This window comes from Ursus maritimus, unplaced genomic scaffold, assembly GCF_017311325.1.
Source record: "Ursus maritimus isolate PB19 unplaced genomic scaffold, ASM1731132v1 scaffold_16, whole genome shotgun sequence".
NCBI lineage: Eukaryota > Metazoa > Chordata > Mammalia > Carnivora > Ursidae > Ursus > Ursus maritimus.
Window position 1 is genome coordinate 45,940,157 of NW_024424008.1, and position 142,363 is coordinate 46,082,519.

General features: G+C 42.4%; 1 pseudogene; it reads left to right on the forward strand.

Annotated features, from left to right (window-relative positions):
* Nucleotides 1-53,429: 53,429 nt before the first annotated feature.
* LOC121102832 lies at nt 53,430-121,531 on the forward strand (annotated as a pseudogene).
* The last annotated feature ends 20,832 nt before the right edge of the window (nt 121,532-142,363 follow it).

A 142,363-nucleotide genomic window follows, 5' to 3' on the forward strand; every position in this document is an offset into this window, starting at 1 on the left:
ATAATGGTTTCTTAAATTGGAGAAGCACTTGAGACCTTTCAGGGCACTTTCTCGTCTTTCCCTTTATCTTGAACACCAACCATTAAAATCGACTGGACCAGTGCTACCATTTTCATCTGACGGATCACGAAACTGAAAGACTGGAGGAGTTGCTGCGTCAAGTCAGGTAGAGGCCGGATGGGAGTTCAGGTTGCTCCACTCAGGGTTTGAAATTCTAGACCATCCTGAATCTATGTGGGGAGCTCGGGGTTACTGAGGTAAGGAGGGTACATAGAGAGGAGTCCTGTGATTCATGAAGGTGCAACGTATGGCAGGGGCTTTAAATACGGTGAGTCCCATAATGAAGGGGAAAACTCAGAGAAGTTCTGTACTTCACCCACAGTCACGCTTAGGGAGTTGGGAAGCTGGCTGTGACCCTATGTGGAGGACCCCCAAAGTATGCGCCATATGGCATGGCGATGAAGCGCCCGGGCTTCCCTGGGTTTCTCTGCCATCTTTTCCCCCTTGTAGGTAGAAAGAGGATACCTAGCACAGGGGTTTGGGGAGGATTCTACGAGATGATGTACGGAAAATGCTTAGTATGGTGCTTCACGTGTAGTAAACCCTACAACGTTCTGAATGGTGCCTGTTCCTTGCGGTTGCTTGTGCTCTTTCTCACCCAGGGTGAACGCCGGTTACGCTCACTGTGAATCCCAGTCAGCTCTTAGCTCAACTCCCAGATTCTCAGGGTAGTTGTGTTGGTGGGTTACCATCATCCTATGAATAGCACTTAAGTGTATTTATTGAAAATACAAAAACTGTGCTGACCGCCAGCAGGGAGCTAACAAGGGCAAAAGTGGTGTTCTTCATCTCCCCCCAGGGAGAGGCTGGGGGGAGGTTATCCAGGCACATGTGTCTGGGATAAGCAGTATGGCTGAGTCAAATCTAGTCATCTTTGGTGGCCTTCACTGGCTGCTGAGCAGACTTCTTGCAAGTGAGAAGTCTCTCTGAAGGGAAGAATGGCTAGTCAGAGGTTATTCTAGGCTCATAGCTCCAGTGAGTATTGAAAAACAAGTGAAGTCACTTGTGCTCACAGGCTGTAGAATTGTCAAGATTTTGTATTTCTTAGCCCTTCTGACCAGCACTGAGTGGGCTATTGAGGTTGATGGAGTCTCTGAGCTTACACATGGCATTATGTTAGAAAGATGCCCTTAGAGAGAGAAAGCTCCAAGGCCCACTACTGACCAAATCAGTGCTTTATAATTGAGTTGAGAACTGTAAGCACACCATAACAGGGCTGCAAAGCCAAACGGAAGGCAGAGCCACTCCCCTCAGAGCATGTGCAGTCTGACTGAATAAATGGTACATTTAAAGGCACTGAGCACTTACGTGCAGAACCACAAAATAGGTGTGGCAGCACCGAAGTGTGAAGTCAACTTCAGGGAAAGTTGGGTGAGAAGTAAAGATTTTAACTCTCTGTTTAAAATTCTTAAATTCTTTAGAGTTCAAAGCTTTACCATGACCTTCAGTCACTTGTCCACTGTAGGGGGATGGGGAATGTAGATGCGTGTTGGTTTCTTGAGCCTCTGTTATGCATCTTCCACTAGATTTTATGCTTTACCAATATTAGCTTCTTTAAAGTTCACAATATCCCTAGGAAGTTTAAAGAGGAGGAAATGTGCTGGGAGACAAGTGTATGTGGCCACTGAAGCCAAGAGGGTTCACATGATTGACCAACTGAGCATACCGTACCTTGTGTAATAGGACAACCTCCAGGAAGCATTTTAGGTGGACAGCTGTGGTCCAGTAGCCTCTCAGCTAGTGAGTGCTATTTCTGCAAGTTCCTTAGATGGGAGATGCCAGTCTTGCCTAATTCTGGATGCACCAACATGTATTATCCAGAGTTGGGCAAGTCTGTTCCCATGAAGGGTTAGCGCTTATTTGGCTCTGTACACACCACTTGTCTTTGGGAAGCCACTCCACTTGAACAACAAATCGAAATGCACCTTTTTGTTCCCTCACAAACACGTCCTTAAAAGTTTTGCAGCTCCTGAAGTGAAAACTCCAATAATTATTAAGTAGTATTATGTAGCTTAAAAACAGAATTTGGAGTGAAATGCCTGAGATTTGGGTTCTGACCTTGGCATTCCCTAGCTGTGTGACTTTGAGTAAATTATTCCAGTTCACCGTGCCTCGCTTTTCACACCTGGAAATTGGAAGGGCAGAGAGAATTTCCTCAGGTGGGATGACCAAAGGTTAAAGTCATTTTTTAAAAATGTAGTCTGTTTTACCTATAGTTGTTCTTTCCCCCTTGGCTGCTATCTGAGGGTTCTCGTGCTTTTTGCTTTTCTGTTCTGAAAAGGCTTCTCCTTCACTTACTTACATGGCAGTTGGCATGGTTGGCTGAGCTGAGCAAACTGCTTTCTATTGGAATAGTGGAAAACCTTTTATTGCCCAAATTAACTTTATATTTGCCAGATTAGTGAAAGACAGAAGTCTCTGAAAAGACAGAGAACTAGGCAGAAAACGTAGCCAGAGCAGAATTGGGTTGACCATAAGTAGTTCCCTTATGCAGTGAGAGATGAACAACAAATCAGGGTACCAAACAAATTGTTGACACACATATATTTCCACATACTCCCTGAGAAGATGGGAGAACCACCACCCCCATTAGCATGGCTACTTAAAAGAAAATAACAAACGTTGGTGAGGATGTGGAAAAATTGGAATCCTGGACACTGTCAGTGAGAATGCAAAATGGTGCTGTTGCTGTGGAAAACAATATGGCGGTTCCTCAAAAAGATAGAGATACACATAGGATTCCATCCCATCTAGCAATTCCACTTGTGAGTGTGTACTCCAAATAATTGAAAGCAGGGTCTCAAAGAGGTATTTGAACACCCATGTTCATGGCAGCATTATTCACAGTAGCCAAATGATGGAAGCAACCCAAGTGTCTGTCAATGGATGAATGGATAAACAAAATGTGGTAAATACATATAATGGAATATTACTCAGCCTTAAAAAAGGACATTCTGACACATGCTATGACATGGATGAACCTTGAGGACATTATGCTGAGTGAAACAAAGCAGACATATCACACACACACACACACAAATACTGTATGATTCCACTTATATGAGGTATCTAGAGTAGTCAAATTCTCAAAGACAGAAAGTAGAATGGTGGTTACCAGAGGCTGAGGGCTGGGAAAATGGGTACAGAGTTTCAGTTTGGGCGGATGAAAAGATTCTGGGGATGGATGGTGGTGATGGTTGCACGATAACGTGAATGTCCTTAATGCCACTGACCTATGTATGTTAAAATGGGTGAGGACGGTAGATTATATATTCTGTATATTCGACCACAATTGAAAACGAAAAAAAAATTGAGAATGTAAAAAAGTCAATATATGAGATAGCTTGTTAGGCTTACCACTGGAAGTATTTGTTTCATTACTGAAATTCAGCTGTGGGAGGGAAACTTAGGCTCACACGAAGGAGGAAAACAGAACAGAATCTTTTAATAAATGCACTTTGTGGAAGTGAAAAAAAAGAGAACGCAGGAGGAAAAAAAGACTCTTGGTACAGAGAAATGTGACTTCCAGAATTTCTGATTGTGAGATTCTTAGGGGTAGGATTTTGTTTCGACACTGTGTTCACACAGCAAGCGTGCCACTCTCATTTGGGGTGGTATTTAGTAACTGGTACAGATGTGGGGGCACCGAAAGCTCTCCTGAGCCCTGCATGTGTTGAGTGCCTATTTTACACCAGGTATTTATGTATATCACACATTTAATCCTCTCAGTTGCCTCTCAGCCGGTTTTGTAAGGGCGGCCTTCCCAAGGTCCTTTTGCCAACAGTGGCGAAGCCAAGACTAGAACCCAGGTCTGTGCAAGCTGAAGCTTATTGGGTTTCATCACACTTCAGGCTTTAGGAATTACATTGCTTCAGTTAACTGTGTAGACCAACCCTCCCTGCCTTTGCTGTCAGCTGCCACAGAGGGAGATTTTTCTGGAACAGATATATGTCTCCCACACACAGCTTAGGACCCTCCAGTAGGCTTTGTGGGGTAGGGGGTCAGCATTAGCATCCACAATCTGAACATCATTTTTAATTTTCACAAATATTCGCATGGCAACATGTAACCTTCTTGAGGAAAAAAAAAGCTCCAGAAATACAGGTGTCTGGGGAGCGTGTTTCCTGTGGTGCTATCTCGGGTTCAGGTGTTGGAATAAATGAACCCGGAGTGCACCGGCCCCTCCCTGAAAGGCTGTTCTCAGGCTCCTTTGTTTGGTTTATGTATAGCCATCAATGCATCATTCCTTCTGCTTCAGCTGTTTGAGAATCCCATCTTCTCTATTGATTTCCCACAGAACGTTTACTGCTCTCCAAGGTGTGACCTGTACCTCTAGCTAATTTATTTCTGTCATGGCTGTAGGATTTAGGAATGAAGGGGGAGGGGAGGCGGGGAAGAGTGGGGACTGGAGGGAGGGAGAGTGGGGAGAGAATGATGTGTCCAAGATGTGGGAAGTAAATTCCGCATCGGAGCCCCCGACAGGCATGCCCGCAGCTCTGGAGGGCAGTTCTATGCACACAGCAAGGGGACTTTGTTTGAAAATCTGCTCAGCACGATGGAAGCTCAGCCACGGGGTTTCAGAAGGCCAGGAATTATAGCAGGGCCCCATGGGGATGGAAAAGCAACGAAAGAATGTGTTTGAAAATAACGTCTTGACTGTTCAGGAGCCAGTCACCATATTGAGCAGTATGTGGTAGGTTTTTTTCTTTTTTTAATGAAATGATGGAAAACTCCTACTAGGGTCAGGGAGGTGACTAGGCAAGTCATATTCTCTTCTTCATTATGGGATTTTCAACAACAGGGCATTCATGTGTCAGTCCCTGCAACTGCGATTATAGTGACTGACATGTCAGATATCAAATCGAACCACTTTAACATAAACCTCCCTTGTCCTCCATGCCTAGAACATACCAAGTGACCCTTTCCATGGCCTGATTTTACCAGAGAACAATTTGAATGGTCCACTTCATTCCCCCCCCCCAACCCACTCTCTGGTGGAACAACTTCTATCTTCTTAGAAAATCTGGATGTCGATTATTTATTATTTTTGCCTGGTTAGTGACTCACGTTTGTTAAGTGAGTAGATAAGTCATATTTGAAGAGGACTTTAGAGTTTTCAAGATCTTTAAAGATATGTTATTTTATTTCATTTCCATAACAATGCTAAGGTATTATTATTTTCTGTGCATAATTGAAGAAATGCCGGCTCATCAGTCAACTCGTTGTCTAGCTAAGGTCACGTGGCTAAACAATAGCAAATACAGGATTCATAGGGCTTCTGATTCCAGATTCAATTTGTATTACATGATACCTCAGAAGGCCGGGGGCCACAATACTTTACCAGGATCACCCACTGAATAGTAGACGCTGGGCAGTAAGAGGCATGAGGGCCGGAATTTGCCCAGCCACTTAGGAAGACACTAATGGGATGAATCAGAACCGAACCAAACATACAGAACCGAACCAAACAAACAAACCAAAAGCATGCATCCACTCATAGGATTTATGCCTACAGTCAGTCTATTTGAGGTAAGAGAAAGCCTTGAGTCGGAGAGTAGAACATTCACTAGTGACCATTTTCTTTTTCCTTCTCATAATCCAGCCTCCAACCCCTCCCCAATGTACATGCAGATGCATGTCACTCTTTATAGGGAATAAAATAAAATAAGTCATCTCCACATGTGTGACCGTCGATTATAATGTATCCTGGGCTGGGTGTTAGAATAGCAATTCATTCATTGTGAGGCTTGCTGATGAAGTTCATGTCTATAAGTGCCAGGCATTCTGAGAACCTCTTATTTTTCCAAAGTGTGGTGTATAAGGGGCTTCTGTGATGTTAGTCGGAGAACAAGATGGCAGACCTAGGGGGCTGGTGGATCTTTCATCTTTGGAGCCTAGGCTACCTGTAACGGTCTCACCCTGGGGGAGAGCAGCCCACTTCACCGTGCCTGCTGGCCAGACAACCCATCTCAGCACCCACCGTGAGCCTCAGAGCCTCGATCAGGAGGCCCTGGACTTCAGTCACTCCATTTTTAAAAACATAGCATGACAGTATCATGGAAAGGCTTCTGTCCTGAGTAAATGCTTGTAACTAAAAAAGAAGGGATGATCTTGTAGATAAATTTAAAAAGTCCAGTGTGTAGGAATAAAAAGTAACTGTAAATATCACTGGAATAAACTGATGTTATTTTGGTTTGAGAAGGTCCGGTCTTTGAAAAGAAACTTACACTCTTCCTCTATATGTGGCCAACTACATTCCTGCCACCTCTGAGGTAACCTTTATCTCAGGACTTAGGATTTTGAGAAGAGATGCGTGAGCTTAGAAAATAAATGCTCCAGAGAAAGTCATATTCGCTTTCACATCAGCAGTGTTTGAGGCTGTGTTTTGCTGTTTCTCTCGCCTGGAGCAGTTTTTATTTTTGTGCTCCTTTCCTTTCTGCAAGCTGATTTAGGATACCGGTGCCTTCTTTGAAGTTGGCCTGAGGTGGCCTGTTGTTGCAGAGAGAACTCAGGACTCACAGATTTTTTTAAAAGCCTACATTTGAGGACTGGTTTCACAACTTATTAGTTGTGTGGCTATGGCATTTAATTGCCATAATCAATTTCTGCATCTGTAAAATGGGTGTATTAATATCTTTCCCAATTCATAGGGCTGTTGCGTGAACCTCAAGAGACAACGGGTGCTAAGATGTTTTGTAAACTTGAAAGCAGTGTACAGGAAAGAATTTGTCCTGTGGGATTTTGAATTCTTAAAACACATGGACAATTGGTGTTATCTCATTTATCTCTGCTATCATAATGACATAATGTTCCAGCATGTTTCTATTTAACATTAAAACTTATTTGGGGCTATGATTTGGAATCAACCTACAGCTCACCGTTAAATGCCCAACACAAACCTTGTCCCTGCTCTGTCCTATTTCTCCCCACACTAACTAAATATCCTGTCTCTTTGCTCTGAGAATATGTTCAATTCCTGTACCTGGCCCTGTTCTTCTTTGGAGGTTTGCCTGGGAACCTCTTTAATGTAAGCCCTCTCATCAGGAGGACACCATCTCACTACTCCTGGAATTTCCACAAATATTGGAACAAAGTGCTGTAGGGAGGGGCTGGGCAGTGTGCAGGGGTCACCACGGTGGGGAAGGGGGGCTGAGTTTCAGACATCTCCATTCTCTACTTGGAACGTGGTGTGTTTCAAAAGTAATAGAACACTATATAAAGTTTAGGTCTGATAATGTAATAATGATGTAGTTTTGTTACCTGATGGGGTAGGTTTTTGGTGGGCTAATATGAGAATCTGCAAACCATTTCTACACCTGGGAAATGCTTTGTTTGGGAAAATGCCTTATGAATTACAAGGACTGACTTCAAACATACATTTAGAGCTCGGCTTGGTTATGACCGGAGGCTATTATTGTTCTGAATGTGTGGACCTGGCTTCCAAATTTAATTTGTAGAAGTATTTTATAATCCCTGAGGTGAGTTGTGACTGGGTTAGTGTGGGTCGCTGAGTGACCTCTGATGCTGGGTGACTGGAGACGGAGGGGGACCAGTCCTGCTTCTGCCATTTTCCAGCTGTGACACTGGACAGCCACTTAAACTCTTTGTGTCCTGGCTTCCTCATCTATAAAATAAAGATGATAATAATAGTACTCCATCCACAGGGTTGTTGTTAGAAATGGTTCGTATAATATAGCTGGTTACACAAAGAGAGCTGTGACACTGACTTATGCGGTATTTTTTTTTTTTTAAGATTTATTTGTTTGGGGGGGGCAGAGGGAGAGAATCTCAAGCAGATTCCCTGCTGATCACAGAGCCCTATGCAGGGCTCGATCCCACAACCCATTACATCATGACCTGAGCCAAAATCACAAGTTGGACGCTTAACCAATTGAACCATCCAAGTGCCCTGACATAGTGCAGTATTAACCCTGCTTTCCATTTCGTTGAACAAGAAATGACTGGCTTCTGAGCAAGGACTCTTCAGAATGTGTTAACTGAGGGTAGGATGTTTAGACAGTACTGAAGATCAAAAATCACCACAAATACTTTATGTCCGGATAAGGAGTTGACAAAATTGTGCTGTAGACATACAATGGAATAGTATTCGGCCATAAAAAGGGATGAAGCACTGGAACAGGCTACAATGTGGACGAACCTTGAAAACATTATACTAAGTGAAAGAAGCCAGTCACGAAAGGTCACATATGGTGTGATTCTATTTATATAAAATATCCAGAATAGGTAAATCCATAGAAACAGCAAGCAGATTGGTGGTTGCCAGGGGCTGAGGGGAGGGGACAATGGGAAGTAGCAGCATAATGGGTATAGGGTTTTCTTTTGGGATGATAAAAATGTATTAGAATTAGATGGACACGGCATTGAGAATGTACTAAATATCACAGAATTGTTCACTTGAAAATGGTTAATTTTTATGTGTATTTTGCCTCAGTTAAAAAAATGCTACAAAAAACCCCCACAAAACCCCACACCTGAATAAGTTTACCATAAAGGAAGCCTTCCTGACTCTTTATATAGTCTTGGTCATTTGGTGAGCTTTGTGAAGAAAGTCTCCCCAACTTCCCTACGTTTTTTTTGCTGACTTTGGTAGCCCCGTCTTAAAACCTTGGTTTTCAGTACCTCCAAGAGTACCAAGTTCTGTTTGAGGCACTTGTTTCATTCATTCACTTGGTGTCAAGGAGAATGATAATTACTATATGATCCAGGGTAGAGGACAGCAAGCTGCACTGCTGTGTAACTTTGGCAAGCATCTCAACCTCTCTGGTCTTAGGGAGACATCAACTAGATTACTTCTTGGGACTTCCAGTTTTCAAGTGCTAGATTTAAGAAATGAGCAGTCCATTATTAGGTTTCCTTTAAATATTCTGCCAGCTAATTTCCCTTATTCTTTTACTTTGAATTCATTTATCAAACCTAGCTAGACAGACAGAAAAAAAATAAATTACGCTTTGAATTAGCCTCCTTTTTTTTTTTCATTAAACCTCATTAATGGAGAAAAATTCATCTCCATATCTGTGGTAAAACTACTTTGACCGCGGGAAACTTTGCTTCGTGTTTTTTTTAAGATAAAAATGCCCAAAGCATGAAATTGATATACTTTTAAGGTTTGAAAAGCATCAAAAAGGATTTTTTATCTTTAATTATAATATGTATCAGAAGATAGACACAGCAATAACTTAATAGTCCATCAGAACACCATCTTCAAGGGTCATTTAGCATTTCCATGATAAATTGCTATTTTTAGAAGCTTATGTAACCAAACAAAGAATGTGTTCTTGGCTATGGCCATGAAGACAAGTTATTATCGTGGGAGGGACAAAGGAATCTGAGAGGCCCATGAGAGACAGAGCCAATTGCAGAGGACATTTTATAGAGCGCTCTTTCTCTTTAGTCGCCCATTTTCTGCCATCAGAATAATGCAGTGCGTTTCAGGGCCATTTTCATTTTTGAAGTACTCTTTCATCATTAGTTAATAAATACTCACCAGTGAATTTTCCTCCCCGTCTTGGAAGTTGGAGTAAAAAGAAAGATAATCGCTTTCTATTTCGTAAGTATTATTCCCTTTGGGGCTTCCCCTCTTGTGCTTTTAATGGAAACGTAAGAAATAAATGATGTCTACTCGTTTGAAAGGACCAAAGCCTTCCATTCCTTCCATATAGAGCACCTGGAAATTTACCGCAGATATTAAGGACCTTCAGCAACTACCCAACTATGGTAACAGAAGGAATGTCTGTCTCCCTTTACCAAGCTCTGTACTGCTTAGTGTCTCTTGAGGACAGGGACCTGGAAAGATGCCTTGGTGGGGAGTCTTCATCAGGGAGCTGGGTATGGTAGAGTTGAGCTGGGAGGAGGTGGTCTCTGTCCGAGCGTGGTTTTCCAGTGGCCTTCATATCTCTGATGTCCAGGGTCAAAGGGTATGGTATTAGAATTTTTCTATACTCTTGTGTTATCCACAATTCTTCTCCCCTCTATCATCTTAGTTCCATTTAGACTTAGCTATGATTTTCCCAGTTTCTGCTGCGGTGAATTGCACTACACATACTTAAACTGCTCCTAGACTGTTGTAGCTGCACGTGGGTGGGGGAGGGGGTTAAGGGAAGATGATTTATAGCATAAGCTATGTCTAACTGGGTTTTTGCTGTCTTGTAGTGTATAGTAGTATTATCCAATAGGCCCGTAACACAAATGTGAGCCACATGTGTAATTTTAAATTTTATGGTAACTACATTAAAAAAATAAAAATAAACAGGTGAAATTAATTTTAATAATACATTTCATTTAACCCAATATATCCAAAATATTATCACTTCCATATGTAATCAATAAAAAAGTGAATGAGATATTATACATTTCATTAACCAAATCAATGAATTTTGATGTGTGTTTTATACTGACAACACATCCATTTGGACTAGCCACATTTCAGATATCAACAGCTGCATTTCATATGGTTGGTGGCCACTCTGTTGGACAGTACAGGGCTATAGTTATGGATTAGATAATATTTTAACACATATTTTTAAATGAAAAAGCACTCTGAATTATTTATCACAATGTCAAATTCTGATGTAAATCACCTTAAGTTTTCAAGGCTTTCTCCTTGTCAAGTAAAGTATCTCTTGGTTTTTTCAGGGATGGGGAGAAGTTAGAGGGTTCCAGCAGGGGAAGGGTTAATATATATTTTCTCAAAACTATGGTTCACTCTGGTGGTTACGCTCAGTATTGAAATTAACTGTAGCATGAATGAATTATGATTTCTTCCTCCCATTTTGCTTTATATTTTGCTGTACCTTGAGCTCTAATATATGTAAACCAAGCAATGACAAGACTGTTGATTTCAGATAGTAGTTAGGATTTGACTGGGTTTGATTTGAGGCCAGTCCTATGGTAGCTGCACTGTAAGCGGTTCCCACATACTCTTAGTTTTTGGTGTTGTCATCCCCCAAAATAATCTTTTGTGCTGATTTTTATGTGATTGTGTTCTCATGAAGAAAAAGGCTTCTGCTTCTACTTGTAGCCTCTTATCTCGGCTCAGTGGGAGGAATTCTAAAGGGAGCCATGACCGAAGGAGACAGAGGCATCAAGGTGCTTACAAATCACCTCCCAGAGGCTTGGAGTCCCATTCCTGGGCTAAAGACCTCTTTTTTTTTCCTTTTTTTTTTCTTTTTTTTGAGAACAGTGTCACAAATATTTGGTCTATCTATCATTCCATCAACTGGAACTTTAGTCATTGGCACTTCTGTATATCTACAGGGGGATGATAATTAATCTTGGTAATTATTTATCTTTGAACATCAACCATGAGCAAAGCACTGTGGTAGGTGCTGTGAGGGAGAGAAGAAAGTAGTGGCATCCTCCCTTATCCCCCAGGCACTTAGCCTGATGGTGAAGATAAGCTTGGTACACAGAGTCCTAGTCAAGCTTCTGAAGTGTTAGGGCAGAACTATCAGCAGGGTATTCCAATGACCCTGACGTACTACAAGATACGGTGAACAAATAAATATTTGCCAAGGCCCCACTCCAAGCGAGGAGATTTACCAGATTCCAGTAACAATGAAGATGAAGACATGGTTTCTCTTTCTGAGAATCCCCTAAACTACTGTGAGATGGGGGTAAGCGATGGCCACCTGCCATGCTCTTGGAGATATGATATAATGGGGAACTAGGACTGAGACATGCAGAGGAAGGTGAGATTAAGACCTCCAGTCCAAGCTGGGGTCAGATCTTCACAGGCAATGATGACAGGCTGGTTTTCAAAATAGTTCACTGGCAGGAGAAGGAGAGAAAAGCTGCCTGGAGAGATGGGGGCAAGAGCGAAGGCCGAGACAGTTCTAGGGCTGGTGAGCAAGCTGTGTTCTCTTAAAGCCATTGGATTCTCTTTTAGGATATTTGATTCAAACTTTGCCCGTGTCATGTTCTCTACAGTTCCTGGATGTTTAAAAAATTATTATAAGTTACTAAAGATGGATAATTTGAATTTTCACTTTTATTTAAAAAGTAGCACATCAAGGACTATTAATTTAATCATTGTAATAGAGAGGTGCCATGTCATGGCACTTCAGAGCTGACTGTGGAAGCCAGGCTCCCTGGATTCAAATTCCAACTCCGACACCAAAAGCTCTGCTACGGAGCCTCTCCGTACTTCAGCTTCCTCGTCTGTAAACTGGGAAATAATAATAGCATTTACTTCAAGGGTGCGATGAGATTTGGAAAGGGCATAGATGAGTGTCTGGTTCCTGGTAAGGGTCCTAAATGTATGTTCAATCTGATGAATGTGGTACGTGAAGTGCCAGTGGCCAGCACAGGCAAACATCTCTGTGTGACTGGCGTGCGATGAGCGAACTGTGGGTCTGGGTTTCTTAGAACATTTTTTTGAAGGAGTGAATGTATTTGCAGTCTAGCTGGTCTGAAATCGGTCAGTGGTATACGCTGCGGGATGCAGGTTGCGGTAATACTCGCAGTAGAAGTGTACAAGCTTTATATTTTATGTTAGTACATACCAAACCCAGATTTAATTGCTCTAAATATCTAAATTTTCCACTTCACAGAACTTGCATATGAAATATCTAGAAACACAAGATGCTTCTAAGAGAGTATGTGTCCATTAATATTGGATCATATGTGAAAATACCAGTTTGTCAGTAAAAGCAGAATATTGTCATATTGTGACGACTGATTGCTTTGCGTTCATATAAAAATTGCTGACTAAGAAAAATTCCAAACAGGCATAGAAGTAAAGAATAGTTCACTGTATATTCATCATATATCCATCATTTAGATTAACTGTTTTATTTGGTTAAAGTATTTTAAAGGAAATCCCAGAAGCCATGGCATTTCAACCCCTAAATATTTGATTGAACATTTAGAAAGCATATTTTCTTATATAACCACAATGCCATCCCACCCACAATAATCTTTTTTTTTTTTATATATATCCCATCCATATTCAGATTTTCCCATTTGTCCCCAAGTGGGTTTTTTAGTTACTTTGTTTCAATCAAGATACAGGTACGATCTAAGCAGTGCATTTGGTCATCAAGACTCTGTTTCTTTTAAGCAAGGATGGTCTGTGTCCCTGTGTTAGTTTGAGAGAGTTTTATTATGTGATGGTCTCCAGGTCTGAGACCTAGGGAAGCCTTGTACAGGCCAGGTGTTAGGTGTCGCCTAATTCACCTTAGGTAGAAAACCTTTTGCCAACAAAGTAGAATTATAATTCTCTTCCCACAAGTTTTAATTCCAATTACAAGTATTCTAGGCACCGAGCGAGGCACTAATGGCCGAGCAATAAATGAGATGCAATCCTTGGCCTCAGCAATCAGTCAGAGTTTCTGCTCTTTGACCATGAGTGTTTCTGCCGTACGACCCGTAAGTCAGAGTCAGAGTCAGAGGGAGACCCTACCTTGAGGTCAAAGGGGGAGTGTGGTTGCCTCCAGTGAAGCAGTCGGTGTGCAGTGCTGCAGACTTGCTCAGGGCTTTTCTTTACAGTGTTGGAATACACCAGACAATGGAGAATGCTGCAGATTTTACAGCCCTGTTGCAAAGGTGCCTCGTGATTAGAGACAGGAGATCCTGGGGTCTGCCTTCCATCCTAATACCCTGTTCTCTAAGGACAGTCATTCCTCAGTGAGTATAAACTGCATTGAAGCTCCACAAATACGCCAAGCACTGGATGGCGTGTGAGAAATGGTTAGTATCTCCTAGGAAGTAGAATTCTTAAGACAGCACGTATAGAAAAAAAAAAAAATCCCCTTAGGTCTTTGCTTTAGATATGTCTTCTGAATTTGAAAGGAATTTCTGAAGGTGGTCAGTTTACAGGGAAGAGAGGAAAAAGTTTTTTTTTTTTTCCCCTTAGGAACTTGTGTGTTAGGAAGAAAGCGTGCTGTCAGGGGAAGGGCTCTGGACTGACACGTGCAAAGACCTGGGATTACTTCTTAGCTAAGTCACTTACCGGCTACTTGAATGTGAGCTTGAACTTGCTTGAAATCAGTTTTCTTATCTGTAAAATGGGTATAATAATGACTTTTCCTTATGAAAGGGGGGAAATTAAAGATGACAGTTTTGAAACCTTCTAGATTTTGCAGCCCTCTTTACAGATAGGAAAGGAATATTGTTATTGCTGCCTTTGGAGGAGGAAACCTGTCTGAAATCTTTGGAGGGACAGTTATGAGAGTGCTGGTGGATCAGAGGATGGTCAGCCGGGGTCCTTGGAATTCTGAATGAAGAATAGTTTAAAACCATTTATTTAGTTCCAGAATAAAGAATGAAGGGAATACTGGGGCATTTTAAAAATGATGGAACATTATCTCAGTCTCTATTAGTGTAATAGCAAGGATAAAATTAAATTACCCTGATAGACACCGAGTTAGGCTACATTCACCCAGTGGCAGTGTTAATTAGGAGAACTTCTGCTTCAGTATAAAATAGGGTTATAATAGTGAGAAGTTGGTTTATTGAATATAGGTATGAATTGGATAGATTACTGGCTCTTCTATAAAGTACCGAGGGCAGGGAACTTTTGATTGTATAGTCAAGTGATTATTTGTACAAGAGTCATGACTTAAATGCTAGTGAGAGAGAGAAGGGGAGATTGTGCTATATGACCCTCACATACTGGTTTGAGGGGTGCAGTGCGGCAGTTAGAAAACTTCAGGAGGGTGTGGGAGGAAGACAGATCCTAGAACCAGAGGAAAGTTCGAAAAATATTAATATAACAAGCAGATATCCTGCAGTGCCTTAAAACTAAGCTGGGGAACCAATTTTGTTTTTGTTAGCATTTTGGGTGCTCAGCCCATGATGCATTATATGGACATGTGAGCTTACATTGCTGCCATTCCCCTCGTGTGTTCTAGGCATCCTTGGGTGGTCAGTAACCAAAGCAAACACTTGCTGATATGTTCCAAAGAGCGCTCGTGGAAATTCCAACAGAAAGCCATTGGATTAGAGGATGAAGGTAGAGGGTAAAGAAGCATCAAGTAAATGGAGTAGTGAAATTCAGAGTAACAAAGGATTGCTTCTCTTACAGCATGTAGCAGGCATTTATTTTAAAGATATTATTTATTTATTTGTCAAAAAGAGAGAGAGACCAGGGGGAGCAGCAGGCAGAGGGAGAAGCAGGCTCCCTGATGAGCAGGGAGCCCGATGTGAGACTCGATCCCAGGACCCTGAGATCATGACCTGAGCGGAAACCCAACTGAGCCACCCAGGCATCCCTCAAGCATTTGTTTGAGTGTTAATTGTACCATCCAAAATAAGGGACCATAAAAAATCGAGCACATCATGACTATATCACATCTCCATCATTAAAAATTGCCATTTCTATTTCTTCCTGGCATCTCTTTTTGTATCATACATCGTATTTACTGAGCGTCTACTCTGTGGAAGCTCATGGCAGTGCCGGGGGGAGGCAAAGGAACGTTTCATTAGCCGATGACAGAGGGAGATCAAGCAAGATAAAAACTGAACAGGAACCAGGGCTTAGTAATTCCTGAGACAGTAGTGATAAGAGCCATTTCAGATGAATGGGAAGAAGACTGACCCAAATAGTTTTTGTTGCTTTTTTTCTGGAAGTTGGGTTGTCCCAGATATGCTCAGGCCTCGATCCAGTTCCACATTGTGCGTGTTGAGGTTAGCTAGAGACTGAGCGATGTGAGTGGGCCAGCCACTCCATCCCGTCTCTAGGACTTACACACTTTCTTTAAATCTCATTGACAGTTACGTAACCAACTGCCTTGAGGACATGGTCTTGAGACTTTCTTAATAGAATAGAATCCCCATGAGGGCAGGACTAGGTCTAGCTGCATTTCCAGTCCCTCACACTGTGTCCAAAACAGAATGGACATTCAGTCAATAAAAAACTCATATTTGTTGGAGAATGGTCTTCCCTAAAGCAAAAACTTTCTTTGAAGCTTAAATATATATTGTAAAACTCTGAGGCCATCCCTTAAGTCTGAAAAAGATTTGGAAATGAACCTTTTAGAATCATTGCATTCGTTCCAGCAGACGGGATCCCACCATCACGAGAGCATCCACGCGTGTTATGTCTACACACGTGTGCCCACATAGACTCACTTCTGTCTACTTTTGGGTCCTTTGATCATTGTGATCTAGTTTAGAAAAAGACGTTAGGAAAGTGACATGAATTGGAAGTTGTACATTGCAGGTTTTAGACCTTAAAAGACCGTATATTATTAGAGAAATAAACCCGTTCTTCGGAGATTGCCTGTAATTTTGTTTTGGCAAGTTCTCCCTGTCTTTTTGCAGCTCTGTCTCTTCCTTGGAGGATTCTTTAAGTTCTATCCATCATCTCATTTACTGAAATGTACCTCATTTGGGAATGAGAAAGTTTTGGCATAACTGCGAGCTTTTAATGGAAATAGGAGAGAAGATGACTCTGACACATATAATACCTTCAATATGTTTCCATATATTGCACGATCTCTGATGCATTACCCGAGATACATAACGACAGATGGGCCGGGGAGAAGGAGGCACACTCTCCAAGCGGGGATTTCTTTAGAAACCAGCACTCCTTCCAAGGTGCTTTGAGCTATTCTTAGCAATTGGGGTTCAACACTTTCACCCCCAACAGAAGCAGGTTTCTGCCAACAGGCTGCCTGTGGGAGCTCTGTTGCCTAGCATTTTGCTCCAAACAAGAGTCAAGCCAGGCAGTAGAGTCTCAGAGAAACCTAGAGCCAGAGGATTGAGCCCCTGTTTTCAGCTGCGAGACTATGGTCAAGTTACTTGACTTCTTCAAACCTGTGATCCTTCCGTCATGCCCTGGGGCTGAGAAGTCATTCCTGTTCCCTTCCAAACTCTGACACAAAGCTATGAGAAAATGCTTAGGGAACAGTGGGGGTTATGAGAATTTCCCTGTTCTCTGCAACGATCTTTTTTACACATCGAGAGTGGAAATAATTAGGAGGGATGTTTCTTTTCCCTTCTTATTTTATCCAAGTCTAATCTAATCATTTGATGGCTCAGAATTTCCTCAAATGCAAAGTACACACTCCAGAATAATGCAGAATTTCATTTTGGAGTGAGTAGAATAAGCGGTGATGTGTTTTGACCAGATATTACAGGGTTGAGAAAATGGAAAAACCACCTTACATGAGAATACAGACTCTGTAACATTAGCAATGCTTTACCCTATAGTCACTCTCAGAGCATCTTTTCCTGTCTCTTATTTTATTTACTTCTACCCGGTGTGATCCATGTGATAACAGATCTGAATCTTTGGAATATTTTATATGCTCTCTTTCTTAACCACATTCCATTAACTTGAGCTATTTATCAGAACGTGCTTTTTTTATAACCTTTTTTTTTTTTTTTTTTTTTGGACTTGCACACAATCTAGTTGCCTGTTTTCACCACACCCATACATTGTGCTGACAGAGCCTTGGTTTTTTTTGTTTTTTTTCAGCATAGTTTTCCCATCTGGGGCGTGTGCTTGTTATTGTAGTAAGATAGATAAAATACCTATGTAAGGACATACTCGGGCCAAACACAGAGTATATTCCCAGATGTATGGCTGGCTGGTGGGGAGGGATCTGAGAGGTCTTTGCAGATGAGGCCAGAGGGACTTAGAGAAGTAAAGTGCTTGGGTGTTTGAGATCTCATGGCTCATGAGTTAATTTAGGATTCCTTACTGAAAATAACTGGGGCCGCTGGAAGTACAGAGAATTAAACTTATTATCTTGTTTCTCTGAATCAGTAAGAGCATCCTTCGAACTGGGAAAACAGTATCCTATAGCAGATTGCAAATCAGAAGATCACTCTCCATGACAGGGAGCGCTACAGGATAGTCCATCTTTTCTTGAAAGTGTACGGTAGAATGATTTTAAGTAAAAACATTTTCCTTTCTGGCATCCTTAACGTGCCTACCATGCTGAACACTCCCTATCCCCCGCTGTCTCCCTTCCCTGCCTGTGCCTCTTAATCCAGCCTCAACACCCATTGCAAACATATTATTAGCTGTTTTCAGTTGGCTTTTGTTATGGTCTGATCTCAGCCTCTCTCCAAATGCTTGGCTTGGCAGCCTTAAAACTCCATTCTTCCTGGGGTTCTTAGACCTGGTGTTTGGCCTTGGTCTCTATGGAGTTTGAATATTGATCTGTTCAACAGAGGAGCCGCAAGTCTGAACTTGCAAGTGGAGGGCAGGGGTCCTTCCATTCAGGACTTGATGTAGGGACCATCAGCAAATCATAGTGACAACATGTGACCACACAGGGAGCCTTCCCTACGTCAGGGAGCAAGGAGCGCGTTCTGACGAGACTGTCTGCTTTAGGGACCTTGTCCTCTACCCATACCAGTGAGATGCGTAGAACTTTCCTCCAAGGAACACCTCACCACATGTCCACAACTTGCCATTCTAGGATCAACAATTCAACATTCCCTAACTCTTGCCTAATCCTCTCTACTGACCTTATTGCCCATGTCTGTACTCTTGCTTTTCTGAGTGAGCACACTAGTCACCTTCTGTAATAGGGTTTCCCCTCTGGCTCTACCTTTGTTTCTCCTGTTCAGTTGGGTCACCAAGCTTTCCGGCAATAAACTCTTCTTTTGCTTCCAGAAACTTTCCCATGACATTTCCCATTCAAGTGATATTTTGCTCCACTCCTTTTGGGTAGATTCAGGAAAGTGTGTAAGTTATTCCTTAATCAAGTAAACCGTGGATACTCTTTTGAGTTGTGTGTGTGTATGTGTGCGCGCATGTGCGTGTGTGTGCATGTGTATTTAAACACAGCTGCAGAATAGTGATTTAGCTTCCGATTCGTAGGAAATAGACTGGCACGCTTAGTGTGGAGTAGTGGACAGAAACCTTGGCAAGGATCAGAAGACCTGAATTCTGTACCTAGCTTTGCAAATAGCCATTGCTGTGTGACAGGACAAGTCCCACAACCTCTCTGAAATCTTAGGGGCAAACTGCTGAGTTGAATCATTGGACGCTGGAGTCTTTTACAGATTTGGTCTATATGAGATAGACCAAGTTAGCATGGATTTAGGATAACATAGGTGTGGGAATTTATTGTAGGAATAGATTAGATTAGATTTCTTATCTATCAACTGCAGTGGTTTGGGGATACCTGAAAGATTGGTTCAGTTGAAGGAATTGTACCTGTTCATCACTCGTAAGTAAAGGGAGAGAGAGAGAGAGAGACAGAATACCCAAAGGAAATACATCATTAGCCATTATTTAAGCTCTTCTACTTCCATCTGTCTGATACTGTCGACATGACTTCCTGAGAAAATACTCTTTCTATAACATTTGATTGGCATGGGCTATATTTTTGTTTAAGATATTTTACTCTTCTCACATAAACCAATTAACTGTCATATTTTATCTTTCCAGGAGTATCCAAATATAAGGTTGGCTGACAGCCAGTTTGCTAAGTCCTAGCGGATAATAGCTCATTGTCTATAAAGAGCCTTGTTTTAAAGTCTCTCGTCAATTCTGGCAGTCCTCGTGATGCAGAAGATATTTATAAGGCTGGGAAGAAAGGTCATACGTTGGGTGTGAGCAGCCCTGAGTAGCCCAAGTGATTTTATTTTTCCATTCAACAGCTCTTTGTTGCTGTAGGTGACCAAAACTTGACTCCTTTGTCACTCTTCGCTGAAAATTTCACTATTGTCTGAAAGCTTTGATAGGTGACTTGCTGAGTAGTTTGCAATGGTCCACTGCAATCTTAGGTATATCCTAAAAACATAGATAAATAATAGGAAAATGAATTTAGTCAAAGCCTTTGAATTCAGAGGCAAAAATCTTGGTATTAGGAGGCAACAGTATCTTGATGTATTAATATTTCTGTTCAGTAAAAAACTGACCTCCATAGTTAAGAGGAAAGGCTGCTTTCAACAACTTCAATGAGAGGGCAATTTTTTTCATCTTAAAAAGCTCATTCAAACCAGCATATTAATGCTTTATGAACAAATGAAGGGAGACTATAAGGGATTGCATTTCTTTTGAATTGTTCAAAGATGTAAAAAGCTCGAAGAAAAAGGACTCGATTCAAGGTAAATGTTTGTTGAACCGATTTATCGATCCCTTCTAAATGCTCTTGGATGAAAAAATTCAAATCTGAACCATTTTTTTTATGTTGCTAAGCGTTCTAGAAGATGGCTTTGAATCTTGAATGAGCAGAGGTTTAACTATAATTTCTAGCACTTGATAATTCCCGTTGAGGCCGTGGATGCTACAACGTTAGTGCAAGAAGGAATGGCAGGCAGTGAAGCCTCACAGCACCCTAAGAAAAACAAGAACCAGCCTTCTAGGTTTTGAATCCACTTTCATTGTCTCACAGCTCAGGATTTGCCAAGTGCCTTCTAAGGGCTGGCACAAGGGTCCATGTTGCGGGTACAATAATAGAGAACAGATGCATTCCCTGCTTTCAAGGCGTTTACAGTCCCATGGAATTGTCTGCACAAAACTGAACATTATAAGACAGCGTTCTTACCAGAGACAAGTGGGGCAGTTTTGGAATTCATGGAGCCCAATCAGAAAGGGCAGGGCAGACTCCTGGGGAAAGGGAGTCTAGACTGAGCCCTGAGTGGTGAGTAGGTGGTTTCAGGTGAAGGGTGGCCGTGAAAGATTATTCACAGCTGAGGGAGCAGAATGGATGAGTCTTCAGATGACAGAGAACAAATATGACTAGAGCGGAGTGTGCGGAGGGGGAGAGGTCTTACCTCAGCTCTTCATCACCATGGAAAGAAAGCATTCTCTCAGGACCAGCTGTGTGTGGCTCTGTGGTAGCTGCCACAGAGTCATTGCCCACCAATGGTTCCCTCTTTGTAAAAAGTACCTTCATTTAAAAAATTTTCACACACGTGTTATGTCATTTAACTTTCACAATAAACTCGCGAAGTAGATCCCATTATCCTGATTTTATAGATGAGGCTCAGGGAGATGGTGACTTTGCTAAGATGACTTAATGACTCGTGAGCTAGAACTGAGTCTCGAAGGAGTCCCCCCGACCCTTCTTTCATCTCTAGCTTCACCTCCCTGATCGCGGCCACCATGTTGTTGAGCGTCTCCCGTGGGTCAGATACCACCAGGCACTCTACAAACATGGTATCGTTTAGCCCTTGCAATAATCAGAATCATCTGGAAGGGAAGGAGCCCGTGTTCTTTGTACTCCATCCGGTCTCCTTTTTCATGAAGAGCAGGCTTGCCCCTCTTCTGTCTTCTGTCTCAGTTGAACATTGCTCGGTGGGGAGAAGAGACATTTTTAATAATAATTCCTTTTATATGGAGACTGCGGAGATATTCTATCTTTGGGATACTGTGAGTTGTATAACTAATCAGGTTTTCCTCTTTGATTGATGGCCAGCCAGCTTACAGCTAAATTTGAACCCCATGTCCCCTGCAAATATATAGGTCTTTAAGGGATGTCTTTTTGTATTAACCCCATTCCTGTCTCCATTTTGTGGTATTAGCTTTATTTTTCTCCTTGTTCTCTCCACATCTAGTTTGTCTTATCATATCTGGACCAAAGCAGGATATAAATAATTAAAATGTAATTAAGTTAACCGAGCATAGCATAGAATTGAAGTGCTATGCTTTGCTGTTCTCTGCTGCTGAGGAGAGAATTTGCACCAGTGCACATACTTTTACTCAGTCTTCCCTAGGATCCCAGCTCTCGTTTGCAGGTTGCCAGTCCAGAATTGAGGGTGTGCAGGGAGCAGAGGATAGAGTCTTGGCTTACAGTCCTCCCCACATCTTTGGCAATAACCTTCATCTAATCAGCCTTGTGTTTCTTTTGTCTTTTTTTTTTTTTTTTAAGATTTTATTTATTTATTTGACAGAGAGAGAGACAGCCAGTGCGAGAGGGAACACAAGCAGGGGGAGTGGGAGAGAAAGAAGCAGACTCCCAGCGGAGCAGGGAGCCCAATGCGGGGCTCGATCCCAGCACTGCGGGATCACACCCTGAGCTGAAGGCAGGCGCTTAAGGACTGAGCCACCCAGGCGCCCCTGTGTTTCTTTTGTCTTGAGCTCATTGTTCACTTACTCTTTGGGTTTGTCTTGTCTTGTCTTCATAAATTGCAACAGATTTTTGTGGTGGTGTTTTTTTTTTTAAACAGAGAAGCTTAAGGAAGAATTCAAAGCTGTGACACACTGTGCGCTTTCACCCCAGAAAGATATAATTTACTGTAATTTAGAATGAAGTGATGGGACTCTCTCCATAAGTGAAACGTCAAAAATATACTCTATCTTGTGGAAAATAGGGAATTTCTCATATATATTGGAGATGGTTATTTAAATCTGTCAAGTAATAGCAGGTTGAAGCAAAGGACAGTTTGGTATCAAGAGCCTGGGGCCTGGAGTCCCATCCAACCATGCCACTAATTCTGTGACTTCGGGCTGATGGCTTCATGGGTGCTGTTTTCTTATCCTTGTTGGTTAAAGAAGAACATGAGCTCTTTTTAGTCTTGTGAAGATTAATATGGTAACATGTAATTGCTTGGTAGAATGCCCGATGCTCAATAAATGTTAGGTGTTATCATTAGTCTGACCTCTGTTTATCATTATATCTAAACATGGTTGTTACAACTTCTGGAAAGATTTTAATAGGAATTATAATTATTATTACAATCATCACCATGGGGTTATTTTATACACACACACACACACGCTCTGTGTATATGTATACACACAGAATAGTCTATATATCTTCATATGTATATACATGTATATGGTGTATGGACTGGACCTCTGTACATTATGTAATACATGTATATGTGTGTGTGTGTGTGTCCATACACCATACACATGTATATATGTGTGTATTATGTATGTATAGAGGTCCAGTGTTTTTGTTATTTCTGACTGTAATTTTGCCATTTATAAGAGTTCACTTCCCATCTGCTTTTCTGTTCCCTCTTCCCTTCTTTATTTTCCTCTAAGTACTTCTTACCATTAGATTTATTGCATATTTAACTTATTTATTTACTGTTAAGTTCCTGCCCTGCTGGAATGTACATTACAAGAGGGCATGATGTGTGTGTGTGTGTGAGTGTGTGTGTGTGTGTGTGTGTGTGCACGCATGTGCCTATGTGTGTTTTGTTCATACTACAATAATCCCCAGCATCTAGAACATTACCTGGTATGCAGTAGTTACTCAAATTTACATTGAATCAATGCATGATCTTCAAACATCATCAGAATTTCATTAATATGAGTTTTAATGATACTTAAAAAAAAAAGGGTACTTGGTTGGCCCAGGGTGGAAACTCTTCCCCGTGGAAGTGGGTGCTTGAAAGGCCAAAGGAAGATATCGGTTTCATGACTCTTGAAAGTGGTTGGTAGGTCAGAATTCTGTAATAAATTAGTTCCAGTCTTTTGCCACCAGTGAGTGGAGTGCCCACTATGAGCTGGGGAGAGGCCAAGTAGGAAACCTCCACATGCCTTCGGAACACTAGCCTTTTTTCTATTTAGACAAAGGTATTTTGACAGGACCAAGCTATATGAATAGTTTATTTGGAATTCACAGATGTCAAGTATTTTCCTTGTGCCAGTGTCTGATCTACTGACCCACCTGGGGTCATGGAAGTTGTCCATTTTGTATCTAAATACCAAATGAGTTAGAAACAATCTAAGTCTTGATGGGCAGAAGATTTCGGAGATAAATTCAGCTCAACAAATATTCACATTGCACATATCATATGTAAGGATTCTGCAAGGACAAAGATAACACCCTGTGACTGTCCTTTAAGAGCCAACAATCAAGTAGATGGGATGAAATAAATACCAACACCCAGGGCTAAAAACAGTCAGGAAACTTGTTTTCTTCTCCCTATGCTTTGTGTGTATTTCTAATTCTTCTGATTACATCAAAGAAAAACTTTTTGAAAATGCCTGGCTTCATAAAAATGCTTACTCAAGGGTCATTTCCTGCCCATCACAGGTAAAGATGAATATTTGTACGTTCTTTGGGCTTCTGGATTTCTGTAGCAAAGTAAAGTACTATTTACAAATACTTCCTTTGGGACAGATAGTGTGCTAGGTGCTGTCTTATCTAGTATCTCATTGAGCCCCTAATTTCATTGTGAGTCAGGTATAATTATGCCCACTTCCTAGGTAAAGAAGAGGAAGCACAGAGAGTTTAAGTCATTAGCCCAAAGCCATAGAGTTAACAAATTCAATTAGTAGTTGGCCACTAGATTTCAAAAACATTTCTGTAGTTCAAATCTCATCCCCGCCCCCCCCCCTTATTTATGCTATAATTCATTGAACATAGAGGGTCTCCTCTGTGAGAAGTAAGTACTATTGTGGTATCAATTTTCCTAGTTCAAGTGAGAATATCACCATATACTATGACATACACAGGAAACCTGCTTTAGTCTATAGTAAATCTTACTCTGGTATATGAGATTTTTGAGCATAAAGTTTCACTTGAATTATTCATATAGGCGCTGAGTTATGAAGCAGTTTCTCAAATGTAAACTGTAAGCTGGTTATGACATAGCAAAGAGACAACTAACCAGCAAGGAACGTCATTCCGTGACTGTAGGGACCTGGTAGATTCCGAATGGCAGAGATTGCCACAGAAATGAACAAGAGGGGGCACCTGGGTGGCACAGCGGTTAAGCGTCTGCCTTCGGCTCAGGGCGTGATCCCGGCGTTATGGGATCGAGCCCCATGTCAGGCTCCTCCACTGGAAGCCTGCTTCTTCCTCTCCCACTCCCCCTGCTTGTGTTCCCTCTCTCGCTGGCTGTCTCTTTCATTGTCAAATAAATACATAAATAAATCTTTAAAAAAAATTGAGGTGTAATTTAATTGACAAATAAAAATTATAATATATTTAAAGTATATAACCTGATGATTTGATAAACGTATACATTGTGAAAAGCTTCCCACCCTTGAGTTAATGAACACATCTATTACCTCATATCCTCACCTTATTTGTGTGTGTGTTGAGAACACTTAAGTTGTAATCCCTTAACAAATCTCAGTTATATAATACAGTATTATCAACTATAGTTATCACATTATACATTAGATCCTCAGACCTTATTCTTCTTACAGCTGAAGTTTGTACCCTTTTACCAACCTTTCCCTATTTTCCTCACCCCTCCCGGTTCTTGACAACTGCCATTCTACTCTATGAGTTTTTGTTTTTTGTTTTGTTTTTGTTTGCTTGTAGATTCCTCATAAAAGCGATACCACATAGTATTTGTCTTTTTCTGTCTGGTTTATTTCACTTTGCCTAATGCTCTCCAGGTTCATTATTGGTATTGAAAATGGCAGGATTTCCTTCTTTTTAAAAGCTGAATTAATATTCCATTATATGTATACATCACATTTTCTTTACCCATTCACCCATCTTTGGACAGTTGAGTTGTTTCCATATCTTGGCTATTGTGAATAATGTTGCAATGAACACAGAAGTACAGATATCTCTTTAAGATAGTGATTTCATTTCCTTTGGATATATATCCAGAAGTGAGATTGGTGAATCATATGGTAATTTTTTAATTTCCTAAGGAAACTCCATATTGTTTTTCCATAATGGCTGTACCAATTTACATTCTCACCAACAGAGCACAAGGGTTCCTTTTTCTCCACACGCTCATAGCATTTGTTCTCTCTTGTCTTTTTGAAGATAGTCAGTCCAACAGGTGTAAGATGATATTTCCACTGTGCTTTTGGTTTGCATTTCCCTCCAGTGTTGAGAACCTTTTCATGTACCTGTTGGCTGTTTGTTTGGTTGTCATCTTTGGAAGAACAACTATTCAGTTCCTTTGCCCATTTTTTAAATTGGGTTATTTGCTTTTTTAATGTTGAGTTACATGCTTTCCTTGTGTATTTTGGATATTAACCCCTTTTAGGGTATGTGGTTTGCAAATATTTTTTCCTATTCCTCAGGTTGCATTTGTTCTTTTCTTGATGGTTTCCTTTGCTGTGCAGAAGCTTCTAATTGACTTTTAAAGAAAATTGGCAATATGAAAGTAAGTTTAGCTGTCTGGTTTGAATTATCCTCAGTTTGAATTAGTGTGACCCAAATTAATGGGATTTTACTTTGATTCTTTTTAAAAGAGATTAGTATCACCATGAAGGAGATGTTCTGTTTGATATTACCCTCAAGTCAAGGAAGATTTCAAATAATGCTTTGACAATCAATTCTGCATGTCTCTTACAAAATTGTTCCCTTCCCTTCTATTACTTGTATATAGCATGACCTTCTAAAGAACATTCACTTAGCATTTTCTTACAGAAGAGAGGATTCATTCACAGCAAACATCATTTTCTTTATTTATTTTTAAAGCTTTTCTGTTGGGTCTTATTCTGTTTGAACTATTCTGTATGAAGTCAAGAAAAAAGAATTAATAGCTATAAATGTAACTTGGTATCAAGTCCTATTCAATAGGTGGGTTGAACAATCTCAATTGTGTGAACCTTACAAAGTCATGTTTATCCAAGGAAAGATGCACAGTGAGCCTAAGATGACAGCAAAGAAAGTGACTTTCTAAGTCTTAACTTCACTCTGTAAAGGACTATTAAAATTAGACCAACATCCAGCTCTTGGGCTTTGCTTAGACACCACATTAGCAAAATGCTATGCGCTGACCTGGGTCATTTCATTTCTTTTGTTTTTGTTTGTCCCTAGTCTTATGGAGAAATAATTGACATACATCACTGTGTAAGTTTAAGGGTACAGCATGATGATTTGATTTACATATATTTCAAAATGATTACCATAGTAGGTTCAGCTAACTTCCATCTTCTCACAGAGATAAAATAGAAACAAAAGTAAGAAAAAAAGGAGTAAAGGTAAAAACTTCTCTTTGCGATGAGAATTCTCAGGATTCATTCACTCTCTTATCGACTTTCCTCTGTATCATGTAGCTGTGTTACCTAGAGTTGTCATGCTGTACATGACATCCCCAGTACTTGTTTATCTGGTAACTGGATGTTTGTACTGTTTGACCTCCTTTCCTCCAGTTTCCCCTCCCCCCACCCCCACTTCTGGTAAACACAAGTCTGATTTATTTTTCTATGAATTTGGCTTTTTGGGGTTTTTTTTTATTCCACATATGCGTGAGATCATATAGTATTTGTCTTTGCCTGACTTATTTCACTTAGCATGATGCTTGTGGAACTTGAAGGCAAGGTATCCATCCATGTTGTTGCAAATGGTGAGACTTCCTTGTTTTTTTATGGCTGAGTAATATTCCGTTGTATATATACACCACAACTTCTTCATCCATCCATCCGTCGATGGACATTCAGGTGGTTTCCATGTCGTGCGTAAGTAATGCTGCTATGAACATGGGGGTGCAGATATCTTTTCAAGTGAGTGTTTTGTTTCCTTTGGATATATTCCCAAAAGTGGAAGAGCTAGATTATATGGTATTTCTACTTTTAATTTTTTGAGGGACCTCCATACTGTTTCCCACAGTGGCGGCACGAGTTTGCATTCCCACCAATAGCACATGAGGGTTTTTTCTTCTCCAGGTACACACCAGCATTCATTACCTCTTGTCTTTTTGATGATAGCCATTCTAACTGCGTAAGGCGATATCTCATGGTTTTAGTTTGCATTTCCCCGAAGACTAGTGATCTTGAATATCTTTTCATGTACTTGTTGGCCTTTTGTAAGTCTTCTTTGGAGAAATGTTTATTTAGTCCTTTGTCCATGTTTTAGCTAGTTATTTGTCTGCTGTTGAGGTGTATGAGTTCTTTGTATGTTTTGGATATGAACCCCTTATCAGTTATATGGTTTGCCAATCTTATTTTCCACTTTGTAGGTTGTCTTTTAGCTTTGTGGATGGTTTTTTGTTTTGTTTTGTTTTTGTTTTTGTTTTTGTTTTTTTTTTGCTGTGCAGAAGCTTTTTAGTTTGATGTAGTCCCACTTGTTTTTTTATTTTGTTGCTTGTGCTTTAGGTGTCCTTAGATCGTTTCCTAAAGCCCTTTCTAACTCTGGAATTGTTTCTATGATCCGTTACTCCTCAGTTTCAAGGATTCTAGCATTTTAGCTGGCAAAGTTGTTTGCACTTTGCACAATCTGTTGTAGGGATGTCATCTTGGGGGCTGGGGCTGATGGGAACTCTGTGCCAACAAATGTATACAAGAAGGCAATCTTTTTGAATATAGGGAGTGCCTAAAACTTCCATGTATAGCTCTATCTGGGTTTGAAGCTTAATTGTGGCTCAACAAGACCTGTTCAGCTCTCCCAGGACTCCGCTAGGGAAGATGGCAATACACAGTCGGGGTCCCTGGGGTTTTGCGAATGCATGTTTCCCCCTGACATAAAGTGCAGATGATGGAAAGCAGCTCCTTGGAGGTGATCATTTTCTCAGTCTGTTTTCCTTGGCTTGGGTATAGAACATGGAGGTCTTTCTTCGAGCCCTTGGAAGATGTGGCCTGGGAACGTACTGTGCAGCTCCCAGGCCTGCGTTTATGGAAGAAAGTTCCTAAAGAAACAGATTGAAATTGAGCAAGAGCAAGTATTCACTTGTGGGTTTCCGCAAAAGTTGCTTTTTTTATTTTCCCCTTCACTAGCTTGTGGAAATGTCTCAGGGCTGCCTCATCTGGAGAGATTTGTGCATTAAGCCAAAAAAAATTATAATTCATATCCCTTCCTGTTCTCCCGGGGCTTCAACACACAGGCAATCTTATTTGCATTCTCTAGCATTTATCTCCCTGCTTCCGGCTCGTCTCAGGACTGTCTTAGGGAGTTATAACATCCCTCCTCTCCAGCCCTGCAGCCTGTGTCTGTCGTAAGTCACATATTCGATTGTGTTCAGAGTTGAAGGGAACTGCGCTGGCTGACATGTAAGGTGTCTTTCTGTACATCCACCAGCCTCCTTCCCCACATTTCAAATTGTTGAATTGAGAGCCAGAAGAAATGGAAGGAGGCTGAAGTGTTCATTGGCAGAGCCTTAGTCCCGAGTCCCAAGAACCATTCTCTCTTCTCTCTGTTCCAGAAGTTATTTCTAGCTTGATGATTTTTCATAAACATTGGCCTAAGAGTGGGGACAGATTCCCCCAGTGTAAAAGATGTTCTTCTAAAGGAAGCTAATTTCCTTTAAAAGCAATGCTACTTCTTTCAGACCCAAGAAGGTACTAGAACATTCTCAAACTCCCTAACTTTTTCCTCTTCTTTTTTTTTTTTAAGAGGGAGAAAGAGAACGCACACAAGTGTGGGGGGGGCGGGCAGAGGGAGAGGGAGAGAGAGACTCTTAGGCGGGCTCTAAGCCCAGCATGGAGCCCAATGGAGGGCTCGAATTCACCACCCCGAGATCATGACCTGAGCTGAAATTGAGAGTCAGACGTTTAACCAACTGAGCCACCCAGGCGCCGCATCAAACTCCCTAACTTCTAAGTGGAAATCTGTGACTCTGAACATTTTTGAAGCATTCAGTGATATGCAGAAGAATAATGTATGTCCTGGGGAAGTCTAGATAATTAAATACTCTGACAAGAACTATTTCCCTTTGCCTCTTTGTCTCCACATCAGCAAAAAGCCAAACATCAGACTGCTCGCCAGTATTGCCCCATCGAGTCCCTTACTGAGTCTGATGATGAAAATCAGTCCATTTGTCATTCAGTCGAGACTTCAGGGCCAGAAGGAAAGAGGATACTGCAGATGGTACACTAACCTTCTTTCTGCTTCCAGGTTCCTGCTTTATCCTGGAGGAAGTATGGTATAGTACAGTAGTGCATTAATTAATCAATTAATTAACCCATTTACTCATTCAATACACTGTCTAGGTGCTCATACTATGTGAGGCGCCGAGCCAAGTCTTAATATTCAAGAGCTAAGAGTTTAGCTTTTCAGGATAAACATGTACAAAGAAAATGGACTGAAAACATATGTAGGAACAATGGGGAGAAATAGATGATCTCTCGATTGATGAAAGTACACTTAACATTTTTTATGGCTGGTTGCACCAAGGGATTAAGATAGAACTGGAAAGTCTGGTGTTCTCTCAGAAGCACTTTGAACTTTTCCAGACATTCTCTTAGTGTTTCTTAGTAACTGTTAAGAAAAGCCTTCATCCCATCTTGCTGGCTTCCCAGTGCTGGGGGTATAAGAGCACCTGTTGCTGGTGAGCTCTGCTGGTGTAGAAATCTGACCTGGACAGAGTCTGACTTCCTATAAGAATCCATGATGAATTTTACATTGCAGATCTCAATAAGTGAATAAGTGAATGAATCAATGCATCAATGACATGGGTCCTTTTCCTTAGCTTTGTTACCAACTCGTTGGATGACCTCCTTGGATTTCCTTTATAATAGTTGTAAAAATGGCTGCTCTGCCTTGTTTCATGGGGTCCGAGGGGAAAGATCAAGTGAGAAAACCAAGGAAACATTTTGAAATATCTAAAGTACTTGAAAAACTTTACACATGTAAGGTGATACTATTAATCATTGTCTCTTGTGAAAAACATGACATAGTGAAGGTAGGCAGGAAGGAAGGGAGGAAAGGAGGGAAGGAAAAAGCAAAGGATAGAATCAGAGACTGAGAGGGGAAGGGAACAGAAGAGAAGAATAAAATGAAACCCATATTTAGATGCTTGAATCCAGGCTGCGGTCTCACGTAATGCCAAGGTATGGAGGAGGCACTGGGAGAAATAGGGAGCTGCTCAAGAAGGGTCTCATTAGCCTCTGGGCGCCTGGGTGGCTCAGTCGGTTAAGTGGCCGACTCTTGATTTTGGCTCAGCGTGTGATCTTGGGGTCCTGGGATTGAGCCCCATGTTGGACTCTGTGCTGAGCAGGGAGTCTGGTTGAGGATTCTCTCTCCCTCTGCCCTTCCTCTCTCTCTCTCTCTCAAATACATAAATAAATCTAAAAAAAAAAGAAGGATCTCATTATCCTCAAAGACTGTGACCTACAAGGTTTGTTTTGACTCACTATTCAGTGACTGAAACTGATCTTTGCTGCTTCTATTCAATTTGTAGCAGTCAAGGGAAACTTTTTTGAATAAATAAATGACATGAAACCAGCCCTCACTAGCTCCTTCACAGCCTCAGACATGAAATAGTATATGGCTCATGGAAAACTACTGGCTGGAACATAGAGAATAACAAACATTGCACTAAAAGCTAAGTCAATTGTTGTCATCACAGATAAAACAGACATTTTTATTACAAATATTCACACCTGTATAGCAGGACTTGAGAGGAAAAATTTTAGAACATTAGACAGGTGATTGCACTGCTAGAGCCCATTCTGTGGCCCCGAGTGTGGACGTAGGTCTTTAGGGGGTGGTGAGAGAGTTTGGGATATGGACAGGGACCTGAGAACTTCAAAGGTATGGAGGAATAGTTCTTGTTTTCAGTGCACTATATTGTTTAGAAGGGATTACAGTATGTAGAGGAGGGGGGAAAAAGGCAAATAGCCAATGCCATGGGATATAGTAGTGAGAAGATCTGGGGGTCTGCAGGGCTGGTTTCTAGTTCTGACTCCCTGGATGAATGGGCAGCCTTGCTGAGTCATGTCAACTTTCTTTCTGACAGGCCCTCTGCAAGATGAAGAGATTGGAGTAAATGGTCTCTGAGGTTCCAGACTCTTTATAAAATAAATAAAGTTCATTTAGTTCCAAGAGAGTATTGAGTTATAATAACAATACAATTGTTGTTATAGCTAATATAATTTATTATGTGTTAAAATCTTCATGCACTGTTTCAGTTGATCCTTGTGCAATCTTATAAAATAGGTATTTTCCCACCGATTTTTTAAAAAGGATTTATTTATTTATTTATTTATTTGAGAAAGAGAGAGAGCACAAGTAGGGGGAGGGACAGAGAATCCTCAAGCAGACTCCCCGCTGAGCACAGAGCCCAACATGGGGCTCAATCCCAGAACCCTGAGATCAGGACCTGAGCTGAAATCAAGAGTTGGACACTTAAATGACTGAGCTGCCCAGGCACCCCTCCCACGCATTTTTTTAAATAAAGAAACAGATTCAGAAAGCTCTAGCACTCTGCTCTTACCCACTGCAGTATAACAATGATAATAATACTAGTTAACATTTATATAGAGCTTGTCACGTGCCTGGCACTATTCCAAGCATTTTGCATATATTAACTCATTCAATTTTCACAACAAGCCAATGAGGCAGTCACTATACTATTATGATTTCCATTATACATTTGAGGAACGTGCATCATAGCGATTGTAAATCACTGGCCACATAAATGGCAGATCTGGGATTATAATCCAGGCAATCTGGCTCCTGATATCAAGCTCTTAACCATTAAGCTATCTTCCCTTTTATTGTATGCATAACTGCAGGAGAGGTGTGGCTTTAATAATGTAATGACATTACATTCTACACTTGAAAGTGGTGTGTGATGTGTGTGTGTGTGATGTGTGTGTGTGCACTCATGTTTTTGAGCAAGATATCTTAACAGAAAGTCTTCCCGCCATCTTGAATATGGCTTGGAAATTGGGGAAGGGTATGATTTTATAGGGAGGAAGGAAGAGGGACAATTCTAGACAGTTATTACCCAGCATCACGTACGTACATCGAATCATCACATTGTACACCTTAAACTTACACAATGTTTTATGTCATTTTATCTCAATAAAGCTGAAAAAAAAAATCCCCCAAAGTCACCCTTATTCTAGCCCTACCAAATTACGTGGAATTCTTAAAACTCCCTTGCTGTTTCTGCTTTAATATGGTTCCATACACCCTGTCTCTCCCCTTCTTTACGAAATACACACACTTCTTTTTTTCTGCCTAACAAACCTCTTACACATACTTCAAATCTCAGTTCAAGCATCAATTCTATAAAGCCTTTCCTGACTTCCCCAGGACAGATGGCTGCTTTTTCTTGAGCTTTCTCCTGGCCTTTCAGAGGCAAGAACTTGTTTTTTTCACCCCAGTATCCTGATGCTTAATATAACATCTGGCATGTAGTACATTATGAAATTTGATTAATAAAAATATACATCAAATGACATGCCCGTATTAGTTTTCCCCAGTCCATTTGGAAATGAATACAGTAAAAGAGAATTGAAACCAGGTTTTCCGACAACCACTCCCTTTGATTTTTCTCCTTTTCCATCACCAGCTGAGTATCTTATTACTTAGACCCCTGAAATGGCCCCCTTCGGGGTTTCCTTGGTCCAGAGTTTCTCTCCACCAAACCACCCTGCATCCAATCCATAAGCAGATTAATCTTCTTAAAATTAATATTGATGCCACTTTTCTGTATAAAACTTTAACGTCTCTTTCTTCTACCTAATAAACCTCAAACTCCTTAGCCATATATGTAAGGCTTCCCAAACTACCCATGACCTTAATTTTCCCACTGTAGCTGACACTTCTTCCCAAGCAAGCATTTCCTGCTATGCCATCTGCGTGGCTTGCTGTGGCCGGTGTGCCCCTTGCTTGCTCACCTGTAAGCCTTTGCCCACACCAACCTCTTACGCTTGGAATGTCTGTCTTTCCTCTCCCTCCTCAGCACACTGTAACTCTTACCCCACCTCCTTTTGCCTGTTTTCATTCTTTCTCACACCACTTTGTGATTCTTCTTTTTTGTACCGCACCACTCGGAAGTAATCCTACCATTTCTAATCTCCTCCTACAACACTCAGGTGATTTATACTATCTCCTTGGACCTTGTCATATACTGTATTATCTCGGACAAGCCAGAACAATTGGGTTCTAATTCTAGCTTCGCCCTTTATAAGTGAAAACGACTTACTCATCTTTGAAATGGGAGTGGCGATAGATATCTACCTATCTTTTGTTACTGTATGACAAAGATCAAGTATGAAAATGGTATTTGTGGGAAATTATCATAAGCAGTAAGGAAGCTCTTGTTATATTTTATCCTTTACATCAGTTTGCTAGGCTTATGAAAGTCCAGCCTGCCTCTAGTACACTAACACTTTCCCTTTGTATCCTGAACAGTTTAAAGCCTGGTGCCTTGCTTATCACAGGTGCTCAGGAAATATCTATTGAATGAATGATGAATCATCTCTACAGGAAAGAGAGTGGGCCAGCTAATTGTCCTTGTAGGGTTTGTTTGTTGACAAATGAGACTAGGTATCATCTAGAAATGTGAGATCATGGAGGTTTGCTGACGCTCTCCTTTTAAGCTTCTCTTCCCTCAACCTCCCTGATATACTCACACCCACACCTACTTGTTCCCAGTTCTTCCTGGCTGTCACTGTGGTTTAGAGAGTAGAAAGCAGGACGGCGAACATCTGTTATTCATTTTACTTCAGTGCTTGTGCGTGGGTAAGCTGCTGGGCCCTTTGCCCAAGCCGAAGACCTGGGGTGTGTTATGGGACTGAGCCTATTTTCTTGGTTCTGGTAAAAGTGATGAAGGGCAGTGAACTATTCCATGATGTTATGGAGGGAGAATAAGAGAGCTGGGGTTAGAAATTGGAGACAGATAGATTTGTGGCTCTTACTTTTTAGTATTGTACTAAAATCACCATCTAAAACATGCCCTCTCATGAACACCACTGCCAAAATTAAAGAGTAGTTCTGGACATTATTATGAAAGTGAACAGATCCTCAAAACGAAGGACCAGTGATGTCGCTGGGATGCCCGAATAAGAGCTCGTTAAGTTTTACCTTTGTGGAAGAGCGGAGGCAGGTGTCCAAGGATTTTTCAGCACTGTGCCAAGACATACCAGGACCTAAGTCAAAAAGACAAATCACTAATACTGATCCTGTCTTTTTTAAAAGGAGTTTTTGCATTAATTTTACTTCTTACAGTGCTGTATTAATATATTATTTATCTTGATTATTGAGATTTTTTTTACCTACCTTAAATCTGTGCCTGAGACAAGTGCCTCACACATCGTGACCCTAGTCCTGGCCCTAATTCATTTGATTTTAATGTGTGCATCTGTGTATGCACTGGTAACAAGTGAATTTTCTTAAAGAACTTGTCTCAATAATAGAAAAAGTGCATGCTTCCTTGATTGAGAAGATAATGAACATATACAACATAGCCTGCAAAGTCATAGAATAATTATTATCCTCATACTATCAGCATTTAGTGACTAATTGTTTTTAGATTTCTGCCAGTACTTCCTAGAATGCTGTGATCAACATCTCCCACCAGAGTGGCATATTTGTTAAAATCGGTGAACCCCCATTGACACATCATCATCCCCCAGAGTCCATAGTTTATACAGGTTTCACTCTTGGTGTTGTACATTCTAAGGGTGTGGACAAATATGTAATGACATGTGTCCACTGCTAGAGTATCATAAAGATCACCACCATACTTAAAATCTTCTGTGCTCTGCCTATTCTTCCCTCTGTCCTTAACCTATGCAACCACTGATCTTTTTCCTCTCTCCATAGTATTGCCTTTTCTAGCATATCATATAGTTCGCTCAATACAGTGCGTAGCCTTTTCAGATTGGCTTCTTCCTCTTAGTTCTATGTGTTTAAATTTCCTCCATGTCTTTTCATGGCTTGATAGCATCTTTCTTTTTAGCACTGAGTAATGTTCCATTGTCTGGATGTTATTATGTCCATTTTCATATGAGGAAAACAAGGCTCAGTGAGATAAAGCACCTTTACAAAGTCAAAGTGAGCAGAGAGCCAAGGTTTGAGCTCCAAATCTCTTGATGCCAATTGGAATGCTATTTCCATGGATCTAGTTACTTCAGATAAGAAAGTAATGGGCAGTTCAAATAGGGCTGGATACCAAAGGAAAGCGCACTGATGGGGCCCGAGTTAAGGGAGCGGTCTTTAGAACTTCATTTTTAGATAAGACACAAGTGGGACCAGCTGCCATTTTCCTTTGGTGATTCCTAGACGGTTTCATGGAGTGAGGAGTCATTAAGAGGCATTTTAAGGGCTTCTTAATGGACGAAAGGTAGACTGGGGTTGGGAAGTTCCCAGGCAAATGATGTAATTTGAGAAACGTGGAAGGACATGGGAACAAATTAATTTCTTGAAAAACTCCCCATACAAAGTACATATAGTTATGGTACCAGCTGCCAAATAATGCAATTAAAGGATGACAAAAATATGTCTTTCAAAAGAATCAAGTCTATGTTTCTCTTATTTTGATATTTTTCTGCTCCACTTAACGATGCATTTGATGTGGGTATTGACCGCCATTTGTATTTATTAAGTACTTAGCTATGGGTGAAGCCTGGTACCAACTACTTTATATGCAATGATTTATTTAATTCTTATCGTGTGTCTGTAAAATAGGTTCCATTATTCTGCACATTCTACAGACAAACAAGTTTCATGTCTGAAGTGAAGTAACTTCCCCAAGACCAGGCACCTAGTATATGCTGGAGAGAAATTTGAACTCATGACGATCTGATTGTAGAACCCAGACTCTATTCACCGTAGTCAGTAGAATCTGGCCTCATAGTGTATCCAACTGATGTTCATTTTCTTCACCACATTTGATCATCCTCTTTAGACTTCTGGCAAGAGTCATGCAGGAGAACTCAGTACCACTCAACATACACTAAATCCATTATTCAATAAGGCTGTTCTAAGTACCCTCAAGTTGCCTGGATGGAGACTTGATATTTATGATAAGAAAAGGCGAAACATGTTTTATGTCTTTGAAGTTTCTGTATTTACATGTAGTGACACCAGACAAACACGGTCACTTCTTAAAAGTAGAGAGGTAAGTAGAGTTGGCAAATTGGCCAAGGCTCATATATCACAGTGAACAACTCTAATGAACAGAAGAGAAGCCAACGTGCATGGAACACTGTGGCAAAGAATTTATTCCTTCGATAATGAGGCATCATTTGTTCATTTGGGAGGTGAGAAAACCAAAGCTCAGAAAAGTGGTTTGCTCAAATACCGAGGAGCCAGTTAAGTGGTAGAGTTAGGATTTCCCCTCACATCTGTTTGGTGCAAAAGCCTTTACTCTTTCTAGTACACCCTCATGCTTCTTATTAAGCTCAGTTTCTTGGATAAATGTTATTTCTGCCTTTTATATGTTGGCCCTGTTGGTATGGTACTTGTTGGTTGCCTAGTGAAGACAGACATGGTAATTAAAAATGCGTGTGCGGAGAGATGTCAGGAGCGTGTTGTGAATTTAATGTTGGCTCTGAAATACTCAGGTGCTGTCTAAAGGGAACACTCAGATCCATCAGTCCCATTCTCTAAACTTTATATTCTTAGTCATAAACTTCCCTCCACACCAGGTGGGCTAAAAATAGTGCAGTATTGACTCAGGAGCCCTAGCCTATGTACAAATTAGCTGTGTGGCTTTCTGCAGCTTTGGACATTGGTTTTCTACCATTACCAAATGCAAAGAGGTTGGGCACATTGTGTTCCTTAGCTTACGATTTTATACCTCTGATTTGGGAATGTGCTTCAGCTGAGTCTTCTTAATTCAGCTGTGTAAGCTGTGTCTTTACCTGGTAAAAGCTTTATTTCTGACTTTTCACTATAACTGCAAAACACCCATGACACTTAGACAACCTTCATTGCTTTCCATGATTATGGTGACTTATGCTTGTATAGCTCTCAACAATTTGTAAAGCTCCTTTATATACCAAGTCTCATTTTGTCTCTCAATAACCTAGATGAAGGGGGGCAATATCAAACATGGACTTGAGTGCCTTAAATTCTTCATCTGTAAAATGTGCATATATTAATATCTATGTCCTCAGTTGGCTGCGAGTTAAAAATAAAATCACGCACATAACATGCTTAGCAGGGAGTCTCCCATATCATCAGTGTTGAATGAATGTTGGCTGTTTTTTGGTGACTTGCTCCAGATCTCACACCTTCCTGATAATGGAGCTGGACTAGAACCTGGGTGTTCTAACTCAAAGAGGAGTGCTTTTGTTAATATACTGTACTATTCTTTGAGGTCTGTGAGAAAACAAAAAGAACATTTCTTCTGGGGAAAGAGTGGACCATTGACTTTAATCCTGGGTCTATACATGTCAGTATATTCAGTCAATATGCTCTAAGAACTGCCTACTCTGGGTTAGGCACTATGCGAGGCATTGAAAATACTAACATATAAAAGTAGTACAACCTTTGAACTTAGAGAGCTCACATCTAGTGGGTGAGACAGTTATATAAAAAAACAATGTGTCAGGCATTTCGTAAACATTCTTCAGATGAGTAATGAAAGAAAGTACAAGGTGCTTTGGCCTGCATAAGGAAGGCAGCACCTAAGGGCCAGGGGAGTTCGGCAGTTATGTGTGAGCTGAGTCCTGACTGATAAGCTGGTATTAGCTAGACAAAAGGCCAAAGGAAGAGAGGACATTATGAATAGAGGGAACGATGATGACACCGGAAAGAATTGTGAGAGAACATGGCGTATTCAGAGGATGCAAGTACTTCCGTATGGTTGGACCTCAGTGAGAGTCTGAGGGGTTGACAGAAATGGAGTCTGAGGAAGTGGGTTGGAGTCAGATTGCAGAGGGATTGTATGCCATGCTAAGGGGATGGACATTTATCCTAAAAGTAACCAAGGAATAGTGCATGATTTTAAACAACAACAAAATGGCAGACTTTTTTTTTTTTTTTAAAGATTTTATTTATTTATTCGACAGAGAGAGAGACAGCCAGCGAGAGAGGGAACATAAGCAGGGGGAGTGGGAGAGGAAGAAGCAGGCTCATAGCGGAAGAGCCTGACGTGGGGCTCGATCCCAGAATGCCGGGATCACGCCCTGAGCCGAAGGCAGACGCTCAACCGCTGTGCCACCCAGGCGCCCCCCAGACTTGTTTTTTAAAAGAAAACACTCGTGTTTATGTGGAGAAGGATCGGAGAATATGATTATCAGAAGCAGAGTTTAGATCCTAGTATCGTCTAAGCAAGAGAAACTGCAGATATGGTTTAAGACTACAGCAGGGCACTGGAAAAGTGTCCTAGACAGGGATGTATTTGGAGATATTTGGGAGGATTGGTTGTTGGGAATGAGAGGAATTTAGAGGAGGAAGCTGGGGTGACTCCCAGGCTTCTGGATTGGGTCACAGGGTGGATGGTTGGCCACAGTTAGCAGCAGGAGAAGTCTAATAAAACTTTCACAGTATCTGTTTGCTGTTCCAGAGAGAGACCTGGATGGCAAGGGGAATGTGAATGAGCAACATCAGTGAAGTAGACAGGAGTTGAAGCTTCAGCTCTGGAAAAGATGGCCCAGGGAGAATGGGTGGGGAGGAGGAGATGCTTTGTTTTGCCTGTCTTTACAGAGACCAGGAGGATTACCACGTGAATGATTATTGTTGAATAAAGCTCATCTCAGAACCACAGTTCCAGGCATTTCACAGGGTCCCCACACTTCTCCGACTGGCAACTCCTGAGTAATTAGGAAGTGATGAGGTAGCCAGGAGGTGATTTAGGCTTTCTCCTCCCCACTGCTCACCTTCTGCCATGTCACTATTCGTCTGAGGCTGAATCAAGTAAAGGTGAGGAGGGAGAACACAAGAGTCCATCCACTTGACTATGTGTGAAAGACCCATAGTTTATTAGGTTTGGAGATGAACCCATGAAACAATCATGATGGCTGTCATGATGTTGTAGTGTTATTTTTGAATTTGTGTTGCCATGCCCATGCTGTTACGGATGGCGGGAAATTGATGGTTTTAATTACGGTCCATATTCAACTTTGTGCAAGGCAAGCTTTTTAAAATTTAGTTGGAAAAAAAAATTTTTTTAAGGACTCCTCCCCAAGGTTCTTTCTCTAGAAAGCTGCTCCAGAGTGAGTAGTGCTCTGATATTTTTCTCAGAACTTCTCTTTTCAGTTCAGAATTTTATCAGCAATTCTTATGCTAAGAGGGGTCAGGAGATGAGGCACTTCTCACGTTACCCTTGAAGCTACTCATGAATAATAGCCTATATCACCTCTATTGTCTGCCTCAAAACATAAGCAACCAGACATAAAGGCAGAGGAGAAATTAAAGATCACTGAATGAGCCGGAAGAGCAGGCCGAGGCCGAGATAGTGTGAAGAGGTAAAAAATGCAAGATAGAACAGATGGTTACGTAGGGGGAAATGTTCGAGTAGATTAACTACTCAGCAGCTCGAGAATGAGCCAGATTCCCTGGTTTAAAGGCAAGAAGAACAACCGAAAAGTATTCTGAAATCTTCAGAGTGAGATTAAGGGCATCCCCACCAAAGAGTAATGTAGCTAAAATAAATTAGGGGTCGTTATTCCAGGCTGAATGCATAATGGACTAAGAAGCTCCCTGGGCTTTTCACTGTCCCTTCATATCATTTCCTGTGATTTATGCTGCCAGGTTTTGCTGTGTGGGGGAAATCTGTCTCTCTAAATACTTTCTTCCTTCATCTGTGAATTGATTTCATTGAACTCTGACTGGAGTTTAGGTTTGTCGGGTGGGGGCTGGGGGGTGAGTGAGCACAGGAGTAGGTACTCAGCAGGACTAGAACAGTCTAAGGAAGCCAAATAATGCCACCCTGGTAGCCTCCTAGGAGCTGTCCTGGGAAAATGCATGCCCATGTCTTTGTGGGGAGGCTGTGTGTATTTTCCCCGGCTACAGGTAGACACCATACACGGAAACAATGGCTTCCTCCGACTTGAAAGCATAGCACCTGCCTAACCAGAAAACTCATCGAAGACTCTCAAGAGCGGGGCAATTTTTAAAATGAAAACTTGGCTGGGCTTCAATTCTGTCCTGGCTGAGTTATTTTGAAGTAAGAGGAGGAAACAAAGAACACACCGACTGAGGAGGTCACAGAGTGTGACAAGGGGTCTGTGAGAGGGCATACTGTGCTGCCTAACGAGAGAAAACCGAGCCCTTTGTGCTGGGGCACGAGTCCAGGGAGTGATGGATGCTTTCTGAACGGAGGCTCAGACCTTTCTGTCCCGCAGCCTGGCTGCTGCGGGACTCTGTGACATGACTGGCTTGGAGGAGCCTGGCCTTTTGTTTCAGTGGCTTCTGAGGCAGGGACATCAGAGTTGATGGCTTTTGGCGCCTTCAGAGAGGCAAGTTTTATGTTCTGATGTTTTTTATTAAAGCTTGTTAGAGCTAAGTAGAAAGGAGGACTTTAATCCTACCTGGGAATAAAAGAGCTGAAACTTTTAATTGAGAATAATAACACAACTACAATAAAATCACTTTTACCACCCCCTACGTCCCAAGACTTTCTCAAAGGTTTCCTGATGCAAGACGCCTATTAGGACATCAAGAGAGTAAAACAGCATTGCGCTGCAGCCCGAATCGTCCTTGTTTTGTTTGTAAACAAGTTGTGTAAGGCAACAATTCTCTTTCTCCCCACTCCCCCATAGAAGCCCAGCAGTAGTGAAATTAAACCAATGGCTGCACTCTGGTGGGTTCTGAGTATGCACTTCTATTTAGCGGGGTGCTGGTGCCGCTGCTGGTGGAGGTGGAGGTGGTGATGGCGGGGTTCTATTCTAGAGCCTAGAAGGATCTGATGTGTCCAGAGTATCCTTCGAGTGAGATGGATCAGGGCCTGTTCTAAGGACCGGCTAACATTCACACCATGGACTGTTTGGATTGAGATGGTAACATATCAGAATCCACAGATCAGAATTAGAAATGGAAACTTTGAGGGGTGCCTGGGTGGCACAGCGGTTAAGCGTCTGCCTTCAGCTCAGGGCGTGATCCCGGCGTTATGGGATCGAGCCCCACATCAGGCTCCTCCACTATGAGCCTGCTTCTTCCTCTCCCACTCCCCCTGCTTGTGTTCCCTCTCTCACTGGCTGTCTCTATCTCTGTTGAATAAATAAATAAAATCTTTAAAAAAAAAAAAAAGAAATGGAAACTTTGAAAGGTCTTGCTTGTCCATCACATGTTGCTAGGTGAAGAAGCCCTTTAATTACCCTAGAAAGATAAAAATCTCCACATATAGGACCTTATGCCCTCCATTTAAATAACCAATATGCAGTATTACACTCTCCTAAAATGACTACCCAGCCCTAGTGAGGGATAGCTCGGTTTTGTTATACTCAGAGCACCTTCTTTCTTTCTTTCTTTTTTTTTTTAACCTACTGAAATCTTCCAGATATATGGATTAATTAAACCATTCATTTCTCCAACAGGCATTGATATGTTAAGTGCCTAGAGTGGGCACAATACTAAACCGAGCACTGTGGGGAATACAAAAGAAGGACAGGGATAGTCCTTGTCCTTGAGGAGTATATCATATGGAGTGGGCACGAAAATAATTCATGAAGTGACTGGAGAACAATGCAGCCCAGTGCCATGGAAGTATGATACCGTAGGGGAGACGACACATGCTCTGGGGGGTGGGGAAGTCTCATGGAATGAGGCCAGTCTTGAATTGGCTTTTGGGAGAATGAAAGGAGTTCGGAAGGAACATCTTAACGTCTGTGGAGACTATATAGGAATTTTGAGATTCCATTCCTTTCTTGCTCCGAGGCTGCTCCTAGCCACGCTGGGGAGACTATCCCATCTACCTTATGACCCATAGTCTCCAACCTTCTCCAACCACCACAGCTTCTGTTATACACATTGACAGAGCTTCGTGATGCTGGTTCTCCAAACCAGACCCTGTGTCTGTGGGATGCAGACCAGGGGCTCTAGGGCGAACTGGCTCCATGGAAAACCCTCTATGACTGGCCACCTCGCTTCTCCTTCCTGTGGTAGACGGTACTAGACTGCTGTCTGCATTTCCCTTTATCTCCCTTCAGCTGAGGGCTGGTAAGCTGAGGTAGTCAGGGTTTTTGCGTTGTTGAGCCTGTGCTCACTAGTAACAGCGTAACTTCTGGAGGGCAGTATCAGTAACTTCTTCAACCTTGTGGATTGCTTCCCTCAAGCCAATGTTCATGAAAATTTTATCCTCAAAGCCGGTGTTGCTTCTTCTATATCATGCTTCACATCAGCTTAGATGCCACTTGCTCAGGGAGATCATCCCTGCAGTGCCACATGACCTCTCTTTCTCACTTGAACCTCACTCTTGATTTGCAATTATATATTCCCCTGGGTGGCTACCAGATTCATGTTTGGCATTCCCACTAGAACGCAAGCTCCATGAGTCAGGAACCCAGCTTTGTTTTGTTCACTCCTAGACGCTCAGCCCCTAGCCTAAGCATAGAAATAAATGTTTGCTAGTTGGGTGAATGAATTTAAAAATAAAAGCGTGGGTAGAGATGCATGGTCTTGGGAATTAGGACACGTAGGGTCTCTCCTTGGGATTATCATCAGAGGCAAGGGGGTTTCCTGGCTGCTGGCTGGGAGACCACCCATAGGATCTCCCAGAAAGCAGTTGAGAGAGAGTGCCTGCTGTCACAGTCCAGCGAAAAGACATCTCTGTGCCCTCTGAATGAACTCAGTAGAGTCTTGGAACTATCATCCCAGCTGCTTTAGGGGTGCTGCCTTGTCTGTGATTACATGCCGGATGCCTCTAGCATTGCCATAGGAATCCATTTTATTGTAATGTGGATTTTCCATTAGGGATGGGAGTATCAGCTTGGAACATCGGATTGGGTTATAGCATATTTCCAGTGGGAAAGAAATTTCCCCTGATTTCATGTTTTCAGTTTCTTACTGACTTTTGACCTGGGGACTCCAGCTGTCCATTCTGGATCCTAAAACAATAGCAATAACAACAGCTAATTGTTATAGAGACAGGCACTGTTCCAAGTGCTGATTTGTATGTATCATTTCATTTAACCTTTGCAGCAGCCTGTGTAGTAGATATCACTGTATGCCTATACCCATTTGGTAGATGAAGCCTAGAGGGATGGATCAGAACAAACAAGTAAGAGAGCTGGTGAACTCGGGTGTAGTCCTCTCGTTTGCATCCCCTATATTGCCTCCCACCACAGCTTAATGTTTATGTGACTGCTGCTCAGTTATCAGACTCCTGTATCGTCTGTATAGCTCATAGGTGTTTTCTTTGTAGTGTTACAACAACCCTGTGAGGTAAGTACAATTTCTCTGCCCCCATGACAGGGCACCACACTGATGCTCAGAGAGGTTAGGGAACTTACTCAGGATCACACAGCCAGGGCGCCTGGGTGGCTTAGTCAGTTAAGCGTGCAACTCTTGGTTTCAGCTCGGCTCACGATCTCATGGGTTGGATTGTGCTCAGTGGGGAGTCTGCTTGAGGATTTTCTCCCTCTGCCCCTCCCCCTTCTCACTCTCCCTCTCTCCCTCTCAAATAAATAAATAAATAAATAAATAAATAAATCTTAAAAAACAAAGATCACACAACTTATTGGTGTGGTAAGACTCAAGCTTTGATCAGCTCACTCTAGAGGCCATGTTTCCAGCCACAGCACATTACCTCCCACACACTCCCAGGGATGCCCTGTGTGGACCATTCAGTGTGGTGGCAATGGGGGGACTAGTTAATTGTGTGTCATGCAGATGGCCCATCAAAACTGCAGTAGAAAGCTGACAAGTTTTTCCACCATTATGCCACAGCCTTTTCCTTCCTGTACCTTGGAAAGGGCAAGTATTCTTTCTTTTGACAACCTGGCATCATCAAATTGACCTGTTTCCCCCCACTGGAAACTCTCCTGTTTGCGATACTAGCGGTGAACGAGCTGGGTGAACGAGTTGCTTCCCTGTTCTTGATTTCCCACTGGATTGATTCTAGCACTGTGCAGGGAGAAGGTGAACTGAGGCAGGCATCCCCTCTGTTTATTTCAGTCAAAACTCAATCTTCGTACCAAAGAAAAATAAGGGATTTTAAATGACCCGAGTCAGTTCTCTCTAATACATTGATCGCGTATCTGTTCGGGGAAATACAGAGTGAAGGCCCCCAAATGAATTTGTGCCTCTTGGCCTTGACCCACTCCGTCCGTCCATGCATCGTCCCTGTGCCAGCTCAGGAGGTGAGCCCCCTGCCCCATCCCTCCACACGTTCGTATTCTATCTTCCTCTCTTGGAGATGCTTTGGCTCCTGTCTTCATCTGGTTCTGTGAGGATGAGCTCAAGCCTGGTCTGGTCTCTTCAAACTTTAATTTATAAGTGCTCTTGTCAGTGCCTGGGTCTTGACTTTCTCCTGCAGATTTTTATTTGATTAACCCCTTTGACTCTTGCCTTTCCCTGTTGCCTTAAGGTGGAATCTTCTGCCCTAATCTCAACTCCTATGAATTCAATTTCAGCCCTTTGGCCATCAAGGCCGATCCTGAGACCCAGCTAGTTTTAGCAGCTGTCTTATCATACCTAAAATCAGCACTACAACTCAGCCCAGTCCTTAATAATAGGATATTTTGTGTCTCACCCTGACAGCAGAAGTCTTTCAGTCCTAGAGATGATGAAATAGAAAAATGCTTTGACAGCTCATTTACTGGAAAGAATTTAAATACATAAACATCTCAATGGACTAGGTGGCCCTGGAACAGGTTTGAAAATATACATTTTATTGTACTTAAAATATCATGGAGATGGGAATGGGTACTAGGAAAATTATCAGTTGAAGGGAAATAAAACCCTCAAGTTATATCCTTATCTTACAAAATGCACCAAAATATATTTTAGGCAGATGACATATAAAATAAGTTGAAGACCTCATAGGTGAGTATTTGAGTGGAAAGTACTTCAAAGTATAAAAGCATCTGATGATATCACAAAGGAAAATATCAATACATTTGTATATGTATAGGATACGAATGTCAGGTGCACTGAAAAGTCATAAGCAACTTGGAAAATGTATTTGCAATAGTTGACAATATGTGTGTGTATAAGATATACATACGCATGTGTATAGAAAACACACAAATGGGTAATTAATAAAATTTTAAAAAATTGTCAATGAGTTCTTGAAGTATCAATCCAAACTGACTAGATTCAAAGAAATAAAAAATTAAACAGCACTGCCAAATGAGTAGTAGATAATAAAGTAAATAAAACAAAACTTAAGGCTTGTGATACCGCAGGGAAATGAGGATTTCCTCCAGTATTTAAGTATGTTAATTGGTAAAAACTTTTTGGAAAGCAAGTTTGTAAGACATAAAAGAAAACACTTTGATCCAATAGTCCCACCCCTAATCTGTACTAAGGAACCTGGCCAAATAGTTATGTAAAAAGATGTCTGTTACAACCTTATGTATAATACAAATCTGAAATACATCCTAAATGTCCAATATTGGGGAAATAGTTAAATCACCTTTCTTTAGAATAGACTATTACATAATGTTTTAAAATGTTTTGAAAGATACTACACACCAAAAATGTTCCTAATATGATTTAAATTAAGAGGGTCAGAAGCACAGTTATTTATATTATGATCCAAATGCTGTAAAAGATGCATAAATATATGAAAACATTAACATCCACTGATGTGACAGATTGGAGGGAAATCTGTTGAAATAGCAAATGTGGTTCTCTTTAATTGTTAATACTATGGATCATTTTAATTGTAATCTTTAGGTTTTTGTTATTGTAAAAATTTCGTAGCAAACCTGATTAAAATGTGCATACCTGCATTACTTAAAAAACATTTTTTCTGAGTGTCTGTGAAACATCAAGGGAGAGAGGCAGAGAGCAAGGTGTCTTCCTCCCTCACTGTAGAATCTGGGCTGGGGTGGATCAAGAAGCAGAGCACCCGCATCTCCAGGGTAGTCAGCAGGGAGCCCAGGTGAGTAGCACACGTCACACCGGGACAGAGAAAATAAAGACAAATTATAAGAAGGGACTGGAGTGAGCCTTACACCAGAAGAAAGTTCTGCTGAGATGCGTTCCTCTCTGAGAAATTTCTCGATGCACACATTTCCGATCTCATGAAAGCTGTCCCGGATGGAAAACAAATATTCTGATTTCCCAATTCTAGTTTTTCTAACAAGGCACCTGTATTGTCATTGTCTTGATGGCAGTCTCTTACACCAGCCTGTAAGATTTGATGGGGAGGGAACCTGTGTGGCTGGTAGGTATTTGTGTTCAGTGGCATTTGCTGGATAAATGCATCAATGCTCGTGCTTGGAAACGAAGCTAGAGGAAAGAAGGCAGGCTTTCTAGTAGCTTCACACTGTTACATTTTGCTTTTGGCTCTATGTTTTCCTTGACTATGTGTATTATTTCTCTTTTTCTCTTAGAGCTCACCCAAAGTAGACTTGGCTTGCTGGCCATTCAGTCCCACTTTGTACTGAAAATTAGAATTGATGAGAATCTAAGGAGGGAAGAAAAGAAAGATGAGAGATGACTGAATGTACTGGTCAAGAGCGTGGGCTCAGGCATTACATTGCCTGGGTGTGAAATTTGGCACTGCCACGTACTAGCTTTGTGATCCTGGGCAGGTCACTTGACTTCTCTGTGCTTTCGTTTCCTCATCTGTAAAACAATGGTGATAACAATAGGATGTACCTCATAGGGGTGTTGCGGGGGATTAAGTGGGTTATCAGGCCTGAAACACTAAGCACATTGCCAGGGCATTGCTTAAGTGCTATGTAAGTAGTAGCTGCTATTATTATTATTATTATTATTATTATTATTATTTTCCTAAAAAGCAGTGGACATTCTCTTTGGTTAACCATAGCTATTGAAATCAATTTTCAGTCTCTAGAAGCCTCCCAATGTTTTCCATCCAAACCATGCATAGATAATAAACCTGATGTCTTCATAAAGGTTCATATTTTGTAGAAACTATTTTAAGCTCCCTCATCTACTGTCTCATTTCATTAGTTAAAAACTGTCATGACAAAGTCATAAAAAGGGTCCTTTACAAATACTTCTGGTACAGCAGATGCCAAAGGCCAGTTACCACAAACCTTTATGCCAAGACCTGTAGTATTTTTCTCACTTAACACTTTGTGATTATTTGCATTTTATGATTTAAATTTTTTTTTCTGGACTTGAAGCTCTTTGAGGGCCAAATCTTTCTTTCCATTACTCCTACCTAGACTGCTCTTCATGAATATTTGATTGACATGCAAATATTTATCAAATGAATAATTAGATCCTTTCTCCTTTTATTATAAACACAAGAAACACTGAGTAGTAATATTCTTTTTTTAAAGATTTATTCATTTATTTATTTAAGAGGGAGAGAGAGAGAGAACGTGTGCAAGTGGGGGGGAGGCAGAGGGAGAGGGAGAGCAAGAATCTCAAGCAGGCTCCACGCTCAGATTGGATGCAGGACTCGATCCCAGAACCCTGAGATCATGACCTGAGCCAAAATCAAGAGCTGGAGGCTTAACTGAGTAAGCCACATAGGAGCCCCCTGAGTAGTGATTGGCTTACCTCTTAGCACGGGTGTTTCTGACACATTGCTAGATTCCATCTCGTAATTTCATCCAGGAACCTTCAGTCCTTATTTCCTATGCTGAAGCAACGTCATCTGCAGCTCAGGGAGAATCCGTTGGAAGGCGGGTCGGTGTGACCAAGCCACTTGGCACGCCTGCATCAGGAGATACTCCCCCTGTGGGTTTGAAATTCATAATTGCACACACAGTCAGGGACCGGACTACATTATTCATCTTTTGTGTCTTACACTGAATGACGTGTTCAGTTTTAAAAAGCATTAGTGTTACTCGACGATAATAATACTAATACCCTTTTGTTTTATATTGCTGAGTAGTTCGTGAGCAACCCGGACCTTGTCTCATTTAGTCTGTACGATAAGCTTGTATTTTTATTGCTATTTTATGTGCAGAAAGCTGAAGATTGGGAAGAGAAAGCTTTAGCTAGTGCGTGCATGTGCTTTACACACCCGATCTCATTCCACCTCCGAGCAGCCCTTGAGTTAAGCAGTAATAGCTGTATTTTACTAACACGAACTGAAGGGTCACGGATGCTAATGGGTATACGAGACAGTTGAGATTCAGACTCTGGTTTGTTTGGTAACAAAACCTATGGTCTTTCTATTATACCAGTGGTTGATTGAACCATATTGGAAACTTCATTTAGTAGAGTCTACTCTATAGGACTGAAATTACTGTTTTTGCCTCCAACTTTATGAGGTATAATTGGCAAATAAAAATTATATATATTTAAGGTGTAAAACGTGATGATTTGATATACGCGTACATTACGAAAGTTTACTACAATCAAGGTAATTAATACATCTGCCACCTCACATACCGTGTGTGTGTGTGTGTGTGTGTGTGTGTGTGTGCGCTAAGAACACTTTGGTCTACTCTCCTAGTGAATTTCAATTATACAATACAGTCTCCTTAACCATAGTCACCATGCTGTATATTTGATCCTCAAAACTTATTCCTCTTGTAACTGGAAGTTTGTATCTGACTGACATCTCCCCATTTCCCCCATCCCCTGCTCCTGGTAACCGCCCCTCTTCTCTCTGCTTCTGAGTTCATGGAGTCACTGTTGTTTCACCTCTAGTGCCATTAAGGTCTGGACATGCACATGATTCTAGAGGACATTGGAGGACAGCTTTTTTTTTTTTTTTTTTTGCCTCATCCTTCCTACAGAGAACTCATACTTCGCTTGCCCGGTCCTCTGTCGCTGGTGATAACCACGGAGAGTGCAGACTCTGTCGTGTTGTTCTCTGTCACTGTTCACATGGTCTCAGACCAAGGCAGTGATTTTGGATGGGGCCGAACTCAATTAGCTTTCTGATAATTCTTCCCCTGTCCCACTCTTTCTAAACCCAATTCCTCTATGCAGAATGCCCTAGAAAAACTAAGATCACGAATTTGGCAGTGCAGAGCAATGGCTGCCCCAGGCTATTCTCTGACTCGCATTTCAGGGTTATTTGTTCCCAAATTCCCAAAACTGACCAACGTGACAAGACCTGGGGCGGTGGGAGTATATACTACAGAGAATCCGGTGGGGAAAAAAAGAGTTAAGTTTGCTTCTGATGAACAATATGATCTTTGGGTCCTAATAACGTTGGCTGGAAGGTAGAAACTCCAGTGTTCACTTTTGGGTCGGGGCGTCATTGCTCAGTATGCTAAGAGAATTCATTTTCCTTGAGTGTTTTTCCTTTCAAGTCACGTTTTACTGCTGGAGTTACTCAACGAATTAATAGGTATAGAAATGCAAAGCTCTTTTCTTATTACATTCTATCGATCTGATTGCAGTGTCATTAATTGAAAGGCTAGGGAAATGTGATGGATAGTTCAGCTCTAGATTCTACATGCGTTTTGGCCCAGAGCTGCTGGAAAAAAGGCTGCGTGAAGCCGACTGAAAGCAGCCTTTTGGTCCGACATGAATTATTCTTTCTCTGTCAATCCCTGTAAGAGCATTCAGTCCTAGTGAGATTTACAATGTGAAATTATAAACTGTTTCTACTCTTAACAGGCGAATCAAAACTCCGAATGCTGATTTGTGGAGTTGGGAATCATCCATGCTGTAATTCGCATTTACAGATTACATGTATATGACATTGGGGGAAAAAAAAAGCAACCCCCAGTTCTGACAGAAACAAATTCTGACTCAAAAATATGGCAGTGGGCATTTTGCTCTTCATTTTCAGGAATTTCATTTGGAATATCACGGTTGTGAAGCGTTGTTTTCGTTCAGCACTGTCGCGTCTGTCCGTCTCGTTCGAGTGCTGTGTGAAACTTTAGAGAGATGGTGTGTGGTTAGAGATTGTTTTCTATGGCTATTTTCTTTTTGGATTGTTTGCTCTAGTATCCCTTGGATTTATCCCATAAATTTAAATTAACTTGAGAATTTTGTAGATGTGTAGATATGTGCACATACATATTTAATAAGTGTACTTTAATATGAAAGATTTAAAGGAACGTTTTTAAATATTTTAATCCTCCACGTGGGGGAAAATTCCTAGGCTTGGACAAGTGCACACTACATTATATTTGATTTGTTCATGAAGGCTGAGGATGTCTCCTTTACTTTCTGCTTATCCCATTTTTCTGTTGTGTTGATTATTTGAAATATTTGAAGCTTCAGGTGAATGGGAGGAATGCTCAAACATAAAACCCATCTAAAAGATATAAAATGCCATCCATTTCTTGCTTTTAATAAACATGTTGTTTGGAGAAGTTTGGAAGTTTAGTGCATGTTACTGATAATACATGTCCTACTAAATGTTTAAATCCTTAGTCTATGGTATTTGAATCGTCTTTGTCCAGGTGCGACTTCCTCTCCTGGTTGTGATTTTGGATGGTCGAATTAAGTCATTTGTGGAAAGATGGGAAGTGAGCAAATTGCCCCAAGGCGTGACCTCATTTGGGGAACACATCTTGAAAATGTATTTAATGCTCTCTGTGCTCGGAGACAATGGGTCAGGGTTTGGGGTGCTCCTAACTGACCTTTGGCTCGGGAGAAATGGGGGCTGCCTCCTCTGATCGTCAGCTAGGCTCAGAGTGAAAAAGAGAAGCGGATGCTATCGATGAGTGCACAGGCTGCCTTACCCCTGATATTATGTCTAAAAATACATCCACAGAGAGGCAGGCATATGCTCGCGCCTTGGTGTGAAGGAGCTCTCGCCTGTGTGTCTTGCTCTACCCATCTAAATTCTGGAGTGAGGAGTTAAATTATTCCGGAAGCCCTGCCAGGTTTTGATTTGCCATTGTCTCTGCTTCTTCGTTGCCTTTGAATGGGACCCTTGATACGGGGCTTTCAGAGACCAGCCGGTGCTGATGGGGTCCGTGACTTGACGATGGCGCCTGCTCGTTCCCGTTGTGTTCTGTCTGAGGCATGCTTTTCTTTCCTTTTTGGGAGGCAGAGAGCCCTGGGCAGAATTGCACTTGGCACATTGCAACGCCGTTGTCACTGCTGTGGCTGTTACTCCCCTCGGCAAGCGCCAAGGAGCAAACAGGACGGTGGGTCACCTCGCCAGCTATTTAGCACTATTTCCCTTCTCCCTCTCAACCTCGTTAGGATCTCTTTCTTTCTTAAGTGACAGGGTTTGTTGGAGGGGTGGGGGTAGGGGTGGGGGTGGGGGGTGTTGCTGAGCCTCCCTCTCTCCCCCCTGCTTTATCTTGCTAGGGACCTGGGCTAGCCTCCTCTCTAACACCTCTCCGCATTGTGCAAGCTTGCTAGACTCACTGCCCGTCCCTGCAACTCCGTGTTCAGGCTCCGTGGTGGTGGTGGTGGGGGATGGGGGGGTGTTCTCTGGGAGGGTGATTTCCAAATTGCTTCGCTTCTGTAGCTACCTGACAGATTAAAAGGGGTAAAGTTATTGCTTGAGCCATTTTGTCTAGGAAGAAAGAAAACAGAAATTGCTCCGTGGAGTGGCAGCCCCCAGAAGAGGGATAAATAGCAGAGGGAAATAAGGTGATACTAGGTTGCAGCTTCTGCCACAGCCCGGCTGTAAATGCATGTCTTCCGGTGAGACTTTCTGTCTTGTTTCCAGAGTTTAGAGGAGGTCGTTAACTCACAGGATGTGTGCCATACCTTGTCTGAAAATAGTTTCGATTCTCGCAAGAAGTGCTGAGGAGAGAAATGCAGCTTTTCATGCCCCAGAAAAGAGGGAAAAATCACAGATCACATCAGATACAGAGTCCACCCTTCCCCTTTGAAATTGTCCATATTCACAAGTGAGGAAGATCAGCTGTTACTTACACCTCTCTCTCTCTGCGTGTGTATTCAAGTTAGCAATATTTTGATGTCCTTGAAAACTGTAAGGCAAAGCATTGTTTTTCAAAAGGCTTTTTTTTTTGAGATTTCTGCAAAATGAGATAAAAGAATTCTTTCTATTGCTTCAGATTGTTAGCACAGAATATATCCAAAGAAAGTTACCACAGACAGATCCAAGGTACGCTGGTACTCACAACACATAAAATTAAAAAAAAAAAAAAAACACCTACACACACACACTCCAGCACAAACCAGCCAATGTTAACATCCAGACGTGAATTTAAATCAAAATAATTTTATCTGTCATGGAGGAGAATTAATCTTCATACATGCTTTTCTGTAGCTGAATACTTTCCCCCTCCTCTTTTTATCACTATTTTATTAGCTTCTTTCATAAAAGCCACTGGAATGGACAAAGAACTCTACTGCATCCTTAATTTAAGTTCTACCTGCAGTTGGTAAAATGGAGCATGGATCGCATATGTCGTAAACTCTGATTTGTCACCAGGTATTTCTTTTTAGTTCAGCTTAACGCATTTCAATGATGCCAAAGAAACATATATACCTAGAGGCACTCCCATCCCTAATTATGCAGGTGGATACGTTAGTAGCCTGTAATAGCACATAGATTTGGAAGTTAAAAAGAACAAAAGGAAAGAAAGGAAAACCAGGGAAAGGTGCCGATATTTGTAGCCAGCAAGTTGCGTGATCCAGGTGCTGGAATATTTGCATGTCTTTCCACCTTTGGTCCTTCAGAGGCGTTGAGGGTCTCAGCTATCGCTGACTAATTGATAGTTGTAGTAACCGCTATAGGCTCCTTGGATTAGAAATGCGTGCAGACGTGGGTCTTGATTCAAACACTAAGGAATGCACACTCTCACTTACTTACAGGCAGAAAGTCTTCATACTAATAGAGGTGTGATGGAGATAGCAGGACATAAAACAGAAGAGAGAGAGTCAGAGAGAGAGAGAGAGAGAGAGAGATGGCTGGCAGCACGTATGCCCCTGCAAATAGTTCTAAAATGCGTTTGCAAAATGCAGAAGCCTTCAGCACCATCCAACAATTCAGACACCCTTTTTATTTCTTCTCTGCGGGACGCCTCCATCCAGACTATTCGCAAAAACACGGAAAAGGTGAGCGCCCTGCCATCTTAGCTCAGAATTCATCTGATTTCCTTTTTTCCCCCCTGCCTTGTATTCCTCAGTCCATTGTCCATGCATCCGATGGCAGCCGCCCTTGCTCTTGAATGCAAGTGTCACAGCAGGAGCAGAAAGAGGGTTGAGGGGAAGGCATTGTCAAAGCCATGGTCCGGCTATTGTTTCTTTGCATTCACTGCTCTGCTTTTTTTTTTTTTTTTCCTGAGGCTTTCCCTTACTAGTGGCCTCTGTGCAGGAGGAGGGAGAAAATTGCAAGAGTTCATGGAGTAGTAGAGTGAAGCCGTTTTTATTGCACGCTGTTTGATAAACAGCTCAGCGATCCAGTCCACGAAATTAGGAGATAAAGCAAGAGTGGAGGGCTTTGGTGGGAGCGCGAGGGGGGTGGTCTGAGAAAATTGTTTGCTCCAGACTAGATGCCAAAGGCAGTTTCTTTGCAAGGACTTCTGTGGTGGTATTTGTTTTCTGCTGCATTTTTGGTTTTAAAAAATCATGAGAAAAGTCTTATTCATCTGTCAAGCTTTCCATTTGTTTATTTTTGTTCAGTTCAACAACTAGATGGAAATTTTAAGCAAGGCCAGATCTGCTGTTTGTGATTTGCTCAAATGTTGGAATCAGTTCAGCCTGAAATCGGTGATTGTCTTTTTCAGATCATTTAAGCTTGCATGTGAAATGTGTGTGGTAACTTTCCAATGTACGTTACAAAAAAAAAAAAAAAAAAAAAGATGCTTTTGACCATCATTGATGTGGCTATCAATCTTAGGAGTATGTTGTTTTGCACGTTAACCAGAGAGCTGTTCTTTTGGGCGACATTAATACAAAAGTGATTATTTGCTTTGAGCAGGGCAACTCCTCTGACAACTCCCAAACTTTTCAAAGGTCACAGAGACACACTCTCAAATAGATTTTTAGGAAAGTATTTCAAATGGCCATTTGACATAAGCATGAAAATGCTAGGAATTTTTTTCCAGCAACTTGAACTTCATGTAATCTATATTTCTTCAGATGAGTTGAAGTGATTAAAGCCAATTCCACGTAGAATCAGAAAGCAGATTAAATCTCAATTCCATATTCAAGCAATTTTGCCAGAAAACAAACTTGCAAATTTTATAAACTTAGTGGTAGCATAGAAAAATCATGTCTATGATTGATTCTCCATAGTTTTCTTCCTTCTGAATATTGTACTGCCTATACTTATGTAGAAAAATTATTTCAAATTTGATCACTTTTTTTTCTCCCTCAAGCCATCTAACTTCTCACATGAGCCCAGGACTCTTCACTCTTATCAGAAGTTGCTAACATTCAGCATTTCCATCTTAAAATGTATTTTAAGCAGAGGAAGAAATTTTTTCTCAAGGCACCATTCCATTTTATAACACATGCTGGTGGATTGATGTTCAATATGAGCTCATAATTTCTTTCTTTTCCAAATAATGATTATCGTCTGTCTGTGAACGTGGGGGAGCATAACTTTGGGGCTCCCTAAGAAAACACCTTAAATGAGAAGTCTGAGGATCCATGTATATTAACAGCTACTTTGGCACCCTGCAAATAAATTCCCCTCCTTTCTGTTCTCACTGCCTTGATTTAGGGGACTTGGGCCCAGCCACCCTGCCTCCTTCTTTTGTGAAGGAACATTTTGAAATGTCTATAGAAAGCAAACTTCTCGAAGAAATGCAGAACAGGGCATGGCTTGAATGCAAGTCTGAATTTAATTGAGGCCCACCCTGGTAGCACACTGTTTAATTTCCAGCACACATCTGCATGATCCGTACAGCAACTGCGGGCCAGGAATTGTGAGCAAGGAAAATTTGTCTGTGATAAAGTTACATATCTTTTGCCAAGGAACAGTCACTTGGGGTTGATTCAAAAGTCAAATTTAAATAAATGTTCCCAAAGCCTTTGTGTATGGGGAAGTTGGTATTGCTAACTTCTTCAGAGCGTTTTGAGCCAAGAGAAATGGAGAACCCCATCTTCTGACCAATCTCCTTGGGCAAAATGTGAAGTGAGGGGCAAATGGCTGAAATGTTACAAGGCCAGCTAGGATTTCCACTTTAAAATGCTGAAGACAAAGAGGTTAATGGAAAGCTCGGGGTCCAAGAAGATGGAAGTGCTGTAAACAAGTTCTTTCTGCACTCCAAACAGTGCGGTTCTCCACGGAGCCCGAAGGAACGCTTAGTCCCACGGGAGAACAGACTTGGAGGGAACCCCATCTTTTAGCCTGTGCCCCCTGCAGATACTTAATTTCTGCTGGATCAACTTAAAAGGAACAACTGCTCTTGTGGCCAAGGTCAATCCCCAGATATTTTAAAGGCACAAGTTCAAGTTCAACCATTAATCCAAATACTTTACACAACTATCTGCAGTTGTTCCAGTAGATATAAAACTTGCAAAATCATACAGAAGACCTAACCTGGACATTTTTGAAAAATGAAAACCCCATCTTTAATAGTTTACATATTGGATGCAATGTGGTTAAAATACTATTTGTGCCTTTTATCTTCCGGACCTTAAAAATAGAAATCTTTAAAAAACAAAGGGAAGAGTAGTATCTTTGGGCATTTTGGAGGAACACCTTATCAAGAATCAAGCAAAAGATCACATATACGTGTGTATATGATAAAAGAGGATGCAGCTCTTCTACTTCTGTTTGCCCAGAGGCCCTCATGCTGATTTAATATGACCATTAAAATGGCAGGGGATGGCCCCAAATGCTAAACCACGTTCAATCCCCTCGTTAACTCCAAACATCTTCATTCAACTGAAAACTTCTTCTTTTTTTTCCCCCCCAAAACATATGGTTCTTTGAGACTCTCCAGTGAAGTTACAGACACACCTCTCAAGGTCATCACCTTTTAAACCCTTTTGGATTTCTTTTCTCTCTTCCTAAATTTGGAGGACAGTTGTGCTATCCTTTTCTGAATGAATAGCACACCTCCTTCTACCTAACTGTATGAGGACTTCGGAGATAAAATTGCTCATTTAACTTCCTTTGTGACATAGGGGTCTAAGTACTCATAAGGAGTGTAAAACATATTAGCAAGATGAGGACTCTTGACCATGCTAATCAGCCAGCCCAACGAACTATTCTTTTGCATTTTGGGAAGCAAATAGAAAGCTCCTAATGGTTATGGATATGATGTTTTATGTTTAGGAGTTGGGTTTAAAAATAAGCAAATGTGGAGAATGAGGATGCCATCTACAAAGGATACTCTGAGCTCTATTTTCTCCGCAGATTTATTTTTTCTGGGGTTGGGGGAGGAGGTAGGTACTATTTCATTTATATAGACTTGGGATTTCCTTGAAAAATAATTATATTATTTTAACAGTTGACATTTTAAGCACAGCATAAGAATCCTAAGAATATTCTAGGAGAAGTTATGTGGTAATCCAGGGTCCCCCCCCCCCATTCATTTAATGTGAAGTTCTATGTAAAAGAAACACAGATGACGTGGGGAAAATCCCTCCTCTACCCACTTCTCTGAGAGTAGATCTGGAAGGATGAGAAAAGGAGATGTAATATTATATATACAAATCCATGCATATGTAATCCATAAAATGCCTGCTTCAGGACTGCTGGCTCGAAAGTTTGTGGGAGGGTATTAAAAGGGATGTCTCAGGTTAGCCATCCTTCAAACAGTTAGCGATGTTGTAAGGCCTCTCTAACATTCTTCAATCCTTTTTACAAGTCCCCATCACGTTGGGCCCTCTGTCCTTTCCTCCTCTCTCCAGCAACTGGCAAGGTAGGACTAAAATAAAGCCTGACAGGAAACTCCAGGGCCATTTGCCTCATGAAACCAGGTCATCCAAGCATCCAAGAACTCATAGAATAAATGTAATTTATTCACATTATTTAACCTCTTAAAGAAAACAGGTTATTGTCCTTGTTGCAAAACTTCTTTTCCCCCAAAATGCTGAAGTCATTTGATCGTCACAATCTAATGTACCTTTATACTCTTGAAAGGAGTGACTTTATTTTTCCCCTGACGTACATAAGGGGATACTGAGGACCAGAGAGAGTTTTGGCTTACCCAACGTTGAGAAACCGATGGTGCTGGATCATGGACCAAAGTGAAGAAACTAAGCTTTCTAGTTCAGCTCCTTGGACCAGCATTCATCACTTTGCACAGTTACTCTTGAGATCTCAGAGCAATTCTGGGCTGGTTAGTAGGATGCAAGACTTAGCCTTCCCTTAAAAACTGGCAATCAAAGAGGAAAGTTGTTCCAATAGGATGCACTTTGCTGGTTTCAGGGACCTATTTCCTGGTAAAAAGAATCAATCTTTCTGCACATTTGAGACATTTAAGATCGTTTTGAACTTCCCTTTCTTTTCATGTAAAGCATTAACAAAGTAGAGCACGCGGACATTTGGATGGGTAATATTAGAAGCGTTGGAACTTCTCAAAATGGTTTCCACTTCCCCTCCCCCCACTACTTGCTAATCTGGGAAATGACCTAAAATGGCAGCTCAGCGTGGTGATCCTCACTGGGGCCCATCCTGATGAAGACTAGTTGTTTTGGATATCTCACATCACTTCATTTTATACCAGTGAAATGTGGTGGTATGGATAATCAGAATCATTTAAGCCCAGACTCATCTTTTTTTCTGGTATCAGATTTCTTAAGACAAATCTGAACCAGGGCCTCAATTCTTGATACTTCATTTCATTCCTCTTGATGGAGCCTTAAATTACGGCTCATCACACAAATGACCTCACCGTAGAAAGACAATCATCTATCCTCGATTGTAGAAATTGGAGTAATCATGACTCTGGGGACTTTTAAATAAAACCATAAAATGTGAATTCAGGTTCACCAATATCCCTATGTCTTTTAATTAACAAGTGCAGGGTCATTATTTTTATTTTTATTTTTTTTAAAGATTTTATTTATTTATTTGACAGAGATAGACACAGTCAGTGAGAGAGGGAACACAAGCAGGGGGAGTGGGAGAGGAAGCAGCAGGCTCATAGCGGAGGAGCCTGATGTGGGGCTCGATCCCATAACGCCGGGATCACGCCCTGAGCCGAAGGCAGACGCTTAACTGCTGTGCCACCCAGGCGCCCCAGGGTCATTATTTTTTTTGCCTCTGAGTAATTTCACACACAAACCTACCTGGAAAGAAACTCTAAAATTTTTTGACCTGTCTGCTATTTTGACGGCAGCCATGCTTTCTGTCCCTCCTCCCAGTCTGTGTGCTATGACCAATGTTGTTGGACTTGTTCTTTTTATTTAACTCAAGTTAATGGGATTTCCCAACTTCTAGAAAAATGGTTTCTTGGGGGTTGCTCGCTAGCTAACAATATTTTGAATGATGGTTTCAGCTAAGTTGTGCCTAAGCTTTCAAAATGGTTACACAGTTTATAAACTTGTAAAAGGGTATTTGTGTGATTTTACTTAAATGTGGAGAAAAAGAGAGACTTTATCATGTTTAGGCCTTTAAAAAACATGGTAATTATTATTACTGTGTGAAGGAAAACATACCACACATTGTTTTTTAATAATAAGGTGTGATTGAATTTATGCCCATAAATATCCTGATATTTTGGTGTATTTTTTAAAAACAAAATTTCAAAAATTTCAAAATTTCAAAACTCTTCAGTTGTGGATAAAGTAACGTTAAAAGTTGTCGTTATCCAGCAGGCCTGTGTACTAACACACCGAGCAGTGATCCAGCTCTCAGCTTTGAATAGAACTTGTCACATAAGTAGGCATTACTTTTAATTTTCCTGAGAATTTTTTTTCTGTGTCCCCTCTATGTTTATTTATTTATTTATTTTGCTTCTGGACGAGGTTAACATGATATATGCCAATCTGGTGAACATATTGGGACAACTGGAGAGGAGCAAAATTGCTGGTATTTGGCTGGGTAAATAAGCCAGAAATTAGAACAGTGACAGATCCTTGTTTTTGGTGACTTGACTTGAAATGCCAGGATAGATACAGAACATCGGCTAGGGTTGGGGTGTAGCCCTGAAAGGCTCAATCCGTCCTTTTCTGGAAACACAACTGAGAAGGGCACTGCAGCCTCTCAACTTATTCTGGAACATTCCATAAGACTATGTCAATTGACAAATATTTGCTGAATGCTTGCTCTCAGTCCAGGGCTGGAGGAGGTGTCAAAAATGTAAGAGTGGTAAAAGATACAGTGAGGATCCCTGCAAAGAAACAACAGTACATTCAGTTTAGTTGTTCTGGAACATTGGCAAGTAGAGCTATTTGTCAGACGCTGTGCCGTATGCTACAGGTAAGAAAGAGAGAAAAATATGGTTCGTACCCCCAGTGAAGTTACAGTCTTAGTTAAGGACGTGGACTCATCAACAGATAGTTTCAGTAAAAAATGGTATATGCAATGTGCTATGGTAAAGCAAGGCATCGCCACTTCTTAGAGCTGGGAAAGGCTGACGAGGGGATGATGTCTAATTTGAATTTTGACCGAAGATTTATTTATTTAGTGGAAACTAAAATTCTGCAATATTGCTTGGTACTAGGGATTCAGAGAAAGATAAGACGGTATCTATCTTTGAGGAGATCACGGTTTAATTTAGTAGACAAACAGGTCAGGAAACTCAGCACACACTCACATGTACACACACACATACAAACACGTAGAGTGCAATAGGGTGTAACTGTAACAGAGTGAAACAATTATGTAGGAGACCAAAAGAAAGACTTGTAGCTTTTTGGAGGAAGTCGAGGGAGGCAGCCTACCCAAACTGGTGGTCAGTAGGTTAGCACTGTGAATAGAATGATGTGAAGGTGCAGAAGAGGGAACGGCTAATTCTGCCTGGAAGAAGAGAGGGATTGGTGAAGACTTCATGGAGGACGTGGCATTGGTTTGAGCACTGAAAGTTAAGTGGGATTTCTTCAGGTAGGGTTAATGAGATGAGAACAAAAGGGAATTCCAAGATGAAACGGTGTGAATCGGAGAAGAGAGGTGTGAGAAGGTATGGTGTGTCTAGGGCAACACGGTCTAGTTGGTTTCTCTGGAATCTACTGGGCTGGAAGAAATTAGAGGAAATCAGGTCAGGAAAGTGGCCTGGAGCCATGGGAAAGCCAGGTTAAAGAATCTGCTGTTTGTTCCTAAAGGGCAGTGAGGAGCTGTGTATTACTGGAAATTTTGAAAAGGAATTTGGTCAATAGAGGGAGAAAGGATTGGAGAGGAGAAAGCTTAAAACGATGGTGCTCAACGGTTATGGGCAATATGTCAGAATAATCTGGGAAGCTTTTGCAAAATACACAGGCTGTTTTTTCCCTCCCTAGTCTTCTGCCTTTTCCCTCACCTCAGTCAAGTTTCTGATCTGATACAGGGTGATGGGAAGGCAAATAAGGATATTTTGAAAAGCTTGCTAGGTGATACTGATACATCCTGCCCTCCGCCATTGTTTTAACCCAGTCAAGAGATGCTCATGGAAGGCTGTGACAAAGGAGAGGAGAGAGATGAGAGAATGATACACATAAATTGGGAATAATAGGATGGATTGGAGGTGAATATGTTGGAGAGGAAACATGATAAATACTTGAGTATCTAGTGTAAGCACCTGAGAAACCATGAACTGGAATGAGCCCCAGGAGAAGAGCAGCGTCTTTGGACAAGATCATAGATTCAACTTGATACTCGTAGAATTTGAGGTCCCTGTGGGCAGTTAGTAACAGAAGAAGCTGGAGTTCAAGAAAGCTAACAGCCATACATACCTGAGTTAACTATGAAGCAATAGAAAATACCATGTAATATTTTAAAAAGGCAATAAAAACCCAGAGACAAGGAAGATTTGTATTGGCTGGAACAGATGGATAAGTCTTCATGGAAAAGTAAAACTTGAGTCGCATCTCAAAGCATTAATAGAAAATTCAACTTCAAGAAATGAGATTAAAAATGGAGATTATTTGCAAAAAAGTATGGGAGGGAGAAAGAAAAATGCTGTTTCGAGAGGGCAGAACAGTGATATAAATGGCTTAATAATAAAACTTAATATACTCTCATTTATTTCTCACTCCTAGCTGGAGTCATTATTATTTGCAATTTATAGATGAACAAATGAGTTCAGAGAAGTTAAACAAATGACCCAAATGGTTCCAAGGGAAACAGTGTGACTTGACTCTGGAGCCTTTAAATCTAGAGTCTTGTTCTGATCCATTAGGTTGTGTGTCCTTGAAGGCAGGGTTCATTTTTACATATTCTTAAATACCTCCTGGCTAGCATGTAGCCTGAAACTCTCAATAACTATTTGCTGAATTAAACTTCTCAATTTTTTTTGTGTACCAGTTTAATTATTTACCATCTATACTTAAGGCTAATCATGGAACGTAACATTGTAGGACCAGAAAGTACCATGATGATTTTCTATTCCAATCAGGTCATGTTATAAGGGAGCAAGTTAAGTCTCAGGAGAGGAAGTAACTTACCTAGAATTTCACATCCGTGTCACATCTCGTATCATAAAATCTCACATCTCCTATCAGCAGCGTGAATCAGGACCTCCATCTCCACTCTTTCTTCAACTAGGGTTTATCTTGCATACCATTGAATCCAAAAGAGTCTTATATGCAAAGCGTGAGGCTGTCCTCCCTCCTCTGAGCTCTACAGAGTTAGATGGAAATGAGACATGTGGATAGGACATAGAAGGTTCTTTGATAGGTAAGATCTTTGGCTATCTTTTTAATCATCCAGTCTGATCATTGTATTTAATGGCTCGAATAAGAGAAGGATGACGCGGGATTCAGACATGGGATTTAGTGAGCAACACATCTGAGAAAACAACAGTAAGTAAGAGGTTAAGGGAAGTAGTAAATGTTTCAATGTGTTGTGATCGGATGCTATGGAGTCACCTTTGTTTTGCTATTTTTTTTTAATGGAAAAACAAAGTCTCACCTGCCCAGAACAGACAAGGAGCAACGCCATCCCCAGGCTGGAGAACTGACAAGGGAGTGGTGCGAGCCATGGCGGGAAGGGTCCACGGCTGGGATTCAGGACCTCTGAGGGCCCTAGCAGGCTGTGCGGTGTGGGGGCTCTCCCAGGTTCCTCATCTGTAAATGAGAGGATTAGATTAGATTTGGCTAGCTTTTGTTTGTCACTCGCCCCTTCTCAACTAACCCCCTGCCCAAAGCTAATAAGCGTCTCCTTCCCAGGGAGGGAGGTGAAGGAATAACTTGAGCCTGCCCTGCACTACCGTGAATGCTAGTTCCTAAGGGCGAGCAGAGTCTCTGGGGCTGCATGAACATTGAGTGGCAGACTCCTTGCTCAACCAGCACCACAAGGGTCCAGATGGCCTCTCTGGGCCTGTCAGCCTGATCTTCTGGGCCCATCCCCATACACCTGTCCTCCTGACTGGACTTTACTCTGGCCTTCTTTGCTTTACTTCAACTTGACATTCTTGCTGATGACCATTTGTTGACCTCACTCTTCATCTGCTTACCCTATCCTGCTCCTCGCATTATATCCCTTTGATTTTTAATGCACCTTTTTAAAAAAATATTAAATTTTTAATTAACATGTCATGAAATTGACTTGTGTGAGTATACAGTTCTATGAATTTTAACACGGCTATAGATTCACGTAATCATGACCAAAAGCAAGATCCAGAACAGTTTCATCAACTCCAAAATATTCTTTCATGCTCTTCCTTTGCAGTCATACCCTGCCCTCACCCTTGGTCCCTGACAATGCTGAGATATTGAAACTCTTCTATAAAGGGAATCATGCAAATGGAACTTTTTGAGAATGGCTCCTTTCTCTCAACATAATGCCTTTGGGGTTCATGGACATTGTTGTATGTAGCCATAATTCACACTTTTTTTTTTTTTTTTTTTTAATGCTGAGTGGTTTTCCATCATATGGATATACCACATTTGGTTTATACATTCACTGGTGGTAGGACATTTGGATCGTTCCCAGTTTGGGGTGATGACAAATGGAGCTACCATAAATATCTATGTCCGAGTGTTTGCATGGGCATAAGTTTTCTCTTCTGTAGGGTAGATCCCCAGGCCGGGGAGTGCTGGGTTGACCCCCTTCATGTGGATTTGCCTCCCACTTAGGAACTCAGTTGGCCCTACCGTGGGACTCCTGACGCTGACTCATACTCGCTGCCTTCCCACTTCCTCAGAGGAGAAGGCCCGTCTGCCAGTGCTTTGCTGGCTCCATGTCCTCGTCCCACCCCACTTTCTGGCTAGGGGCTCCCAGCAGGTGATCAGACTAGAGCCCATTTCCATTAGTCTAAATCTCTCCCGGCTCCGGATTTGCCGGGAATCGGGAATCGGATTATTGCCCTGACGCTGTAGTACCCTCTGCTGGCTGATTGGCCAAGCTGGCTTTCAGCCTGCGCCGAGGGCACAGCGGTAGGTGCAGTGGGAAAAAGACAAGTGAGTCGGGGAGGGAGGTAGTGGTGGCACACTACCATTGTAGTGACAGCCTGACAGGGACACTTCATGTATTTGATGCTACACATATAGATAAATGCTGTAATATTTTTGTGGAACCCTACAATATTGTGCTTGTCTTCTCAATTGTAGGCAAAGATGGGCTGTCTGGAAAGCTGGACTCAGCCTGGAGCCTGCTACCCAGATTGCTAGTTTGTGAAGACTTCCGCATACAAATGACTCAGATGGAAACATTCAGAAATGATCTTGGAGGGCCATCTGGTCCTTGCTGGTTCTAAAAGCTTCATTCAGCCTGGTGGATGGATCCAGTAGAAAAGATAGTGAGGGCCCTTCATTGAGGTTTAAATACGTTCCACGAACCGGGGCAAGAGGCTGACTTTGGAACGAGCCCAGGCAGATGCCCAGGGGCCGACTGATGGCTCCTCCCCCTTCTAGGTCAGTGGAAGTCTGATGAGTGTTTAATTGATGATCATGCATGGAGACTGCGAAACACACACACACACACACACACACACACACACACACACACAGAGTTTGGTGTCATCGGGGAGCATGTGTTACTTTGTTTGGGTGTCTGAAATGGGTGGGAATAAGGCTGACCCAGCAGGTCAGGCAGTGAGGTCTATCAGAGCCCTGGGATCACGCTGATGTGTCCTATTTAATTCGCGAAGACAGTGCTGCCAACCTGGCATTGGGGACAGCGGTGCTGATGCGCTGGCCGTGGGCGCTGGCTGGCCGCTTGCCTTTTGACCTGAGGTATGGCCGCATGTTCTGTGGCCAAGGGACGGGGAGTGTCTCCTCACTGGGAGGCTACCAGGCTTCGATAGGGATGGAGTCCTGTGCTCTCAGCCTTGGCTGCAGGCCCCGACCAAGTCCAGACAGAGACTGGGCATGTAGTGAGAGGGACACCGAGCACCAGGGAGCATGGGTTGGAGACTCATCCGGCCAAGCCTGCGAAGAGGCAGTCCCTGTTGAACCTTTAGTTCCTCTGGGCTCTAGCTTTCTCTTCTGACAGCGGTGTGAGGGGAGGTGGGTGCGCTTCCTTTAGCTTACGCAGACAGAACCACAAGACATCCTACCTTATGACAATGTCATTTATGCTTTGTTGCTTTCTCCCTCCCTAGGATGAGATGTTAGTGCGTGCAGGGGTCGCCCTCATCTCCGTGTACCCCGAGCCTTAGCACAGCACTGAGCCCACAGACACATGAAAAGAGAGCTCATTAAATGCTAAGGAGAGAGGCGTGGTGTTTGAAGGGCCCCCATTTATTTATCCATTCGTCTGTCAACGGACACTTGGATCACACTCACTTGGATCACCCCCATATAGGTGTTGGGACCATGGAGAAATGATTTTCCCTTTGCCTCTAGTAATCTGTCTTTCTTGTATTCCCTCTCAGTAAATTCCAAGACTGTGGTGCTCGAGGAGATCTGCCCTGTGGAAGGCGAACCGGGATCTAGATTATTGGTCAAACAAAGTCAACCGGTAAGTCCTCTGTGAGTTTAATGTTCTGTTTCAAAAATGTACCAAACCACTACAAAGGCCACCTCAGTCCCCATTGCCCCTGCCCGAAGACATGAAGCAAAACCTCTTAACAGTCAAAAGCAAAGGTTAACGATTCCTAGAACTTTTTAGACTGTTCTGATATGTCTGTTCTATCAAGATGGCACTTCAGGTGATGTCTAACTGTGGATGGAGAAATTTAACGTTATTGGTTTTATGAACATCTGGTGAGTCTTACGGTCTGTGAGAAAGACTTGATAGGGCTCTAGAGTTCACCACCTTTCTTCAGTAAGGCTCTCCCTCTTCTCCCCTCAGGATACGTGCTTTCGCGCAGAATCTTAGCGTTTCTTTGTTAGTCGTTTTATAGGGGCTTCACCTAGCATGGTCCCTTGTAGTGTTTGTGAAACTAGAGATTTCCATCTGCTCCTGCTAAGTTTACTGATGGTGGTGATTTCAGTGCCTGTATCTCTTGTCTCATTTTTAAAAAAATGTTTTTGGTAAATATACATGACATAAAAATTACTATCTTAATCATTTTTTAACAAAGTTATTACAAATATTATTCACTACATTTCCTATGTGGTACTTTTCATCCCTGTGACTTACAATTGGAAGTTTGTACGCCTACCTCTCCTTCCCTGATATCAACCCCCGCCTCCCAATTTCCCTCCTATTTGAAAACTACCAGTTTGTTCTCGGTGCTTATGAATCTGTTTCTTTTTTTTTGTCCGTTCATTTGTTTTGTTTTTTAGATTCCAGATACAAGTGATATCGTGTACTATTTGTCTTCACAGTCAGTTGTGTTGTGAGTGGCTTCTGTCACTTAGCATAATGTCCTCTAGTCCATCCGTATACGAGCATGTATGAGGATTTCTTTCTTTTGTAAGGCTGAGTAATATTCCATTGTATGTAGAGACCACATTTTATTTATCCATTCATCTGTCAACGGACACGTGGATCACTTCTACCTTTTGGCTACTCTGAATAATTCTGCTGTGAACACGGATGTGCAAGAATCTCTTCAAGACCCTGCTTTCAGTTCTTTTAGATATGATCCGACACGTGCAATTGTGGAATCATAGGGTAGTTCTATTTCTAACTATTGGAGGCATCACCATACTATTTTCCACAGTGGCAACACCATTTTTTTTTTACATTCCACCAAAAGGGCACACGGCTTCCTACTTTTCCAGACCTTCTCCAATGCTTATTTTCTGTTTTTTTGGGGGGTAACAACCATCTTAAGGAGTGTACAGTAGTATTTCATTGTAGTTTAAGTTTTGCATTTCCCTGAGGAGCGGTGATATTTTCATGTACTTACTGGCCATTTATATGCTGTCTTTGCCAAAATTCAAGTCCTTTGCCCATTTTTGAATCTAGCTGTTTTTGTTGAGTTGTAGGAGTTTTTCATCTATCCAGGATCCCTCATCAGATAGGTGATTTGCAATATTTCCTTCCATTCAGCGGGTTGCCTTTGTGCTGATCATGTCATTTAATGCACAGAAGTTTCAAATTTTGATGTAGTCTGATTTATCTATTTTTTTTTCTTTTTCTGCTTGGCTTTTGATGTTCCATCCAAGAAATCATTGCCAAATCCAAAGTAATGAAACTTTTCCCTGTATTTTCTCGTAAGTGTTTTATAGCTTTAGACCTTACATTTAGGTCTTTAATTTATCTTTCGTAGAGCCTGTTTTTACCCTTCCTTAGTGGAGTTTCTTTTTTTTTTTTTTAAAGATTTTATTTATTTATTTGACAGAGATAGAGACAGCCAGCGAGAGAGGGAACACAAGCAGGGGGAGTGGGAGAGGAAGAAGCAGGCTCCCAGCGGAGCAGGGAGCCCCATACAGGGCTTGGTCCCAGGACCCTGGGATCATGCCCTGAGCTGAAGGCAGACGCTTAATGACTGAGCTACCCAGGCACCCCAATATTTTATTTATTTATTTGACAGAGAGAGAGGCAGTGAGAGAGGGAACACAAGCAGGGGGAGTGGGAGAGGGAGAAGCAGGCTCATAGCGTAGGAGCCTGATGTGGGGCTCGATCCCATAACGCCAGGATCACGCCCTGAGCCGAAGCCAGACGCTTAACCGCTGTGCCACCCAGGCGCCCCCCTTAGTGGAGTTTCTTGAACACAGAGGCTGTGGCTGTCCATCTGCATATTCTTGGCATTTAGGATATACATGGAACAGAGTAGGTGATCAGTAAATTATAGCTGAAGGAAACAACTTTATCAGACATGATGAGACTAAGCCAAAGAATGTATTTATAGTGCTTTGCCTTCTTCATAATAATTATAACCCACTGCCTTGGGGACCCGTAAAGAAATCTATAAATTAAAAAAGTAATACTTCCTACAAGGGCTTTTTGGCATTTTATTTATTTACTTTTTCCTTGAGGATATTTAATGGAATATTTGAATATTTGTCATCCTGGTTGTGTTCTTATCACACTTGACCTTGAGTGCCTTTCTCATGAGGTCTGTGCACAGTTAGCTCTAGACTGATGAAACTATGCAAAGAGATTGTTTCTCTCGTCCATGTGGGTCCCCCAAACCCTGGGTCAGTCAGTGGAGGAGGTGGGCACTGAGTCGACAGCTGACCAAGTTAGCTTCATGACCTGGGGCAAGTTTTCCACATCTCTGAGCCTCCTTCAGTTCCTTCATTTCTAAAACGAGAGAGCACGTATGAGAGTCCTAGTTCTAAAATTATCCGTTTAGGTACTGGTGGTAGGACATTTCAAATAGAAATAGAAATTTAACTACCTTTAGGAAGAAACCAAGACAAGATGGACCTCAGTTTGGCTTACAGAGAACTTTCCTACCCCAGAGATGATCTGAGAGTCAGGGGGAGAGAAGGCTGTACCCACTGTCTGCAGTGACGTTCCTGCTTGCATAGCATGTGCTGGCAGGGAGGGTGGTGAATTGAGAAAAAAGTCCTATTATTGTTGTCATTGCGTCAAGGACATCAACCCATTTCAGACATTCCAGAGCCAGTTGTCTTGTACTTGGGTATGTGTGCGGCACAACCAGTTTAAAAGATAAGAGGGCTCTTGGTTACACTGTTAGTTAAAGCTGTGAAGACCAATCCCCACCCACCCCCCAAGTCCCATACATCCCATGTGTTTCCTGGTGAGTTTCAGCCACATTTGAGAGACAGTTACTGCTCCGGCCTGCCTGGTGGACTCCTCCACAGGGTAGCCCATGTGTACTAGCGTCTGATGCTGAGGTCTCCCCTCTGCCACAGCCATTCTTGAACCTTTCTGAGACTGGGCACTGGGCCATCTTTATGGTGCCCATCAAACAGCAAGGCCTAGCAAGGGCGTCAGGGAAGTCTGGATTCTGATCTCTCTTTCCATCGAGGTGAGGTTTGGGCAAGTGAATGACTGTCCTTGGGAAAGGGTTTCAACAAGTGTGAAATAGTAGGGATTTTATCTACTGTTTTATATAGAGAATTGGGTTGTCGAAAGAGGGAAGAGTGGAAGGAACTAACTTTGTTGAGCACCTTTTATATGCAAGGTACTCTGCCAGCTGCTCATACAGTTCTGTTTAATGCTCATGTTAGGGTGGGAAGATCAATGCTCAGAGAGGTTAAGTGACTTGTTTAGAGTCACACAGCTTGTACACAGCAGAATCAGGATTCTAATGCCTATCTGCTGGATCTAAAGCCAGTGTTTTTACTCCCACATCATTGGGCCTTGGCGTGGAATTAAATGGATGTATTCTACACTGATGAGAACGCCCTTTTCCCTCCTTCCGCTGCTCATGTTGCTAATTTGCTTTCCTTAGGGCTCCTGAGAAGGAGGCTCTCAACCTCTGAGCCTTCTGGCTTGTACCTTTGCTGAAGAGCAGACAACACCTATTTTTCCCAGAAGCCATATTTTCTAGAGAAAGAAGAAACTTTCGGTCAAATTGTCAAATGCGGGGACGGGGGTGGGGTGGGGTGGATGCGGTATAAAAATTGCCCCAAAGACAAAGAGCCAAGTACAAGTGGGGCTTCATTTTTCTGTGATTCCAACTTGCGGTCGTTTCTTTTGCTCTCTTTTCTTTTTTCTAAACATATTGTTCAAAAACCCCATTCTCACCGGGGGCCCTGGTGAGTGTTATGGTGCCCAGACTCCTGCTCTGGGGCCCTGGATTCACAAAGACCAAGTTGACGTCCATTCTGCGTCTGGCTTATTTGACGCCAGAGGAGCACCGAGGTCTCCCGAGAGAGCCAGGAGAGATTTGCCTCCTGCAGAGGTTTGGATAAGCCCCAGCTAATCTCCATGGCTTCTTAAGGGCACACCTGCTTGTCTGCCAGCCAGCAGCCTCCTCGCTCATTTCCCGTGGGACGGCCGGGGTCAGAGGGCCTCCAGAAAGCCTTTTATCCCCCAACACCCCGCCAGGCCCCCCTCAGCAGCACCTGGGTCCACACATAAGATTTTCTTTGAGGGGAGGTCTAGACGTTGTCCTTCCCAGAATGGGGGCCGGTGCCCTTTCCCTTCTTTTCGAGGCAGCTTGCTTGTTCCTTCCTTCTAAATAAGCATTTAATTCAAGCTTTATCATGCATGGCTCAAACTTTATCCCACTGGGGCTAAACTGATCTGAATTAGTTTGTGGGCTGCTGGGCCTTGAACACATAGTAGGTGCTCAGTAAATAAAGATCATGCCTGCTGATGAGCTGCTTGGGACGCCATGCAAGATCCACTGTCACTTTCCATCGGTCTCATCGCTGGGATGTGAGAGTAACACAGATAATATAACGTGTCAGAGAATTCAAGTCATTTCTGGTCAGCCATGGGAGTTAGGGAATCTCTCCTCCCTCCTTGCCCAAATCACATTGTCCTTCTTAATTATCCTCTAGGAGTAGCTAGTAGTGAAGTTGATTTGTAGTCTATGAGCATTCTGCTTAAGATGGGCGGTCAGGGACTGTCGTTTGACATAGGAACCTCCCAGGTGTTGCCTTCTTTCTTTTTCTCTTTCCTTCCTTCCTTCCTCCGCCCACCCTCCTTCCCTCCCTCTTCCTCCCCCCTCTCTGTCTCTCTCTCTCTTTATTTTTTGTACATCAAATGGAAGCATGATCTTTTTTTTTTTTTAAGATTTTATTTATTTATTCGACAGAGATAGAGACAACCAGCGAGAGAGGGAACACAAGCAGGGGGAGTGGGAGAGGAAGAAGCAGGCTCATAGCGGAGGAGCCTGATGTGGGGCTCGATCCCATAACGCCGGGATCACGCCGAGCCGAAGGCAGATGCTTAACTGCTGTGCCACCCAGGCGCCCCGAAGCATGATCATTTTTGAAGAGAGTACTGTGAATGGCAAGCTGTATGGGTATGGCTGAAAAGAATCTAATTTAAAAAAGCTGTGATCCTCTCTTCCTTTGAACTCACCAATTGTTCTGCAGGTCTGTAATTCCGCTTGTCCCTAATTCCACTAATATTTGTTAAGCCCTTATTCTAAGTCCCTGGGCTGTTTAGAGGGGATGAATCCAGCCGCATGGAAACCAGTTTACCTGGGAAGATAGGCCGTTGGAATTACGTGAGAGAGCCATGTGTGTTGATGGCGGATTTGAGCATTGAAGGAGGCGGGATAAATAAACCTCATTTCCTCTGAGTGTGGACATGATATCACAAACTTCTCCATTCTTCAGTTATTTTCCCCAAACCACGACAGGTGTACAATGTCATCCCCGTATACTAGACGAGGAAGGGAAACTCAAAGGATTGAGTCGTTTGCCACGTTGGTGACAGTGTGAAGACGATAACCCAGGTAATACAACTAGGATTTGGAAATCCTGGTATAATTTGAACCCAGCCCTGGATCTGACTAACCCTTGCATTCTAACCTGTTCCATAGACACAGAAAAGCAGCTATCATGGAGGTGGAGAATGTGTTGGGAGCCACTTTCCATGGTTAATACTGTAAAGTGATTAAAACAATTTTATTTGAGTTTTTTTTTTTTTTTTAAAGGGGAACGCATGTAAAGAGAATTTACCAGTAACTGCTCGTCTTCCCTTGCAGTTCGGATTGTATACACAGCAGGGTCTGTGGTGACTTGAAACTACGGGGTTCAGTTATTTTAGCTGGAGCACGCTCCCTCTTCCTCCGCCTGCGGCATCCCCGTTAGGAGGCTTCCTGCTCGCTGAAAATGCTTTGGCATCGTCTCTCGTCTGATATGTACACAAATGGATATTCCACACCTCCCTTTCCCCCAGTGGAGCGCACAAACAGCAAGCAGACAGACACTATCGGAGAGCCTGCAACTCAGGGCCCATAATATTGTGGCAGCAAGTAGAAAATAAAGCAGCCAGTGCTGGGTGCAGGATAATAGCATAATAGGATAAGTGCGAGAGAGTCAGGAGGCGGTAATGGCCCTGGAGATGTAGAAATTCTGGGAAAGTAGGGCGGCAGGAAAGCAGAGACACCATCTGTGGGATCCAGGCAGTTGTGAGAGACTCTGAATGACACAATATGGAGATTCTGTTACACAACACACCAAATAGTAGTAAAGTAATCATCTGGCCTTACGATTGTCAGACACTCTTTGTTTGAAATGCCGTCTTCCTGGCCACCAACACCAGGAAAGCCATAAATAAATGGCAAGGGTACAAATTGCCTCTTCCTCCAGCCAGATTGAAATTGTAGAAAGTGAGAATCCCCAAAATCAATGCTTCCTTTCTTCCCTAGATGGACTCTGCTCTCGACCAGCAGGGGGCACTACCCATGCCCTCACCCTATCTCCTTCAAGGACAATAAACAGGTAGATCAGAAGGGATAGAGAGAGAAACTCCACTTTCCTGGTTGAGTGTGCATTGTGCCGGGTGCAGTGGTTGGCTTTTTGTGTAGATCATCTCATTTGTTCCTCATCGCGCCCCTTTGAGGTTGGTGGCATCGTTCCAGTTTTAAAGATGAAGACACCGAGCCTCAGAGAAGGAAAATGACTTGCTCAACTTTCCCTGGTGGGGAGCCAGGATTCTTATTTGGGTCTGGATGACTCCCAGGTCCCTGCTCTTTCTGCTGCACGCTGTGTTTCCCAGAGGTGGACCCATCCGTGAGCACATTACATCTGCTCATCTGAGATCCTTTCTCAAATAGACATTATCCGTGAAAGTTTCTTTTGACACGAAATGCTTCTCTTTAAGTCTCTGGAAATCTGGAATCAACTAACTGACCAACTAATCAACTTTCAAGTCATTGGAATGATTTTTCTCTAAGTTGGTTTTAGGCAAGAGAGACAGAGGAGAGGCAAACCACTTAGTTAAGGAATTTTGACAAAGCATTAACTTCTTGAGTTTACACCGATCTCGGTACAATTTCTCAGCTCAATATTCTGTACCTTTTACTCTATTGAACTATGACTGCTAAAGTTTACAATGATGACCCAGAGGTGTGGCAAGGATCTAAATCATTAAAGAGGACCAAAGAAGAGCATAGAAGAAAGAGTACTGATTTTGAATGTCATAAGAGTATAGGCATGCAACCCCATGAAGCCACATAGGTCCTGGCCCTGGGCAAACTGATCACTGGAACCTCAGTCCCATCAGCTCGAAGGTAGATGTGCGGTACCTCAAAAGGTGGTTGTGAGAAATCGATAAGCTAGCGTGTGGATAAATCCCCAGCACAGGGAGTTACGCATTGGCCCTGCTGAGTAAATCCTAGTCTCCTCCCTAAGGCAGAAGAGTAATTTTTAACCACAGGTAGAACAAAACAGATATTGGTCATTTTGAATTTCTTCCCTTTTTACCATTAGTGCTGCATCTGTGAAATGGATCAAGAGCTTTGGGGAGCCACAGAGCATTTGCGTCTGCAGAAGGGCCCTGATAGCGTGCTCCCAATGTGGAGTTTAAGTCCTGGCAATGGACTCTGCCACTTACATTAGTTTTGTTTCTGTTGGTGTACATTCTCAAAAACTATGTCATATATTGAACAACAACAATAATAACAAAAATGTAGAGGTGTGAGCAACCCACCGTAGAATTTGCCAGTTTATCCCTTTAATTCAACAACTCAACTTTCTCTGAGCAGACTCAGCCAAGAAGAGCAATTGGCATAATAGTACACTGCGATCTCCATGCCCTCTGCATTTCCCCACAATCCACTGTTCTAAGTCTCCAGCCTCCACCCAGACAGCTCGACGGCCTTTAGAAATACATGTCCTTGATTCTATGCATCAAGGTGGGTCAAGTGCACACCAGCGACCCCGACATGATGAAGACCATGAGGAAGAGAAAGGCCTAGAGAAACATACTTAGATTCAGTTACAAGTGAGCCCTATACAGAGCTGTGTGGCATGGAGTTAAGGCCACTGCCTGACTTTGTAGTGAGTCAGCCTTGGTGTGAGTCCTGGTGTTACCACACAATCCCGGGATGTTGGGAATGTGGCTTAACAACTCCAAGTCTTAGTTTCCTTAGTAGTAAAGTGGATCTGGCTTGTGTAATAAGTTCTCAGTAGGTTTAAGTCATTAAATACAATGTGCTTTCTGTTTATCCTGCTGTTCATAACTTCATTTAGCTACCTCCCAAGCTCTTCTGAGACTGAGGTATACTTTCTTCTTATCATTCTCAAAATAGTTCATGCTTTCAGTGTTTCCTCCTTGAATTGGCTAGATGGGCGCTAAACGATTTGGGGCTTCTCAGTCACAGACAACACCAGAGCTGGAGGACCACCCCTGGTTCCTGCTATTTCTCTCTCCCCCATTCTCTCCTCCCACGGAGAGAGGGAGGTGTGATGGGGGCAATGCCAGTATGGCAGACGTAGAGCTTCCGTCGGGAGACCTGAGCATGGAGAGCATTTTATTTGAACTTGCAATGATTTGTTTCTCACTGCAGACATTACTCTTTAGCATTATTGATCTCCCCTGTCTACTGAGCCCCGTCAGACATCTTTGACCCTGGTTTGCACCAGGAGCAGTCAAGGGGCTGCCTGAGACTGTCTGGCATTGTGATTGAATTCAATTCCCCTTAATGTTTGCATATGCTGTGTTGTTCTGCCTTGAAATGGTTTGTGCTACTGCAGGTGGGGTCCAGAGTCCGAATCCTTTCCGTCATGCTTCTCACTACAGTAATGGCTTCTCTCCATCAGAATCTCTTGCCTGCATGGCTCCGGCTGTCCCAGGGAGGGGCAGGCTCTCGAAGCTTGCGTCTCTTCTCCAAGAAGTTGGCCAGTGTAGTTTCAGAATGAAACTAGGAGGGCCTGGAGAAGACATTAGTGAATCCGCACGTAGAAACAGAAATGATAGGGTGAGAGAAGGGGAGGAAAAGGGGGGAGTCTAGACTAAAAGTTGGGATACCATCCTTTTTCTTTGGTTCTTCTTAGAGTTGGAAGTTTTCCTGAATTACTTTCTAGAGTGTTAATGAGAAAAGATATCAGGGGAGTTTTTTCTTTACCTTTATCATTCAAAGAACAGCTAGCGATATTAGTAGTCCCCCCAAAGTGTTCTTGCCCATCAAACATCTCTACTCTGGCTTGCCACATTTCATGAGCCCAGACCCATTTCTTTTCCCTTTTAATTTGGAACCAAGCCACCTGCCCTTTGTGCTGTCTCACGATTATTGCTTCCAGACAATTTGAAGCCCTAAGGTCACTCAGAGAGAAGAGTAATATCCCTGGGAAACATTTCATTTTCATAAGAGAGTGATGATAACGTGAATAAGGAGCAAGTATATTTCAGAGCATTAGGCTCCTGGTCCACAGAGAAGGGATCAATAAAGGCTCTGTGTGCAGGGTGAAGTAAATCAAAGAGTTGGGGTAATTACTTAAGAAATTTGTTCCAAAACCTCTGCTCAGGAGGGGCTTAATTTGATTGCTTACTTTAAATTTATTGTCCATTCAATTCATCAACTCAATCAGATTCTATTTGTTTGTGTAGGCCCAATCTCCAATCTCTCTCTCTCTCTCTCTCTGTCTCTTTCTCTCTCTCCCCTTCTGTGTGTGTGTATGTGTATTTTTCCAGAAGGGTGGAGATAGAGTGACGATCTTCTACCAATAATCTCATCTTTATTCTAAAATCCATTTCATTGCAGAACTGGCAATATTATCAACATTGTGAACAAATCAGTGTGTTACATTATGGTTCCTAGAAGGTGAAAGACAAATAGTTGGCTACCACACCATAACCCTTAGTAGAGTTTTCCCTGTATGATATAATCATTTTATGTTTTTGCTGGCATGGCTAGCACCCAGCATCCCAGTATATCACGTGCACTCTGTTGCTTTAACTTGTTGCCATGACAACCTCAACATTCTCCCACAGTAACAAAATTTAAATATGTATCTATGAATTTGAAGAAACATAAAACCCTCCTAGCATCAGTCTGTTTCATATAGCACTCTGAGATGATTTCCATAATAACAATTACTGGATATAATTTCATGAGATGCAATCCATAGTTAATCTTTTCCTTGAAAAGCACAAAATAATCAGGCTCTTTCATAGGCAAATGGGTGAATGCCCTATTTAGTTATTCATCATTTCTTGAATGGATATATATGCCCCTGGGTTAGGCTTATGTATTAGTTAGGGCATGCTCCGGTAACAAATAGACCCTAAAACATAGAAAAGTTTTTGTTTTTTTTTAAATAGAAATATATTTCTCCCTCTTGTACCAGTCCAATACATGGTTTCTAGTCCACAGTAGCTTTCTGCCATGGGCTGATTCCTGAGCCCTTATCAAGCTGGCAGCATCTTGCTGGTAGAGGGCAAAAGGGAGTGCGGATGTGTGGTATGTTACAAAAACCTCAAGGTGCGGTATGTCACTTCCGCTCACATTCCACTAATTACACTTAGTCCTATGGCCACACCTAGATATAAATGGAGCTGGAAAAAGTAGTTCCTGGCTTGGCAGGAACTTCTCAGCAGCAACTCTGTGTTAGGGAGGGAGAATCATGAGTGTTGGTAGATCGCTACCTAGCTCTGCCTACCTGTGTAGTTAAATAGAAGAGGAGGACATGCTTCAAACACATGAGGGTTTCACAGTTTTGAAGGGAGAAAGTCATGTAACTTTGTAGTAAGTGTTGTAGTAAAGGGGTGAACCAAGTGACATGGGAGTGACTACTTCTGCTTGGCCGGATTGGGAAGGTTGGTGACATTGCCTTTATGGTAGCTGCGCCTTGGACCGAGAAGGAGAACCATCTTACAGTAATTTTTAAATAACAGACTTGCTTAAAAGCATGTGTGTGGGAGTGGGAGGCCGGAGGAGATGGGAATGAAGAGGAATAATTAGATAACGTCGTTGTCCTGGCTGGTTCTTAAGCGATAAGGCTGTATTTGTCCCTTACCCTCCACTTGCCTTATCACGAGTGGGTGACCTTGATGAGACATTTTCAGCACAGTATCTGTGGTTCCTTTTAATCTCCTGTCAGTTGCTATCACTGTCAGCATGACCTAGCTCTGGTGAAAAATTCAGCTTTCATTTCAGCCTTCTCAGGAATGCTAAATTATGACGAAATGTCAGGATGGGAGGAAACCATAAACACTATGGACACGTTACTTAAGGGGGTGATTGAAGGACACTGAGATCTCTTCCTTCAACATTGCAAGGACTGAGAAGACCTGTATTTTGACCTTCTGGATCTTTCTACAGTCTGAGGTTGTTATAACTTGTCACTTGAGCACTGTTATTTTTCTAGTGCTGATCGCTGTTGTACTCTAGCCAGGTGAATTGCAATGGACATTTACTTGCCTGGAGGAAGAATGACCTCCAGTTGCCAGTTTACCAAAAGACACCAGTCTCCAGACATAGTTTCCACTGGTGAGCGGAGACGATTGTTGGGTTTGTGGTTGTAATGATCACGAAACAGATATCAAAATGAAATGGTCTCCATGAAAATGTTTTGAAACGTTACAGCGACTTCAATACAAATGAAAGAAGGTACCAAGTAACTGTTCCCCATATTTCAAATGGAGACTTTCCCTAGTGACATTTAAGTGAAGCACTTCCACCGATCTCTCTTACTAAGGAAAAGCAGAAGTTGGGTTTGTGTGAAACACTTTTAGTGATTCTATGAGATGTTAGTCAACCACAATGAGCATGGAAAGAGATTGAGATGGATAAAAAAAAGACATCATCCTCAACTATTTGGAGTTTAGTTTAGGAGACAACCAACAAACACAAAATAACTGATAAAATATGAATGCAAATATATAAATAGGCAATAGCAACTGAGGCAGGTATCCAGATAAATGAAACCCCTTACCTATGAATTTCTGTACATTTTTATATATTTTGTCACATAACAGATTAGCTTTCTGTTTTTGAAAGATTTTTAAGAAAGAGAATTGCATAGTTTTAGTTGGTTTTCAGCTCTTGGCTCTTAGTTTCTTTGCTGCTTCTTTACTCCAAAATAGTCAGTCAATTGATAGCCTGAGCCTTTGTTTGTATAAATCCATAAGTGGATAGCTGCAATGATGTCCCACATCCCATAGTTTTCTATAGGTCTTGGATTCCAAGGGCACACACCGAGGATTTGTTCTTTTTATTATGATTGCTTATGATATACCTCACATTTGATTAATTGCATGGTGGAAGCTTTTATCACGATATGACCTTCTGCCCCTCACCCCCTTTCCTCTAAGCTCCTGATTTCCCTCCACCCTACTCTTTCTTCCCTAGACTTTAATCTTTCCACATTCAGTACTTGGAGATACCAACGAGAGAGATTTGAGATTCTAGACCTCAAAAAAGACCAAATCTCTTTCCCTACTCTCTTAATTTATGTCTGTTATGCTAAGGACATACTGGTTGAACAATATAATCTTTTCACTGAGGCTTTATTTTCTGTTTTGATTGTTGTGATGGGATAGGTGACCCCAAATTTCTAAGGTATGGTGGGCTCCAAAATGACTTACCTCGACTCTGCCCAGAAAACAATGCAAGCTAAGATTCCATTCATGATAGATATTTCATTTGATGAACTGGGGCCAGAGGAGTTTATCAGCCAGGTGCATAGAGTAGGCTCTCGGGCAGCACAGACCACCAGTGCAAGGTGTAGAGGTCACTGAGAGGACGACTGACATTGTTTCAGAAGCTGCTCTGTGTACAAAACAGGAGGCCACTCCAGGAGGGATGGAAAGTTCCAGTGATCACCTCATAGAATAATCTCGTGATTTTCCTGTGAGGTCATTGAATTTTACAGCTTCACGGTGGTAGGTGACATTACAAGTCATTTAGCCTGACTTTCCAACAACTGAAAGGCTTCCCCATATGGTATCCTTGAATAAGGGCCATTCAGCCTCTGTGTGGACCCTGAAGGCATGTCAATAAGAACCTGCTGACATTTTCTCTCTCTCCCAACTAATTATAAGTTTCAAGAAGAGCTCTGAGTGGCTCATGTTAAGATCAACTGGCTAATGTGGATACCAACCAGAGTTTTAATTATAGCCATGGCAAATTTTCTACATTTAGTGCTAATGAGGAGCTACTGACTGTAAACTGCTTTGATAATAAGAAAGCAGCCTGCAGTGTTGGAAAAGAAAACCTTCTTCACTATCACATATGTAGCCAATTCAAGGCCTTTCTCAAACCTCAAGTGCTCCTATTCTGGACATGTTTGAATGTGGATTGATAACCAGTCTGGGAAAGAATTGGGACCATTGACTGACGCAGATATCTAGTCATCAGTTCTTAGTCTTATCCTTCCTTTTTGTGTCCTATTCTTTTCTTCTCTTCTAATGCCCGTTCTTCATTTTCTCCTACAATTCTTTCCAACTCCGATCTGTTCTCCTCTATAGTCACTTTTTGATTAACTGTGACAATGAAAAGTTCTAAACTATCTTTACCCATTATTATCACAACATTGTTAATATGGAATGTATGTATGTGGGGGGCAAGCCAATTATGAATTTATCTTCTGCAAAATCAATTTTAGAGGGGGTGTGTGTGTGCGCATGCGTGCACCTGCACGTGTGCCTTTGTGCGTGTGGAGAGGAATTACAATATTAATCAAACATGCACATTTTGGAATCATCATCTCACTAAACTTTTCCAGAGCAATGTGCCTCTACATTTAGCACCAGCCATCTAGCATACATTATGCTGTATATTTCTATGGCCTTAGAAATAGGTATAAAATAGGCCAATCATGAATTTGCTGTTTTTAAAATTTCCAGAACGTCAACACGTCTTATTATTCAGTGTCACCTTGTTTTTGCAGCTCACCTGGACTGGGCTGTATCCCATCTTGTGTGGATCAGCTGGTGGCTGCTTTCAGGGCTTACTCAGGTATCTATTTACCTAGCTAGCCCTTGGAACATGGCAGTGATAAATCATCATATACTTCCTGGGGGCGCAAGTGTATTTCCAGGGGTCAAGCACTTCGAGCGGCCTGTTGATGCTCTCTAAAGGCAGAAATCAGGAGCCAGCAAGGCAGGACAATAGAAAAAGCTGAAAGTTAAGTAGGAGGCAGATTGGGCCTGAGCCGGGAGGTGCTGAGACGCAGGACCTCGTTCTCTTGTACTTTCTAACAAATAGTCTTTCACAGCAGTTCATGACCTTGGTGAACACATAACCTTGGAACCTAGTGGTGCAGGCCCTTTGAGAGGGTTCTGGCTGCTCTGTAGCTGCTTGTGTCAGAATGAAATGTGGTGGAAATCGTAGAAGAAAGCTCCTTCATTGTCCCTGAGACAGATTTTTGTCATCTTTCCCCCTCAGAGGCATTTTCTGTAATTATCTGCTTTGCCACTTAAAAAGCCCTTTCCTGGCATTCACTAATGAAGCTCACAGTTCCATGGACTGTGCTCCCCATTTTTCAGAGCTTGGGTTATTAGATGCAGGGAGGTTAGGGTAATTGCCCAAGAGCAGACTGTTTCGATCTGAAATGAACCTAGACATGTAGGATGCTGGTTCTAAAATGTTATTCCCTTTCTGGGCCCAAATTGAAATTCTTTTATGTATGGCTTATGGAGTAATGTATTTATTCATTCGACACACATTTACTGCATATCATTTTGTACTAGTGTGATGGTAGAGAAATTAATATATAATGTATAATGTGGTCTCCACCATCGAGGACTTCAGACTGAAAGAGGAGAGTGACGTGAATAAAAATAATTATAACATGGCATGACTGAGGTAAGAGAGGAATAAATGAACAGGTGCAGGTGACAGAGCCCCAACTCTGCCTTGGCACTTAGGAGGCTAGAGGAAGCAGGCGGGTCAGTAGGAGTTTGCCAGGCTGTGCAAAAGAGGAATGGAATCTCCATCATGAGCTGTCCAGGCAGTGTCCAGTGACATCCTTGCTTCTTTTCCTAGAACTCTCCTTGCCAAGAAGGTCAGAACCTGCTGATGTGTTGTCTCATTGCCCCTCCGTATTGAAATGTCTCTGTATCTCCAGATGTCTCCTCTTCCTTCTTGAATCAGAGGCAGAAGGGCACCCCTCTTTGCTGAGGCTAGAGCTCTCACTGGAGCGGCCTCACCCAAGCTGTCCATATTCTCTGCTCATTCATAAATTGTTCACAACTGTCTCTTGCATCTTTGCTCTTTCTCCACGTGTAAGTTCCATCCTGATAACAAACAAGGGACCCTTGTCTGGGAGGGGAAGGATCCTTTGAACTAACATTGCTCTCTTGCCTCCCTTTTGGTACTCACCTTTTCAAAAGTTAAGTCTACAGTGATTAGAGTCACTTTCCTTCCAACCCTTGTCATTTGATTTTACCGTCCACTTTCCATGGGGTCTCTCTCCCTTAACTGTGCTCCTCATTGTCCTGCATCCTGGCTGTTCTCAAGACTCCTCTGCTTTTCCATCACTGTAATATTAGACACGACTAGCTACTACCACCGGCTTTCTTGAAAATTCTTTCCTCTGGCTTCCATGACACAGCATGCTACTTCTTCTTTTCATTCTTCTCTTTCCTTGATTTTCCAATTTGGATTTGCTAACTCTCATTGGGTCTTCTTTTGGTACTTTTATGATTTTTAGGTCTCCTGAGTCTTATCATATGTCAGCTTGCCTTATAAACATTCTTTTCAAGAACTATAGCTGATCCATTATGACAAGAAGCAGCGTTGCAGAGCGATTGGGAGTGCAGCCTGAGCCAAACAGCCTGTGTTTGATCCTGGCTTGGCTGGGTGGCCTTTCACTTCTTTGTGCTCAAGTTTTCTTACCTGTGAACTGGGGATAGTGACACTCTTCTTACAGTGTTGTTGTGAGAATCCGGTGAGTCAAAACATATGAAGTATTTAGAATACTGACTGGCTCGTGGAAAAGAGTCTAAAAGTGTTAATTAGCTGTATTTGCATCTGCCATGGCACCGAGCTCAAGAACAATATTACTACTGCTTATGCACATTTATTTAAAAGGTACGCCATTATAAATAATACACATCGTGTAACTTCATCATCATTATTATTATTGAGAGCTTACTATTGGCAGACGTTGGCCTAAGCACTTTTCTTGTTTTATCTCAAGTACCCTCACAACCACCTGGAAATGATCTCCATTGTGATCTCCATTTTGCAGATGATGTGACAGAGTCTCTGAGAAGTTAGATGGCTTGCCCAAGTCCAAACAGTGTGTGGTGGCGCTGGCCTGACTCCAGGGTGATTGTTCTTCTTTCTTCCTCCTCCTCTTCTTCTTCTTCTTCTTCTTCTTCTTCTTCTTCTTCTTCTTCTTCTTCTTCTTCTTCTTCTTCTTCTTCTTCTTCTTCTTCTTCTTCTTCTTCTTCTTCTTCTTCTTCTTCTTCTTCTTCTTCTTCTTCTTCTTCTTCTTCTTCTTCTTCTTCTTCTTCTTCTTCTTCTTCTTCTTCTTCTTCTTCTTCTTCTTCTTCTTCTTCTTCTTCTTCTTCTTCTTCTTCCCCTTCTTTTTTTTTTTTTTAAATAGGCTTCACATCCAGCATGAAGCCCAACATGGGGCTTGAACTCATGACCCTGAGGTCAAGACCTGAACTGAAATCAACAGTCAGAGGCTCAACCGACTGAGCCACTCAGGCACCCCCAGGGTGATGGTTCTTAACTACTGTGCTCTTCATAGGTGTTCTCTAGTGCCAACGGACTAACATAGTCAGGAACGTTCCCCAGCTTCCGGCTAACAGTCCACAGCCATGACAGACTTAGTTCTCTTACCAGGCGGCGTGTGAAAAGTTAAAAAGTTTTACAGAGTGATAAAGCCAACATTGGGAATGTATTGCTACACACTCACCTAGCTTACCTAATTATTTTTCTTGTGGTTCTTTGGATTCATGATCACATTTTAAGTATCCAGAGGGTGCGAGAGCCTACCTTTTACTTATTTTATGTGTCCTCCACAGTGTCTGGGGAGCTCTGTGTCCACACAGTCCTTACTGATTACTGACACACAACAAGCAAGAAAGTGGGACAGAGCCGGATTCAGTGGGCAGGACACATACTCCCTCACCCTCATCCTTACCAGGCACCTCCTCTGAGAAGACTCCTGGGATCCCACTCCCTTCTAGCAGCCCACCTCCTTCTACCTTCACATCAGAACTAGGCGCCCTAGCCTTCACCATCTGTCCCAGGGCTCTCTGGACACCTCTCCTTCAAATGACACAGTACAGTCCTCGTCAGTTTAGACTACTTACTCCTACTCCGACTGCAGGTCAGGGACCCAGTTGATCCCTTTTATATTCTTTGTGCCTAACAATGTTTGGCGCATAGAAGGTTCTCAATAAATACTAATCCAAAAAGTGAACGAAGGTTCTCAATAAATACTAATCCAAAAAGTGAACGAAGGAGGCTTTTTAATAAGCTTTCTGGATCTCCCTACGAATTTGCAAAAGGTGGTACCACCTGATTCCTTGAGGTCTTTGCACAGGAGAGGGGAAGGACTTAGCCCCTCTGTGCATGTATTTCCTGCATATGGATGGCAGGGAGTGTGTGGTCAGGCTTTCTCTAGTTGCCTAACTGGGTTGTGTCTGTCAACTCTCCTTGCCCTCTCTCTCTTGCTAAGTGCAGAAACATCCATCCACATCTCCACATCCACCCAGCTGAGGCAGCAGTGATGCCAATGTCTCTAGACCCTTTGACCATACCCCCTTGGCTGAGCTGCCTTTAGAAATGAACTCCCATTCCCAAGCCCCCTTTATCCCCCAGTGAGCTCTGCAAGTGTTATTTACCTCCATGGAACTTTCGAATCAAGACATGTCAATTTTCCCATGTGCCACTTCCAATTATCATGATTCTTTTTGATGTGTTTGTGGTCATCAAGTCTTTCCCTTACCGAAGCACTGTCACACACTTTTGTTCATTTGGGTGAAGCAACAGAGGGAGTTTAATAATAGTGTTGGCAATGTGAAATGGTCAGTGCTATTGCTGAGTGGCTGGTATCAGAATCAATACTTTACATATTATTTCATTTAAATCCTAAGTGGTGGCTAAGAGTTCTCTAGAGTTTGGAGCTGATTGGATTTGAATCCTGGCTTCACATACCAGCTGTATGACTTTGGATGACTTACTTCAGGTCTCTGTGCCTGTTTCCTTGTAAGAAAGAGGGGCGTTCAATAGGAGATATTCCATAAACTTGTTGTAGGTAGGAGATAAGATTTTGCGTGTCAAGTAGTAAGCACAGTGTTTGGCACATAGTGAGGATGCAGTCAACCTGTTCCTAGTCAACCTCCTGGTCAACCTGTTCCCAACTGCATTTTGACAGATGAGTAGATAGAGGCTTGAAGTCTGGATTCAGGCTCCACATGGCTAACTACCATGCGTCCCACCTCTTGGGTATTGGCAGTTATACATTCTTACTAGATTGGACTTGACGACTTGGGTCAATTGGTCTTAAAAAGTAATCAAAGCTTCCGGCATGTTATTGGATAATTTCAAATTCTCTTTTTCCCAGGTGGTATGTGCCAAACCCTCTGATCTTTCTCCCTCGTCCCTAACCCCCCCCACCAGACTATAGGAACAGACTTCTAAGTTTGCAAGGGCTGCACAGTCCCCCGCCACGGTTGAGCGGTCACATCCCAGCCGCCGACCTTCCCACCAGCTGTCACACCCTCTACCTGCTGCCAAGTGGCCCTGGAAGAATCATCCAAGTGATTTCTTGCCCCGGGAAACATCAAAGCCGTCCCTCTCCCTCTCCCCATTCTTTCCACTGAACGCGCCACTGGTTGGTATAAATGGAGGCCAGTCCTCAGCAGCCTCAACAACTTGGGGGGAATTCAGGTTCATGGCGGGGGGACTCAATGGCCAGGGCAGGGAGGTGAAGTCCCACACAATGTCCAGGGATGTGGCCAGACCCTCAGGCCCCCAAAAACACCCGTGACAAGACCAGTAGATTAGGTGCGTCATCATGTACCCAACACCCTGCGTGGGTTTCAACGGGCAGCCTGCCGCCTTGAGTTATTATTTCTATATTGTATAATAATCAGGCCACTGTTTTGAGATCATGTCAGAGATAACAAAGCATCAGAAGCCTCTTCTGTTGCTGAAGAACCAATCAACCTAAACTAATACCTTAATGACCACTTTTCCCAACGAGAAAACAAATTCAGGCAAAAAAAAGAAAAAAAAAGCAGGGCCCTGAGAAGGACCTTGTCTGGTCAATGAAAAGAAGAAAGAGACGTCTGCAGCCATGGCAATGGAGTAGGGATTACTTTGATCTGGAAAATAGGTTGCTTTTTTTTTTTTTTTTTCCTCCAGTGCTTTTTCTCAGGCAGCCAAGAGATGCTATCGAGCTTGATGAGGGAGCCCTTTCAGAATGAAGGGGCACCTCAGAGCAGAATTGAATGACTGCTTTCATGGACAGCTACTTTAATAGTCTCATGTTTGAAAAATATGCAATTAAAGGAAGTACTATTACAAATAGCCCCTATTTGTGGCTTTAAAAATACTATCGATTAACTGAAAAAAATGAGAGAGAGAGGTGTGCAAGATTATTATGTGAAGTGTAAACTGCGGATCGCAGGAGGGAAACATATGCATACATAGACACACGACCTATAGACAACACCCGAGGAGATGGGGGGGGGGGTGGAAGGCATGTCATGAATCCCAAGCTCTTTATTCCTTTCCATATAAAAAATGACTTGCAGAGAAAAGTCCTGCCCGCCAGAGTTTTTAATCACTTTCTTCACATCAGTACTGTTCATAAGGACGAGAGCGTTATTGGTTAAGATTCAATTTCTTCTAAAGTTAATCTGCCACAGTTGGGGGTCTTCATGTGTGAGAATGATGCTTTTTAGTGAATGCTCTTTGGGCATTTTAAGTGAAACAATGGAGATCCTGGCAGTTTGATCTTGCATTTTCCACGGATGTGACCCCTACCTTGTAGCCCCCTGCCAACTCCCTTTCCATTCCGCCACCTGCCTGCTCGCGACGTCCTGGCTCCTCTCAGATCTTGCCCTGTGTTAATTGGGACATATTCAGCAAACAAGTGCGTCTGTGTCTTTAATGGAGGATAAAGGAAGACTTTGTCCCTCCCCAAATAGACGGAAACATCTCTGGCTATTCTTTTCAGAGATTTCCAAAATCTCTGTCCAGGTAACCTGCCTCGTTGTCATGGCAACAGCAGGATGGTTCCTGTCTCTTTCTCTTTTTTTCTTTGCCTTCACGGATTTATTTAACACTTTTATAACTGACATATAACTGATAGATAACTTCTATTTAAAAATATTTCTGGTAGAAAATAAGGAGGCAAAGGGGCCTAAAAGCTTTGTGAGTCCTCAGATTGTGTACAGATTTGCAGATGCAGATGAAACAAGCCTTTTCACTTTTTAGGCTACAGTTTCATCAGCATTTATGATGAGCTAGGCACTCTGCTACGTCTTTCGTCTATATTTAATCCTCAAGATCAAGTTTGCATGCAAGCACTATTACTGTGCCCATTTTACAGATGAGAACCTGAATCACTGAGAAGCTGAGTCATTTGCCCACTGTCACGTAGCTCATTAGTGGCCGGGCCAGGAGGCAAATCCAGATCCCAGGGTCCGAGTGTGGCTATGTCACAGGTGTTTGAGACCTTCTTTTCAGAGGTCACCTCCTGTTCTACCACACAAGAAAACAGAGCTGAGAATCTAGGCATTTTTAGCAGGAAGGGTTTATAACATACTTAAGTAAGTGTGTCTTCATAGAAAGGATGATCTGGCACTGAAATGGGAGGCTAAGGGAGTTGTGGTATCTTTTTAAGAGTCTGACAGTACAGTAAAATCCTTTCTGGAAAAAGAGAATGAACTAGAACAGCTCTTGGGATCTTTCAGGATCCTCTCATTCTGTGGGGCTAAGGCGGGGTCAGAGATCTGCTTGCTGAGGCGCAACAGGGAGGACCCCGGGGCCACTGGGGCAGGCAGGTGGGAGGGCGGACATGGTGAGGCACAGTTCCTGGGGACCGCAGCTCACCAGAGGCCTCTGGGCAGAGCAAACTCCCCTCGGGGATAGGCTGGCCACCCCAGGGCTGAGTTGCTATGCCATGCCTTCATTGGAAAATGGCTAATGTCCATCTCAGAGTAACCAGAGCCTCACCTGGAACTGTCAGAGCCCTACAGAAAGCTCCTTCAGCTTCTCTACAGAGGCTGCTTGAGCTCTTCATGTGTCCTTTATGTGTGCGGGGCCTTCGACCTGGACCATCCTTCCTCTCCCTCGCCGGTGACTAACCTACCACAGAGGAAGGCTGGAATCCTGGTTAAAGGTGAGGTCTCTGGGATCCAGCCTGTCTGCGTTTCAGTCTTCTTTCTCCCACTGACTAGGAACCCTGAGCTTCATCATTCTCCTTCAGCCCCACTTTTCTTACCAGTAAAATGGAATAATGGTAGCATCTTCCTCAAAGAGTTATTGAGAGGATTACGTGAGGGGACACATTTAAAGTGCTGGGAGGAGAGGGCACATTCAGTAAGAATTTATTGTTGTCATTATCACACAATCATTAAAAGTTCAGCCTAGATCTCAAACTTGCCAAATAACCTTCTTGTAACCCCACAGGTTGTGGTGGCTGCTGCCACTCTGCTTCTCTGGGACTAACCCCCCCCTTTTTTTTGCCTGACACAGTTGCTTGTTTGGCTGGGTTCCTAGTCAGAGGGAGAGGTTGGTCTTGTTCAACTGGGCCCAGCATATTGTTTGTGCGTATTTTCCTGGAGTAGTATCCAGAATGGGAAGGCCAGCCTGGACTTGAGGAGGGCAAATGGAAGTTTTGTTAATGTCTACAAGTAATTGTTGAAGAGGTATTCTGTTAGCCTAGTGCAGTCTTGGGCATGATGCAGAGAGAAAGAGAGAGAGAGGGAGAAGAGACACATACCACGCAATCAGGACACATCTAAGATGTGATTGACAAATTAACGCAACAAAAGAGAGTGACCAGTATGAAATGGGATTCTGTGAGAGAGACATAGGCCAAAGCCAAGGTTTTTGGTGAGCTTGACAGGATACAGAGGACTCAGTAAATCAGAGGAGACTAATTTAGGAAGGGAAAAGAACAGGCGTAAAAGCCTGGAGTTGAAGACACCCAGTGAGCGGATGTGGAATGGGGAGGAGGGTGTGGAGGCTGCACTGGAAGGTTCTGGGTGAAGAATTCACAGCTTTCTAGGACACCATCTAAAGAGTAGTCGCAAGCATGGATTTTTTTCTCCCCCATTTTATTGGAAATAATTGACATATATCACTGTATAAGTTTAAGGCATACAGCAGGATGGTTTGATTTCCATTTATTCTGGAACAATTACCACAGTAGGTTCAGCTAACATTCACCTCCTCATATAGATAGAATTAAAAGAAAAGAAGAGAAAAGGAAAAAGCATTCTCTGTGATGCAGACTCTTCACTCTCCTATCAACTTTCCTATCCATCATACGGCAGCTCTAGGTGTAGTCATCAAGTGATATATCACATCCCTAGGACTTACTCATCCGAGGAGTAGACATGTGTATCTTCTGACCACCTTCCTCCATGCCTGTCTCTTCCCACCAGCCCTCCACCTCGGGTAACTATACATCCCATTGCTTTTTCTCTGAGTTTGGTTTTGTTTTTTAGATTCCACATGTGAGATCAGACAGTATTTGTCTTTGACTTGTTTCACTTAGCATGATGCCTTCAAGATCCATCCATGTTGTTGCAAATGGTAGGATTTCCTTCCTTTTGTAAATAGCTGAATAATATTCCATTGTATATGTATACCACAGCTTCTGTATCTCTTCATCCGTTGATGGACACTTCAGTTGTTCCCATGTGTTGGCTATTGTAAATAATGTTGCTATGAACATGGCAGGGCAAATATCTTTTCATGTTAGTGTTTTTATTTCCTTTGGATATATTCCCAGAAGTGGAATTGCTGGATCATATTAGTCTTTCAAGCAATCTCCATACTGTTTTCCATAGTGACTGTACCAATTTACATTCCCACCAATCCCTTTTTTCCACATCCGGCCAGCATTTTGATTTCTTGTTTTTTTGGTGATGGCCATTCTAACATGTGTGAGGTGAGTTCTCATTGTGTTTTTTGCATTTCCCTAAGGACTAGTGATGTTGAGCAGGTTTTCATGTACCTGTTGGCCTATCATATCTCTTCTTTCGAGAAATGTCCATTTACGTCCTTTACCCAATTTATAATTGAGTTACTACTACTATTATTTTTTGCTACTGAGTTGTATGAGTTCTTTATATGTTTTAGATATTAACCCGTTATCAGATATATGGTTTGCAAATATTTCTCATTCTATAGGTTGTCTTTTCACTTTGTTGATGGTTTCTTTTGCTGTGCAGAAGCTTTTTAGTTTGATGTAGTCCCACTGGTTTATTTTTGATTTTGTTGCTTGTGCTTTGGGTGTCATATTAAAAAATCATTACCAAGATCAATGACGAGGAGCTTTATTCTTATGTTTTCTTTTACGAGTTTCATGGTTTCGGTCTTGCATTTAAGTCTTTAATCCATTCCAAGTTAATTTTTGTGAGTAGTGTGAGATATGGGTTCAGTTTCCTTCTTTTCCATGTAAATATCCAATTAACCCAACACCATTTATTGAAGAGACTATCTTTACTCCCCTGAGTATTCTTGGCTCCTTTGTCAAATATCAGTTGACAGATATGCTTGGGTTTATTTCTGGGCTCTCAGTTCTGTTCTGTTGGTCTATGTGTTTTTATGCCAGACCATACTGTTTTGATGATAAAACTTTATAGTATAGCTTGAAATCAGGAGGTATGATACCTCCTGCTTTGTTCTTCTTTTTCAGGGTTTAGTTAGCTATTTGGGATCTTTTGTGTTTTCATATACATTTTAGATGTGTTTTTTTTTTTAACTTATGTAAAAAAATGCCATTGGAATCTTGGTAGGGTTTGCATTGAATCTATAGATGACTTTTGGTAGTATTGACATTTTAACAATGTTAATTCTTCCAATCCACGAACATAGGTTATTTTTCCATTTATATGTGTCTTCTTCAATTTCTTTCATTAATGTCTTTTAGTTTTTAGCATAGAGATTTTTTACCTCCTTAGTCAAACTTATTACTAAATATTTTATTGTTTTTGGTGCTATTGTAAATGGAATCCATTTCTTTTTCAGAAATTTCATTGTTATTGTGTAGAAGCACTACTGATTTTTGTAAGTTAATTTTGTATGCTGGAACTTTACTGAATTCATTGATTCACTCTAACAGTTTTGGGAGTAGGTCTTTAGGAGTCTCTGTATAAAATTATGTCATCTGCAAATAGAGATAATTTTACTTCCTCCTTTCTAATTCTGACCCTTTCATGTCTTCTCCTTGCCTTATTCCTCTAGCTAGGACTTCCAGTAATATATTGAATAAGAATGGTGAGAGTGGGCACCTTTGTCTTGTTTCTGATCTTAGAGGAAAAGCTTTCAACCTTTCACCATTGAGGACGATGTTAGCTGTGGGCTTGTCATATATGGCCTTTATTATGTTGAGATTGTTCCTTCTTTTTTTTTTATTGTGTTCAATTCACCAACGTATAGTACATCATTAGTTTTTGATGTAGTATTCAATGATTCATTAGTTGCACATATAACCCAGCTCATCACATCATGTGCCCTCCTTAATACCCATCACCTGGTTACCCCAACCCTTCTGTAACCCTCTGCCTAATTTGTTAAGAGTCTTTTTTTTTTTTTAAATCATGAATGGATGCTGAATTTTGCTGAACGCTTTTCTGTCTCTATTGAGAGGACCAAATGGTTTTTTTCATATATTCTATTAACGTGATGTATCACATTGATTGATCTGTGTATGTTGAACCATGCTTGCATCCATCGTGGTGAATGATCCTTTTAATGTGCTGCTGAATTCAGTTTGTTGGTATTTTATTCAAAAATTTTGCATCTATATCCATCAGGGATATAGGCCTGTATTTTTCTTTTCTAGTATTGTCCTTTTCTGGTTTTGGTATCAGGATGATGCTGAGCTTCTAAAATGAGTTTGAAATGTCCTCTCTTCTTCATTTTTTTGGGGGAAGAGTTTGAAAAAGATTGCTGCTAATTCTTCTCTAAATGTTTAGAAGAATTCGCAGTAAATCCGTCTGGTCCTGGGCTTTTCTTCAGTGGGAGACTTTAGATTACTGGTTCAACCTTATCACTATAATTGGTCTATTCAGATTTTCTACTTATTTTTTATTCAGTCTTGGTAAAGTATGTTTCTAAGAATTTTTCCATTTCTTCTGGGTTGCCCAGTTTGTTGGAGTATAATTGTTTGTACTTCTTATGATCCTTTGAGTTACTGTGGCATTTATGGTAATGTTTCCTTTTTAATTTATAATTTCGTTGATTTGGTTTTTTTCTCTTTTTTCCTTAGCTAAGGGTTTGTCAATTTTGTTTATCTTTTGTTTTGTTTAACTCTTAGTTTAGTTAATTTTTTTCTATTGTTTTTCTGTTCTCTGTTTCATTTATTTTAATCATAGGTTTTATAGTCAGAATAGCCAGGGGTTGAATGCTTGCTCAGCTGTCTGCTGGGGAGGTGACAGCGGGCAAAAGTACTTAACTTGCTAAGCTTCAGTCATCTTTCCTGTAAATTGGGAGTAAGAGTATCTTGCTTATAGGTTGTACGTTTGAAACTAATATCACTTTATACACCAACTGTACTTCAGTTAAACGAAAAAAGACTAGAACCAGGACTAGAGTGTGCCTATCAGATTTGTTTAAAAAAGACAAACCTAGGGGCGCCTGGGTCGCACAGCGGTTAAGCGTCTGCCTTCAGCTCAGGGCGTGATCCCGGCGTTATGGGATCGAGCCCCACATCAGGCTCTTCTGCTATGAGCCTGCTTCTTCCTCTCCCACTCCCCCTGCTTGTGTTCCCTCTCTCGCTGGCTGTCTCTATCTCTGTCAAATAAATAAATAAAATCTTTAAAAAAAAAAAAAAGACAAACCTAAAGCCCAAAAATAACAAAGAAAAGATGTCACATTAATGAATCTGAAACTTTACATCAAAAACTAGGGATGTACTGTATGGTGACTAACATAATATAATAAAAAATATTATTAAAAAAACAAAAACAAAAACAAAAACTGAGCAAGGACTTGATTTGTCCCCTCTCAGTCTAGTAAAAAAAACAGAATTGCTTAACAATGTGGAAAAGGCTCAGGAAAAATAAGTCTTCCTCTGCTTCATATAAAACATGCAACTTTTGTTAAAAAAGAGAGAGTATCTCCCTTGTATGTTTCCTGAGAGAATTCAATGAGAGGAGGCATGAATGAATTGAAGGCTCACATAGGGAGTACTCAGCTATTACTTGCTTTGTTACCAAACAGATCTCTCAGAATTAAAAAAACCAACAAAACAAAACAAAAACTTTTTTTCTTGACTCTGAAGATTGATGAGACATGTTCTATTTCCAGATCCACTAAAGGACAGTTCTATCTATACTGCTTATTTAAGTTACCTGGTTTTATCATTGATTGATCACGCATGCAGCTACATGAATTGACATTAAAATTTGCCAAAGGATTATTATATTCCAGTAATCTTGTAGGCTGAGGAAGTATAGTTATTCCCATTTTCTTGCTGAGGTAACTGAGGCATGGAAATGTTGGAGGGATTTTCCAGGGTTATGCAGTTAGTGGGGAGGGACATTATTAATATACTTAGGACTCGTGACACCAGAACTTCCTCCCTCCCATACCAGCTGGGTGTGTGTTCATGGTGACTGGCTTTGATGAAACCAAAGTCCTCTTCCCTGATGTCTGCCATATCTTTGTAAAATTTATGTCACATCAGAATTTTCAAACTTGGCAAAAGCAAGAATGGATAAAGTCATTTCAAGAGCAGTGATTTTGCAACATTATCTCTAAAGGACTATTGCAAGAAGAATATAAAGAAAGAAATCAATCTACCAGATATCAACCTCAAAAGATCCAAAAATCTATTGTACCAGGTAGACAGAATCAAAAGGGACCATGGGCTTACTGCCATAGGCATTACGTATGCCACATATATAAGGCGTCACTGTAGAGATTTTTGTTTATTTTGGGATCATGGAGTTGATGCTATCACATATTGGAGTTTTGCTTTGGAGAATTTGGCTCTACTGAGTGATGCTGGCAGAAGACCTCATCACCCTTGCCTACTTTAGCAGGAAATATTCCACCGACCAGAAGAGGACCTTTTTAGAAGAGAGTTGGCAGCTGCTGGTAGTGTAAATCCCTTCTCAGGTGCTACAAGAGCAACTGAATGCTTCTTCCAGCCTGGAAACTGAGTAGATCCTGTGTTTGAAATTGCTTCTTTGAGCCTGCTGGACATTTTTTTAGGCCTCATTTCTGGAATTCATGTGGTGATAAACTACTTTCATTTTGTCTTGAAGCAAATAAAAGAAAAGGTCTGAAACCACAAGTGTGCTTAGCTTCTGATGGTCTCTGGGATACAAGCATATGTAGCAATTGTACCTGTCATTGTTCTTCTAAGACATTCGATAATTTGATTCATGGGTGGGATTGTTGGGGCATTGTTTTTCTTTGTGGTTGTTTTTTTTGTTTGGTTTGTTTGTTTTTTAAATCCAAGAACCATCAGTCTTTGTTCAGAGGCAAATTTCACAAATGAAATCAACAGTCTAGTTAGGACATTGCTGCTTATACTGCATAACTGAGCCATCTGTCTCAAACTGTAAATTTGGGAATTTCTTTAAGATTTCATTGTGGGGAAAGGGTGGCATTTCGCGGCTAAATCTTCAAAACACGTGGTATAAGGTGATAGAACGAAAAAATGTTGGAATGGGACAGGATCACAACCTAGCAGAGAGCACTGAGGTCCTGATTGTTTCCTACTGAAGAAGACTTTATATAAATACAGAATCCATAATCTAAGTTGAGAAGGAACTCTTGCTATTACTGTAGGACTTAAGAAATTCCACATATGCGGTGACAGTAGTGGTTATGCTTGTGTATTTCTTTGGGGGTTTCATTCAATGATGGGTTTTCATCGTACTTATGAAATCAACTTTGTATTTGAAGACTTTGATTAATACACGTGTCCACACACTTCCCTACACATCTGGGAGAACTGTAATATCAGTGCCCTGAGTCCTCATGCCGCTACGGGTTTTATGGTGTTGTCTGTATACACATACTATGTACTTCAAGCATGTTGCAAAGCTTGCTACCATTAGACATTCCCGACTTGCCTCTTCAAGTTGATAAAATTGTCTAACGTATTTTAAAGGATATCAGATTGATTTATTCTTAAACCGAAAAAAAAGGGGGTAGGCAAATGAACAATTGTGTGAGGAACTGGAGAAGCTCATAAGCAATAAGAATGATTTTTCTGCACATAAAGGATGGTGGAGAAACTGCAGTATTATATCAGAAGCAATTCATCCCCACATTGGCTGAGCCATTTGCATGCAATTGAGTGAATTCAAATGAGAGCGTTAATAGATGCCTTATGTGTTGATGTATAATTGATGATGACATTGGAAATATTGTCAATGAGTGTAACATATTCCAGGCTATTCAGCTTATTCTACCAAAGGTTGTTTCTCCGTGGGAATAGACGAAGGAATCTTTGTCAATGACCCACATTATTTTGTGGAAGTTTTTGCATATGCTCATAGATGGCACTCAAGATATATTTTTTGAAACAAACTCAAGCAGACGCTGACAAAATGGTTCAAGATGCTCTTAATTCCATTGCAAAATCCTGCTGAAAAGTCACAGCATTGAGTTTGTATTTTAGTCTTCTATTGTTGCACTTACTCAAGCTGTGGAACTTTTATTTAGGGAAGGAATACTTTTTAGAGCAAAGCATTGTTATGTCCCGGGAAGAAATGATTGTAAAGTTAACATCTTTTAGGTTACATTAGGCAATTAGATCCTTTAGGCAATTGTTTTATTCCAAAGGAGTTGCCCTGGAAAATTCCAACATCTACATATGGATAAATATATTGGTGCTGATTAGTCCTAAATGAACATGAGGTTTACTTATGTCTTACTGAGATCCTCTTTCTGTGCTATAGTTTAAACCCATGAGCCCCTGACATGGACAAGGGTAACAGCCATCAATTTCTTTCTTTCTTTTTTTTTCTGTATAAGAATGTTAATCAACTCTACCTTCAAAACACATCTCTAAACAAAGGGTTGTTTCTCTCTCACTCACTGCTATTTCTCACCTGGGCTACCATGTGAGTACTGGTTGAGTACTGGAGAACCAGCTGCCCTCTAACTTGTGGCCTAGCATCTTCTCTTACCACTTCAAGATCCATTCTTCACATTGTAGCCAGAATTACATTTTTAAAAGGCGTGGCAAATCGTGCCCATCTTCTGCTTAGAATTCTCCAGTCATGCTTAGAATAAAATCCAAATTCCTCCCTTTGGGCTACCAGGCTCCACCACATTCATGTGTTCGATTAGGGGCTAATATCTCAGGTCTGCAGTGCCCTGCTTCAGAATGGGAGACTTGCTAGAGTCTTTAGTTATCAGCTGGCTGGGAGAGGGTAGACCAGGTCTAGGAGGATAAACACAGGCTGTAGGAATGTATCACTTCACAATACCAAGGGGCATGGCAGATTTGGGTCCAACACAGGCTGGATTCAATATTCTTAGAGGGTCAGTCTGGGAGCAGGGTATTATAATAGGGCTCTTGAATTTAGTGACAATCCTCTCCAGGCGGATGATTCCAGGCATGTTAAGGTCAGAGCACTACTTCGCAGGGGCCATCCCCCCCCCCGACAGCTAACAAATCACCTGTGTTCAGAATAGGACTCTAGTCCAGGAGGGTACTGGTTTACATTCTGGAATCTAGTGGTTGGGAACAGGGAAAAGGAAGGAAGGCTATTCTTGGTAGACCAAAGTATACTCAGGGCAGAATGAGCCCCTGCGGGCCGTGCCTGCTACAGAACGTCACAAGACTCACACCAATTCAGGGTCAAGCAGGGAAAAGCCCTGGGCTTGATGGTTCTCAACACCCGTAGCTGGATAGGGGCCTTTGGAACCCAGGGCTTGTTCTGAGCCTCAGGTCATCCTCTTTCCCTCTGAGTGGGGGCCCACTTGCCTCTTTCACTGTGGACTGTGTTACCATAGCGGTCAGTCAATACTCGATATTCAGTGGGAAATGTCCTAGCCAGAAAAGAGTTTTTAAATTAAAAGCTAGGCTGACCTCACAACTGTCCCTTCATCTATTCACTGTGCTCACCCTCACAGAGGAAAACTTATTTTATTTTAGTTTTATTTTATTTTATTTTATATTTTATTTTTTGGCTAAGGCTGAGGTACTTCCCCAGTGCTCAATGTCTGGTGATGTGTGATAAGCCTCTGATGGTGACAGTGGAGTCTGCATTTTCCTTTGAGCTTAATATGGTCTTTTCCATAGTTTCCTTGAGCATCTTCAGATTGGCCTACACAATCACCTCTCCACAATTCTGTTGCTTCCTCTGTATTTTTTCATAAGCAACATTCATCCTTTTAAAATCCTCAAGTTGTCCTTAGGATTTGCCTCCAGCAGGCTTATTAGATCCTACCCACCCTAGTTTCTCTGTCTGTTCATGTTTTTCTTGCCGGGATATGGTGACGCTTCCTCTGCCTTTTGATTCTGTTTTCCGATTAAAAAGAAATCGAGCTCCTCAAAACTCTGAGGCACCAAAGACCGTTCCTTTTCAACACTTAATTTCCTGGTGGAGAGAAAGACACGCATATTCCCTGGGAACGTGTGTCGGATGTTCTTCCAGAAGCAGATCTTGTTGTGCTGGAGGTGGACATCAGAGATGTGTGGCAGGAGGTGAAAGTTCGATGTAGCTCATCTTCGAGAATGGAGGGTTTTCTTGTCTTGAGCCTCTTTCATCTGAAAAATAGAGGTAAAGGCAAAGAAGGGAAAGAGCATTGGATTGTTTCAATAGGAACATTTTCAGTTATCAGCCGTAAAGACAGTATTTAAACCATCAGCGAGTCATTAGAGTAGGTGACCCATTGTGTTTGCGGAGTTCTTGGAAATCGTTGAGAAAAAGAAGAGACGGTCACCTGCCAAGCTGGTTTTGGCAGTGTGCTGCCTTGCAAGCTGGTGCATGGGGACGCACTGGAGTTAGAACAAAGAATAGCTAACAGAGTAAGGGAAATCATAGGGCATCTTCCACAGGTAGATGTGGCCCCAGGCTGAGCGTCTCCTGGACCAGGACAAGCAGACACTCTCATCCCCCTCATCTCCTTCACCCCCATATGCAGCATATACAGATCTAGGATTGTAGTTTTAATTAGTTTCAATTATTTTCAATAGCCCCATGTGTCTAGGGCTGCCATATTGGGGAGTACAGGATACTAGGGAAGCACATGACCCGAAACAGAGAGATAATCAACGAATGCCCATTGGCTGACAGAATAAATGAAAAGACAAATGAAAACACTGGAAATAATGAATGAACAATGGAAAAAATAAATATCCATCTACTTGCCTCACAGGGTTGCCATGAGAGTCAAGAGGTTGAATATACATCCGAGAACTTTAACAGACTTTTCAAGCTGCCGTTGTAGAAGAAGGTGGTATTTGGAAATGAGGTACTACTTGAAAATTTGCACAGAAGTGAATTTTATTTATCATTTTTGGATGGAAATATATTAAAATATAGAATATACTTTGTTACCTTCTGAATACTTCACTTGGATTTCAGGTGTACCATCAGTTGAGCAAGGGGGTACATAAGCAGGTTGAACTTTGAGTATTTTGAAGAGCATTAACTACTGGGAATAGCTGTGGGCCTGATGTCAGTTCTTCTTCTTACCACATTATCAACTTGCAGCTTCTCCTGTCATCATGCTTAACTTAAAAGCCCCTGTCCCTCCCTTCCCCTCTAGTTTATTTATAATCTGATATGTTCTGAACAACCAAGTAAAGAAGCTAATTAGAATTATAGGGCAGTCAGTGAGTGTTGGAAAGACTCCAACGAACCTACTGCATATGACCAGTACATACAGAAAGACGTGTGTCTCCATATCCGGAGGGGATAGAGGTCAGCAAGGCATTCTCGTGGCATTTAATTCAGAATTCACACATTGTTTGCCCTTATTTATAAGGCTTTATCCAGAAGGCAAAGTATTGCCTTTTATGTGGTTGTGATCTTATTGTTTTGCTCGATTTCTACACGTAGGCTATGTTAGGTTCTTTCTAGCTATAGGAATCTTGAGCCTTAGACAGTCTTCCTCTTGCAAAGGGATCAGTCAAAGCCTAGACTGAGTATTAGGCAATGTTGGCTCTATTCCTGGCTTAGACAAAGCTTCTATTTGACTTTGAATGCAAAGGATACATGCTTCATTCATTCTGCCACTTTATTGTGCAGTTAAAAAGTTAAATAATTTTGACAATCTTGTTTTATTAGCAAGAACTGTGTCCTGCAGGTTTTTCAGGAAAGGTTCTGACCGATGCATGAGAAAGTACAAGCATTGTCAGAATTGGCTATGAGCCTTTGGGCTTTGTGGTGCCCAGGACAGTGTGTGCCCAGCACTTAGGACAGAGATGGGCACAGATCAGAGCTCTATAAATAATTGCTAAGTGACTAGCGAATTATGATGAGTGAATGAACCAGTGTGTGTATGAAAGAATCTACAGTGCACATAACTTACAACTCGGTTTTCGTGGGATTAGGCACAACCCAGTTCTGAGCTAGTCTGGGGAATTTGTGCTGACCTGACTTGATTGCCTGGGAAGGTTTTCCCTGGCACACTCAGACACAGCTGTCTGTTCAAATATTATCCAACAGCAGCCTGGTTTGTCAAACACCAGAAGCTGGTAGACTTGGTCTTTTTCACATCTTTAAGCAACATGAAATGAATATTACAAAGAGTTGCTCTGAACCACCTGCTGGCAGTCCCTATTTCCCCAGGGCCAGCTGAGTCAGGGACATCCACTAGATCCAATTTCGTCTCTCTGATTTAATTGGCAGTTTTGCTGGGTAGCTGAAAGGGGCTTGCTTTCATCTCTGGCAGATCTGGCTAAGGCGTATGTAGTAAAAGGGTCTGGAAGGGAGCTGCTGGGGGCCACTTGGGCCTCACTGGGAGGGCTGCTAGATGCCTACTTCCTCAGGGTCTCATAGAAGAGAAGCAGGGAGAGGACAGACTAGAGCTGTCAGGCCAGTGGCTGGCCCTGCAACTGGGACATCTAGGAGGGGGCAGTCACTGCCCTCTCCTTGCCCAGGGGCCCCAGTAGTTGGGGAGCAGAGAGCCCTGGTCTTGGGTATGGTCAAATTCACATTGCTGTCTGAACTCAAGTTAGAGAGAACCAGTGGCCAATTGGCCAGTTTGTACAAATTTTAATTTTTGTTCTTGGAGAGATGTACTTTCATGAAAGTAACTGAAAAATCAGTCACATGAAATAATTTTCACATCAGAGGCACAACGAGAGACCTGGCTTTCTAAGACATTTTGTTTAGAGTTACTGAAGTCATTCTCATGCTGGGGGAGGAGGAAGAACCCTTCTTCTACTTTTTTCATTCCTTTCCACCCCAATCTTGCACTGTACAGATTTTGAAATGGGCCAGACCATACAAGGACCAAAGTAACTGTAGAATCAGGGACCTCATGGGAGAGAGCAGACCGACAACAGTGGTGATCAACAATGAAATCCACAGATCCCAGGGTAGCCTGAATGTAGGCCATCCAGCAGGGGAGAGACTCATCAGCACCATCAGAGGGGACTGGCAGCCTTTCAGGGAGAGTAGTGAGCTATCCAGAGGCCCTGAGGTGGTCCTAGAAGAGCTGAGGCTCCAGCAGATTTGCCAGGGGGACTCAGTGTGTACTCTTCTCCCCATGTTTTATTTTAACTCTCTGGTCTTTGAGGTCTGAGAAACTGAGTTATATTTAATTATTAAGTCACATGAGTGTGTTGCCACCTACATAGACTTGAGTATCTTCTCTTGGATTTTTCCTGATGGTTTTGGGAGAGACAGGGTGGAATGAAAGAAGAAAAAAATCCCATCATTCACTACCTTCAAGGAATTTTAATCATGTCACAGGAACTGGAAGTACAATGTTGACAGAGTGCCAAACGTGTCAATTCTATGAGAGAAGACTGCATGAAAAACTTCTCTGAGGGCTTAGATGAGATCCTGACTCCTATCAACTGTTATTGGGGGGAGGGGGGGTCCTTGATAAAGCTATGCCACGGCACCCCTGAGGAGCATAACTTTGAGGAATGTAAACCTAAATATTTACTAGAGTGCACTTTCACATGTTTTACTCATGACTGAGTAGAAAAATTTACAAGTGCCCCACAAAGAACCCTTTCCATAAGATGTAGACAAAACAGGTAGAGGTCTTATACAAATGTTCAGGGAAGAAGATAGGAGCGTTACATGCCAAGAGTTGATTGAAGGAGTAAGCATGACCCACGCTATTAAGAAGTCACACTTGACTAGTTGCAAGCTGATAAATTAATTGAATAAAGTCAAAACAAAAGAAAATCAAAGCATTTAAATGACACACATAAGAACACACACACACACATACACACGCACCACTTGACTCAAAGATCCATTAGCTTCTCTTTATCGTAAAATCTTAACTAATCAATCCATGTCAATCTGATGGCAAACAGATAAAAGAGAACCCAATTTCATGCATCTGACATCAGAGATGGATTGAACCACCAAATAGTCACCTAGGCATTGGCATTACTGACAGGTTTTTGGAATATCAAAAATATGGGTCTTCAAATCTAGAAGGAACACGAAGCCTTTGGAACAAGAGTTCTTCACATATTAGAGCCATCATTGTTTCAGGTTGACTGAAGAGTTCCAGCCAAGCCAGAAATGTTGCTTTTGAGACAAAAAAGCCAAGCAGAAGTTCTCTATAACCCACATGTGCCTGAGAACCATTTTAAACCATTATTAAAATTTCACACCAGTGAGCCCCACCAGTAGAGGCTGGGATTCAGCAAGCCCCAAGCAGGGCTTTTTGATACGTTTTCGGTAAGTTCTCAGATGATTCAGGACTACATTCTGAGAAACACTGACCTATGGCCACCATTGAACTAATGGAAAATATTACATTAACCATTTTCTTACTCATTTATTTAATCAAAACTGATTAGTCAGAACCTCACATGTACCACTGGCCCACCACTTGCTAGAGGAAATTAGTACCTAGATCCTACAAAACAGGGCTTTTGACTAACCTAGATGGAACCTGATAATCCAGGTAGTCTGGGAGGGTGCTATTCTATTGTGTGGGTAGGCTGCAAGACTCATCTTGGTGTCACAGAAAGTGTTATTCTCCATTCTGGGGCTAAGGAATCCATGGCACAGCTAGGTTTAAGTGATCTTTAAAGGTTACACTGAAAACTAGTTGCAAAGCAAGGAAGTGAATTTTTGCTCCTATGTGCTGTTCATTAAGAATTTGTGATAGAGTGTCCTTTATGTTTTCTCTTGACCGTGTTTCCTGGGGGAGGTGGGAATGACTAAGATAGATGTCTATGAAAGAATGAATATTGATGATACATTATGTAAGGCTCAATGAAAGTTGTGAATTCACCAGATGCTTGGAAAGTCAGCAGCTTCTCTATTATGCATTTCCTTGGCCTAAGCTTGGACGTTTTCCAAGAAGCAGTTACAGAAGCAAGTAGAAGGACCTGGTGTGAATGAGTGTGTGTGTGTGCGTGCGTGCGTGTGTATTTGTGTGTATATAAACTCTATCTTGTTAAAATGAGGAATGTGTGAGCAACTTTCAAATCTTCCTTTAACTGAATGATGAGCTTAGATTTCATAGGAAATCAAATTAGAGGCTGAAAAAAAAAAAAAAAAAACCAACAACCCACACCAGGATCCTTACTTCTAAGCAAGCTGGCCTCTAGGCAATCATTTTTACGGGAACCAGGTCCTTACTGCTAAGTTTGCTTAGCAACACGTTTTCTTGATGACGGTTCTCAAAGCAGAGGGAAGTGAATGGAGGTTTGATTAACCACAGGCCATAATGGCTATATCAGTTTCTTTTGTAAGTGAAAGATTGTCTTTGCATATTCATAAGGGGGGTGTCTAAGCAGCGCTGCTGGAGCTGTCAAGGCCTCTAAGCTGTGTTGGATTAGTAAGTGTATGGGAGGCCTCCCAATGGGTGGCCCTGGGGACATTTTTTCACAATCAAGGAATTCAGATTGTACAGAATTTACTCACTGTAAAAGTTGTTAGGCATCGAAGGAGGTTATAGAATTTATTTTTCCCATAGATCTTTAAGGACAGGACAGAAACTCACTGAATAGGTTAGACTCAATACAATCCTGAAGCCTTTGAAATTAACTATGACTAGAGTGGAAGGGCTAAAGGAAACGGAGAAACCCAGAAGCATGAAAGTCAATCCAATTATCTCAGCAGCTGGGGGTGGGGGTGGGTATATAAATTGGACATTGTATGGGACGAAGGATAAATTTTGTATTTTAGGATAATTCAGATTTCCCTGGCCCCATGCTACTGTAATGAGCTTGGCCAAGTGCGTCTAACCTGTTAGAATGTATCTATGTACCAGGATCATCTGAATTAGGAAAATAAATAAAAGCCTCACATTATTTATACCAGAGTCAACCAAATGCTACAGTTTTACTTCATTTCTGTAATTTTTTTCTTTTACACTTACTCATAATGTATTATTTCATTTTAGTCTCCAAACAGGTTTAACTCAATGATCAAGGTCTGATCTATATTATTTACATCCTGTCTTACAATTATCAGCAAGGCTAAGGTTAGAAACCAACGCTCTTTCCGCAAAACCATATCGTTTCCTTCTGAACGCTTCTCCTCTTGGCATTGTCTTAATTCTGCAGTTTTCTAAAAGGGTTCGTGTGTCAAGGGTGTTCCATTCTAGAGATTGAATCTAGAGAGGCAATCACAGCTACGTGTGTAAGAGCAGATCAAAACCAGATTTCCACCCCAGCGGCTCCGCTCTAGCCTACATTTCACAAAATCTACGGTGAGGAACACGTTCACCGATATTTGCGAGAGACAGATGTGAAGGGAGAACGTACACGCTCATAGCAGCTTTAAAACATTTCCTACCCAAGATAAAAACTTAGTTTAGTGAATACGCACACGGAGTGATGAACACTTTTTAAAGAGTTGGTTTTGCCTGTGAGCTCCTAGAGACCATTTTTTGATCCCTAAATTCAGCTTCCAGGAACCTTTAAACAAATGTACGCTGCATTATTCTCATTATTCAATTATGACAGTCTTTCCCCCAGCATTTTAATTAGCACTCATTTACTGAGAATTAAACTGTCATTTTAGTTGAACTCAAAGGAGTACCCCAGGGACATGCATTCCACAAGATAATAAAAGCACCATATAATTCTGATGCTTCAACAATTTAGATTGGAGCCACGACAGGGCTTTTTCTGTCAGCCATTCCTGATGGGACTTCATCATTACGTTTAAGCGGGGGATGAGGGGACACCATCATTCTATACCTGAAAATTTGAGGCCAAATCATGTTGGATCAAGAAAATCTGATCTTTGATGCCTACGTGAAGCTATTCAGCAGAAAAGTCAAAGGAAAGGATCAGCACGTTAGACATTTGGCTCCCAACCCTGATTTTGCCCCAGGAGTGCTCTGTTTTCTAGGGAAGGATTGGCCCAGCTTTCCCACAGGTGTGATGGGTATGGTCATGACCGGGCTGTGATTGTGTCTTTGGCTGCTCTCCAGATCTGCCCTCACCTCTTCATATCCACCCCTTTTCCTTGCTGTTCATCGTTGAAGACATTTCATGTCTGAGTCTGGCAGGAAACTCTAGAGGTCAAGACTATGAGATAGAACAGTAGAATGCCCCATTATTATGTCGGACAAATGCTACATCCTTTCATTTCTTCAGGTTCAAGGTAGAACCAGTGGTTTGGTTTTTTTGTTGCGGTTTTTTTTTTTTTTTTTTTTTTTTGCCTGCTTGAGACCTGGTTCATCTTACAGATTTTCATGCTTTCTGCTCTGTCAGCCAAATAATTCGCCAGTTTTGAAAAGCCGAATGACCTTAGTTGATTAAAGCAAGTATAAACCACAGGACCACAATTAAAAGGTACAAACTTCCAGTTATAAGTTAAATAAGTCCTAGGGATATAACGTACAGCATGGGGACTGTAGTTAACAGTGATGTGTTACATATTTGAAAGTTGCTACTACATCTTGGAAGTTCTCATCACACACACAAAGTTGAAATTATGTGCGGCAATGGATGTTAACCAAATTTATTGTGGTGATCATTTCACATTATATACATATTGAATCATTAGTTGTAAACCTTAAACCAATGCGGTGTTATAGGTGAATCATATCTAAATAAAACTGGAAAAAAGTCACGGGACCACAGGATTGTAAAGGAGATATGACCTTAGCGATCCAGTAGTATCCAGCATCCCCATTTTACAGTTGGGAAGACTAAGGGCCACAGAAATTTGATGACTTTCCCAGGACCAAATGACTTAATTTGTGGGAAATGAACACTGGAGCTCAAGTATCCTGATTTTCATGTATTTGTCTTCTCTGTTCCTAGGAGGCAAGCAGTATATTGTAGTGGGAAAGACCAGGAATTCTGGGCTCCAAATGCCTGGGTATGAGTCCCAGCTCCATCACCCCCTACTGAGTCACTTGAAAATGTCTTAATTTTCATGAAAGTACTATCTCAGTTCTAAACATACAGTAGGGCTCAAAAATAGTATGGGGTGTCATGACTATATCTTCCTGTTTTCCATAAGTCTTCTAGCCACCTGCTCCCATCCCTTATCTTCTTCCACCATGCTTTATACCAACTCTTTGCGCTTTATATCTAAACCTCACAACAACCATGCAAGATAAGTGGTATCAATCCATCTTTAAGATGAATTTAAAAAGAGACACAAAGAAATAATTTGTCCAAGGTCCACAGCGAACAAATCATGATTCTCTTTGATTACAAAATCTAGACAACTTCTGTATATGTGAGGCTGTTATCACTTATAGTTCTTAGGCTAGACCTTTCAGATGTTGTCTACTGTCGTGGAGTTTATTGTTAGCAGAGGAGAGGGTAGTGTGCATCTTCCCAAAACATGTTTTGGAAGTACACTCTATTGTTTGCTGGTGAGATAGCTTTGCTTCTAAACCTCTTCCTCTTTGGCAATAAGAGACTGATCTTTTCTTACCTCAGATTCCCTGAAAGTCATGTACATGGAGGAGGAAGTTTAGAAGTCCTATGAGAAAAAAGGGTGAATTCCTAATAAAAGTGAGAGTATCTTACTTTTTTTGTCTTGAGGTTGTATATGGCCTTAAAAAGACAGAAGCAGGGGCGCCTGGGTGACTCAGTCAGTTAAGCCTCCAACTCTTGCTTTCCACTCAGGTCGTGATCTCAGGGTCTTGAGATAGAGCCCCGAGTCTGGCTCAGCGCTTAGCGCGGAGTGTGCTCGAGATACTCTCTCCCTCTGCCCCTTCCTTTTGTGCTCTCTCTCTCTCAAATAAATAAATCTTAGAAAAAAAGACAGAAGCAAAGAAAAAAATCTTCTTTGAAAAATAGACAAGAACAACTTGATTGAGGATAAAGTAAAATTCATCTTGTTGTTGTTCTCACAAAATTCTCCAGGAATATTTGCTCTGCTCTCAGTGATAGCCTGCCATATTGATGTTCCCCTAACGGAAGAATGCGGAAGTCCAGAGCTCTTACAAGACTTCTTGTGAAATGCTTGTTTCCTTTTAGTTCAAGTGAGTTCTTTTGTTCCTGTGTGTGATTTTGAATTTTCTTGGCAAAGGGAAAAAAAACCTCCTCCTGAGCAGATGAGCATCTCTCCTCTTCATATCGATTTGAGAAAAGGAGCTTCTGCCACATACTTTCATCAGGATTAAAGAGTTCTGATGTCTGCCCGGGAAATGTGAAATTACAGGAAGCAGCCAGGACTGAATGACGGTTTATCAGAAGCCAACCTGAAGCAGGCATTGGCCAGTTATTCTCTTGACTACAGTAAGAATAACAGTCAATCTGTCAGCCAACACTTACTTGTTCTAGAACTATCAGTGGACATAATGACTTCTTTGACCTTAGGAATTTACCTCTTAGTGAGAAGAACAGCAGTAAACATATAAATAAATCCAGGATCAGACAATAAGTTTATAATTGTACACATATGTAATGATAAGTTGTAGTTCACTAATTGTTCTTCAATGCATTATTTCACTTAATCTTCCCAAGGTTTGATTGTAGTTTTCTGGGGAGGCACTGGGGTGGGAAACCTATTCTCTCTCGCTGTCTCTCTTTTCTGTTCCATTCGCTCTGCGTTGGTGTCACGCCTTGATTCACCCTTACTTCCTATCATGGAGGTAAGAGACTCTTCCTCTATTTGAGCTCTGGGTCATCCTCTCGTCTCTGTGACTACTCTCTCCTGCGGTGACCTCATCCGACCCAAGGACTTTACATATCATCACCATGTTGATGCTCCCAGATCTATATCTTCATTCCTGCCCCTTCCTCTGAGCACCAGATTCATATATTTTACTATACAACTGACTACAGATGATACTGTAATTAGATACGCAGGGGAATCCCAGTGTTAAGATATGCAAAATGGAACTCTTGATTTTCTCCTGCTCTCAAACTCATTCTTGCTGCACCCACCCTTCATCCCTCCCAGTCCTACCTCTAAAGACAAAGGGCCTTAGCAGCCACCCATAGGCTCAGACCAGGAACTTAGGAGTGACCCTTAATTTCTGTCCTTCCATCATTGCCAACATCCAGTCTATGAGCAAGTCCTCTTGATCGTACATCTACAACATACTTCAAGCTGTTTTTTTCCTCCTCATCTCCTCTTGCCACCATCTTAGCCCAAGTCCTCATTTTCTCCTGGCCAGGGACCTGCAGGGGCTCCCTAATCTATTTCCCTGCTCCCCCTCTGCCCTTCCACCCATCCCTGATAAACCATTCCTAGATAGTACCTAGAGAGATCTGTAAAAAGCGAAGCAGAACAAAGCAAAGCAAAGCAAAACCAACTTGGGTCCTTCCTGTGCTTACATCTTTCAGTGACCTCCAATTCTACTTAGAAGACATTTAAACTCCTTCCCCTGCCTTAAATACTGTGTGGGTCGTGGCTCCTGCCCATGTGCTAAACTCCCCAACCTCATTCCAGGCTCCTGTCCCCCTTTGCACCATTGTTCAGCCTTCTCTGGCTTTCTGACACTTTCTAGAACACACCAAGCTCTTTCCTACACCAGGAGCTTTGCACCTGTTGTTTTCTTTCCCTTTCTGGCTCTTAGCCTGGTTCCTCCTCATTTTCCACTCTTCGTTTTAAATTTAACCTCTCCTGGTCACCCCCTCCCCTTACTTATTTCTCTATCGCCACACCTGGTTGATTTTCGTCTTAGAGCTTACTTTTGTCTAAACTGATTTCAGTTTGGAAGTGGGATCATCCATGTATTTCAGGGCTGTTTTCCAAATTTCCCTATTTTGGGCCTGACGTTAAGTCATCCACTTGCCTTTTTGTATAATAGCTCACAATGGCATCTCCTAGAATCCTGCTTTACCTTGATTTCTGACAAGGCTAACTGATTTATCCAAGCCACGTAGAGGCAAGTTTTCTGTTCGCCAATCAAAGGTCTTTGCACTTTACTGAAGCTTAGGTGACGGTGGTGGTTAATGGTGGGGGGGAACACACGGCTGATGCATTTTCACTAAGTAAATTCCAAAACTATTTGTTAGTGATTTTCAGTTAGCTACTACTTGTGCCTCTCTTCTCTCTCCTTAGTATAATGGAAGAAAACTCTGTTCACCCTCATGTAGATACAACATGAAGACTAATGAAGTCTTTAAACTAGGAAGGCATGCTTGTTACCTGGGTAATCCACTCTTGTTTTATTTCAGAATGATTTTAAAACCATAAGAGGCAGCTTCTCAGGACAAACCTTTTGTATTTCTAGTTGCTTGCTTTTCTCGCTCGTAGCATTGTCATCCTTGTTAGGTGCCCACTTCAGAGTAACCTTGCTGGAGAGAAAATGAATAAGACAAAGGAAGAAAGACATGACACCAAAAGGGGGTGGTTGGGTCGGAGTGCAGGAGAGGCCAGTATGAACAATCTCTGCTCCTGCCTGTTTTAATTATCTCCCAGTTTAGTTCAACGCTAGCTTCCCTGTGGCTGTCATGAGCTGTGACTTCAGCTCACGGTATCTGAGTACGTTGAAATTTAACACCACCGACATTATAACGATGCTCAGTACCGCGCTCTAATTAAAGCCGGCCACTGGCAGCCATATGAACCCTACGTGAAGGAGATGATGCGGTGAACCTGACACCTGAGAGAGAAAGGAGAAGTAGCAAGGAGGGAGCCAGGGAGAGCAAGAACTCTGAAGTCTATACGAGGGGCGCAATGGGCAAGTATTGACCATTATCTGCTCTTCCATCCTGTGGCTCCTAGGGGATCCCCCTGCTCTGGTTTTGCTTCTCTAGAGTGAGGAGAGGTGATATGGTTCAGTTGGGAAATACCCAAACACACACACACACACACACACACACACACACACACACACACAAAAGCTTCATTCCATAGGGAAGAAAACCAAGGCCTGGAAGAGGAGTGTAATGACAAACCCAAGCTTCTCCCAGATCCTTTTTTCACACTGCTACTTAAAGTGTGAGGCTTAGCAATGATCAATGAATTGATAAGGCATCTGCAATATTGACAACTAAGCTCCAGTGATTTTTCTTAAGAGACAGGCTACCGCTGGCGAGGCCATGAAAGCTGCGTCAACTGTATTGATAAATAGAGACAAAGTCAGGGTCAATGTCATCTCCATTGACTCTCCCGCCTCTTCCCACCCCCAGCTGATTGTAATAAATGGCACTATCTCACTCGATTCTTTAAGTTGAATCCTAAGGGTCATCCTTGATCCTCTCATTCTGTTCAAATTCAACCCATTGGAGGTTCTGTCCATCTGTCTTCATGAAGGTCACCATTCATCCATTATCCAGCTCTGCCACCACCAGAGCCCCAGCCAGGGCCCTCTCTTTCGTACTACCAGACATGACCCCTGAGCAACCCCCTACATCCACTCCTGCATTTCTACCACCTGTCACCCTGAGAGCCGCAGAATATTGTTTTTACCATAAATCAACTCATTTTCACACTCCTGCTTGAAACTCTACAGTGATTTTTCCATTACATTTAGAAAAAAATCCAAATACCTCACCCTGGCCTATAAGTCCTTATATAATTTGGCTGCAGCTAATTTCTCTGACTTTATCTGGTACCTCTCTCCACGCTGCTCACTACACTGCAGCCACACTGGCCTTCTTCTGTTCCCTGATGATGCTGAAGCCATCCCTCCTTAGGCCCTTTGTACCAGCTGCTCACTCTGGAATGCTCTTCCCCCAGACACTCTCCAGGCTGACTTCTCATCACTCAGAACTCAGCCTCAAATGTCTCCTTCCCAGAGAGATTTCCATACTCCATCATCATCACATTATTCTGCTTTGTTTTCTTCGTGGCACTTGCCAGTCTCTGAAATTACTTTATTATTTCCCATTGTCTTTGACTCTGCTCTCTAGAACAGAAGGCACATGTGAGCTAAGACTCTGTGTCATTACCCATTTTATTCTCAATGTCAGGAACAACGCTGGGTGCCTAGAAGGGGCTTGCTCAATAAAAAGTTGTTGAATGAATGAAATGCATGAAAACATGGAAGGTCAGCCATCGCTAATATTGTACTCATAGCACCTGTCACTTTCCATGTGCTTCTTACACACCAGGTGCATTATCTCAATTAATCTCCACAACTACATGATAAAAACATTACTTTTGTCAATTGACAGACAAGGAACTAACGTTAAAAAGGCTATGGAACGTATTGCATGGAGCACTGGGTGTTATCCGCAACTAATGAATCATTGAACTTTACATCAGAAACCAGGGATGTACTGTATGGTGACTAACATAATATAATAAAAAAAATTTAAAAAAACAAAAGGCTATGGAACTTCCCAAGTCCGCAGGTGGAGAAGAATGAATGCAGTCTGTTTGGCTCCCAAGCCTCTGCTTCCTTCTCTCACACTGTGGTTACATCGCATGGCTGGTACTGCTTTGGTGGCGCATGGGTCTAAATCCATTCATTTGTTCGTTCTTTTATTGTGTCAGCTGTTTATTCGGGACCAGTTGTGTGTTAGGCACTATGTGAGGTGTGAATTTTGCAGCGAACAAGATCGAATTCTTGCTTTCACCTCTCTTACACTCCAATAATTATTTGGTTAATGCTCACAAGCATCATTGTGATTGTATTAGTCACCTCAGGCCGCCATAACTAAAGACTGCAGACTGGGCGGCTTAAACAACAGAAATTGATTTCCTCACAAGTCTGGAGGCTAGAAGTCCAAGATCAAGGTGTTGGCAGGGTTGGATTCCTCTGAGCCTTTCTTGTTGGTTTGCAGAGAGCCGCCCCCTTGCTGTGTCTTCACCTGGCCTTTTCTCTGCACGTGCGCATTCCTGGTGTCTCTTCCTCTTCCTGTAAGGACACAAGTCATAGTGAATTAGGGCCCCACTGTTATGACTTCATTTACCTGCACCTTTTTATTTTTATTTACTTGTTTATTTTTTATTTTTTTTAGAAAGAGAGGGAGAGAACACACATCTGTGTATGTGCTTGATGGGGAGGGGGTGAGAGGGAGAGAGAGAATACTAAGCAGGCTCCATGCCCAGTGTGGAGCCTGACGCAGGGCTTGATCTCAAGAGCCTGAGATCATGACCTGAGCTGAAATCAATAGTCAAATCCTTAAGCCACTGAGCCCTTGGGTGACCCTACCCATACCTTTTTAAAGGCCCTGTCACCAAATACAGTCACACCAGGGGTTAGGGCTTCAACATGTGAATTTTGGGAGGTCACAATTCTGTTGATAACACTGATCATCTAAAAATAGGAACTCTTTAAAGACATGAATAAAACCTGAATTTCCAGGGGCGCCTGGGTGGCACAGCGGTTAAAGCGTCTGCCTTCGGCTCAGGGCGTGATCCCGGCGTTATGGGATCGAGCCCTGCATCGGGCTCCTCTGCTGGGAGCCTGCTTCTTCCTCTCCCACTCCCCCTGCTTGGTGAGAGGGAGAAGCGGGCTCCCTGCTGAGCAAGGACCCCGATGTGGGACTTGATCCCAGGACCCCAGGATCATGACCCAAGCTAAAGGCAGACACTTAACTGACCGAGCCACCCAGGTGCTCCCAGATTAATATTAGTATTGTATAAGTCCTAGATTAAACTCATTTATATAGTATGTGATGCTGATGTTATCTCAAAGCCCAAGACTATATTATACAATAAGGTGCAAAATCAGTTATTTCTGAGAGAAAACCTGAGGAAATCGTATCCGAAATTAAAAGGGCACTTGCACAGATAATATTCACAGTAGCATGAGATAGCCAGAGAGGAACAGAATGATCTTGAACATAGCCAAGGCTATTTTTTCCATTCATGTCTTCATAAGTGAATGAGAGACTTCTATACATAATGGATTTTCATAGCACATCTCCTAGTACAAGTGTATAAAGAAGGTTCTGGAAGGATAGTGACCGAAGGTATGAAGCAAGTTCCAACTGGATTTGAATAATCTCTCCCAGCGGACTTTGCAGAACAGAGTGATCTAATGTTTGGCTGAGATTCGACTATATTTACAACCTTTGCCTGGAATACCAGCATCGATGATTAACTGATAGATACAGTGGTCCAAATACTTAAAAAATAGTATCTATACAAGAGCATCTTTATATTTGGGCTTGAGAAAATTATTATGGGGCTCTTTGCCTGTATTCAAAGAATTAAAATTTTTATTTTCCTTAGCACGTAACCAATTTAAATTCTAAAAACTATTAGGTTTAGGACAGAACGTGGTACTCCTTTTTGTCTGTAGAATTTAGCATAGAGGCTAGAAGAGGGTAATGTTCAAAAAATGTCAGATTTTTGGAAAGCCTAGTTAAACAACATAATAACAACAATAAAAATATTGCATTGTTATTAGAGAAACAGCTTGGGTGGTGGGGAATTAAACGGATATAAAACAGACTGAATTCTGCTCCAAACACTGCCTCTGACTGGCCAGGAGTCTTAAGAACGAGCAGACCACCCACCACCTGCCAAAAATCTCTGGGGGAGTCTGGGTTTCCTCATATGTAAAATGAGGCAGTAGGGCTCCTTCCAAGTTCTCTCTAAAATGTCCTGTTTTAATGGTGTTGGGTGATGATTACCAGTTGGATATCAGGTAGGGTTGCCAGATTTAGCAAATAAAAATACGGGTGTCCTGTATTGTGTGTCAACCCTCATATACCCTCTCAGTAGAGAGGCCCCTGAGAATCCAAAGTCATCGCGATTCATCTGTAATGTGCATAATCTGCTGGCATTTAATAGAGACCTGACTGATTGTGTTAAGTTTTGGAACTTGCCACATTTCAGGTTGGTTTTGAATTAGTTCTGAATGTTCCTGTCCCTATTGATGCGGCCCCAGGCACAGAACTCAGAACAAGTTAGGTGACTAAGTGCAACAGAAACCACTAATATTACGCTGTATGTTAACTAACTAGAATTTAAATAAAACTTGATACAGAAAGAAAGAAAGAAAGAAAGAAAGAAAGAAAGAAAGAAAGAAAGAAAGAAAGGAAGGAAGAAAGAGACTATCATAATCCCCTTTCCCTGGCCCTGCAACGGTTTCCCAGTGGGCCGAAATCCACCAGTCACACTCCTCATGCAAGGTTCTGCTGGGGTCGAGAAGGCAGCCAAATTCTTGCTATGCCTCTGCCCTTTTATACCCAGACATACATTGGCATTCTGGAAGAATGTACATGCATGACAATGTACCATCATAGAAAAAAAAATACATACATCAGGTTCTCTGGGATCTTGAACCAGATTCAGTCCCAGCCTGGCCACGCTCTCATGGGATGGGGAGGAAAGGTATTCCTGGGTCAGGAGAAACCATCTCCTTGAAGAACTTCAGAAGAATGTTTGTGTGGCAAGAAATCTGTATAGAAACCAGCAAGCTATTTGTTCTCTGTACCAGACTAGTGCTGCCCTTCCAGCATCTTTGAGAACTGACTTACCGTTCAGGTCAGACACAGTAAGTAAATTTGCCAGCCAAGTTGTCCAGCCCATAGCAAAGAGGATGTGAGTCAAGCATAGCAAGACGAGGCATATGGGTTCTGGGTTTTGGGGTCATAAATACAGGTTAGGAGCTTCATACCAATTGCTTCTATCCCTTGACACATTTCCATTTTAAGGTTAAGTAGGTTTAATTACACAGCTCCTTTTCCCATCTTTGCTTCTTTTTGACATTACATAAGATATTTTAGGAACAGAGAAAGGTTAATGGGCCTATGATGGGGCCTAGAATTAACTTCCTTAATTAAGCCTCCAGAAGACATCTTTTCATTTCTTTTAATGACCTGTCTTGGTTAAAAAAGACCCAAAGCTCCTGCAGTTTTGCGCAGGTCTTGCTTGTCTAAGACCCGCACAATCCATCATATGATTGGAGCTTTGTCTTAGATGATGTTTCTGGTTTAAGCAACTGCTGTCATCAACAGGGGGGCGAAGTTGATGGGCAATGAGAAGATTAATCTGTTCAGTGTTGTGACTTTGGAAAATTCACCTTTGCGGATTTCGACACTTAGGGTTCAGGCATCAGTTTATTTTTAGAGAGTAAATAGATGACTATATCCCTTCTCAAATTAGGCTCATCAAATATTTGTAAATTACAATTTAAATGTACCAGTGAGTGGATTACAATCCAAAACCTTACCATGAATCTTTTCTAAAACTCATATCATGCTCTGAATTTATCTCTTATTTAAGAATTTTAAAAAATATTTTATTTATGTATTTGACAGAGAGAGAGCACAAGCAGGGGGAGCAGCAGGGAGAGGGAGGGGGAGAAGCAGGCTCCCTGCTGAGCAGAGAGCCCCACAAGGGGCTCAATTCCAGAACTCCAGGATCATGACCTGAGCCGAAGGCAGATGCTTAACTGACTGAGCCACCCAGGTGCCCCTATTTAAGAATTTTTAATATGTGTTTAGATTAATTTCTTTCCCCTTTTTTTCAAATGAGATCTCTTTGAGGAACAGTCATCCTTGAGGGGATTTTTCAGAACCCATTTCAACGAGACCAAACTCTTTTATATTTAAGGACATTCCCTATAGTCCTAATTTTTTTGGGTTTAATTTAGCAGTTGCTCATTTACATTTCCTGGTGTTATTGGAGGAGAAAATATATATGCTATTAGTGTTCTTGCTCTTCCAAGATGATAATTTTAGCAATATTTCCTAATCAGTAATATGTATCCAGATCTCCCTTTAAAATTTTAGCTGTTTTAGCTATATATATATTTTATGTGTATTTATTTATTTATTTATTTATATGCATTATATTTATTTCTGTGTATATTGTATATATTTATATCTGGCTGGCAGGTTCTGATTTAGAGACCTGGACCAAGACAATGAAATCTAATCTGTGTTTTTCAAAGTTCCCCAGACGATACTGAAACCCACCCCATGTCTGTATGTGTGTCTGGAAATGCTGTCTGCTTGAGCGCTCCAAGCCCAGGGCAGTGGATGGCTTCTGTTCCTTCTTCTCCAAGTCTTCTCTTCTACCTGATCACAGAACTGCCTGAAAGGAGGATTGTTGCTAAACAGGTTCTTGTGACATTGACCTCAGCGTTGAGCATGAAACAGAGAGCTGTTATTATCTGTACTATGCAAATGTGAGAGTCAATGAATGTGCACATTATTGGAAAGGCTTGTGAGGGACAAAACCCTAAATCTGTTCCAGGTGCTTCCACAGTTCTCTCTCCCAGGTAATGGGGCAGCAATGGTTTGTTTCTTAGGGTACGTAGATCCTTCAGTTTGCTAATGGACATCCTGTGTTTCATTACAAAAAGAGTTTAAGGAACCTAGATGGATGTCTAGGACAATGTCTGCAAAATGGTGCATTCTTAAAAACGGCACCTCGTCTTTCCTCTTTCTCTAATTCAGACATTACGTGGTGTGGATGCCTGTCACTACTTGGTGTTTTATTCATATTACATACCCTGAGTTTAATTCTTTCTATGAGTATTAATTAAGTATCCATATTAAATAGAGTGGAAAATAAATGACCTTATGTCTGTCTTTGGCTCTCTTCTTCAGGACAGGGCTGGAATGAGCAAATTAATCTGTAATAGGATGGCCAGACTGGGAGGTGGCAGGGGACATGTGGCATGGGGACAGAGGGTGTGCAGATCCAGCTACAAAGTTCAGAACATAATATCCAAAGGGTAAGGCAACCCAAAGTAGTTAACATCATGGAATTTGCAGTAATTAGACAGAACATGATCAGGAGAAACCAACAAGCAAACAATATATGGAAATGTTTCTGTGTTTCCCTCATCTGCAAAATGTAGATAATTCAGTACTTAGTAAATTGGTTTGTTGTGAAGATTAAATTTGTTTCATACACATAAAGCACGCTGAATGGTGCCTGGTGCATGGTATGGTTGAATTAATGTGTGAACTAGCATTATTGTTACTGTTTTCATCGGCAGAAACTGGAGTATAAGGTGGGTTCTGGGCCTTAGGAGCAGGAAATAGGAAGGCAAGGTGGAAGGCAGGGTACAAATGTAGCTTGACCTCTGATGAAGAATGCGAGTTGGAGCTCTTGAAATCTTCCCTGCTTGAGTCCCAAATTGATCTTGGAGACCAGTTGAGCTGAGCTTGGAGCAGAGGGTCCTGAGAACCCCAATATGGGGAAATGGGGTACCAGAGGCTAAGACCCAATTTCTAGAATTGTTTAAGTGACCTCACCTCTTGACCTCCTTTCCTTCTGACAACACCATCAGGCCCCAAGAGAAAGAGTTCTCTGACCATCTGGGAGAGTGGCTGGTGTCCATGTTAACTGTCATAGGCTGACAGTCCCCAGAAGGCAAGGTTTGGTTGTGCCTTAGGCTATAATTCTTCTGATTATTAGATGTCACAGGTGATTAAGTATTTAATAAATGACACGAGGTAGATCATTTCCCTTTAGGGTAGTGGCAGAGCTAACTAACATAGGTAATTTTCACTATTAACATCAATTCCATTCCTTAATATCCATCATTGGAGAATCTCAAAGATTAATCCATTGCAAATATTTCCACTAGATCTGTGGTTGCTGTGTATTTTTCACAGTTCCCTGGGATAACGTGGTACCTACTTCACACAGTGACTATATTCCTTTAATTATTTCATGTGTCAAGCATTCACTGAATGCCTACTATAGGTTGGTGATGGTACTTGACACTCAATATACAAAAGAAGAATGTGACATAGTTCCTGACCCTAAGGTATCATAAACTGGTATAAGGACAGAGACAAGTGGACAAGCGTAGATCAGTGAAAGGGCTGCTAATTGAGCAAGCACGAGATGCTGCTGGGATCCAGGGATGATCAACTCTACTCTGGTTGAGAGTCATGGTCAAGAAGAGTTGATAGTAGGATAAAAAGAACTCCAGATCTTCCTCCACTTTTTAAAAAATGATTTATTTGTTTATTTGAGAGCAAGAGAGAGCACAGAGGTTGGGAGGGGCAAAGGGAGAGGAAGAGAGAGGCTTTTAAGCAGGCTCCCTGCTGAGCACAGAGCCCAGCTTGGGGCTCCATCTCATGACCTGAGCGGAAACCAAGAGTCCAATGCTTAACTGACTGCGCCACCCAGCCTCCCCTTCCTTGACTTTTGATGGGGTTACATCCCAGTAAATCTATTGTAAGTCGAAATACATTTAATATACCTAACCCACCAAACATAGTAGCTTAGCCTAGCCTACCTTAAACATGCTCAGAACACTTACACTAGCCTATAGTTGGGCAAAACCATTCAACACGAAGCCTCTTTTATACTAACGTGTTGAAAATCTCCTGTAACTTATTGACTGTTGTACTGAAAGTGAAAAACAAATGGTTGTGTGGGTACAGAACAGTTGTCAGTGTTCGGGTTGTTGACCCTGGTGATGGTGAGGCTGACTGGGAGCTGGAGCTGGGTGCTTCTACTCAGTATATCACAAGAGAGGATTGTACCACATAGTGATAGCCAGGGAAAAGTCCACAGTCAAAATTCCATGTATGGTTTCTACTGAACGTAGACCCCTTTCACACCATCATAAAGTCAAACCATCATAAGCTGAACCATGATAAACTGGGGACTGTCTATACAAGGTCTTAAAAAAGAAGAAGAGGTTTATTTGGCAGCAAAAGAAAAAGTATTCACGGCAAAGAGGCAGCTTGGGAAAAAGGAGCGGAATGAAACACATCAGTTGTAATAAAAGTAGGAAACTGGGAGAAGTAGGGTTGGGTGGGTAAATAAAACACTATCACCATAAACCTTGCCTAAAAAACTTGAAAGTATTGAATTTGTCAAAAATCGTTAGAGGACTTTAAACAAGAAGACAATATGATCAGATTTGCCTTCAAGAATGTTCTTCCTGATGCCAGTTAGGAGGATGCAATGGGTGAGTAAAATACTACATAGGGAGTCCTTGTGTGCAGTTGAGAGACTATTTTAACGTCCACGTTACATATGATAAGGACCTGAGCTAAAGCAGGGCAGTGAGGATAGAAAGGAGGATTGAAAAATCATTTAGGAGCATCCATGTGGTTGCAAATGGCAAGATTTCATTTATTTTAATGGCTGAGTAATATTCCATCATGTATATAGACCACATTTTCCTTACCCATTCATCCATTAATGGACACTTGGGTTGCTTCAGTATCTTGACTATTGTAAATAGTGCTTCCATAATCATAGGGTTGCATATATCTGAAATTAATATAACACTGTATGTTAATTATACTTGAGATAAATAAATAAATAAATAAATAAATAAATAAATAAAATCATTTGGGAGGAAAATCAAAAGGACTTGGTGGCCAGCTGGATGTCTAGAAGGGGAGAAGTACTTAATGCCAAATATCTTTACTGCTGGTTATCACAGTCCACAACACATATTCCTGCTTCAGATCCTAATGGCCCTAATGGCCGTTAGGGTGAAAATGGGGTTGATAAACCTGCTGGAGCAAAAAACGAATATTTTAAGGAAGTTCTAGATTTCACTGGGGTCTTTTCTTTCTCCATTTAAATGCACAGAAAACCCAAGAAGGTTTGCTAGCTGAAATCTTATATATGGGGCTAATGGTGAACCCAGAAGGTCATGGTCTTCATCTCTTGATCAGTCCTTCCCAAATTAAAGGTGCACATCAATCACCTGGAGATCTTACTAAACCACAGGTTCTAATTCAGTGGGTCTGGAGTGGGGTTCGGGATCCCTCCTGTTTAACAAAAGCTCCCAGGTGGGGCAGATGCACTGGACTTCAATTTGAGTAATCTGTCTCTAGACTGTTCCACAAAGAGGGAGATACATTTTGTTAGTGGAACAAAATGACCACAGGCCGACTGCAGCAATAGGGAAAATAGTACAAGTCTCAGATTATGCTCTGGCTACTGCTACAGACCTTTTAGACCTTGTTTGGGTGGGGCCTCTTGGGAATGGTAACTATCCCAGGAAGAGAGCTGGTAACATCCTCTACAGTCATATGTAGTCTGAGCCAATAAGGTTGTCCTGGTGTTCCTGCAAGAGCCACAGAGTTTTCCCCCATGCATGTCTGCCCCCAGCATGTCTCCCTGAGTAATCAAGCCCCAACTCAAACCTGAAAATAACTCCAACCCCCTGGCCCACACACAGTCCCGCCTACCAAAAGTGGGATAGTGTAAGTTTTGTTTAACTTGCTGTGGGATTGAGGAATATTTGGGGTTTAAAGAGTTATAAAGGGCTCTTGGTAGCAATTGCAATATTTATGTACCTGTCAGCAGAGACAAACAAGACCGGAAATTAGGGAACCGGCCCCTTCTCACCTTGGGAGTCAGTCCTCATCCACGTTTGACCTCTACTCACTGACCATGTGGTGCTCAGGCTATGGTTTGTTTATATATGCCAGCTCTTCAATTATGAGAGCATAAGTCCTAGGGACCAGAACCAGATGCTGGGGTTGGCATTGCCTGGTGGGAGACTGGCACTGACAAATGGCCTTGGGTGGCTCAGACCCAACCTGGCCTGCTCTGGTTGCCTGAAATAGAGAGGAAATTTTTGCTGTAGGAAGACTGTATTAGGCTCTGAGATTAAGAGGAGTCTGGTATGAGGAGAGGAGCTATCTTGGGAATCAGAAAGCTAGTTCTAGCTCAGCAATAACTGGTTATGTGATTTTGGATGAGGCATTTTGTCTTTCTTGGCCTTGGTTTTTGTCTCTGAGAAATGAGGAGGTAGGCTAGGTCAGTAGTGTTCAACCTGTTCTCTGCAGAGCCCTACTGTCTTCATGGAGGTGCCAGGAGGATCAGGCTGGATCTAGAAAAATTAACCAACTCTGGCTCATGCGAGTTGGTAGCTCCCCCACATACACATGACCTTGGTTTTTTGGTGTCATGGTAACCTTTTGCCGTTCCACAGAAGTCTGCCCATTGGTGAGGCCACTGATTTAGATTTGGACTTTGTGTAAGAGTTCTTCCTAGCGTAAGCATTAATAAAATTCTAGAAGATAAGAAGACTCAAAAAAAAAAAAAAACATCAGCTCTAATGTTGCCCTTGGGAATTGCATGATCATGGATCACACGTGGAAAATACTTAGAAAAAAGCACATAAACTATATGAACATGACAGCACCGATCATATTTCTAGGGTATAGCTTCTCCTAAGAAAATTGACCTCTGAAAAATCAGCTCCAGAATTATTTTAGTAAACCAAACCAGAATGAATCCACTTTTTAAAAAATGCATTTATTTGGGGTCCTGGACCATAAGCTGGAGCTACTTAGCTGGAGCAACCACTAGACTTGTCTTCATCTCAAAATATTTCTTCTAAGTAGCCTATAATCTTAGCAATTCATTTAAAAGAGGTTGACCTACTTTCATTGTCTTGATTACGTGTTCCTATGTGTTAAAATCCTTTCTGAGGTCTGTACTCGAGGGATTGTTACCACACTAGTATTTGGCCAACTCTGATTTTCCCAGGAGGGTTTTCCTTCGGCAGGTTGTATGGGTTTACAAGGACTGAAGTGCCTAGGAGCAAAGTTCAATCAAAGTGGCTATTTATACACAACTTGTACTTACAATGGAGCATTTCACAAAGAACTTCCCTTTGTAACACTGACAACGGCGCCTTGAAAACAGCAGGCATACTTGTTGAATGACTGAATGACCATTCATTCATTTATTCATTCCATGGAATTGACCCCATCACAGAGCTTTGTATGAATTACTGTTTTCTGCTTTGGAGAATTGAAATGAAGCTATACTTCTTCTAATAACTATACTTTCATCTTGATTCACTCAGCCAGCTGGGGCTTCATATTTACCTGGCTTTGAAGATCAGTCTTTTTTGTGGGGGGTGGGGCAGAGGCTACCCACCATCATTCTACTATTCTGTTTCCTTAATAGGATTCTCCTCTTTGGCTCTTCCCTTGACCACAGAAGGATCATTCAACACAGACACTACTGACAAAAGGGGGCATTTTTTGTGTGAATAGGGGTAAGTCATGATTGGTTAATAGAGACTTGATTCTTAAAAAGTACAGTGAAATCTAGGGGATTTTCATTTTCAACAGAATATGGTTCTTGATCAGATTATATTAGAATATGCAAGTTCATGAGCACAAATTTTGAATTTGTTTAGATGTTTTTCATATTACAAACAAATACTTGATGGAAATTTGACATCAGAAGGCTGACAAATTGGACTCAGCTTCCCATGGGCCTGAGAGCATCTTGGGAAAATAGCATTACATTCCTACCTTCCAAGAGATGGGGAATTGGCTTTTTAAAGCATTGTGTATGAGAAAGGTGATTAATAAACTATAAAATATGTGAGATTATAGAGTCTGAAGATCTGCTCTGGAACTTAAAGGGTCAATGGGTCCAATTCACTTAGCTAAGAGAACTATGGGTGAGATAGCATGGATCACATGAGGACGTAGGGAGAGAAGAAAGCAGGAGATTATGGTTTCTGTCTCCTTACTTGACCTTGAGCCTCTGTGAAGCTTAGCATGCCCATCCACAAACTAAGGACAGAGGGTCTGCCTCTCACTTTTCAGTGATCTTGGAGGTTTGTGGAGATAGTAACGATCAGAACGTTATAATGTTAAAAGTGTTGGGGCACGTGGGTGACTCGGTCGCTTAAGCATCAGGCTCTTGATTTCGGCTCAGCTCATGATCACAGGGCAGTGGAATGGAGCCCTGCATGGGGCTCCACGCTCAGCAGGGAATCTGCTTGGGATTCTCTCTCTCCCTCCCCTTCTGCCCCTCCCTCTGCTCTCTCTCCCTCTCTCTCTCAAATAAATAAATAAATCTTTTTAAAAATAATGTTTAAAGTGTCACAGAGGAAGTGACACTTCTTTGAGGAGGACATGGTTGCAGCTATAACAGAGCTCTGAATGCCCCATTCCTGCTGCTGACTCACCACTGTTCCCTCTGGCCAAGGAACAAGCTTTTCAAGACACCGGGAAGACATCCGTGGAACCAGGGGTGGCAATTCACCGAATTCGAGTTGCTGTAACCACCCACAACATAAAATATCTGGAAAAGATATGTGCTGACCTGCTCAGAGGCACAAAGGAGAAGAATTTCAAAGTGAAAGGACCAGTTTGGAGGCCCACCAAGACTCTGAGAATCACTGCAAGAAAAATTCCTTGTGGTGAAGTTTCTCACACTTGGGATCCTTTTCAGACAAGGATCCACAAGGCACCCACTGATTTGCACCATCCTTCTGAGATTGTTAGGCAGATGACCTGTCAGTGTGGAGCCAGGCCTTGCAGGTGAAGTCACCATGGCAGATGCTTAAATCAACTTTTGAAATAAATTGAATATCAGTTGATAAGGAAAAAAAAAAGTCACAGAGGCAAGAGAGTGACTCATCCTGAGGCATCTATGGCAAAAACACAGGCTTTGAAGCCACCCGGACCACTGTTCGAGTCTGAAACTCTGCCACTTATTAGGATACTTTGAGAAAGGCATCTAACTTTTCTGAGCCACACAACTGTGGCTCTACCTTTAAAATGGAGATAATAAAGTTGGGATAAACAGGTATTTACATAAATGAAATACCCGACCTTACAGAGTACATATTTAGTTCACAGCTCTCATCACCATCATCCCAGCTAAGAAATAAGAAGTTTGTTTCCTAAACGTTCATTTATTCAACAGGTATTTTGAGTGTTTGTCATGTACGTTGGAAATTAGGTATGATTTGACATCAGCTTATGATGTCAGTGGAGACAAAATGAAATCACTTAGTGCATACGAAGGGACTATTGCCCTTAAATAAAATGTTTCAGTTCATAACTGACCCATGAGATTTCAGCTGCATACAAATTGCTTTTGTTTTTAGATTTGTATAATCCATTATTCATATTCTCACCCAGTTTTTCTTGTGATTAACAACATATTTACAAGATGGTCACACGGTGAAGTAAAGCTGGAACTTAAACTAATAAACAGTAGGCTCCTTGAGGGCAAAACCTATGTCATAGTTAACTGTGCCTTTCGGGGCCTAGGCATAGTGTATAGACTTTGAGTTTTATTCTGGGGGAGATGGAATTCATCTGAAAACTCTGAGCAGAGGAGTATTGTGAATTTACCATATTCAAAGAGACTTATTCTGTCTTATGTGGAGGACAGCTGGTTAAGGGGGCAAGGATGAAGGCAGGGAGGCCCTTGGATGGTCATTGCAATAATAAAAAAGTGACATTATAGTCATTTGGTCTTGAGTAGCTGTGGTGGGAGGTGGTGAGAAATGATTGGATTCTGGATCTGATTTGAAGGTAGCATGACCGAATTTGCTGGTAGATTGTAGCATGGTGTGAGAAAAAGAGAAGAGTCAAGCCTGAGTCCAAGGATTTAGGACTGAGCAATGAGAAGAAAGATGTCACCACTTACTGAGATGAAGAAGACTCGGAACAAGAGGGAAAACTCTTGAGGAGAAGATCAAGGATACAATTTTATGTGACTTAAATTTGAGACTTCTATTGGATACCCAAGTGAACATGGAGAGTTAACAATTGGATTATTTGAATCTAGATTTCAAGAGAAATGTTGAAGCAGAAGATAGGAATTTGGCAATCATTGGCATATAGAAGGTATTCAGCGTCAAGGGACTAGAAGAGATAGCCAGAGAGTGAACGTAGAGCAAAGAAGATGAGGTCCCAAGTGTGAGCCCTAGAGCACTGCCATGTTCAGAGTTCAAGAAGACAAGAAGGAACCAGCAAAGGAGGACAGAAGGCAGACTGCTAGGAAGGAGGAGAACTTGAGGAGAGATTGGTGTCTCGGAGACAAGAACGGTAAAAAAGTAAAGATGTTTCAAGGAGAGGAAGTGGTCAACTGTGTCAAATGTGGCTAATAAGTCAAATAAGATGAGCGCTGAGAATTGATCTTCGGATTTGGCAAAGTGAAAGTTATCGATGACCCTGACAAAGACTGTGGTTCTGGAAACATTGGAACGGTGATCTGATTGGAATGTGTTCAAAAGAAAAGATGAAAAGAAACAGGGAGAGTGAGAACAGATCTCTCTTACAAGGGTTTTTGCTATAAAGGGGAGGAAAGTCATGGGGGCCGGGGAATGACCTGAAAGTGTAAGGTTTAAGCAGGGACCCTACATATGGCCCAGGGACTGCTAAATCAGATTGGATGCTGGCTATAGGTCTGGAGCAGGGTCTTGGAAGGCCCTGCTGATCCAGACTTAACCTTTGGTTGCTGGATTATGGAAGGGAGAGGGGATACTTGGGAAGCTCAGGGTAGTGGGTACTTCCCAACAGGTCCAGAAGTATCTCAATACTGTAACACTCAGCATGGTAGTACCAGCGTATTTTAGCTGAACACCAGCCTGGATCCATAAAGAGGTTTCCTTCTTTATTATCTTCCTTTCTTAAGAAGAGGATATTGCAGCATACTTTCATGATAATGAAATGACCAGAAGGGAGGGGAGATTTGAAAATTCAATGATGTGAGAGACCAAGGTGACAATTATAGGAGATCCTTGAGTTGGTGAGTGGGAATGGGGTTAGCACATAAATAAAGGAGTTGGTTTTGATGGAAACACAGCTTTTTGTTGTTGTTGTTCCTTGTAGCAGGAAGGAACACAGAGGAGAGGGGTGCAGACACGGGTGAGCTGCTAAGTGGTGGTAGAGGGCATGTGAAATTTCTTTACTGATTGCTCCTAGTTTGTCTGTGAAAGAGAGGAAATTTATTAACACCACAAATCCTTGCTTTCCTTAAGATCACTATGCATCTGCATTTTTTCTGAGATTTATATAGAATTCTGGGGGAAAGCGGGTCACTCCTCCAACTTTTGATTCGGTGTCTGTGTCTCCTGCCAGGAGACCTCCAACTGTGAGATTTTGATCCCACCTCATTCCATGAATGATGATCGGAGCCCCACTTCCTTTAGAGACAGTTTGTAGAGTGTGATGACCCCTGGCCCTCTCGTGCCCTGCTTTGCTATGGAGTGGCCCAGAAACGAAACGTTTCTTGCCTGGCACAGTGAGGCATCCGGGGCCGCTACAGAAACTGACTCAGAGTAGGTGTTCAATAAATATGTGTTGGATGACTACAGGAAGGGAGGGAGGACAGGAGGGAGGGAGGGAAGAAAATTCAATCTGCATCTAGAAGGAACACCACTAATCTAGCCTAGTTGCATTATGTTTCTGCTCAGGAGATTTACATCTTGTTTATAACTAATTCCTCTGTTGCACGTTTGGCATTCTGAGATTTTTGCCAAGACTCAGGAATTCATCCAAAATGGCTGAAGGATGACAGTGTTTGATTGCTTGCCTCTCTCTCTACCTCCGAAGTTAATATGATGCTATCTGAGTGCAAAGGCACAGACAGGGAGGAATTTAATGCAAATTTAGCCAGGAGTCTAGTGCCACTTCACAAAATATTGATTAGGTGTCTGATTTGCTCTCCCCTGACAATGGGCCATAGGAATAGACCAATGAGGTGGGCTCAACCCCAGCTCGTCATGGTCATTCGATAAAGCCAGGCAACCAATGAGGAACAGCTACCTTTTGATTGGGCGAGAGGCCAGCGAGGGGGGAAACCATCTTAGCAACAGCAGAAAATATTGCACACGCCCTTGCACACACGCACAAACACAGACATCATGCTTTACCACCCTGCTGCAGTGAACAGTCGCCGACTGAGTCTCTTAAGGCTTTTGTTTAACCACACTCCCGCTTCCAAAGGACCAGTTTCTGTTCACAGATCACACTGCTTACCTGGTCAGTCAGCCCATAATCCCTTTTTAATGGAACGAAGGAAAAACACCCCTTTCTGTGCCCCCTCCAACACACATCTTATTAAGGGCGAACTTTGTCCTGCAGGTGGACGGCCCAGGCTTTGTTCTGAAACGTACCGTCCCGATCCCTTTCAGGGAGCCGGCCCACCTCCGTCCTTTCCCCGACCCAACATGCAGATGGGGGCAGGAGGTGTGGAGGGCAGGGCGGGCCCACTGCTGGACGGTTGTTTCTCCTGCTCCCTGTAAGACTGCATGCAGGAGAGCTTGCCCGGGGCCAGCGCAGGCTCCAGAGTCCATGTGATTCTCCTTACTTACAGACTTCCCCTTTCATTGTTCGTGGCCTTCACATTCAGGGCCCAGAAAAGCATGCCTGTGTTCAGTGTGACATTTGGCAACGTCTTTCTTAGCCCCTGGGTTCCAAACATTTAGCACTCTCATTTGAAAGGCTCCCCTCCTCTGGTCTCTACTGTGTTTTTGTTGTTTCCCCGAGCAGCTGCCCTTATTCCCCAGGTGCCAGGGCATGGGGGGCTGCCTGCCAATCCCTGGTTTCCCCAAATGAGGAGCTGCCATGGCCTCTTTGCCTCATTTCTCTCCTCGCCCACCCCACAGCCTGGCTCTGATGGCAGCTGGCGATGGCAGGTAACAGGGAGGGCGCGTTGAGGCTCAATATCGTTCTTTCCTCCACGAGCTTTGCTTTCTCTGCTCTCTCAGCTCCTTTCAGCATGAATCTTTGATCCAAGAGCATCTGTCCATGATTATCCAGTCCTGCTGGTGGCTCTCTCTCCCGTTCCCTGCTGACAGTTATAATTCTTTCTGGGTAGGAAAGCCCACCCATTAGGACAACCTTCACTCTCTGAGGCCTGTGGCTGGTCTTTTATTTCTAGAGAAGATGAAGCTGAGATGGTGTCAGAGGACTTTCCCAGCCCAAGAAGGATGCTTGTCTAGGAAATGGTAGCCACCTGTTTTCCACCTTCCTAACCTACACAACAAAGGGAGATGGCACGAGTTGGAAGCCAGAGGGGATGAAGACAGGCACGAAGCAGGAGTTTCTGAATATTAGGGTTAGTAGAACCTGGAATGTATACTAAGCGAGGTTTTGGAATTACTTTCTGAGTTGGGTACAGTAACCATCTTCCAGAGTTTTGTGAAGGTGTATTCTCTTCTCTCCCAGAGACAGTGGCATGGACATGATGCCCTACAGGGCAGCATGGTATGGACTTTGAAGTCAGATGGGTCTAGATTCAAGTTGCAACTCTGTGGCTGTCGAGCAATATGGTGGTAGCAAATTTCTAAGCTTCTCTGGGCGTTTAAAAAAAATCTATAAAATGAAAGCACAATAACCACCACACAGGTTTAAATAAAATCATATATGTACGCTGCCTGGCTTAGTGATTACCATGTAATGAGGATCCAAAAATGGCAAGTCTTCCTTTTAATTGTAGAACTCTCAGAGCTTCATGCCATCGATACACTTGTGGATACAGTATCGTTCATCGATTTTTAAAAAGTGAGCATCTACTTAGAGCTTAGCACTGTGAGGTCTAGACGTGGTTTCTGCCCATGACAATTTACACTGGCTGCTGGAAAAGAAGCCAGACAAGTTACGTAACAGGGAACAGCTGAGGCAAGGCAAAGTGAAGGCCAGTTTTACACACCCAATAAGTATAAAGGCAGCAGGACAGCCTTGGGGTTAGAATCCCCCAAGAAAACATGACGGGAAGGTGGGGACTTCATTAGAACCTTAAAGAATGGCTACAATTTGGGTAAGTCTAAGGGGTGCAGGTAGACAGAGGAAGCATCTGTAGAGGTTGAGGTAACAGCATTGGCAAACCCTCAGGAGAAGCACCGAGTGTGAAGGTTGAAACAGGAAGAGGGGGGTGGGTGGCAGGAAAGAGGAGCGGTCTGAAGGATGCTGGTAAGGGGCTCAGGCCCTGGAATGAGGCGTACCTTGGTTTCGGTTCAGGAACTGCCACTTACGTGCTTGTGACTCAGTTTCCTCAGCTGTAAAATGGGCATCATGATAGGATTAAATGGTGCTGGAGGTGGATAAAATGCTTGGGGTATGTCTGACTACAGAAATCATGCTCTAACCAACACACGCAGCCTTTGTAACAGGACCGCCAATCAATGTGAGACATGAATAGATAAAAGGTAACAGCTCCAAATGACGGCTGGACAGAATTTCCTGGGCTGCTGTGGAACTCCGTGACAATGACCTCTCGCGTCCTCCCAGACAGCAGCTGATACCCACTTCTCCCTCTGTGGGTGGTGATTACTTAAGCATTTTCCCTTCTATCTCCCCATTTGCATGCTCAGATTAGACATGGATTTGGTTAGACCTGCATCTGTTGAGATGGCCAACCAATAATAGAAGCCCCATAGGGACTAATGCCGTCTGGTTTCAGGAGTGGGTCTAGCAAGTGAGGTCTAGGTCAGGAAGCTATTAGCTGCAGAGTCAGGGAATATATTCAGCTGTCATCACTTTTTAATTAAAAATAGCCTGGTGGCACTTGCATTCCACCACTGTGTTGTAGGGAGCAGAGCCCCACCCTCTCCCTTACAGTGGGTCCTCCCACAAAACAGGACATGTGTCTTCTCTGTGGTCCCAGGTCTCCAGGGCTTGTCCAGAGGCCACGAGAAACCTAAAGACCGCTTTAGGAGGGAGCAGACACAATGCGTACATAACCTTTTCCCAACTCTACCCTTACTAATGGTAGGTTGGTGAGACGATTTACACCATGGAAATCTGCAAATGCTAGAAATCAGGGTTTCTTCCTTGATGGGGAATGGCATGCCAACCACTGACCATCACAGCACTGGAAGAGGTGAGGTAGACCCCCAGCTGCTGCTTCCGGGGAAGACTCTTGCGGAGTAGGATTTTTTGACACTCCAGGTTTTGTCTCCATTTTCCATCATGTTAAATCCACTTCCCCCATTACTTATATAGAAAAGAACCTTGAGAACCAATATGCCTTCACTTTAAAAGCCCACTCTGTTAGACCAGAGTTCAAATCTCTGCTCCTGAATTACCTGTCATGTGGCCTTGACCTTGTCTACTTTGTGAAGCATTGGTTTTCTCATCTGTAAAATGGGGCCAAGAATGGTGTCAACTAGTTAAGGCCACTGGGATCATCAATAAAATCTTTCATATGAAGGATTTAGTACCATCCTGGCATGAAACAATCATGAGCCTACTTTATTAGTCTCAGACATTATCATTCTGGTTGGGGGACACGACAAACAAACTGAGCGGGTATAGACTAACCAGGTGTTATCGGGCTTGCCATATATGTAGAAGTCTAATAAGGATGATATTTGACACAGTTCTCTGAACCATTAACAGTGAAGTGTACCAACTGGGTGCCACAGCACTTAATTAAAATGTTTAATTTATTACTCTGGACTTTTTTGCATTTAAAGATATTTGTGCAAAACAACATGCAACAGTCCCCACTCTCTTAAATTGGCATAATGCACAAATTATATATTCAGCATCTTATAGCAATATGCAAATAAAACATCTACATATTTGCAGCTTCATCAACACAAAACATTGCTTCTGTGCCTGTTTTCCATAGGCACACCAGAACAAAATGATTCTTCACAAATATGGTCAGTTTATACTCTTGGACAATCCAATTTATACCCTTTTGGAGTTTATGGTAGAAAAGAGAACACTGAGATCCTTCTCATAGGTAGACAGATAGATGAGAGAAAAAGACAGAGAGTGCTGTGAAGGCAAAATAAAAGTTTTTGTACCAAGAGCTAGTTCGTTGAAATCTGAAGTTGTTTACCTGTGTGGTGAGTTAGATGAAATTCATTTTAGATGAATGTGGGTTAACCTCGTTGGAATCTTGTACATGAGCCAATAGACTTTGATTAAATCTAGTTGCTTATGGTGACTGATTTTAAATTGGTTTTCTTTGCAGTGCAATTTGCTTTTTCAAAGTTAGCCAGACTAAAGAGGGGGGTGGGTAATAGAGCAGAGACCAGGGGCAAAAGTCACCCAACATTTACTCGCCTATTTACTCTAAGAACTGCCCCCTGGTTGTGCTGGTTCCAGTGGTAGCTCTAGAATCAATGGTTCTCTGCAAGGCTCCTCTGTGTGGCGAGTCTGTATACTTTGCAGAGAAGTAGCCCAGCCAACCTGCAGGAGAATCATCCCGAGTGCTTATAAAAATGAGGATTTCTAGGCCAAAGTCCAGTCCTGTAAATCATGCGGATGGGACCTAGGAAGTTTGTCATCTCTCATGGGTCTCAGATGGTGGCTCTTCACACCAAACCACTGCTCGAGGTGCTACCGTCTTGACATACTTCATATCCTAGGCTTCCTTATTCCCTCTACTGCTGTTGCCTGGTTACTACAGTAGTAGTTGTTCTCTTGACTATAATAAATATAAACTGAATAAAATTCCGATCTTAGAGTGCCACATCCTTCATAACATCCTCCGGTAGGATATTTTCTGGAGGATAACATAGTCTCTTTTCTAAGACAGATAAGACTCTTCCCAGCCTTGTCTCCTGCCACACCCACTCAGCAGTCGCTTGCACACTGCAGCCACATGGATGGCTCTCCCAGTTCCCTGAGCACGCGTGGCTCTGTCACAGCCCCGGGCCTCTCCTCCCGTTCTAGCATCTTGCCAGAATGACGTCCCCTCCATCCACTCCTGGCTCTCTGGCAGAGAACTACTCATCTTTAACAGAATAGCTGAAGAATTACCTCTTCCATGATGACTTACCGAAACTTCTTCCCGTTTTGGTGCCACCTGCCACCTCCCTCTGGTCTGTATTTGCTTTGATGACAGCACCTGTAACACTCCACTGCAGTATTTGGTTTTGTGTTTGTTTGTTTGTTTTTGTTTTAAAAGACTTTATTTATTTATTTATTTATTTATTTATTTATTTATTTGAGAGAGAGAGAGAGAGAGTGCAGGCAAGAGAGAGAACAGGAGCGGGGGTGGGGGACAAAGGGAGAGGGGTGAGCTGACTCCCTGCTGAGCAGGGAGCCTGACAGGAGGCTCAATCCCAGGACCCCAGGATCATGACCTGAGATGCCAAAGGCAGATGCTTAACCGACTGAGCCACCCAGGCGCCCTCCACTGCAGTATTGATTGACATGTCTGTCACTCCCTTGAAGGCACAGCCCGTGTCCTACTACTCTTGGTATCTGAAGGAACGTATTAATGTTTTTCAGAGTAAATTAATGAACCCATGAACTGTACCAAAGGGAGCCTCAGTAGATTCCCAAACTAAACCTGCAGCCCAAGAGTTGGCTATGTCAACTTTCTTTTAGTGATGTAGATCTTACCAAGAGTTTTGAAGATCACGAGAAACGGGAAACAACTTGGAGTTTCCCATATGTGAGCAGGCTCAATCCAGTTTAACTAATAAACACTAAAACCGGATGGAGCCCACAAAATGCTCCTTCCCTGCGGGACGGGGAGATGAAAAAGGGAGAATGAGGTAAATTAAACCAATGTATTTGTTACATAAATCTCAGGGTAAATTTGGGTAAATGAGCAATCTCTGTGGCAAATGTAACTTATCTTTCTGGAGAGTTATTTGATTTAATTGGTTGATTTAATTTCCTAGCAAATGAAATCTGAAAATACTATCCCTGAGAATACTTGCTTGCTACAAATCCCTTCTCTTATCTAAACCGCCTTTATTTCAATTAATTTCCCATCATTCCTTCTCTCTGTCTACAGTGCGATTTGGGTATTTCCCAGTTTTCTTTCAAGGTGACAGTTCAAAGAATGAACATAAAAGTTGAAGACCTGCCATTCCACCATCTAAGGCAATTTCAGAATCAGTGGCCGTCCTCATGGGTTGCGGGTGGGAATGTGAAATGAAACAGCCACTTTGGAAAACAGTGTGGTGTTTCTTAATATGTAATATGAAAACTTAGTATATGATTTTAGTCACTTTCACACCTAGGAATTTACCCAAGAGAAAGGGATATCCATGTCCACATAACGACTTACGCATGAATGTTCACAGCAGCATTATTCAGAAGAGCCAAACAATGGAAACCACCCAAAGTCCCATGAATCAGTGAATGAATAGGCAAAATGGGGTGTATCCGTACAATAAGATCCTATTCAACAATACAGAGAAATGGAATATTGGTGCATGCTACAACACAGACGAACCTCAGGAACATGCTCAGTGAAAGAAGACAGACGCTAAAGTACCCATATTGCATGACTCCATTTCTATGAAATATCTAGAGAAGGTAAATTTATAGATATAAGAAGGCAGAGTAGCAGTTGCCTGGGTTTGAGGGTGGGGGTAGGAGCCGACACTGAATATAGACAGGCTTGAGGGGATCTGGGGAAGTGAGTGAAATATTTGAAGATTGGATTGGGGTGAGCGTTGCCCAGTTCTGTACATTTACAAATTACTGATTGTACAGTTATAATCGGTGAGTGCTATGACATGTAAATTATACCTCAACAGACCTATAAAAATGGTTGAAATTGGCATCCTGTTACCTTCATACTTTTATTTTAGTGATGTTACAGTTTTATAAATCTTTCCCAGGTAGTTTTTTTTTTAAGTGTTTAATCACAGAATCTAGATTTTAAGTTGGTTTCTTTCCTCTTCCATGAACCCCTGAGACCCTTCACCTTTATACCAGTGGAGACATATTCAGACTGTAAAAACTTTTTTTCTCCTTCAAACTAATTAAGCTCTGGTGACATCAGCTGTATTTGCAGTGCACCTGATTAAGGCCATGATACTAATTAAATTCCTGAATGATTAGAAATGCAAATTACCAGACTTGGTTCAGCAACAGGCATTACTGCCGGGCTCCAGAAGGGTGGAGGCAATAGCCCAGCTCATCTCAGGTAAGGGAATGCTTTTGAGTCTAACCTGAGTCTAATGGGAAAATAATAGAAACTAGGAGTGGCTAGGACTTTCCCATTTCATCTGGGGCAGTACGTTACTGGTAGAGGCTGCATGTTTCTAGGTGACTCATAACCATGTGAGCACATTGAGAAGTACCACGGTGGGATGGAAGGACCCCCAAGTTTTCGAGTTATGTGGAACGGAGTTCAAATCCTGCCTCTGACACTGGCCAGTGATATGATCTTTGGCTAACTATCTAATTTCTCTGAGCCTGTATATCTTCATCTGTAATAGGGGATTCAATTATCTCAGAGGATTTGAGGACTAATTCAATAAGATCACTTATGTCTCAGGGCCTCGCATACAAGAGGCATATAATAAGTGGAATCTGTTCATGGGATAGCTTAGATAAACTGAGGAGTCTTGACTCTTCATTTATTTGACAAATACTGAGTGCTGACCATTCATTTACCCCTTCAACTTAGCAAGTATTTACTATATTCAACTTACTATATTCCCGATAATATTCTTGGAGTGCAGGATACATCAGTGAATTTAAAAAGACAAAAGTTCATGCCATAGCAAAGTCAACTTAGAGAATATCTATACACACAATAAATAACTAGATTCTATGGTAAGCTACAAAGAGGTATGTCGTATGGAAAAAACCAAAGTACAGGATAAGGGGGATCTAGAGTGATGGAGGTTGGGGAGAAGATGGATTGCAATTTAAGGTGGCGAGGGAAGGGCTCACTGTGTAGGTAAAGAATGAGCAGAGCCTCAGAGGAGATGTGGGGAGCTAGCATTGAGCTGCAGATATCCGGGGAAGAACCTGGTAGGCCCGGTAAACAGCCGGTACAAAGGTCCCTGGGGGGAACATACCAGACACCTTCAAGAAGTACCAAGGAGGCCAGTTACATGGCAGACACTAGCTGTACGACGGTAAATGGAGCAGTCAGAACCGAGGTCAAATTCTGCCTCTGCCACTTACCAGCTCTGTGATCTTTGGCTCATTGTTTAATGTCTCTGAGCTTATATCTCTCCATTTATAACATGAGATTTGAGTATCTATTTCAAGGGATTATCTGTCCCAAAGTATTAAAACAGTTTATCGCAGTCGTCTCTGAAGCTCGAGTTTGTAGATGGTGCTTTAGCAGAATAGGAACTACTGTTGGATTTCTGTCTAGTTCTGATCCATATAGTTACATAGGGCCGTCCTCCTGCACGGAGCCTGTTCCAGAGCTCCAGCGTGGTGGGAGGGGTAGCGAGGAGGTGGGCCTGGCTGGGATAGAAGGCCTGTTGGGAGACAAAAAGGGATGAGAGAGATAAGCCTTAATTCATTCACTCAGCCAATAGATACTGAGTTTCTGCTGTGTTGCAGGCACTTACCACATGGAGAAGAGTCATGGGGAATGTGTTAAGGAGTTTTAAATACTGGGATGGCCATACATTTTATATATATGCAAATACGTGTCTGTGTTTGCACGTATGCGTGTAGTTTATCTTAGAATCAACTGTGCACCAAAGGTGATTCGCGTGTTTCTGGAACATTCATCAGAGACTTCTGCTGAATAATCGGTTGGAGGTCAAGAGAACAAAGAAGGGACATGGTGGCTCCTTCAATGTCCGTCCTCTTGAACTTGTCTCTCGTTGTCTCTGGCTGCCTATGAATGGTGTCACAAAAAGAATACTGGTTTCAGAGTCAGAAGATGTCGCTTCGACAGCTGTCCCTTTACTTTGTAGCTGTGTCTTGGGCTTGTCATTTTAACTCCTCTGAGCTTTATTTTTTCATTTATATAATGGAAATAAAACCTCTGTGTCACCTGCCACCCAAATGCCAAAGGCCCAATAAGGAAATGGATTTGCGCAGGCAAGGTACAGGTCTTCGCTAAAGGAAGAGGCTGATGGGAACTGGGGAATGGTCAGTCACCTGTTGTGGCAAAGAATGGTTTTGGCATTTCTCCACAGAGTAGACCTTTGGTGCTAATTTACGCACATCAGTGAATTTTGTGCTGCTGGGGGCTCCGACAGGACTCCCTGGAGGGTAAGCCATCCCTGACAGAACCAAGAAAACCACATGGCTCAATGCTGTGATCCTTCCAGGGTGGGGCTGAAGGAGACAGGCTTTTGAGGGGCACAGGCTTGGCTGAAAGTTTCAAAGTCGTCTGCCTGAGGACGCCCTACAGAGGCCTAGGAAGTTGGATGAATAGAGAAAAACCTTTTTTTTCCCCCTAAAACCTGTTAGGTTCATTTTCAACCCAGCTTTCCAGTCCTCTGGGTTTTACATCCTGGGCATATAGGAATATCGTCACTCGCGGTGACTGGTGGTGTTGGGCCCTTCTTTCCAAGCTCTGAAACCATCTGGGGTGGCTGAGAGTGAGAAGGGGAAAGTGGCATACTTTTCAGTAGGAGAAAAACACTTTCAAGAGTCAAACTTAAGGCAAGTTCTTGGAGAAAAGAGAATGATTCGGGAGAAAGGCGGCCAGACGCTCTGTAGAGTCATGTGTCTGATTGTAGCATGCATTGAGCGCGGGCAGGAGAGAACCACTGAATCTGAAGAATCATTGAGCCCTCATCGTGGATGGGACTCCGGTAAACCATAGATTCCCTTGCCCGTCTGGTGCCACTCTCCACACCACAAGCCGCTCCTCAGTGGGACCAGGGGTTTTGCATGTTTCTCTGTCTCTGGTGCTCACACCTGGGCTGGGTCTCTACAGTGGCTCCAGATATGTTCTTGAATAGAATGGTGACACTGGCCCTCTGCACACACCACGGCTGGCTAGGGAAGGAGGGCAGTCCCTGAGTCTTCTGTGGGCAATATACCTCAGTGTTCCATAATCCTTGATATGGAGGGAAGATTTTCATTTAATCAAGAGATAAAAAGATTCTCCTTCTTTGATATCCATTCATTTGGAGTGTGCTTGCACCAACAGTGGGCTAGACATGGACCAGAGGGCAGAGCTTCCCAGGAGCGCTATGACAGGCCTGGGGTGGCTGGAGTAATTTACAGGTGTTTCCTGAGGTATGGATGGTTGTAAGTTTCTTATCGTGGTAAAATATGAAAAAGCAATTTTGATAACATTTAGACATTTTCAATTCTATTTGAATATTCATTGTATGGCTTCGTGCATAATCTCCTTGTCTTCTCTGATGACTTCCTGAGTGCCTGGAAGTCTTCAAACAGTCTCCACCACCAGAGTGTTCTGGGACAGCTACAAACAATTCAGATTCCCCCTGATTTATCTGTTAAAATGTACTGGCATCTGAAAACAAAACAAAATGAAACAAAGCAAAAAACGGTCCTGGTCTTAGGTCAGTTATGCTTTAGTCATGATTTGTCATTAGTGATGTTCATTGCTTGGCCTGCAGTGTAAAATGTTAGGGTGTTTTTGTTTGTTTGTTTGTTTTCTGATTGAATTTGCCCTTATATTTTCTATTTTTTCTAATATCATAGGAAGCATATATGATTTTAATCTTTACATCTTAAAAATCAGGTATCAGGTGTTCCTAAATAGAAAATGATTTATTTTACTGTAAGCTGTTTTAAAAAGTCCCAGTTTAATAGCTTCCATAACATTTTATCACTGTAGAAGTCATTAATAAAATTTAATTAATTTGTATCACTAAGTCTCAAATAGAATCTCTTCCCAACTTACCCCAGTTACACAACTGTCATAATTTACTGTGTGTGCCGTGACGTGAAAAAGGTAGGGGACGCAAGTGTAAGTGATCCTTGTTGCAATTTTTCATCCAGTCTTTCGGACTGGATAGAAGCGGGAAGAAAGTTAATCTTGGATGAAAAGGATTTGGTAGAAGAATCCAAGATGTTGTTATTTTCGCTTTTAAAGTGCCATTTGCTACGCTAGTGAAATAAAGAGGGTGAGTTAAACTTCAGGATGTTTCACAATGATGGACATAGTCTGAGGAGGTTGGATATGTTTTTGCAGATTCATGACTTGCCAGCTGGATCTCCCTTGCTTCTTCCAGGAGAGAGGGGGTTGAAAGAGCCAACAGGAACTGAGAAGGTAAATGTCACTGCTTCCAGCCTGCCATATTTTGAAATTAAACATGGATTTAACAGATTTTGACGTGTCATAGTCATACAATTCATACAATTCATTAAGCCACATTTAAATGAAAAGTAAGTGATATCCCTCCCATTTAAAAATAATTGAGCAAGTGTTTTTATATTGAACTGAAACACTTCATTTCTATTGAATAATACACCCAATAAGGGAGTAAAAGCACAACATGGATCTGAAACTGACCTTAGATTACTCTTCCTGCATGCTAGAAGTGTGGACAAGGGGTGCCCCCTTTTCTTCTTGGAGGGCTGGGGAGAGAGGTCAGGGCTGAGAAAGTGCACCTGCAGGTTTGAATGGCCCTCCTGGGGCAGGGGTGGGGGGGGTGGGGTCAGGAACAAGGTGTGAAGTCTGTGGTCTCAGGAGTCAGGTTGCCATATTGAGCAAATAAAAATACAACCCATGCAATGTTGGGGATATACTTCCACTAAAAAAAATGGTTTGTTGTTTATCTAAAATTCCAGTTTAAGTGGGCATTCTGTTTTTAACTGGCAACCCTACATGGGAGGGAATTGCACAGAGAGGGATCTGGGAAGAACATGAAAAAAAGAAGGAGTTTAAAAAGTGATGGGTGAATATTAGGGTAGGGGTTGGAGATAACATTATTTCTAGGTTGTATACTTAGAATGAGATTTGTATAGAATTTCTAAGGATGCACAGAGGCAAGGTGCTGGTCAGGGAGGCCATCAGATGAGATCAGCACTGATTCTTTCTGAAGACCAGAAATTACCCACAAAAGGAAGATGCTGGGAGTTGAGAAAGGGTTTTCCAGGCAGAGCAAAGCATGTGCAAAGAAACAGAGGGATAAAGCAACACCAAAATCCTCCTCCAGGAAGTCCTACTGGTCCCACGGAGTGGGGGGGGGGGGGCAATTCATTTTCCTTGCTCTGTGCCCTCCTGGCCCTTTATTGGAGACTGAATCCCCTCGCTCTTCTACGTTCTGCTGTTGAGACGTCTGTGACGTGGGCCCCATCGAGTTGCAGGTGGTAGGTTATGGGACATCAGACCCAACATCCACTGTCCTAGTTGAGCCATGCAGCCCACAGTGAACCTAGCTGAGCAGACCCCACTTTTTGCAGAAGATTGAGAACAAACACATGAAACGTTCCAACAATTTTTCAAGCAATGCAAAATTTGCATATATATACATGTACTTAAGTAAACATAGAGATTTGATTTATAGAACATCAGACCTTAAGTATCTAGGATTGTTTCCCCAGAGAGAAGTAACAATATGAAAGCAAACCAAATGGAAATGGAAGTCTAATTTGTTACATCCTCTAGGATTTATCCTCAAGCCCACTCTCACTGCTTAAGCGTATGAAGTGATTCCCCTCTTGCATCACTCAGCAGTCGATTGCCTTTGAATGTTATCTTTCAGAGGAGCGGTTCTCCCGTATCTTGTGTGTGATACTTTTATCCCTGCGCTTAGAATCCTCACCTGCTTCAAGTTCTTCAACTTAGGGTGCTGTGTAAACAGATAAGTAGGATCATGCTTTCTGCCCTTGGAGGCACAGAGGCTGAGGAAACTCGGGTGTATGTGGAAAGGAAACATTCCGGTCGCCGTCTTCCCACGACAGTGTGATTCAGAGGCAAGCTCATCCAGAGATAAGAACATCAAAAGGTGGTTTCCCCTGATAGCTTTGAGATGTGAATTAATTTCCTTTTTGTTTAAAAATGCTGTTTTCCAGGGTCACCTGGGTGACTTAGTCGATTAAGTGTCTGACTCTTGATTTCAACTCAGGTCATGATCTCAGGGTTGTGGGATTGAGCCCCGAGTCGGATTCCACGTTCAGCTCAGGGTCTGCTTGAGGATTCTCTCTCCCTCTCCCTCTGCTTTCTCCACCTACCCTGCTCTCTCTCTCTCTCAAATATGTAAAAAAAATCTTTTAAAAAAGTACTGCTTTCCAGAGCTTTACCGGCCAGAATAAGTGGTTTTTGTTGTTTTCATTTTGTTGGTGGTGGGAGAGGCTGTTTGGGGACTCATACTTTGCCGAGCAACTAAGGGGTCTGAGTGGTGGGAGCCTTTCAAGCCCAGGAGTGTTTATCTTGCCTCCGAAGTTAATGCTATACATCGTTTTTCTCTTTCCTTCTCTGTGCATTTCCTCCAAGTGCCGGCCATCCACGGACTGGACTGAGACTTCTGAGGACCTACCTTGGCTTTTCCTTACCTGGGAAATAGCCCATATCTGGCTCTACGCTCCATCTGGGAGATTTGCGGTTTTTGGCACCTTGCAGAGTGCCTGGTCTCCTTTGCCTTTCTTCGCCCTAGTGCCTCCCTTCGGGGCAGAATGAATCCCAAGCTTGCTTTCGGGCCCCACGGAGGGTTCGTTTCTGCTCTCCTGCGCCACCTGCTGTAACCAGCTGCAAACGCAGCCTTCCCCGTCTCCAGCCCCAGGCCCCCAGCAGCAACCAGAGCCAAAATCTCAGACCAAGCAGATGTTACTTAGACTGCCAGCTTTCTGTCCTGGTCTTATCTGTGCTGCCTCCACTGGCTCGCTAGATCAGAATCCCAAATGTCCCCAGATGACTTGCCTCAAGTCACGCAGACCCTGAGCTCCTTGGCCAGAAAGAGGGAGCCTGCCAGTTTGGGGGTTGGTGACCAGCAGCTCCTGCCAGGTTCCTGAATATGTGGTCAGGGGAGGCTAGCCCCTGCCCAGCAGTGAAAATGCAAATGAAGTTTTTTCACAGTGTCAATATACGCATGGTGCTTGTCCTAGAATGGGCTGTCCAACGCGTCTCCAACATGTTCCCTGATTGGGCCACTAGTTTTTTCGCAAGTTGCTCAGGAATTAGAAACTTTGCTTTGTTTTTTAAGCACTCTGGACTTTTGTACGTTTTCAAAACTTGGTGATTCAAACCAAGGGACCACAAAAAAAGTAGGGTGCTGCTTTTTATTAGCTAAATTAAGCACCCCTCCCCTTATTTCCTATTCTAGGTTGAAAACTTCTTGATGCGGGACTTAGACTTTGCTTATCACCCATCTTACAGAGTCAGGCACACAGTAGGTGTGTCACAAAAGCTTGTCGAAACTCCTTTCCTATTTATCTATTAAAAGGAAAACCTGTCAGGCCTGAGACTCAGATAGTTCACTCCCGATTTAAGCCTGAAAAAATAAAGCTGACTTGGTAGAAAGAAATGATGAGGGATCGTAGTCATTTCTGCTGTTCCTCTGATAAGAAGGAGGATGTAAGCAGCTGTTGTCTCCTGAGGATAGGAACAGTAGCAAGGTACGTGTGCAGGAGACAGTTGGGTTAGATCTGAGGTAGAACTTCCTGAGAGCAGAAATTACAGGGTACTCTTATAAAAATACAAAGGAGGGTTTATCCCAGCAACTAGGCTAGAGATGGATACACACCCATTTAGTTCTGTAAACATTTATTGAATTCCATACTGGAAGCTGGAGTTAAAAAGATTAAGAAAGTCCACTGCCTGACCACAGAGAAGACTGAGACAAATAGTTTCAATGTCATTTCTTCAATGCTAGGAAAGATGCGTGCCTGGGGTGCTGAGGGCGCATGATGAAGGGGCACTAATTTATGCTATGTAGTCAGGGAAGGCTTCCTGGAAGAGGTAATATTTATACTGAGTTTTACCATCGGGTGAGAGATATCAAGATGAATAAATGCAGTCAGTGCATTCCAGGATAGGTGGGCAGCTAGATTATTTATGTAGAAACTTTTTTTTAGATCTTAGAAAATTCCTTTCAGTTGTTCCGAGTTGAGGCATCTGGGAAATGCTGTTGTACCATAAGAAATATCTTAACAATCCTGATGGCAAAAGGGGGGCTCAGTTTTCCGTTCTGTGTGTGACTTGTCACCTTATTGGGACAGCCTTTCATGGATTTAGGAGGTTGGAAAAGGTAGAGGAGGGAATCTTGTTTTCCTTCGCATCCAAGGGTCATGATCCTTCAAGCAGTCTCTCTGCTCCAACATTCAGGGCACATTCAGAGCTGGCACGTCTGTGAGCCATCAGATTTGGTGTATTTGGGGGCTGCCTGCAAAGCCATGGGACCCAGGAGGCCACATGGAGGAAGGCTAGGGCCGGGGCCTGCCTGCTGGGTCAGAGAAAAGAAACAGCCTGCCACCTAGAAACGTCTCAGCAGCTACTTTTTGAATTCTAAAGGATTATTTCACCAGGCCCCATTGTACAGATGGGAAAACTGAGGCTGACGCCCGTAGAGCAGCCTCCCAGGTCCTGAGGGGTAAGGGGCGGCTCCTGTGTATCCATTTAGCTTCTTGTTTCTTCCTTCAGTGCTGCAGCGAGTACCTCAGGGTGGGAACCTGTGAGCAGCCTTTTTCCCAGAAAGAAGTGCTTTTGAAATGGCAGGCCAGTTAGTAATGGCCTGTTTCCACTGGATACCCTGCTTATAAGGGCTGGCATCGTGGGGTGGGGGTTCCCAGCCTCCTCCAGGGAGGTCATTCAATCCCAGCCATGGCAGCTGGTGTCCTCCATGCCCTGGACCACCATCAGAGAAAGGAATCCGAGAGAAAACAAAGAGCGCCGCCCGCCCGTGGCTGCAGACCTGAGCCCTCCACGCCCGCTTGCCCCAGGCAGGCCCCAGTGGGGCTGCTGCCAGGCGCTGTGCTGCTTCTCCATCCCCTCCTGGGCCCCGCGGCTCATCTGCTTGCTTTCAGAACGGCAGCCCTCCTGAATGGGTCTTTGTGTGCGCCCCAGGAGCTGGCTCCGAAGAGCCCTGATCGAAATGCTGGACAGAGATGTCTCCTCTGGATCCAGGCGCAGCTCGGCGCGGTGCCCATCTGTGGGAGGCAGGCCTTTCTTGTGCCGCCGTGTTGCTCCATATCTGGGAGCGAGCCGGGACCAAGATGAATGGGAGACATGCTCTGCACCCCTGCACGGCGGGGTCATCGGCAGGGCCACGGGGATACCAGGGGATGCCAGCGCCTTGGTCGTCTCTCCAGAGCTCTCTTTCCCATTCGCTCTCCTTGCTGCGTTGCCCCAGAGATGACTTGGTAATGTTAGTACCAAGAGGCGCAGTGAAATGGCCCCTCCTTCTGTGCCAGGCGCTGTGTGAAAGGTTTTCTCCCATTGAATCAAACCTTCCCAGCAATCCTGTGAGGTGCATCATCTTACTACCCCCATTTTACAGGTGAGGAAACCAAGCTTGGAGATGTGAACCTGCACTGGAAATTCTTTTTTTTTTTCCCCCAAGATTTTATTGGTTCATTTGAGAAAGAGATGGAGAGCGCATGAGCAGGGGGGAGGGGAGCAGCAGGAGAGGAAGAAGCAGACTCGCTGAGCACGGAGCCCGAGGCAGGGCTCAATCCCAGGATCGGGAGATCATGACCTGAGCTTAACCATCTGAGCCACCCAGGCGCCCCTGCACTAGAAATTCTGAACACAGATTGGATGGGCCTCTGCCCTGGCTCCCTCCGTCTAGCCCTCAAGGTGTCTCTTCCAGACGTGGGAGTCCCTAAGGCCACTTCACGCTTGGCTACCTGGGAAATCACCATGCTCCGGGGTGCTGGCCGACTCGGGGTGACCCATGGGAAGGCAGAGTCTGCAAAATGCAGACAGCCTCTTGGCCTCCAAAGTCCCATTGTGTTTACACTGTCATCCCTTTGTGCCTTTTTTTTTAAAACCAAGAATAACATTTTGTTTTATAATATAGAAGAAACGACCGATGTAAGGAAAAGCTTGGGGGTACAATTACATACAGAAAATTTTGCTAAAGGACCCTCCCCTCCCCGCCAGGAGATAACATGGTGCACGAGGGCCAGAGCACAGGATTCATTTCAGGTGCTGGTGGCCCCAGCTCGTCTACCCACTGCACTGCTCTAGCCTAGTGTCCTGCTGTACGGGAGGGGACAAGAATTAAGTCCAGGTGTCAGACTCTGCGGCAGTCTGGTCAGGGGGAAGCGTAGGCACAAATCTTGCTCTTATTTTTTTTCTCCGGAGACAGAAACGGTGGTAATGATAGCATCTATACTCACCTACCTGGCCTCTCATACATCTATGGCAGGGCTGACTAACTTGAGAGGTGTGGTCTATAGTTTTCTAATTGAGCCAAACTCAGCGACCCTTTTGAGGGACTGAAATGTTAACCATGGCTTTTGGAACAGCTCTGTTACCTAAGCCAAATGGCCAAGCGGGACAGGCTGTATTTCTCTGTTTGCAAAGAGGCTATGAGCCATCAAAGGTAAAACAAACAAACAAAAACAGCAGGAGAAATGCAGGTTAGATCTTAGGAAGAACTTCCTGACTGTACAATGTGTTGAGATAATCAGGCAAGATTATAAGTTGTCCTCCAGAGTTTGTGTTTGATTTTTTTTTTTTTTTTTTTTTTTTTTTTTTTTTTGCTTTCTAGGCTAGAATAATTGTAGTCCATACAACTGGGGATCAGGGAATGATTCTCATAGGCCTTATGTAAAGGCAAGAAACTCTAGACTTGGGATCCTCAGAATTGTTTTTGATAGGGTGGGTCGTT